Raw genomic sequence first — 136,652 nt, 5'->3', positions numbered from 1 at the left:
GCTAAGCTGGACTAGGAGCTGTTTTTTGACCTCAGCGTTCCCCACCATCCATTCACTTCCTTTTCAGCTCCGACTCTGACTCCGTCTTCATTCAAAGCTCAGATCAGGTACCACCTCCTCCATGAGGCCTTTTCTGGAGTCAACTGTAAGGGATCAAATTATCTAATGTGTACCTGTGTGTCTGTTGTCACTACAATAGAATTTAAACACCTTGAGGACAGGGATTTTTTTTTTCATTTTTGCCTTGGTATCTCTAATACTTTGAGCATGTATAGGCACTTGACAAATGTTCACTGAATTGACTAATATACATAAACACTGAAGTGCTTAGGAAAAGAGACTGACTGAAGGGAAATCAAGGAAGGTTGATGCCGTTTGACTTGGGATTCAAAGAGAGGTCAGAATTCTTCAAAGAGGGGGAGAGAGGACATTTCAGGTATCAGGGGCAAAGATGCGCAGAGCCTTTTCCCTCAGAACCTAGAAACCATAGAGTGCATTTGGGAACAGAGTTTGGTGGGAGCACAAGGAACTTGGAGGGAGTGATGGGAAATGAGGATCTTCAATGCCTGAATTTTCTGTGGGAAACTGAATTCCAGAAAGAGCAAATGCCTTATCCAAAGTCTTCATCCTAAGGACAATTGGCATTTTGATCACCTTAAAACAACTCTGTGAGATAAGTAATCAAGATAACCCCGTTTAATAGATAAGGAAACTGAGGCTCAGAAAACTTATGTGATTTACCCAGAGCCAAACAACTAGCAAGTAGCAGAGATGGCATTTGAAGCCTGCCCCTCAGTCTGGGGCTCTTTCCACTCTTTCACTCCAAAACTTTTTGTTTTGGGCACTTCTATGTGGCCTTGTTTCAGTAACTCTGTTTTTCCACATGTGAATCCAGTCTCCTTAGAGTGGGAGGACAAGGATCATTGCCAAGGACATCTCCTGCATTCCTCAGAGTGCTAATGCTAGATCCTGCCCATAGTAGGTGCTCCATAAATGCCAACCTATGAAAATAAAAATAACTCCGGGGTGGGGTCTGCGCTGGCCCCTGAGGGCGAAACATCCTGGGTCCTACTGACCAGTCAGAATAGGACCCGTCAGAAAGCACTCTCCACCAATCTGGCCTGTGGTCAGGCCCTGAACCACCAAGGGATAGAGGAGCTCCTCTAAGACCTCTATGGTTTCCCTTTCGCACCAGAATAACTTGACAGTCATATCACATCCAGCCCACTGTTTAATCAGTAAATAATTAACTCCCCTCCCCATGTGATGGATCTGAAATATAGTCATTAACACACAATGATATACGGTATCATTAGGCGCTTACTGACTTGACTTATCCATTCTGTACTCTGGCTGCACTCCCCGACCCCTCTCCCATCTCTACGCATTTGCCCAAAGTCCCTCCACACTTCCAAAAGTCGAAGCCCTTCCCTTCCTCCAAGGCCAGATCAGATGCCCCCCCCCCAACCATTTTGATTCCCCCAGGCAGAATTCACTTCTAGAATTTTTCTGGTGCTCTGACTACACCTAAGGACTTAATTATTCTGTAATCTGAAGGCTCATCTTCATGAGTTCAAATCCAGGCTCAGATACTTACCATCTGTGTGATCCTGGGCCAGTCATGTAACCCTGTCTGCCTCAGTTTCCTCATCAGTAAAATGAGCTGGAGAAGGAAATGGCCAACCCTTCCAGATCTTTGCTAAGAAAACCCCAAATGGGGTCATGAAGAGTCATACATGACTGACAACAAACTATCATCGTTTTTTGAGATTGAATCCCTTCTGTTAGATTGTAAGCTATTTGGCTACAAATTACACACATCTTATTTATGTAGTGACCCCAATACACAGTACATTACATAGGAGGCAATGAGTAAGTACTTTGCCAAATTGAAGAAATGTCCTTTCTACTTTAATTTCCCTTTAGAATACAGAACACTTTTACCCAAAAGTCCCTCCACACTTCCAAAGGTTGAAACCCTTCCCTTCCTCCAAGGCCAGATCAGATGCCTTATCATCTCCACTTGTCTGTTCCCCCAGGAAAGAAAGTCCTCTCTGGAAGGGTCCCTCAGTTGGAATTCCAACTACCATTTCCTGAACTAGCCTTCTCAGGCTTTGCTGTAGCTTCCCCACCTTCTCATGGAACTCCATCTTGCTCTTAGCTTGTACAGGGCTTCCTTCATCTCTCCCTCATGAAGATGTGGTGGAAGGATGTTGGATGCAGAAGTTAGGAGACCAGGGGTCTGACGCAAGCTGGTCATGTAAACTAAAGGAAATCCCTCTCTCTCGGGCTGCAATTAATTCACCTATGAAATGAAAGGGATGGACATGATGCAATCCCTTCCAGCCCTAAGAACTGCAACAGAACCATTTGTCTTCTGTCATAGAGTGACACAGACAAGTATCCACATATACTTATATCCACATATATAAACACACATACAAATTATATATAACATATATACATATTATGTATACACATATACAAGTTATGTATATTTGCATATATGTATACAAGCCTATATAAGCATATATAATTTGCATATATACAAGCATATATACTTGTATACATACATGTGATATGTATATATACTTGTATGCAAAGTTATATGTGTATGTGTACTTTATACATATATGCAAGTTATACATATGTAATTAAGTTATATATACACTTGTATGCATATTTACAAGTTATAAAGATAAAATTGTTTTTGTCTACAGGAGTTAAGTGCTTGGAAGCAGGTTTATTTGCCACAGGTAAGGGGATTGGGAGCTTGGGAGGGAACAGCAGGTGGGAGACTGAGAGAAGCTGAAGGGTGGGAAAGAGAATTGTTCATTTCCTACATTTCACACGGCTGATGTTCTCCCTCCGGTGACTTTATGATTATACTAACATCCTCATTTGCCCCACCTCCGTTAAGCCATTCTAAAGAGAGATGGCACCTTATCACAGGGTGAGCTAGGGATCCATTTGTCTCTGCTGGAGTGACCGCTTCATCCCCACCCAGCCTGACCTCCAGAGTCCAGAAGAAAAGAGTCTTGATGTTTTTTTTTAAAAAGTGCTCAGCATTCTGTCCTTGCCGGTCCCTTCCGGATCCTACCTCTCTTCTCTGAGGGATAGTCCAGGGTCCAAAGGTGAGGTCCAGGGTCCTATGTCCATAGGTCCCAATGTCTCGGGACCCTCAGGAAGCCCAGCTTCCCCTAGGCCTTCAATATGGAGGAAGTTCTCTATGGGAAGCTTAACCTGGGTAAAACCTCACGGTTCAGGGGCCTCCATGTACCCTGCTCTCTCTTCTCCAAAAAGCTGAGATCTGCTCCAGGGTTACCCGTGGCTGAAGGCTCCAGTCAGGCTCAGGGCTCCCAGGCCGTCGGATGCTATACAGTGGGGGGGGTGAGGGTTCTGGCCCTGGTTGCGGTTCAAACCAGCCCACCAGACCAGTCGTCCGAGGCCTTTCTTCCCAAGGATTTGCTGTGCAGAATGTGCTGCCAGGAGACTCCGGGGCTTGGGGGGGGACTGAAGGACAGAGAGGAGAATCTGGAAAGGGGGGTGCTGTGGCCCGCATTTCCAAAGTGCCCCCAAGAATAGGGGGCTCAGGAGCCTGGGAGTGCAAAAGAGGGGCTGTTGAACCATACCAATCCTGGGATCGTTCGTGGGGTGTCCCCACAGGCTCAATCCACAGCTCCCCTCCTGGGCGCCAGACCAGGCTGGGCCCCCGGACTGTAGGGTCTGATTCCAGAGAACGGCGGAAAAGACGTTCGGCCAGCACAGCTGTGGCCAGGAGGAAGATGGCGGCCACCAAGGCCAGGCCCAGCATGATGGGGATGCAGGGTCCACACAGGAGGGGGGGCCATGGGGAGGATTGGGGCAGGCCTGGGTCCTCGGGAGGCTGTTCCAGAACTGCAGACATCTGGGAGGGGGAGAGGGAAATGGAAGGACCCAGATGGGAGAGAAAAACAAAGAGGAAAAAAGGGACGGAAAAAAAAATGAGGGAAAAAGAGTCCATTGCAGACGCATGAACAGAACCAGAGAGGAGGGGGGAGAAGGGGAGAACGGGGAAAATAGAAAAGGTGGGAGAAAGGGGAGGAAGACAGGGACAGAGAGAATGAGAGAGAAAGAAAATTCTTCAGTATCTGGGGCTCCACTTCTATTGCAGAACTTAGATATCCCTAGCACTGGCATTTAAAGAGCCAGCTGGAATCTCCTCCGGCAGGGAGTCTCTCCCCCTCCATTTTGCTTAAGAGGAAATGGCGGGGGAGGAAAGGACAGAAATATCCTTCCACCCCAGGGGCCCAGTCACTCTTGTTCTTGCCATTACTTACAGTGGTTCCTGCTCCTTTTTCCTGCTGCTTTTCTTGTTTTTGTTTTTTGGGGTTTTTTTTTTTGTTGTTGTTGTTGTTTTCCTGGTTGCTTTGGAGTCTCTCTCTCTCTCATTATCTCTCTAACTTTATTCCCTTGTCTTTTTTCCCCTAGTCTTTCTCTAAGTCTGTCTTTCTGGGGCAAAGATTGTTTTTTTAAGTCTGATTCCCAGTCTCTGTACCTCTGCTTTTGTTTCTCTAAGTTTTCACTGTCATGCTCAGATGACCTACTTGCCTTTCTCTAGGTTTCTTTATCTCTTTCTCTATCTCTTTTTCTCTCCATCCCAAGTTTTCTCTCCTCTGTCTCTCTTTTTTTTTTCCTATCTCTGTATCTCTTGAGATCTTAATCAGTCTCTGTGTGTCTCGTTGAGTTCCTTTGTCTATCTGTCCCCATTTCTATCCTTCCAGATCTTTCTGTTTCCCTAGTCCTGTTTCTCTCTGATTTACCATCTTCCAAACTCTTTTTCTCTATCTCTGTCTGTCTGAATGTCTCCCCCACTTTGCCCTCTTTCTGTCTCTCTCTGTCTTTGTCTCTGTGTATGTGTGTGTGTGTGTCTCCATTTCTGTGTGTCTGTCTGTCTCTGTCTCTCTCTCTGTCTCTCTGTCTCTCTCTCTCTCTCTCTCTCTCTCTGTCTCTCTCTCTCTTTCTCTTTGAATCTCCAGTTCTTTATTTCTATAACCCCCCCCCCCCCCAGCTCTCTTTCCTACTCATGCTTCTCACCTTGGTTTCTTCAGATAGTCCAGTCTCTGTTCTCATCCAATTTGAGGGATGATCGCTTCAGTGCATGCTGGGAGGGCACTGAATAGAGTGGGATTCCCAGAAGGGCATAAACAAGGCCCATTTGGGGCAGGCAGTTAAGCAACTGTGACTCAACTGCCCCTGCCACCCTCTTCCTCCCAGGTGTTTCTATGGAAACAGGGTGGATGTGGTCACCCGTGGTAAAGAACCATTTCCTGGGGTGAGGTAGTACCGGAAAAGGGAGTAGTTCTTCTCTGTTCCCCAGCATAAAAGGTTTTGTTTTTGGTTTTTTGCCTTTGTAGCTCTTCCCTTTATTCTCAGTTTCCAGCGGCTAAAAACGCCTGTCTTCTTTCTGGGTGCAGGCTCTGGATATTTTCTCAGATGTCAGGAAGGAATAGCAATCAGACCCTTTCTAAACCTTGGAAATCCAAGGGCATCATGATAATTTGGCTCACCCACTTTATGTCCTGCTATGTATGGTTTTGAATATGTCTTCCCATCTCCAAGCTTCTCCCACTCCCACAAATTCTTCTCTGAGCCTGACCCCAATCTTCTATTCCCACCTCTCTTCCTCTTGCTGCCCTGAACCCTGGAGCAAGGTCTAATGCTTTGGTGGCTGAATGTTCAAGCTTCTGGGAAATGCCGGATTCAGCTTAAATAAAAGGCATAAAATCATATACTTAGATAGAGTTAGGAACTTTTAATAAGATGCCATTGGCAGAAACTAGGCATAGACCACCATGTAACTCCATGTACCAAGGTAAAGTCAAAATGAGAACATGACTTAGATATATCCATTTTCATATAAAGGGTGGCCATAAGCAAATTAAGAGAGCAAGGAATATTTGACCTGTCAAATCTATGGAGAAGGGAAGAATTGATGATCAAACCAGAGAGAATATTATGAAATGTAAAATGGATAATTTCAGTTACATTAAAGAGGTTTTGCACATACAAAACCAATACAGCCAAGATTAGAAGGAATGTAGAAAGCTGGAAAATATTTTTTATAGCAAATGCCTCTGATAAAGGTCTGATTTCTCAAGCTTATAGAGAACTGAGTCAAATTTTTAAGAACACAAGTTATTCCACAATTTATAAAATGAAAATAAAAATAACTCCAAAGTACTACCTCATGCCCATCAGATTGACTAATATGAGAGAAAAGGAAAAATGATAAATGTTGCAGAAGATGTGAGGAAATGAGATACTAATACATTGTTAGTGGAACTGTGAACCGATCCAACCATTCTGGAGACCAATTTGGAAACAAAAGTCAATAAAATTGTACATACCTTTTAATCCAGCAATACTATCCCCAAAAAATCATAAAAAGGGAAAAATGCCTAAATATATGAAAAGATTTATAGCAGCTCTTTTTGTGCCATTGGCAACAAAGATTTTTTTGTGGTAGCAAAGAATTGGAAATTGAGGGAATTCCCCTCAATTGAAAAATGGCTAAACAAGTTATAGAATATAAATGTAATGGAATACCATTGTACTATAAGAGATGATGAGCAGGCAGATTTCAGAAAATCCAGGACTTACATGAAATGATTCTGAGTAAAGTAAGCAGAACCAGGAGAACATTTTATAGTAACATTGTTCAATGATCCAATATAAGAAGCTTAGCTATTCTTAGCAATACAATGATCTAAGACAATTCCAAAGGATTCACGATGGAAAATGCTATCCACATCCAAAGAAAGAAGTATGGAGTCTGAATGTAGATTGAAGCATGTTATTTTCATGGTTTATTTTTGGTTTTTGTTTTTTTTTTTTATGGTTTCTCCTTTTTTGTTAAGTTCTTCTTTCACAACATGACTAATGTGGAAATATGTTTTCATGATTGCACATGTATAACTAATATCAGACTGCCAACTCAAGGAGGTGGGAGGAGAGCAAGAGAAAATTTTGAACTAAAAATTTTATAAAAATGAATGTTGAAAACTATCTTTACAAATAATTGAAAAAGCTAACATACTATTTACCAAAAATAAATAGAAAAATAAGCTCTGTCTCAGTAGTTTTTTCTTGCAGATTGAACACGTTTTTAAAAAATCACTACAAGAAAAGAGGCTAAAGATAGTCAATAAACATTTATTAAACTCTTATATTGTGCTAAGCCCTGTTCTAAGTATTAGGGATACAAAAAAGAGTCAAAAGACAATCCCTGCTTTTAAGAAATTTACATTCAAATGAAGCAGACAACATTCAAACTCTGTAAAAACAAACTCCATATAGAATAAATTAGAAATAATCAACAGAAGAAAGACACTAGAATTATGGAAAACCACAAAATGTTTCCAAACAGTGGGAGTTGAGACCTGAAGGAAGTCAGGAGGTGAAGATATGAAGGAAGGAAAAATAGTTTAGACAATGGGAATTGTCAGAGAAAAAGCCCTACTTTTATCAAAATGTTCATGGCATTTTTTTTTTTTGTGGTAGCAAAGAACTAAAGACAAAATGGGCTCTCCTCAATCAGGGAATGCTAAAATAAATTGTGGTATATGTTTGTGATGGAGTAATAACTCTGCTATAAGAAATGATGAGTTTAGTTATGAAATGATTCAACACTTCTGGAGAGTAATCTGGAACTATGCTCAAAAGGGCTATAAAACTGTGTATACCCTTTGACCCAGCAGTGCCATTATTGGGTCTGTATCCCAAGGTAATCATAAAGGAGGAAAAAGGATTCACATGTGCAAAAATGTTTGTAACAGCTCTTTTTGTGGTAGCAAAGAATTGGAAAATGAGTAGATGTCCTTAATTGGAGAAAGGCTGAACAAGTTGTGGTAAATGAAGGTAATGGAATATTATTGTTCTATAAAAAATGACGAACAAGCTGATTAAGAAAGGTCTGGGAAGAGTTACGTGAATTTATTTTGAGCAAAACAAGCAGAACCAGAAATACAATGTACACAGTAACAGCAAGAATATGCGATGATCAACTATGAAAGACTTGGTTCTTCTCAGTGGTTCAGTGATCCAAAGCAATCCCAATAGACTTTGGACAGAAAATGCCATCTACATACAGAAAAAGAACTGTGGAGACTAAATGTAAACCAAAACATACTATGTTTACTTCTTTTTTTATTGTTTATTTTTTTTTATTTCTCTCATGGTTTTTCCTTTTTGTTCTGATTTTTTTTCTCTCCCAACATGATTCATAAAGCAATGTATTAATAAAAATAAACTCACCACAATTAAAAAAAAGAAATAATGAACTTGGTGATTTTAGAAAAACATGGAAAAACTTGCACAAAATAATGAAGATTAGAATGAGCAAAATCAAGAAAACATTCACTCCTTACTAGGAACCCTCACTAATTACAGACCATTTTTTCCTACAGGAAAAAATATAAACTTCTCAGCTTGGCATTCAAGGTCTTCCATAATCTTATCTACTAGGAATAGATAAGGAGAATGGGTAGACGTTGGGAAATGACATAATTGGATTTTTTTTAAGTATCAATAATCTTTTTTTAAAAAGAAAAGGGGAGTTACTGAAGGTATATGAGTAAGGACCAACAAGCTCAGAACTATATGCCAGCAAGATTAATCTGTATCTAGTAAATTAGAGGTGGGAGACACTGCAGTTAAGAAGGCCAATTAGGAAGCTATTACAATAGTTGAGGTAAAGTGTGATAAGGGTCAGAAAGAAGGACAATGAATGGACTTGTAATGAAAAGTTATGTAATTATAACGACCAGGCTTGGACCCAGAGAAATGCAAAAATTCACTTCCCTCCCTTATTTGCAGAAGTAGGAGACTATGGGTGTAGAACATTGTACATGCTTTCAGTCTTAGCTGATGTTTAGTGTCGTTTATTTAATTCTGCTGTACTGTGTTTTTTCTGTTTCTTTTTAATTCTTGGTTTAAAAAAAAAAAGATCCATTGAACAAGAGAAGGAAGAAGGATATAATCAGAAATGAAAGTGATATAAAAATAGAAATACAATTTTAAAAAATTTAAGATCATAGGAAACAAAAGAGATAATAATTGAAATTATTGAAATATTGAATTGAATATTGAATATTGAAAAAGGGGAAATATTCCAATATTCAAAAAAGTGAAGAAAACAATTTATAAACTATAGAATCTATTAACTATATTAAAGAAAATTTTACTTTTTATTCTTGAGAAAATTTTATAACAAATCATTAGGGTAGATTAGTAAACATCTAGAAAAGGAAATAGCAGCCACAAATTGCCACAAAGAGTGATTATGCCAGATGAACTTTTTTCCTTTCTTTTTTTTTAATAATGTCATTGTCAAAACCAAGAGATTTTGTAAATATATCTATATTTTAGCCAAGTATTTGATCAATTATCCCATATCATTCTTAAGTTAAAGACAGAGAAATAAATAAAAAATAAAATTAGATGGATTCAGAATTTGTTGACTAGATAGTAATCACTAAGAATTATATGTCAAAATGTCAGAAGGTTTTCTATAGAATGCCCAAAGATGTGCTTTGATCTGGGCTGCTTAATATCTTATCAATTACTTAGAAATACAGATGATAATCTTATCAGATTTGCAGATGACACCTAGGAAGGATAACTATATCACCCTGATAATGATCAAGATCTAAAAAATAAATCTTGACAAAGCTAAAACTTTGGACTGAATGTAAATAAATGAAATTCATGGGGATAAATGTCTTAAACTTGAGTTCAACTTCAAAAGCACAAGATGGGGAAAGCACAACTGAACAGCAGCTTATCTGAAAAAGATCTCGAGGTTGTAGTGGATTATAGGCTCAATATGAATAGTATAAGGTGAGAGACCAAAAAATTGATGTTATTGTGCTATATGAAAAGGCATGGCTTCCAGAAATAAAGGGGTGATAATTCATCTGTATTCTGCCTTGATAGGACCATAACTGAAGTTTTAGAGGTAATCTTTTAGGAAAGAACTTGATAAAATTGTTGAATGTCTGAAGCAGATCGGGCAATTGGTGAAGAGCCAGAGGTCTGTAATACAGTGGTCAGCTGAAGGGGCTGAAGAAGAGAAATCTCATCAGGGATATGATTGCTGTGTTTCAGGATTTACAAGTCTATCACATAGTGGAGAAATCAGACTTGTTTTATTGAACTCCTGAAGGCAGATCCAGGAGAAATGGGAGAGACAGATTTAGTTTGGTGGAAGGGAAAATGTCCTAACAATTAACATTATCCAAAAGACCCTCAGATCCAAAGAGTCAAAGGTTATCTCAGTAGACGGTAAATGGGTTCTGCCCATTGGAAAGGGGAAACCATAGTGGAGATTGATTCAGGGTAGGGAAGGCTTGTACTGAAGATCCACTGGAATCCCTTCTAACTCTGAAATTCAATAGTTCTGTGATCTCAAGCACAGTCATCATTCTTAGTTCGATCTCAATCAGAATACACGGCAACAATACAGCAATGTTCAACAAAAACAGCAGTTACTATGATACAGCAATGCAGTGACATATGTTATATACCAAAAAGCAACAGTACACACCAAATAGTGTTACATACCAAATTGATTCTTTACACACCCATAGAATAAAGAGATATGGTGAAACAGCAACTCACCTGATCAGAAAGGAGTTCAGTGAGGAAAAAAAAAAAACAAAACTCAACAATCAAGTACTGCCCAGGGAAGAGAAATAAACAGATATATACTGAGAAAGATGTTGATATTGATATAGATTGATATAGATAATTTGCCCTTGCAACTTTAATCTAACTCAATGATCAAATAGTCTTGCCAAAAAAAAAAAAATCTAAAAAATTCAAACTGAATCCAGGAAAAAGCTGTCATATAAAGGTAATCAATTCTTTAAGGATCTGTGGGCAAACTCTTTTTTAACAAGTTACTCCCTGAGACTCTAGGCAGAGCCCAGATTCAGGATCCTATAAATTAGCCTAACCCCCACACTCCACTGGAAATTTCCTTGTCTTATAAAGTCATTAAAATATTTTTATAACATATTGTAGAAAAGCAAACGTTTTACTTAGATTAGATAGGAAAACACAATATTAAAAAAATATATCAGGCACAGGTAACATAAACCATAGAACACATAATCAGCTCCCAAGGTCAAGGTTCTTCTTATCTCACCTCCACTCTGGCACTCAAATGACTGGGTTGCTGAGAGTCCAGGGTCTTCTGATCCAGGGTCCCATGGTCTCAGAGTGATTTTAATCCAGAGGAATGGAGTAGATGGGAGAGTAGAACTTGCCCATTATTTGGGGGACATAGGCAACTTTATAGTCTTCCAGAACATCCCTCTCTTCTCCCTGTGTAAGAGGAAGAAAATCTGTCCAGGGGTCTGCAAGAGCACCAACTGCATTGTCTGCAAGCCATGCATCAGCAGGAATGAGGAAACTGGGAAAATACCAACATGCAACATCGAACTTTGGCAGGAAGGGAGGAGACCTCCCAAAGCCTCCTCATCCAAAGCTTGGCAGAACATGTTACACCTGGCCTGCTCCATCCATCCTCCTCTTACCCTTTTTCCTTCAGTTTTACTTCTGAAAACCCATGTTCATACATGCTGCCAATTAGAATCCATGCTGACTTTTCATCATTAGTTGCTAAAGTCCTGACAAATGACTCCCAACTGTTTTTAATACAACTCAGTTTTCATGTCAAGAAAAGAAAGTGTCATTCACCTCCTGGGAGAGCAGTTTGTACAATTAACATCCATTAGTCTGAGAAAATTCATATTAATAATAACAAAAAAATCCAAACTACTACACATTAAGTAATAATTTCAGATGAATTTGATTAATCATAATAATATCTAAAGGGGCAGAGACTGGACCTATGGTGACTCTACCAATTTAGATCAGAAATTTCTCGACAAAAGAAAGTTTAGAAAGTTTCCTGTAATATTTAGTGGTCCAGTGACCTATCTAACATCATATAAATAGCATATGTCAGAAACAGAAACTGAACTCAAATCTGGGTTGGCTTTCAGTCCAGCTTTCTATCTGCCACACACACACACACACACACACACACACACACACACATACACACACACATCATGTACATGTAATACATATATTTGTGAGAAATATTACCTATTTTGTTTCCAGATGTTTGTTTGCTAAAAAAAAATTGAAACACTAAAATTTCCAATGCATTCAAGGATTGGGGTGAGCCAATAAAAGTGCAAAATATTACAATGCTGTTCATATTTGGTCTCCATAGTTCAATATTCCTGTCAAAAAGGTATAAAGACATGAATTTGTCATTTAGAATTTTACAACTTCAAATATCAATCTTCCCTTATTATTATTACTACTACTATTATTATTGTGATGGTAGTGGTAGTTACTCTCAGTTATTATTATTCTTCAACATTAGAATACTAATGAAAGTTTCCTCTTCCCACACTTGGCTATCCAGCTCAACATTTATATATACATAGGAAAGGGAAAGGGGAAAAGCTGTAACTCCTCAAAGAGAAGATATTATTTTTCTCCTGGAAAATCAAGACCCACTCGACCATGGTCAAACTAGTCAGAGACAAGATTTCACTATTTTACCTTATCTCCCATTTTGTAGAGAACAACTGTCTCTGTTTCCAAAATTGTAATAATGCTCAACTCTGCTCAATTGAAGCAAATTTTTGTAGTTTTCTAATCCTCATAAATAATAGGTTTCTCATTCTAAGAAGAGACAGAGATTTAAAAAAAAAAGGGGGGGAGCCCCAATTCCACATAGCCAATCACTGCCTTGGAATGCTTGAAGAGTTGAAAAAAAATTAAAATAACTCTAAATTACATCAGAGATGGGGCCTTCTTTTAGCATTAAAAAGGAAAACTTGTGAGCCATTTTAGAAGGGATTTTGAGCTGCCACCATCCCTCACCCCTATCACTAGGTAGTATTAGAGATAGTAGACCTTATACTACCTAAACAGCTAAGTAGGACAGTGGATAGATCACTGGTCTTGGGGTCAAGAAAACCTGAGTTTAAATCCATCCTAAGACATTCACAAGCCAGGTGACCCTGAACAACTCACTTAACCTTGCTTGTCTCAGTTTCCTCATCTGTAAAATGAACAAAAGAAGGAAATGGCAAACCACTTCAGTATCTTTGCCAAGAAAACCTCAAATGAGATCAACAGAGTCAGGAAGAAAAAATGACTACACAACTACACCACCTCTATTACGGGAAACTTTCCCCGTTTCCACTCCCTTACTTCCATTACACCATGCCTATAGTCTCAGAGCACTGGTGAAAAACCAAATAAGAAACCAGGTCTGAAAGAAGGGAGCATCTCATCTCCATCTGTCCAGAAACTCCTGGCTACTTGTATTTGTATTCTCAGAAGCTAAGACAGCACTTGACACATAGGAGCTTAATAGTACTTGTTAATAGATTAAAATTTTATGCATATAGTCCATTGGTATAGTGGTTAGACCATCAGAAATTTAGATAACGATTGTTTACTCCATTTAGATAGCAATTGCTGTTAAATGTAGAAACGATGTGAATGGGAGGATCTTGATTGATTCATCTTCCTTTTCAATTACTTTCTATGAGTCTCAAGAGAAACTGAAACTCTTTTAGAAAGTAGAGAAAAGCATTGTCAAAGCATATTTTTAAAACTCTTTTAAACAAAGTTACAAAAATTAAGAAATAGTTTTTCTTAATATATCCTTAAAACAAAAATACCTTTCTAAATTTTCCTATTTGAAGAAGGATAAGTTATAGGACAAAAAGGTCTTTGCTAGGGAAATGGGATATATATTTAGGAGGGAAGATACTTCTCTCTCAAAACTTAGAATTTTTCTGGTTTTGTTGAGATCATTGACTTTCCCTGCTACTGAAATGATTGGTGCTATGGCCCTCCCTTCTTTACTAAACAAAGAATTAAGAGATAAAAAGGGGGAGGGGAGAATTCCTTTGATTATTACAAGAGAACAGTTGATCCTCTAATAGTCACTGTTATTTTGGAATGTTAACCTCCAATCTGTATTTTAACATTATCTTTTTTTTTAATTCAAGATTCCTATAAATAAATGTTAACTCTAATTATCTTGGAGATATGTTGATAATTATGTTGGAGATCATGGAGGAACTGAGTCAGTTTGAACCTCTTTTCCACTCTTTCTCAAACCAGAACTGGTTTGTATATTCAGTTAATATTTAAAAATAAATTAAATTGTTTCTGTCAGATATGTGTCTAAAATTCAGAGTTCAGTACTAGTAATTTTTCTTCAATGGTTCTAATACATTGACCCTTCTAAAAATCCTACAGCCTTTACAACTCTCTAAGGATCCACAAAACTGCTGATTTAGTTCATCCAGAAGGGAGCTTGAAAGAGAATGTGGGGGAAGTCATCCTCAGCTAGAAACTTATACAAAGTGACTTATGAAGGAAGGCTCCCAGGAGAGAGAACTACCAGATGAGAAGGGAAGAACAAACTTTGAGGTGTCTTGGGCCTGCCAAAAAAGCAGTATTGGGACTGTAGCTGGAAAACCAACCAATAGTCCTTATTTTCTCAAAGACCTGGGACCAAAAGGAAGAGGAAGGGAGTGACTGAAAGAGATAAGCTAAGCAGCCTGTAGATAGAGACAAGGAGGAACCAAGAAGAGAAAATAAATTTATAGCTTCTATCCAGATGTAATACGAAGATATATGTATGCCCTTTTGTGTGTACACTGTGAGGAACATGGATCACTGCAACAGAGGCACAGCAGTGTGAACAGTTCAAATCAACTTGGATGCTGCCCAAAATAAAAGACTGATTGTATTTAATTACCCAACGAGGAGTGCAATATTTGATATATCTACAAGGTGGTATTTTCCTTGAACCACTAATTCAATAGCCATCTTTGGTACATAAGGTAATATGGCCTCTCAAAAGGCTGCTGCACAGTCTGCAAATGTTTAGGCTATTATTCCCATCCCACATCCCCAGCTCAGCCTTCAGAGCCAATCAGGAGCATAACAAGGAAACTGAGTCAGACCAGTGTTCACATGGCACCTAACATTTAGGCAACTCACCAGAGCTATAGTGTGTTAGGGGGACCTAGAACCCTGAAAACTCATCACAGCATGAGGAAGGGTATCGTCAGGAAAATTTATGGTTTCAGAGACCTGTGAAAAACTCTAACAGCATCAAGATGAGCCTGTCAGGCTCATAACAAAGTACAGAGTCCAAAGTGAGTGCAATATAAAGCCAAGGCCAAAACCTAAGTCTACAGAGACTGAGACAAAATCCAATCATTTTTGCAGAAGGGAGGGTCTAGCCTTATCTACCATCTCCAGAACCCAGGAGGACCTACTCACACAATCCAAGAAAATGGAAGAAGCAGATCTGATCTGATCTGAACACAAACATAATTTAAAAACTAAGGCTAGAAATATAAGTAAACTTAAAAAAAACAAACACAATTAAGAAATATCTTGAACTGGAGAAGTCATGTTAAAACCAAAAAAAAAAGAATGACTAAAAAGCAAATCCAAGTAGCATCTCAAACAAAAGAATGATCTGGAAGAAACTAAATGAGATAGGAGATATAATGTTAAAGGAAATATCTGGGAAGGCAAGATGGCAAAGAGAATTAATAGCTTAGAACAGATGATCAATATTACTTAAGATTTTAACTCTCTGAAAATTAGAATGGGTCTGACAGAAAGCAATGCCTTCCTCATGTGAGAAATATTAAAGCAAAATTAGACATAAGGTAGGATAGAAGCGAAGGTCAGTTGTCTTTGGTAACATAATTTATGTTACCAAAGACAACTGACCTAGAAAACAGTTCAAGGAGAGAACTTAGAGTTCTTTGAATCAACAAACTATCTGAAAATCATACCTAAAAAGTCCTGGCTACCTTGTTTCAAAAAACGTCATAAATGAAAAAAACCCAAATCTATTAGGACTATTCACTGGGGTGAAGCAACAACAACAATAGCAAAAATTTAGATAGAAAGAATCCATCGATCACCTCCTGAAGGAAACCTCAAAAGGAACACTTCCAGAAACATCACAACCAAGAGCCAGTGCTTCCAGTTCAAAGAAAAATTAGACCATTTATTTTAATGCACAATGGAGTACAGAAAGAGTCACAGAAATAATTAGTCCAGCAAGACAGTTTTGAAAGCCACATGTTGAAATTGCTATGTATTTTAAAAGAAATTGGTACCATTTTGTGTGTAATCTTTTTTCTCTTTCGCTGTTATATGGAAATGCTCATTTATTTTGGTGTTTATTAAATTCAAAATAAAAATTATTCTTTTAAAAAATGACCATTAAATCCCTAAAATATCTTATTTTTACTTCATAAATTCTTTGAGTATAGGATCTGTTTTGTTTTAGAGTTTGTATATCTAGAAGCACAGCACCATGCACAGAGTAGACATTTAATAAATGATTGTTAATTAATTGAAATGAGAGTTCCAAAATGAAGGGATATCCAACATCTTTTTCAGTTCAAATATTCTATTATTATTCTCATATTCTACTCTAACTTTACATTTCACTTTCACAACCATCTCTTCCTTACCATATGCTTTTCTGCCATAGAAAAACTTTTTCCCTAGAATCTACTTCTTGATTGGTGACTATTTTTCCCAAACTACTATTTCAAAAAAAGTCCTAGCTATGTCACTTCATTCCTAATACTTCTTCCCACCAGTCTCCTTGTTCTCCCTTAAATATTTTTTCTCTTCCTTCCTCCCTCTCTCAATTCTGGAATCATCATCAAATCAGTTTTATCATTGTTCCTTCTTCATCTACCTTTCCTCAACCCCTGGTCCTAGGTATCTAGCACATCAGAGCATGGAAATTTAAAGATAAAGGCCTGCTCATATTTTGTGTTTTTTTTCCTTTTAACTGGCAATAGAATAGTGAAATAACAGTATTCAAAAGAAAGCAATTACAAATATAAAAAGAGGTAAAGAGAGACTAAAGAAGAACTATATTTATTTGCTGATGACATAATAATGTACAAGAAAATCTTAGGTTATTAACAAAGATACTAATTAGGATAATAACTTTATCAAATTTACAATCTACAAAAGAAACCCTCAAAATTCAATGGCATTTCTAGATGATAATAATAAAATCTAAGAAACAACAATAGAAAGGGAAACCCCAGGCAAAACAACAACCACCACCACAATATGTATAAGATATCTGGGTATCAATCTAACAAACCCCATAAAATACTCAGAGATTCCATTCCAAAGTACTCTTTAAATAAATAGCAACTTAAGTAACTAGGAATGTTCATTGCTTATGACTGTCAGTATAACAACAACAACAAAAAAAAAAGGTAATATTACCAAATTTACAATTACTTTAAGATTAAAGATCATACTATAAAAAAAATTAGAAGAAAAACAGATTATATATCTCTCACAGATATGGCTAAATGTTTCTTAAACAAACAAAGGATAGAGACAATTACAAAAGATAAAATAGATAATTTTGATTACATGAGAGAATGTTTACATTCTGCAAAAACAAAAATAATGCACTTAAAATAAGAAGGGAAGTGGTCAAGTGGGGAAAATCTTTGAATCAAATTTCCCTGATAAAGGTTTATGGTATCCAAGCTATATAGACAATTAACTCATAATTTATAAGACCACAAAATGAGTTTCTATTTCCCTATAAACAACCAACCAAAGAGTATGAACAAATAGTTCTCAAAAGAAAAATCACAAATTAATAAACATATGAAAGAATGTACCAAATCACTAATAAAAGAAATGTAAATCAAAACAACCCTGAGATTTCACCTCAGATCTTGCAAAGTGCCAAAGATGACAAACGATGGGAACAGTCTATGACTAAGAAATTGTGGGGTGAAAAGCTCACCATATATTGTTGGTTTGAGTTGTATAAATAAAATGACTAAAATGTCCATACTCCTTAAGTGTAAGATTCCATTGCTAAGTTCATGATCCAAAAAAGCTATTGTTAAAAAGAAAGTCCATATATGCACCAAAGCATTTATAGTCACATTTTTTTGTGATAGCAAAAATAACTGGAAATAAAATAGATGCTTGTCAACTGAAGAATTAAAAAACAAGTTGTGGACATGAATATAATATTATAAAAACAATGAATATAGAGAAACATGTAAAAATCTACATGAATTGAGGCAGAATGAAACAAGCAGAGTCAAGAAAAGAATTTATATAAAGGCCAGAAAATGTAAGTGGAAAGAACTACCTTAAAGGAAAAAAAAAAAAGAATGTTGCAAATTACAAAGAACTATCATGAGATAACGAAAAGAAATCCCCCAACCACTCCCTTGCAAATGTGTATATTGCACATATTTTCAGAGTTTTTCAATTTTTATTCATTTACTTAGGCATCAATTCTTTTCCTTTTCTTTTTTTATTTTTAAAAAATGTTATTGATTGTATGGAATGTATCTCTAGAAGGGACTTGGGCAGGAATACTGGGGAAATTGTGGTGATGTTTAAGAAAAAACAAATACATCATCAATTGTCTTTATAGAAAGAGTACTAGATTTGGAATCAGAAGACAGGGTTTAAAGTTATGTTCTGCTACTTACTACCTGTGTGATCTTAGGTAGTAATTAACTTCTCTGAGTTTTGGGTGAACTCAACTGAAAAATGAGGATAGAGTAGATGGCTAAGAATAAGGATTCTTAACTTGGTGAGTAGATAGATTCATAGACTTGGGTGGGGGAAAAAACTATCTTTATTTCAATAAAATTGGGTTTCCTTTGTAATCCTTTGTCTTTTTTTTAATGCATATAAAAACATTTTTCTGAAAAGAAGGCTTCATAGGCGCACCAAAGGAATCCATGATACAATAAAGGTTAAGTATCCCTGATTTGAAAGGCCATTTCCATCTTTAAATCCATGTTCCTATGAACACAATGTGGAGACAATTTATATTATTAAATATTTTATTTTTATTGTACATTCAGATTTAGTATTTGTATAGTTAGAAAAACAACAAATTATTAATGTTATTAAATATAATATGATCTAAGAAAATTATCTGCATGGATTATTTTGTAAGACGGGAATGGGGCACAATAATTTTTGTAAAAGGAGGTATTGCTACAAAGTTTGGAAACTAGTGAATATTCTGATCACACTCTGTATCTCATCACAGTTTCAAATTACCATGTACCTCTTGTCATGGTCCTATTCTCAGGACTATACTTAATTGCTCTTACTGTTCTATCTTAAGCATCTAGGAACCAGCTCTCATACAAACTACCTCAAACAACAAGTAGAGATAATTAAATTGTATAACATTTATGAGAGTTTTAGAGCCAGGAAAATGCTACCAGTTGCAGACTTTTATGAATCTCTTCCACACATCTACTTGTCTTCCAAGTAGGGTGTCCCCAGACTCTAACCTTCCATGCCAATCTCCTGCCATAGTGAAATAGGGATAATAATAGTACCTGTTTCCCAGGGTTGTTGTGATGATCAAGTGAAATGATATTTGTAAAGTACTTAACACAGTGCTCAGCACATAGTAGATATTTAATAAATGCTATTTTCTTCCTTCATTATTCAAACTTTGGGATCTAGTTTGAATTTAGATTAAATAAATGAAAAGTCAATTGAGGAGGAAAAAGCACTCAGGAAACTAAAAGGAATAGGTAGCAGAGCAATAGGACCTGGGGGACAGAGCATAGGAGATGGAGTGCTGTGTTTATCAATGGAAATAGGCCAGTTTACTTGGATCAGAGGGTATGTGGAAATGAGTCAACTGAAAAACTGGAAAGATAGGAAGCAGCCAAGTTATAAAGAGCTTTAAATGCCCAAAAGTGTGGTTTATATTTGATTCTGAAGGTCACAGCAAGCCATTGGAGCTTGACAGGGCTAGATGTACATTCTAGAAAAAATAAAATAAATAACACAACACTTTAGCAGCTGAGCACAGGATGGACTGAGCAAGGCAAGGAGACCCATTAAACTTATAGCAAGAGTCTGGGTGAGAGGGTATGAGAATCTATCTAGTGTTGCAGCTGTGCTAAGGAAGAGAAGGGGATTTAATAAGGGATGTGAAAGAAGAAACAACAAGATTTGACAACGGATTGGATATGTGGGATGAACTCTTCTCCCAGATATAGACTAAGCCCAGAGAGTGGGTTAGGAAGAGGGAATATTTGAGGGGGTATATAAGTCTCTAGGAGCAGGGATGGAGGAGATGAGAGAGAGAGAGAGGGATTAGGGAGGTACAGGAAGAGAAAGGAAGATGGACACTCAGGAAAAGAGAAGGGGTAAGGAAAGAGCTATAGAGAGAAAAACAAAAGGAAAGAGAGAGGTAGGAAAAATGAAGAAGAGAGAAGTGACAGTGAAGGAAACAGAAAGTAGAAATAGGAGGGAGAAAGAAGTAGATAGAGAAAAGGGGCCAGGAAGAGGAAGAAAATAATTCCAGCCCAAGCTCCTATCTGAGGCTCACTCACAAAGAACTTTAGGCCAGTGGTATAGTAGAAGCAGAGCTAGATTTGGAATTAGTTGACATGGAATTAAATCCTAACTCTAATACTGATGCATGATCTTAGGCAGAGCAATCCAATTTTTAAAGCTTCAGTTTCCTTATCTGCAAAATGATGTTAATGCTTGTTCCAGCTACCTCATAGGAAGGTTATAACAACAGGATTACAATTACAGGATTATAAAAATTCAAATTGTTTTTATCAGCTCAAATCTAGGTTAATGCATTTTCTCTGAAGGAATCTAGGCTACATTCTCTCTTTGACTGGACTGTGTCTGTCCCAAAGGCTAGTAAACAAAATAAGAGTGAAAGAAATGAAGTTGATACAGAGTCCTCCTCCTGTCTAATCTCATTTCTCTTTTGCCAGCCTTGATTTCTTCTCTTGCTGTATTGAGTCCCTGATCAATTCATTTACATTGAGGTGAGAAAGACTGAATATCTTCTGAGACTTTTAAAAGCCTATAGAGAAAAGTGATTGATGTAAAGAAAGAGATCACTAATGGTAGAATTTCAGGCATTGTAAAAAGCAGCATAAGAGAACTTTTGGACAGGGTAACCTTTTCCAATACTTTCAATGTTATGCTGTTCAGGCTGCCCCTTCTCTTAGACCTCTCCCTCTGCTGCCCATGACTACCCCACCCCATCATCTTGACTCTTTTTGATCTGGGACCCTGGTTCAGCCAGCTACAGTCCTGGAAGAAACCCCAAATTGGGAGGAGACCAGTGAGAGATATCCCCTTCTCTATGCCACACCTGACCCTAATGACTTTATAGTATTTGTTCAGGAGGTGAAGTTCGCACGATAAGAAATAGGGGAGGGTCTGGGCCTGAGATAAAAAGGACTTGGCTTTTCACTAAGTTCCCACTATACCAAGATCTGCCAGGTGAGGGGGTAGGGGATGCCTGGTCCTAAACTAGGGAGATGAGTAATGGCTGTAGATTTGTTAGAGCCATGAGTTAGGGTAATGAGGATACCAGAAGGAAGGCAGACTTGAAGGGCTCCAAGTCAGGGTGTGGGGGTGCCAGGGTCTGGGGTAGCTGGTTAGGAAGCCTAGGACTGAATTAGGTAAGCAGGGTGATTGGATCTGATGTTCACTCCTTCCTTCTTGACTCCTAGGATGTTGGCTTTGGTTCTCCTCGCCCTGTTCTGTGTCTCAGCTGAATCTGGTAAGTGATCTATAGGTATAGGATGCCTAATATCAGAGAAGGAACCTGGTACTGTGAGAGGTGTATGGAATAGACATTCAAGCTTGGGTCTGGAGAAGATGCAGATTTATGGAAGAACTCGTAGGGATGGTGACAGAGTCTTGGTGGAATTGCTACTTTCTTTATCTCCTTTATCAATTGTTTTGTCTCCAGTTCAGCCACGATCATCCTCCTACAATGGGGAGTATGGAGGCGGCGGAGGAGAACGCTTCTCCCACTCAGGCAATCAGCTAGATGGCCCCATCACTGCCATCCGAATCCGGGTCAACAAATACTACATTGTTGGGTGAGGATCCCGAGGGGGGCTAGCCCTCACTAGTCATCCCTCTCTTGTTCTTAGATTTCTTCAGTTAATCTTCCACCCTCTCGTTTATCTTTCCTGTTATGTTGTTTTTTTAATAAAGCATCTCCTTTCAGGGACATATTCCAATCATGAGTCCCACTCTACCAAGTCTTGGGGCATAGTCAGATTCCTTGCTTTAGGGTCCTTCATTTTGCTTGTTGCCAATATTTGGGGCATTTATATGTAAATGCCTATCATTGGCTTCTACCAGGTTTGTCTCCTGTGAACCTCTGGAATCTCTATTGCTATATTTTCTACATTGGCACTATTTTCTGCATTAGTTAGTTCTCTAAAGACCGGTAGTTTTATTTTCTTACTTTATTTTCAGCTTTAATCCCTTTTGATTATATTTGAAAGCTTCCAGTCAAAGACCTTACCAGTCCTTATTAGATATTCTTCATCCCTGGCCAAAATCACCATCTTTCATATATTTCAAGCTAGGGTCCAGAAAACAAAGCCTATTGCCTAATATCTTCCAGAAAACAAAGCCTATTGCCCAACATCTTCCTAACCAGTCAGCCAAATGAAAATTAAATATTAGTTAAGGTCCTACTGTATGTCAGATACTGTGCTAAATGCTGGACCAGGTGTTTACTTCCCAGAATGGCCTTTCTCTTCTGAAACTTTTGCCTTTGATTGACGGCACTGAGAGCCTTCAATTTCTTTTCCCAAACTTCATTAACCTTGACAATACTTTGAGATTCCTTTTGGTTGTATCATTGGTGCCCATATGTATCATAAGAAGTAGTTAGCAGTCAGTGGGTTTGAAAAGTCTTTGGAATTTCTCTGTAGACTCCTGAATTCATACCTTGGCTTGTTCTCCTTATTTTTAGTGCCAAGTTAACAAAGAATTGCCTCAAATTTTCATTAGCAAGGAATCAGAAACCAAGATTATTCATTTCTTTCTCCTCCAACCCTAACCTGATGATTTCTCTCCTGATAATATCAGTAGACCCCTCCAAGGAGAGATCCTTGGAAGACAAGCAGCTGCTTCTCCTCAGACAGCACAATGCCCTTCCCATCAGGGGACCCCTCTTTTTTAATGACTTTGCTCCTAATTGTTCAAAGACCTTTTCCCTTTTTCTTCTGCCACTTTCTTCTGCTCTCCTGCTTTCACATACAGATCCCTCTCCTCAGATCTTTTTTCCTTCTTCACTTTCACATTGATTCCCTTCTTTTATTCTGCAAGGAACATTTCATTCGCTGTGATCAACTTCATCTTCTTTTCTTGAATGGGATTTATATAGGTTTGTTGGAGAAGAAAATGGTAAATCATGCCATTATCTTTGAAAACAAAACCCCAAATGGAGTCATAAACTGTCGAACATGACTGAAATGACTAAACAAACAAAATATAGATTTAAAGAGGCAGCTAGTTGATGTAATAGAGGGAGTTCTGGATCTGGAGTCAGGAAAATCTGAGTTCAAATTCTGCCTAAGACACTGTGTGCCTGGGCTAACATTTCTTTGCCTCAGTTTCCTTATCTGTAAAATAAGCACAATAATAGCACTTTCACCTATATTGTGAAGATTAAATGCTATAACATTATTTGAAAGGCTTGACAAACTTTAATATATAAATGTTCTTTCTAGTAAGAAATATTGCTGTCAAGATTTGGGATTCAGAACATCCAGGCTTCAGAACAGAGAAGAGAGGATAAAGTTAGAGGCCTATCAGGGAAATCAATATATAATATTGATATATAAAGTTACATAAATGTTGGCTGTTGTCATAACATAGGACTCTAGATTTAGAGTTTGCCAGCATCTTAGAGGCTATTTGATATTTAACTACTTACAGGTAAAAAGGCTGAGAATCAGAAAACAGCCTCTTTCAGTTGGAAGAAGGGGATGGTTAGATATCATTAGTCCCAACCTCTTCAACTGATAGGAAAACTAAATCTTAGAGAGGTGACCTGCCCCGAGGTCATACAGCTAGTGTGTCACAGAGCTGGGACTGGAACCCAGGGCTCCTAATTAGACCCAATGCTTTTTATCACTTCTGTGAGTTAAATAATGACATCACTCATTCACCCCCTGTGATTGACAGATGAAAGAACTAGGATCAGGAAATACTATGTGGCATAATAGCACCTTCTCCCAGGATTGCTGCAAGGATAAGAAAATATTAGTAAAGAACTTTGCAAACTTTAAGGCACTATTTAGGTGCTTGCTTGTTATTATTAAGGGTATAATATTCTATCTAAATACATATCTCCTCTCTGTCTGGCACAGTGTTTTATAGAGTAGGTGCCTGATAGATGTCTGCCATGTTTACAAAATATAATATTCAGTCTCCCAGCCAGCATATTATTCGGCTCTTCTTGCTGGTAGGACACTAAATACCTCCCTCCTTTTTTCTTTTCTCCTTCCTCCCCCAACCCCAGCCTCCAGGTCCGATACGGCAAGGAATGGAGCAACTATGTTGGGGGTTCTCAGGGTGACCTGGAGGAGATTTTCCTGTACCCCGGGGAGTCAATCATCCAAGTGTCTGGCAAATATAAGTACTACGTTCGGAAGCTGGTCTTTGTGACAGACAAGGGCCGCTACATGCCTTTTGGCAAGGACACGGGCACCAGCTTCAATGCTGCCCCACTGTACCCCAACACCGTTCTGCGATTCTTCAGTGGCCGCTCGGGCTCCCTCATCAATGCAATTGGTCTGCACTGGGATGTTTACCCCAGTGAATGCAGCAGCTGCTAAACATCCAGACGCAGCCGACCCAGGAGCGCCTCTCCTGGACAAAGAAGTCCCTGTCACCCGAGAGCCTCCCCGTCCCCGCCCTCCCTCTACTAACGGGTTCAAATAAAAGGATGTTGCTAAAGCCAGTGTGTGGGAGTGTGCTTCTGTTGTATGTCTCTAACCCAGAGCAAGTGTCCCTATGTTTGTGTCCTTCTTAAAGTGCAATAATTCTTTCTGATATCAGGCCAAAGGACACTTGGAAGTATCTCAAACAGTCTTAACCTCTCTGAGCCGATTTTCTTTTCAATAAAACGAAGATAACATCTCTCTTCATTTTACAAGGTTGTGGTTGGGGTCAGGTGAGATAATTTCTTTCTTTCTTTTTGTTGTTTTTGCTTTTTTACTCAGAATTCAGTTTGACTGTGCTTTTTAAAGTTGTTTAGAAGGCTGTGCTGAGAGAGCACTGGCAAAATGCTTTCTTTACTCTGTTATCTTAGCTCCCACCTCTCCCTTTCCCACCTCTATCCCATTCTCCTTTTTCCCCTGCATTTTCTTCAGTGTCAGTTATGCCTGAAATGCTTTCCCTCCTCATCTCCACCTACCACATTCCCTGGCTTCTTTTGAATCCCAACTAAAATCTCACTTTTTACAGGAATTCTTTTTCAAATCTAGTGCTGCCCCTCTTATATTTATTCTTACTTATGCTTATTTTACATATTTACTTGTTGTTTCCCATTGATTTCAGTCTCCTTGAGGGCAGGCCCTTTTATTTCTTTTTGTATCCTCAGCTTTTAGCACAGTTCCTAGTACCTAGTTGGTGCTTAATAAATTTTTATTGATTGTCCGCCCTCTGGGAAATCTTTTCCTTGGAGCCCAGTGCCTTATCAGAGATTATCCCTAAATGAAGTGGTTCTGAAAATGGAAAAGGACTATTAGATGAACCAATTAGTTGACCTTCTGGCTATACTCTATATGGTCATTAGGAATTTCTGACACTCGGATGCAATCAACCAGTTTTGGCAATAACTAGAGATATCAAAGTGTTGAGGGGTGAGAGATACCCTAACAGCAATGGGGATCCCCAGTCTGGTGTCGCAGGTTTTGCAAAAGAATTCACAGTCCCAATCTTCAAGTGAAGTTTTTGGCAAAATGGGTTTATTACACTGAGAAATTCCCTCAGTGGGTTAATTCCTTATTAGGAATTAGCCGGGATATTTTCTTAAGAGCAAATAAGGACCAACAAGGACCACCTTTTCCCCAAGAATGAAGGGATAGAAGTGTTTACCAAACCTGTAATCTTGTTATAGAGGTTGATTGGTATAGAGGAAGTACCTTCCTTCAGTTCCTTTCCAAGAATCCTGCTTCCCCACTCTTTACTACTCTCCTCCTCATCCTAAGACATGTTTGTTTAGTTTTTTCCCCTTGCTTGTTCAACCTTGAGATGGATTGCCAGATAATAGAGATTCAAATCCCACTTCTAACATTTACTATTTGTGTGACCATGAGCAAGTCACCTAAACTAGAGATTCATTTTCCTCTTATGAAGAATGAAAATAATCCTGCCCATTGTAGTATCACAGAAGATTGGGATAATGTTTGAATGAGTTAGAGTATATAAAGACCTTTGTAAACCATATAGTGCTATATAAATTATCAACTATTATTAGGATTTCTTGGTCCACACTTGTTGCCACCTACAACCTTCAAGAGACTATGTGACTATTTTGATGGAAGTGGATTTCTTTGACAAAGAGACCTAACTGAGTTTCAATTGATAAATGACGGACAAAAGCAGCTATACCCAAAGAAAGAACACTGGAAAACGAATGTGAACTATCTGCATTTTTGTTTTTCTTCCCGGGTTATTTATACCTTCTGAATCCAGTTCTCCCTATGCAACAAGAGAACTGTTCGGTTCTGCAAACATATATTGTATCTAGGATATACTACAACATATCCAACATATAAAGGACTGCTTGCCATCTAGGGGAGGGGTGGAGAGAGGGAGGGGGAAAAAATCGGAAAAGAAACGAGTGCAAGGGATAATGTTGTCAATATAAAGTAATCATTAAATAAAAAATTTTTTAAAAAAGAGACTATGTGACTTCTCTGGAAGACCTCTAACTTTATCCTCTCTTCTCTGTTCTGAATCCTGGATATTCTGAACCCCAAATCTTGACAGCAGTGGGTTTTACTAGAAAGAGCAACCACGGTTGTAGTACTAGTTCCAATCTTGGACAAGGCACTTCCTCACACTGAGTCTCAGTTTCTTCATATATAAAATAGGGAGATTAGATTAGATTATCTCAATGGTTCTTTATAAATCTAACATTATATGTGCCTATGATTATCCTTCCCAGAACTGGGTCCCTAAGATCACTCTCATTCCAGAATACAGTCATCTTCATCTCAGAAAAGGATGACTGAGGGTAACCCCTGACCTATGAAGAGAAGGATGATTTTGTAATCCATGGCTCAAGGATCTCCAAATACCAGATTCACAAAGACGAAGTCTAATTTAGGATCTGGGCCCTAAAGCAATTTTCACTTTTGGTTCATTTGCTCCTACCCAGATTTTCTCTGAGTCACCATATAGTAGTTTAAATATAGAATATGTCTAGGTTTCTTCAGATGAAGATAATCAAATCCCTAAGTATTATACAAACATTCAACGTAATAAATGCACGTCTGGTACAGGATAGTATTTATGTTATAACATAGAAAATATAAAAAATCACTCCAGCTTCTGGAATAAGAAGTCACTATTTGACAAAATTGCTGGGAAAACTGAAAAATATGTCAGAAAATAGGCACTGACATACATCTCACACCTCATACCATAAGGTCAAAATGGAAACATGATTTGAGAATACAGAATGATACTATAAACAAATTTGCAGAACAAGGGATAATTCACCTATCAGATCTTTGGAGAAGGGAAAAATTTATGACCAAAGAAGAACTAGAGAACATTATAAAAGGCAAAACGGACAACTTTGATTACATTAAATTAAAAGGTTTTTGCACAAACAAAATTATCAGAAATAAGATTAAAAGGGAAGTACAAATCTGGGGGAAAATCTTTATAGTCAGTATTTTTAAAAAGGTCTCATTTCTAAAATATATAAAGAACTGTGTTAAATTTATAAGAATACAAGTCATTCCTCAATTGATAAACGGTCAAAGGATAAGAACAGACAATTTTCAGATGATGAAATAAAGCCATTTCATATATATGAAAATATAAAAGTCTCACAGGAGTCCATAAATAAGCAGAAAATGCAAAAAGTATTCAAAGTAGCCTATAAGCTCTTCCAGAGTAAAATAAACTTGCAACCATCAGGCAATTCAAAGTATCCCAGAATGCTAAGCATTCCCTTCCATACATATAGTGCCACCATATGATCTGGACTCTTCCTGGAAGCCAAACACATTTTGGGACTTCTATGTAGACAATCCTCTTTTCATCAAATCTAAGCCCCAAAATTTGCTATTTAAATGGGGAGTAAAATATAGCTCTTCTGTAGCAGATGCTCTCTGTATAATACAGATCATGTGAATGTTCCTGTTCTTTCTCCAAAAGAATCCTTTTCTGGAAAATCTCCTTTTTTTCTTTCCAGAAGGCCTAATTTTCAATATTTGAATCTGGTAATACTCTGAAGGTAACTTCCAAGACTGATGATACTCAAGAAATATACCTGCCAACTAGAAAGCTAAAGGTTCATACTAACAAATTGAGGTTCAGGAACATTGTCCTTGCCCTTCCTTCTTGGTATATATAGGCAAGCTTATAATTATTTTTGCAAGAATTCTTGACACTCCACTATGGCCCCAGATGCTTCCATGTCTTGGACTGGGAAAGTCTGCTATCAGAAATTCTTCCCTCTGACCAAAGGAGCAACAAAGTTGTAAGTGAGCACCAGGACTTTTGTACTGTTTCTCATCTCTGAGGAGACTGGAATCTTTTATAGATGAAGAGAGAGAGAGAGAGAGAGAGAGAGAGAGAGAGAGAGAGAGAGAGAGAGAGAGAGAGAGAAGAATTTGTGAAACAACACTATCAGAATTGAGACTGTCACAGAGATCAGGATAAAGTGTTCTGCACAGGTATGTTCTGGAGTAGAAAGTATCAATCATATATTGGATGAGAAAAAAGTGAAAGCACTATATGTACACTGTGGTGTTTACTTCCTCTCTTTTTTCCAATGACCTTTCTTTTGCAGGCTTCCAGAGTGAGAGGGGAGAAGGCAAATGTATAGAGATAACAATTATTAGAGTCAGCAGGCCCAGAAGATAAAGTGACTGGAGTCCATCCAACACATCTGAAAAAGCAGAAGCAGAGACACGAGCTAAGAGTTCTGAGGAGAAAAAAGATCCAGAGTAGCAGAAACTAGCAGCCATTATGTATCCCATTTGGAGTGGTAAGATAGGAAACTGATTTTGACCACTGTCTTCACTGTCTCTAATTATGATCCTGAGAGAAGAATAAGAATCTGATTCCTTTCTCATGAGCCACAGACTAGGATGATCAGGATTTATCTTTGAGCCACATCTGGAAAGACAGCTGGGAGACGTTTTAGAAATTATCAGGAAAAGGATGTATTCACTCAGGAATATGTTATCTAGCTCTTTTTCAGTTTACTCTATTATGAATAATAAACTATACGATCATAACATTTCTCTAAATCTATGGATGTAGTCTGCAGTAAAATGGGAAGTGGAAACCTAGATGGCTTAATGAATAGAGTATTGAGTCTGGAGTCAGGAAGAACTGAGTTCAAATCTGGCTTTAGATATATAGTAGTTATATGACTGTGGATAAGTCACTTAACTCAGTTTCCTCATCTGTAATCTGAGTTGGAGAAGGAAATGGTAAACCACTTCAGTATCTTTGCCAAGGAAAATCCTAAAGGGGGACGTGACTGAACAACAAAAACCCATTTCATTCTCTAGATGATTAGACCAGCTAATGAGGAGTTAACCCAAACCACTAAACAAAAAAAAGTCCCTGTTATAGTATGAACTTTCTTGAGGTGGGGAGAAGGGTGGCAAGGATTGAGCATCCCTGTTGTTTGAAGGCTGCTGTCCATGTAGTGGCCTGTGCGGTTATTGCAGCCTCTCAGGATAGCTACCCAACCCAAGGGAGAATCTGAGAAGGCTGGCTGAGTAGCTCAGGTCGGATGCCATCTATAGATAATTTAACTATTATATACTCTTGCTAGATAATTAGCACACTGAGACACTTTCTTTCTGTAGCCTTATGGAGAATAGCATCAAATCACACAACTCAGAGAACCTTAAAAGTTGTGGTGAGGATAAGATAGAATGATATATGTAAAAATGTGTTGTGAACCTTAAAGCATATATAAAGACAACTATTTTTAAATTGAGCAATTTCACCAGTCATGCCCTTATTCCCCAACTTCCAGTAAAAATGCTGTAACAAAATGCTAGGCTTAAAGCCGCAATACTATTACATCTTACCTCCTGGGTGATCTTGGGCAGCTTAGTTTCTCTGGATCTTATTTTCTAATTATGTAAAATGAGGATGCTGAATTATCAGAGGTTCTCAAAGTGTGATCAGAAAATCTCTGATGGTTCCTTGAAACTCTTTCACAGAGTTCTTGAGGTCAAAATTAGGTTTATAATAATAAGATTTTTTCATTTCTAATATGTAAATATCAATAGAAAAAACCATATAAACAAAAGCTCCTCAACAATTTTAAGGTAAAATTTTATTTACCCTGTAAATTACTGTATAATTAAGTATAAAGACAATTTAAACATTTTTTTTATTTTTGAGTTCCAAACTTTCTCCCTCACTATCTTTCTTTCCCCTCAGTGAGTGAGCAAGCAATTTGATATAGGTTTGAAATTTAAATATTAGCATGGATGTTACAGTAATATATTACAAATATCATATACTATGAGCAGATGCTGTTTATACAGGATGTTCTAATATTAGGAAAACTATCATCACAATTGAACATAACAATAACAAAACCACCAGAAATCATAAAATCATCTCAACAGATGAAGAAAAAGCTTTTGGAAAAAATAAAACATCTTTTCTTATTAAAAACACGAGACAACATAGGAATGGAGTTTTCCTTCACTAACAGCAATTATTATGAGGACAACATAGAAGCCTTTCATATAACATCAGAGATAAAGCAAGGATGCACATTATCAACACAATTGTTCAATATTCTAGTAGAAATGTTAGCTATTTAATAATAAGGGGGGGGAAGAAATCGAAGGGACTAGAATAGGCAATGAGAAAACAAAACTATCTTTCTTTGAAGATAATGTGCTGATATATGTGGGGAATCCCAAAGAAGCAACTAAAAAACTAGTCGAAATGATTAATAACTTTAGCAAAGTTGCAGGATTTAAAATAAACTCATATCACCAGTATTTCTGTATATGACCAACAAAGTCCAGCAACAATAGATAGAAAGAAAAATTCCATTCAAAATAATGCAGACAATATAAAATACTTTGGGAGTCTATCTACTAAAACAAACTCAGGAATTATATGAACACAATTACATAACACTTTTCATACAGATAAAGTTAGATCTAAATAATTTTTTTAAAGGGAGAGAGAGAACTAATCAAGGACAAGTAGAAAAGATTAACAAACTCATAACAGCACACTTAACATTCAATATGGTAAGCATGATTTTATGATGAAAAACTAAAAAATGTTTCAAAATCCTGCGAACTCTTCCTAACTGACAATTGGACAAAGAATATATGACTAGGCAGTTTCTAAGGAAAAAATTCAAGTTATCAATAGTCAAAAAGAAAAAGAAACATTCCAAATTACTAATGAAGAAATATAAATTAAAAGCAACTGTGAGTTCTACCTGGAGATGGTCCTAGATAAAATGGGAGACCGTGGCCTTTTTAAGCTAAGATCTTCAACAGGTCTCAGTTTAATTGAGGCTGTACCCATTCAGTGACCATTCAGTGATTAAGACTAGATAGCAATGGAGGCAAAGAATCTCCTCTTTCACCTAGCCCAAAAAAATTCTAAATAAATAAATGAATGAATGAATGAATGAAGAATGAATGAATCTGGGAGGGGAAGATTCTCAGATTTTCTGGCCAAAGCAGAAGTAATTGTTATTTACATTCAACCTGAGTCAATCAGGACCTAAACGATGACCGAATGGGGCTTGGCCTAGGATTTTTTGGTAGCCAATTAGAGTCAGATTGGTTTTGATTTAAGGCCTGGTTCTTCAGAAAGAAATCTTACCAGTAAACTCCAAGGTATCTTGGGAGAGTTCAGAGAGAGTGCAAAAAATAAATAAATAAATAAATGCTTTTAAGAGCATCTGTAGGTAAGGAGATGATACCCTATGTGAAAGGAAGAAAGGAAGGAAGAAGGGACGGAAGGAAGGAAAGAAAGAAGGAAGAAAGGAAGAGAGAGGGAGGAAAGGAAGGAAGAAGGAAGGAAGAGAGGTAGAAAGGGAAGGAAAGAGAGAAGAAGGAAGGGAGGAAGGGAAGGAGGGAAGGAAGAGAGGGAGAAAGGTAAGGAAGAAGGAAGGAAGGAAGAGAGGGAGAAAGGGAATGAGTAATTTAAGGAGGAAGGAAGGAAGGAAGGAAGAAAGGAAGGAAGGAAGGGTTTGGGACAAAAAGACCTACCCAATTTGACCACTACCGAGATCACTCATAGAAAGCAGAATTATTTATTAGAATCTCGAGAAGCGGACCCCATCCTGGGCCATAAGCCAAATTTCACAGCAGGATAGGGCCAGAGCCTTGAAAATGCTTAGAGCTTTTATACATTTCAGACAAAGAACCTTCAAAATCCCACCCTCTATATGTTGTGATTGATCACATAAGTCTACTGTTCCCCTAGTTGGTCAATGGAATGTAGTAGACAAGGTGATATACAGCTTCTTCGGGCACTCCCTTCTTTGGACAATGGAATGTAGTCCAGGACTTATCTAAAATCACGGGACTCCGGAGAAGCCAAAACTGAGGCCTATAGGCTTGATCTACTTTAGCTAACAGTCTTTGATCAATATGTGCTTAATCTGTAAATTCTTCACCTTATCTCTCTATTCCACATAGAAGGAAGGAAGGAAGGAAGTCTTCCAATTAACCAATTGCAGGCCAGCTTTACTCAGATATCATGGCATCACCTCATGGTAATCTTCGAGAACGAAAGACAAACAATCTCTGAACAAAACATATTAATTAATTAAGCAATGTTATAAAAGAAAGAGAAAAAAAAATAAAGAAAAAGTATGCTTCAATCTGCATTCAGACTACCAGTTCTTTCTCTGGAAATGGACAGCATGTTTTATCATAAGTCCTTCAGAACTGTCTTGAATCATTGCACTGTTGAGAAGAGCTAAGTCATACACAGGTGATCATCTTACAATATTGCTGTTACTTTGTACATAGCAAATTTCACTTTGTATCAGCTTATGTAAATCTTTCTATCCTATTTACCCTTTCTTATAGCACAATAGGATTCTATTACAATCATATACCCACAACTTGTTTAGCCAATGAACAATTGATGAGCATCCCCTCAATTCTTATTTCCTTGCCAGGTTCTTAATTTTTAAGAGTGTAAAGGGAATCTGAGATAAAAAAACAAAAAGTTTTGCTTGCCATCTGGGGGAGGGGGTGGAGAGAAGGAGGGGAAAAATTGGAACAGAAGTGAGTGCAAGGGATAATGTTGTAAAAAATTACCTTGGCATGGGTTCTGTCAATAAAAAGTTATTTAAAAATAAATAAATAAATAAATTTGATAAACCATTGGACTGATAAGATCAGACCAGGTGGGGGCTGGGACAGTCCGGATCTCCTACTGGAATTAACTTCAATGGGGTGCTTTTTTGACCAGGATTTCTAATTGGATCAAAGGTTCTGGCAACCTGGAAAGATAACTTGTCTAGAGAGGATATGCCTTCCCCAGAAGGGGCTGAGAATCTGAAAGCGATCGCAGATCAAAAGGAAATACAGTTTTGTAAAGGAAACAGTTCCCTCCTGGAGTTGAATACAAAGGGATAATATCTTTAAAAAAAAAAAAAAGGATGAAATTAAATGGTAAGAGAAGAATATGCTGGGAGAAAGGGAAAGAAAAAAGTGGAATGGTGTAAATTATCTGCCATCTTTCTGGCTGCCTGCAATACAATATACAATACAATATCATACCATAATACAAGATTTAGCAGTTTCTACTTTAAAGAATTGGAGGCCTTAGAATATGAAATTCCATAGGGGAAAGAAGCTAGGATTACAATCAAGAAGCTTACCCAGAAAAACTGATTATTATCTTTCAAGGGGAAAAAGTATTCGGTGAAATAGAGGACTTTAAAGTATTATTGATGAAAAGACCAGAGCTGAATAGAAAATTTGACTTTCAAATACAAGACTCAAGAGAAACATAAAAGGCAAAAAGGAAAGAGAAATTATCTGGGATTTAAAAAGATTAATCTTTTAACATTGCTACAAGAGTAAGATGATACTTGTAACTCATAAGAAGTTTGTCATTATTAGAGAAGTTAGGAAGAGTATATGTAGACAGAGAACACAAATACAAATGTGAATTGCATATGAAGGGATGATTTTTAAAAAATAAAATTAAGGGGTAAGAGAGGAATATGTGGGGAGAAGGGGAAGGGGAAAAGTAGAATGGGGTAAATTATCTCATAAAAAAGAGGCAAGGGAGCAACTAGGTGGCCCAGTGGATGAAGCACCAGCCCTAAAGTCAGGAAGACCTGAGTTTAAATCTGGCCTCACACACTTAACACTTCCTAGTTGTGTGACACTAGGCAAGTCACTTAACCCCAATTGCCTCAGCAAAAAAAAAAAAAAAAAAAAAAGAGAGAGAGAGAACAAGAAAAACTTTTTACAATGCAAGGGAAGTGGGGAAGGTCAAGCAGATTCATCAACCCTTACTCTCATCAGAATTGGCTCAAAGACAGAATAGCATACACACTCAATTGGGTATCAAAATCTATCTTACTCTACAAGAAATAAGAGAGAAGGGGACAAAAATGGGGATTGGAAATAAAAGGGGGTGATAGAAGAGAGAGCAGCTTGGAGGATGAGTTGTCAGAAGCAAAACTTTTGAGATAGACAGGATGAATGAGAATAAGAATAAGAATAGAGAGGGAATAGAATAAACAGGAATAAGATGAAGGGAAATACACTTAGCAATAGAACTGTGAAAAAAAATTGAATCAAGTTCCTTTGATAAAGACTTCATTTCTCAAACATATAGAGAACTGAGTCACATTTATAAAAATTAGAGCCCCATTCCCAAATTGATAAATAATAAAAATATATGAACAATTTTCAGATGAAGTCATCAAAGCTATCTATGTGAAATAATACTCTCACTATTGATTGGAGAAATGCAAATTAAATAAATTCTGAGGTATTGATTGGCTAATAATTATATTGGCTAATATTAGATCTGTCTACCAAAAGAGATTAAAAACTATTTTTAAAAGAAAAAGATCTATATTACAAAAATATTTATAGCAACTCTTTTCTGGTATCAAATAATTGAAAATTAAGGGGATGCCCAGCAATTGGGGAATAGTTGAACAAATTGTGCTGTTATTATGAAATACTATTGTGCTATTAAAAAAATGAGTAGGATGTTCTCAAAAATCTGGAAAGACTTATATGAGCTGAAGCAAGTTAAATATACAATGTACAAAGTAACAGTAACAGCAATATTGTAAAATGATCAGCTGCAGATGACAGCTCTTCTCAGCAATACAATGATGCAAGACAATTCTGAAGGACTTATGATGAAACATACTATCCATTTCCAGAGAAAAAACTGATAGAGTCTGAATGCATATTGAAGCATACTTTTTTTTTGGCTGATGCAATTGGGGTTAAGTGATTTGCCCAGGGTCACACAGCTAGAATGTGTTAAGTGTCTGAGATCAGAGTTGAACTCAGATCCTCCTGACTTCAGGGCTGGTGCTCTACACTGCACCATCTAGCTGCCCCCTTGAAACATATTTTTTAAACGTTATTTTTCTTGAGACTTTTTTCACATATTATGGAAATATTTCAAATGACTACACATGTATAACCTATATAGAAGTACTTGCCTTCTCAGTGAAGGGCGCTTGAGAGGAAGGAAGGGAGAGAATTTGGAATTCAAAATTTAAAAAAAAATGTTAAAAATGTTTTTATATGTAACTGAGGGAAAATAAAATACTAAATAAGTTTAATAAAAGAAAAAAATAGGAAAAGAATAATGAAAAAAGTTAGTACAGGATTGTCTCTTCATCTGTGACCTATCTTGCACGTTTGCCCTACTATCTAAAATCACAGTTTTACCCAGGATTAGACAGAAATAGAAGGGGGTAATGAATAGAGGACTGGGTGGAGAGTTAGGAATATCTAAACTCAAATCAAGCCTTAATCACTTACTAGCTTATCTCTCACTAACAAGTCATTTAACCTCTGCCTGACTCAGTTTTCTTATGTGTAAAATGGGGGTGATAACAATAGCACTTTATCTCCCAGGGTTGTTGTGAAGATAAAAGGTGATATTTGTATAAAGCACTTTACACTTTACAAATAAAGTGCTTTACGAACCTTAAAATGAGATATAAATCTTCGGTATCATTATTATTGGTTGTTGTAATTTACTAAGTGCCTATTATGTGTCAGTCACTGCAACTAGATATAGATAAGATAAAGGCGGAATAAATTGGAGGTAATTAAGAGAGGGCAGACACTAGCTATAAGAATGATGGAGGAATGGCTTCTTGTAGAAGGTGGGACTTGAAGGAAGCCAGGAGGTGGAGACTACGGAGAGAATTCCAGGCTAGGGGAACAGATAGCCAATAAAAATGCGTGGAGTCAGGCGATGGAGTGTCTTGTGGGAGGAACAGAAAAGAGGCCCACGTCATTTTGAGTAAGGAAAGGAAGGGGAAAACAGTAAGGTATAATAAGATTGATAAGGTAGGGGAAAGGCAGTTTTTGAAGGGCTTTGAAATGCCAGAGTATTTTATATTTGATACTGGAGGTAATAGGAAGTCTCCGGTTATGATTGAAGAGGGTCGGAGAGACGACATAGCCAGACTTGCACTTTGAAAGATGCGTGGAGGATGGAGAGAAGTAAGGAAAGATTTGAGGCAGGCAGAACAGACAGCAAGGACATTGTAAAAGTCTAGGCGTGAGAAGCTGAGGGTATACTCCATGAGGGTGGCAAAGTCGAAAGAGAGGAGGAGCTGCGCAGAGATGTTAAGTTACAAAGGCAGAAATCACAGGATTTGGCAAGTGATTGGCTGGGGGCGCGGGGTGGGTGTAAGAAGTCCAGGAGGACCCGTGGGTTTCGAGCTTGGAGGACTGGGAGGATGGACGTTAATGCTTGCGACGTTAATGGGGACGTTTGGAAGAGAGGGAGGGACAGGAGTGGGAGGAAAAGATAAGTTCTGCTTTGGAATTGCTGAAATTGAGATGTTCACGGGACACGCAGTTTGAGAGGTCTACAAGGCATCTGGAGGTCGGGACTGGATAAACAGATCCGAGAGTCATCTACGTGGAGATAACAGCTGAGAGAGCTACAGCGATGTCTGTCGAGAGCGAACACAGGAGAGTCTGGGCCGTAACTGGCCCAGGTGCCGGAAATTTAAGCGTCAGGAGCGGACCGCAGGGACAGCTTCAGCGGTCCAGCATCTTCAGGGGTCCCCCGGAGGATGTCTGAAAGTGTCCAGGGAATCGAAGGGCAGAAGGGGCTTCTTTATCCCAATACCAGAACATTTGACAAGCTGTATACGTCTCAGCTGGGAGGTGGCCGGAATGGCCCCACCCCTTCCGGTGCCTCAACCAGTACGACGCTCATCATTGGTCGAAAGGACCGGAAGAGGCGGAGCCGCCGGGGAATTCGAACACCAGGAGGGTCCACCTCGGTGGAAGAGAAGTTGGGTGGGGGGGGCGGTCGCGGCGGCTGGGACGGCGGAGCAGAAACCCTAGGAGATGGCGGTAGCGGCTGCTGCTGCTGCTGCAGGTAGGGACGCTTGGGGCAACTGCGGCATAAGGATGACCATCCTTGTCTCAGCAGAGGTTTGCCTCTCGAGGTTATTTCTTTGCGGTTTCCCAGGCGGGTGAGCTGGCGGGATGGGGGATGGGAAGGTGGGGTCAGTCCCGCTGTGCAGGCGTAGGCGCAGGCGCGGTGCGCGCTGCTTCCGGCTTCCCCAGATCCTTTCCCCTGAGCTAAGGAGGAATAAGGATCCAGGTTTGGAATTGCTGGGATGGGAGAGGAGCAGAAAAGAGAGGACAGGAGGAAGAAGTGGGAAATGGATCTTCTCCACTGCCCAGAAACCCAAAGGAGGGATCTTTATATCTCCCCTCCCCCAAAAAAGAAAGCGAGATTAAGAAATTGGGAATCACGGATTAGACTAGAGCTAAAAGTGAGGTTGAGGTGGAGAAAGTACCCAATGAAGAACCAATTACTTGTCGGTTAGGAAGCAAATGAAGCCCCTGAGAACTCACTAATAGGGGAAACAGCAAATTGTATACAAATAAGATACATGCGGGTTAAATTGAAGATAATCAGTACGGGGAAGGCCACTGACAATCAATGAATGAAAACGAGGCATGGTCTGATAATTTTGTTGCTTCTATGAATAAAGCAAAATAGTTTATTTGTCGGGGTTTAAAGTTGTCACTTTAGAGGATTACTCTTCGGATCAGAGTGAGGAAAATAAATTGGAAGGAACCTTGCAAGCTAAACTAAAACAACCCCCTTCATTTTAGAGGTAAGGATCTGAGGCTCAGAATTTAAGTGAACTTAGCAAACACAAACAGTGACAGCCAGGATTTTGTTGTTTCTCTTAGAAACTCCTGGTTGTTAGGGAGTTTGACTGCAACCCACAGAAATGGAGACCTTTTCAGGTGATTGTCTTGAACCTTCCATTTCTACTGATCACCTGGAACATTTATATGCCACATCGTATAACTTAGTATTTAGTTATATTGTCAGTTGATGTTTATGGTTTTGTCAGTAGACAAGCATTTGTTAAGTGCTTGCTGTATTCCAGGCTTGTATATGCTTATCCACTCTAAAAACTTGATCTTGAGACCTGTAAGCATGATGAAAAGGATGATAGACTAGCTTAACATCAAGAAACTGATTTGATAGAATAGGCTCTTAATCTATAAGGTTTCTTGTATCGCTTAAAAACAAACAAAAAAACCCACACCTGACATTGACAGTGTCCAAAAGAATATTCCATTCTGCATCTTGGGTCCTTCATCTATTAAGAGGTGAATAGCAAGTTTCTTCATGAGTTCTGGTGGTCACATTTTCTAAATCTTGCAGAGTTGTCTTCCTTATATAAATTTATTTGCTCATTTCAATCAACATCAATTCAAAAAATCTCTCCAAAAAAAAAAAGAAAAAGAAAAAAAGGGGGGGGGGGCAGCCAGGTGGCACAGTGGATAGAGCGCCAGCCCTGAAGTCAGGAGGTCCTGAGTTCAAAACAATCTCCTGGCTGTATGACTCTGGGCAAGTCACTTAACCCCAATTGCCTGAGCAGCAAAAAACAAACAAACAAAAAAAACTCTCCAGATTTCTCTGAAACCATCCATTTCAGGGTGCTAAATAGTAAAACCCGAAGTCAGGAGAACCTGAATTCAAATATGCCTTAATCACTTAACCCCAATTGCCTCACTAAAAAGGAGACTGTGAGAGAAAGCAATCAATTATCCCTTTTATCATTTCTTAAAGCATAATAGATTTTCATCACATTTTTATACCATCACTTGTCTATCAATTTGGGAATGGATAGAAATTTCCTCGGTTTCCACTTCTTTACCACCACAAAGAAGGGCTATAAATGTTTTTTTGTACATTCCTACTAAGATTATGTTTTGTTCAGGACTAATCCTTCCTTTAATCTAGCCTCCTTCTCCCTTTTCCCACCTATTTTCTTTTGAATGAAAAGTACCCCTGTACCTAACTGTATCTGTGTATGTATGCTTTCTTTTGATCAGTTAAGTAAAAGTGAAGTTTAAGTTGTCAGCTGCTTCCCTTCAATCCTTTCCTACTTGTTTGTATAGACTTCTATTTATGCATCTTGATTATGTAAGAAAATTTTCCCTGACTTCCTTTTCCCTTTCTTGTATTACTCTTCCTTTCACTTTTTATTTGTTTTTTAAGATAATCAAGACAACAAAACTAATTCCTAGACCTTTTTTCATGACCCCTGATGATGAGAGGCTTCAGAGGAAAGTCTTTGGGGTTGTAATTTCTACTTTGTTGGATCCTGGAAGAAAGGGAGGTGAAAATACTTGGTAGTTTGGATTCTAGAAAAGGAAGAAAATAAAGATAAGGAGATTAAAAAGTTATGGACAAGGAGGACAACAAATTTTAAATAACCACTTTGAGCCAATTAACAATTACATTAATAAATATTTTCTAATTAGTTTTTCCCTTTGTTTTCCTATTTTCTTCATAAGGGGCAGTTCAGCAGAGTAAGATAAGCCATCTACAAAGCTTGGAAAACCCAAGTTCAAAGTCATACCTATAACACAAACCAACTATGTAACCTTGGGCAATTGATTTAATCTGATAATGTTCTAGTCTAGAAAATAGAAATCTTTAGCCACTACCCAGCTAGAGGTATGGTGAATAGAGCAGTGGACTTCAAAACTGGATTTCAAATCTTGTTTCTGCCACTTCCTAGTTTTTTCATCTGTAAATTAGGGGCAGTAATAGCACCTGCTTCACCAGATTGTTTTGATGGACCAAATAAGATGATTAAGTACTTAGCAAACTTTTAAATGCTTGCTATTTTTAGCTATTAATTTGCAGAGGAGGTACAAGCCTGTTTTGGTAAAGGAATTTCTTGTACCAATGAAGTTACAAATATATTATTTTTATTTTGTCCCCATAACCATTGCACAAAGTGGAAGGGTGAAATTGAGGGGAAGTGACTTGCCTAAGTTTACACTTTTTTAAAAATTTCTCAAAAGGGTTGGGATGAATCAAACTCTTGAGCATGTATTTTGTGGTGAATAAGGGGCTTCATTCAGGAACCTATGAATCCATCCTTCTTGGTGCTTACTAGCTCAGAGAAGGAAAACCATGACTTTTTCATTTCCTAACACATTAATGTCTAATGATTTTACACAGCAGTTTCTCCACTATGATGATGTATACAGAGTGTTTTGATTTCCTTTTTCTAGATGAGGAGAGTAAAACTCAAAAGAGGTGTTATTGCTTGTTACATAGCTACTGTCAATCAAGATTTGAATCTAGGGGTAGCTAGTTGGATAGAGCACCAGCCCTGAAGTCAGGAGAACCCGGGTTCAAATCTGACCTCAGTCACTTAACACTTCCTGGCTGTGTGCTCTGGGCAAGTTACTTAACCCCAATTGTCTCAGGGGAAAAAAATATTTAAATCTAGTCCTAATTCCAAAATGCTATTTTTCTGCTACATCACACCTGCATTCAATAAAACTTCACTAAAGATCTAACCAAATTTCCTCATCCATAGTTGGAACACAAACTCTGATAGATTCTGCCAAGCTGATATGCGAAATAGGATATACCAACCAAGGTAGCCAAATTCAGAGACATTGCTAGAATAGCCATAAGAAAGATAAATTTTATTTTGATCACAGTAATCTTATATAGCATTTGTTACATTACAGAATGGTTATAATTTGCTTTAGATTTACCTGTGTCAATTAAATTTTGTATTTTTCAAGTTAAAAGTATTACTTTAAATTTAAAACACTGCATGGAAGTGCCCAACTGTGTGCTAACCACTGGAGATACAAATACTGAGAGAAGACCTTGCTCTCAAAGAGTTTGTAATCTAATATGGGAAGACAAAACACAAAACAAAGCTGAAAAGTAAGGTGAGGAAGAGTCAAAAGGTGAGACTGGTGAAGCCAAAGATGACCAAAATGAATGTATAAATACAAGATCCTTTCTCCCCCATGGACCCTTGGGATCTTTAAGAGGTGAAAGACACATCAGACCATTTTATTCCTTCTTATTAACTCTCAGGCAATGTGAGTTAGTGGAAGAAGCATTAAATGCTAAATTATAAAACCTTCGTCTGAATTCTGATACTTAATAATTTTTTATTCCTGTAAATATGGAAAACATGAAAATATTTGCATTGCCTATCTCACAAGATTCTAGTAAAGCTCTAATAAGATGACAGGCATCAGAGTATGTTTTAGATTACAAAATGCTGTATAAATATATTGTAAGCCATTTTAGTGGGAGTCAGAAATATGGAATGGTATGTCTATGGGATTATTTGTGAATGCATATTTAGTAATTCTGTTAGGAAGATAGTGTTAAGTATTTATCATCCATAATTATTTGTAGTATACACTTGCACACTAGAAGTTACAATTAATGATGATGTTTCTCTTGTTAGTCCTCATCTCTGTTATCCAGCTGTTGAAATTTTTTTTTCATTATTTAAAGATTGTTACCCACTGGAGAGAAGGCATTTCTGATTTTACTTAGTCATCAACAGGGAGTCTAATTTTTATATTTTTGTAGTCATAGAATCTTAGAATTGGAATGAGCTTTGGATTTCAATGTTAGAACACATCTTCTTTGTAAAATTGGTGAGAGATTGTGAGTATGGAATATGTGGAATGTTGTCAGACTTGATTATTTTGTTGGTGGCTTATCCTAGTACTCACAGTCCAGTGTCCCTGCTGCACCATGCTGCCCAGCTTCTGACCAAGGGAACTAACAGAATGATATAAAATAATCATGTGTATTCCAGTAACATTCTGTGCTATCACAAGGAAAGGAGATAGGTGTGTTGGAAAGAAAACTGGAGTTAGATGCTGCAGGACAATGAAGCAATTTGCAGAGAGCCAGACTGCTAGATCTTCTGACTAGACCTCTCATGACTGCTGACTACTAGTTGTATAACAGTTGGCAAGTCATTGTCAAATTGCTCCATGTTTCCTCATCTATATATTGTTAAGTTATAGTGCCTCCTTTTTATTATGAATTTTAATACCAAAGATAAACACTTCAGCGTATAAAGGGGAGTAGATTAAAAAATTGAACTGTTTCATATATTTCAGCCACTGCCTTCCTTTCATGTAATTCCCAAATCTATATTTCTTGTTCTGACCCTCTCCTGAGTCCTAGATAAATATCTTCAATGCCTTTTGGACATCTTCACCTGGATGTCCCAGTGGCTTCTCAATTTGGATATGTAAAACTACAATCAGCTTACTTTCCTGTCTTCCTCTGTTGCTGTTACTGACATCTTTCTAATTACTCAGGCCTGAATCCTCAATATCAACTTAGATTTTTTCCTCTCCTTCATTCTTCATATTATAAAAAAAATTAAAGTTAAAAAATAAGTAAATAAATCCTGCATTCTGCTTCCCCAGGCTATCCCAAATTAGGTTATTTTCTATCTTAACATAGCTTTTTCACCTTATTTCCCACTGTGCCTCTATTTGTTTTACTCTGCAAACTGCTCTCTTCTATTGACTATTCCCCAAATGTATCTTATACTTTTATAATTCTCTAAACTCTACATATATGTTTAAATTTCAGAACATGGAGAAATCTTAGAGGTCACACAGGGTAAACCCTCAGGAAGAGATCCAAAGAGGACATGGTGATTCAGCAAAAGATCAAAAGGCAAGGTGCTAGGAGAAAACATTAAATCTTAGTATATATTCTCTTCTTCAGGTGCTACACGTAACCAGCTGAGCAAAGGCAGAACCAGCCGGCGCCCTGCTGCAGCACGAGTTCGTGTGGCTGTGAGACTTAGGCCTTTTGTGGAAGAGGACAGCAGTACCAGTGAGAGCTCTTGTGTCCGGGGCCTAGACAGCTGCTCCTTGGAAATTGCCAATGGAAGAAATAGTCAGGAGACACTCAAATACCAGTAATGGCCCTGGCCCCCTTTCATTATCTCACTGCTTCAGAATCCCTAGTATCCTTACATTGACATCTACTATGGGGACTGCTTTGCTGATCATGTTTATTGCTGTTCTTCATGTACATGTCCCTGCTATCATATCCCATCTCTGTGCTCTAAATCCAATACCCTCTTCCTTTTATAGTTTTAACTAGCTTATCCTACTCCCATATTTCTGCTTTACAGGTTTGATGCCTTTTATGGGGAAACAAGCACTCAGCAGGACATCTATGTTGGCTTTGTCCAGCCCATCCTGCGCCACTTGATGAATGGACAGAATGCCAGTGTGCTTGCCTATGGTCCAACAGGCGCAGGTTAGGGAAGAGTAGAATGGATCCAGGGCTTTGTGCAGATGGCAAGAAGAGACAATAAGGCTGTCGGAGAGCCAGTAATTTTACTGTTTCTTCTTGTCTTCTTCCTACAGGGAAGACATATACAATGTTAGGCAGCCCAGAGCAGCCTGGAGTTATCCCTCGTGCCCTCAAAGACCTCTTGCAGCTTACCTGGGAGGAGGGTGCTGAAGGGCGACCCTGGGCCCTTGCTGTCTCCATGTCCTATTTGGAAATCTACCAGGAGAAGGTGAGAGTCAGGAGAGATTAAGGTAGGAATTTGAGGCCTAAACCTTTGGGACAGATAGGAGAATTCAAGAAGGATCTCTTGAGGAAACAGAAGGAATGGTTGAGTGGGAAACTCGAGATCTTGTTAGAGAAAGTGGCTTAGGATGGCAGTGAGACCCAGCTGTCAGATTGCTACATATAAGGCATTATGCCTTGTTTCTTTGTTTCCTAGGTATTGGACCTGCTTGCACCAGCTTCAGGGGACTTAGTGATCAGAGAAGATCGGTGGGGGAACATCTTGATTCCTGGGCTCACCCAAAAACCCATTGCTTCCTTCACTGATTTTGAGCAACACTTCCTACCAGCCAGCAGAAACCGGACTGTAGGAGCCACCCGGCTTAACCAGCGTTCCTCTCGAAGTCATGCTGTGCTTCTGGTCAAAGTGTGTTTGGAGAGAAAGAGACTCAAATAGTGTTGTCACTATGTTGGGAATGGGGAATCCATCTGGGTTTTGGATGGGTGGTAAGAAGTAGAGGCAGCACAGAAAAAAAAGATGACCCAGAGTTAGGCCTCTGAACTTTTGTTCATTCAATAACCTTTCATACACAGGTGGAACAGCGGGAACGCATGGCCCCATTCCGGCAGCGGGAAGGAAAACTCTATTTGATTGATCTGGCTGGTTCAGAGGACAATCGTCGTACAGGCAATCAGGGCTTGCGACTGAAGGAGAGTGGAGCCATCAATGCCTCCCTCTTTGTGCTGGGCAAGGTGGTAGATGCATTGAACCAGGGCCTGCCTCGTGTTCCCTACAGAGACAGCAAGCTTACCCGACTATTGCAGGTCAGGTGGCTGTGGGACATAAGGGTCTCCTGGGATTCTCATTCTAAAAACATAAAAAGAAGACACTGATTTCTTCTTGAGGATCAAAGTTTCTCAGTCGTATTAAAAACCCCTTTTATTTGTATGACACTTTATATTTTTACTTTCTTGAAGCTCACAGTAACTATTAAGATAAGTGGGTCAAATGGCATTCCTATTTTACAGGCTCAGAGATAAGGTAACTTGTCCAAAGTCAAAAGTATGTTGTAAACAGTAAAACAAGAATAGAACCCAACCAAGTCTTTTAACTTGCAAGCCTGTGTTCTTTCCATTACACCAAGTCGAGGATTGAGAATGACTAAGCTGTAGAAATGGCAGCTGTATCTTTGGAAATAGGGGTGGACTGTGGTTGAAGGTAGGTGATACCTAGGTCCTGACTTACATTCCCTGTCTTTCATAGGACTCTCTCGGAGGTTCAGCCCACAGTGTGCTAATTGCTAATATTGCTCCAGAGAGGCGCTTCTACCTTGATACAGTCACATCACTCAACTTTGCCTCCAGGTCCAAAGAAGTGATCAACCGGCCATTCACTCATAAGAGTTTTCAGCCTTCTGGTGAGAGAGGTATGGTAGGAGAGAAGGGGACAAGGAAAGAAAAGGATCTTAAGGAGCAAGTATTATGGTCTTGCTGAGGCTATTGGAACAGAGATAGATGGATATGATATCCTTTTCACCATGTAACTTTTATCCCAGTGAAGTTGGCCCAAAAAGAATTGATAGACCCTCCAGAAGCGAAGAGGGCCAGAAGCCAGGAAGAATTGGAAGATGGGACAAGTAGTCCAGAGCCCCCACCTACTTGTCCGAAACTCAGGTGAGATAGAAGGGATGGGATATCCATTTGGTCCTCCCTCCTTCAAATATCCTCTCTCCCACATATCAATGATGTGTTCAGGGCAAGTTTCTACCTAAATAAGAACAATTCAATTAGAATTAGTATATATACAAGCGGATATATTTGATTCCTAAAGCTGTGTAAAATATTCAGAAAACATGTGCAATGTTGTGGCTATCTGCATTTTCAGTCGTTAGAAAAGGATTTGAGCTATGGCTTTGAAAAATTACCCCAAATTTCTTTATTTCTGTCCTGCCCTGCCATGATAGCTAGATAGTGAAAATAACATTCTTAAGTCTGCTGTCTCAAGCAGCATTCAGGGATTGGTCTGGGTACAAGTTCCATCCAAATTGACAGTTAAAGATATCAAATCCAACAACTTTTTCCATGGCTTATCTACATGGCAAAGCCATCTAGACTAGACTACATATCAGAATGTGACTTTGCTGAGAATGCATCTGATCCTAATACATGAGCTAGTTAAGGACAGAGGAAGAATTTGAGAACATTGAATTTGGGGGGAAATGCATATAGAAAAAGACAAGTTTAATTTTTACTTTAAAAATGAAAGGAAAAAAAGAACCTTGCATAATAAACTGCATAAGGCCTTCAGAATCTTGGATCTAGTGTTTTTGACACTCAGATTTGTTGTACTTACTGAGTTGTGAGAAAATGGAGAATTGAGCTATGGGAGGTAGTTGGCTATTAAATGATGAAAGAGAAAGAAGGAAAAAGTGAAGCCTTTATCCTCTTAGCCCCCTGAAGCAGCTGAACACTCTAGAACCAGCTGTGCAAGAGCGCCTGCTAAACCTAGACCGAATTCTGGATTCCCGGGGGAGCCAAGGAGCTTCAATTTTAAGCACACCACGAAGAGAGCGAACAGCCTTAGAAAAGGCTTTAAAAGAGAAGGACTCAGAGATTCAGGTACAGATCAGAGAAAATTCAAGGTGGAGTTGAAGCTTTCCTTACCTCTGTGTCCTGTTATGTGTTTCCATCTTACCCTCACTAGCTCCCTCATCCTGGACCTTTTTTGACACAGACTTGTTCTGTCCCTTGAGAAACAAACCTAATCAGTCCTTCGGGTGTTTGACACTAGATCACCCTTATCCTTCATTTATTCCCACAGAGGCTGAAGGAAAAGTATAAAGAGCTGGAAGCCAACAGACTGAATCAGAGGCCCAAAGAACTGGAGGAAGAGAATGATTCCCCGGCCCCATCAGGTCCTCTTCCCCTGGGGACCCAAACAGTGCCTATGACTAAACCTCTGAATAGAGTTGTACCCTTCAGGCTAAGTAAGGACTCTTCTGGATGGGGAAGTTCTGAATGGGGCAAGGGAAACTGAACTGCTTTGACCCTATTGCCTCCAATCCTCACCTTTAGTTCAGGAGCAGGCAACATCTCAAAGCAAGACCAACATCCTGCAGAAAGACAGCCGGAAAAGGAAGGTAAGGCAATCTGGAAGTTTGTGTGCTTGGGCCTGTGAAGTGTGAGAAGCCAAGACACCTTGTTTGGCAAACCCTTGACATTCAACTCTCTATGGACATGAGTTAGCCCCCAATTCCAGAGGCTAGTATCTAGTTAATGGAAGTGAAAAATGTCAATACAAATAAATAAATAAATAAACACTAGCCAAGGGCTGTGATAAAAGTAGAGATCTCAGGAGGTGGGACATAAATAATTGCCAAATGGGAGGTACTCTCAAGTGCCAAAGGAGCTCAGGGAAGGGAGAAAGCAGAGTGGGCTAGACCAGCCTGTTCTCCAAGGTTTCATGGAGGGTGGTTCTTGAAGGATGAGTTGATTTAGGATAGGTCTGAGGCTGGGGTGGGAATGGATGGGGTGTGTTCTGGCAATAATCAACCCCTACGCCAGAGAAGAGTGGGATAGAAAGGGAAAGGGAGGCTGAAGCTGGCCAGCCCCTCCACGTGGTGCTGGCTGCCTACCTGCAGCCTGCAGGGAGCCCCAGGAGATCCCCCACATACCCTCCTCTCTCCGTCCGGCCGCAGCCCGAACCGCTCTGCGGGCAGCAGGAGGAGCCGACCGAGGGGCTCCGCACCACCTTGGCGCTGCTGCAGGTGCCTCCGGACCTACTGGCGGAGAGCCGCAAGAAGATTCTGGGCCTGCTCAACACCGGCTCCGCTAAGGAGCTTCGGAGGCTGCAGCGTATCGGAGAGAAGAAAGCCCAGCTTATCGTGGGTTGGCGGGAATTGCACGGCCCCTTTGCGGAGGTGAGGCGGGGGCCGGCCTGGGAGGAGGAGGAGGAGAAGGAGGGGGAGGCGAGCCTGTTGGAGCAGGGTGATGCTCTTCTCTACCGCAGGTGGAGGACCTGGGGCGAGTGGAAGGCATCTCCGAGAAGCAGGTGGCCACCTTTCTGAAGGTACTGTAGAGTGCTGGGCAAGGATGGGGGCGGCTGGGCCGGGCAGCGGCTCTAATATCCTTTACTCTCCTTTCCCAGGCCAACATCCTAAGCTTCGCTGCCGAGTGCTTCAGTGCCTTGCCTCGGAGGGATGCCTGAGCGCCGCCGCCTGTGGACCCGAGCAGCCCCTGCATTCTGTCCGTGTTTTACGGGAGGGGGAGGGAGGGTTTTGTAAATAGAGTGTTTTGTCCAGTCGCCTCTGCCTGATTCTTGGGGGGAGGGGGTCTCCCGGAGTCCGCCATCTGCGCATCTGTTCTCGGAACCGGGGGTGGGGGAAGAGATGTTGAAGGGTAATGTCATTGCCGAACTAGCGCGGGGGTTAATTGTTGATCTATTTTTTCCAACACAATTTAACATTCGTCTCCTTTTCTCCAAGGGAAAGGTAGGGAGGGCCAACAGCCGCCATCTTTTAGGGAGAAGGGGGGGAGGGGAAAAGCGACAATTGTAAATAAACTCCCGGGGGGGAGGGACGGTGGCCGAAACGCGGCAAAATACTTTTGTGAGGCCTGGAGGGCGACGACCGTTAGGCGCGTGCCTAGGATTTTCCCCGCCCCTCCCATCGCTGCGCGCGCGCCCCAGCTCCTCGTTCAGCCAAGGCAGCGACATTATGCGCGTGCGCGCGGAATAACGGCCGCTGGCGGAGAGGGGAGGGGGGGACTCGGTAGAGGGAGGGGGGAGCCGCCCCATCCCCCGCGTGCCCACCACCTGCACCATCCTAGGCCAATCAGCTCCTGTCTTGAGGGTCTCGCGCTAACGGAGGCCGGGGCAGCTGGGCGCCTCCCCTCCCCCCTCCTGCCCGTGTCCCTCTCTCTTCCCCCTCCCCCCTGGACTCGCGCGCCCGCGCTCGCGCTTGCCCGCGACTCCGTGTGTGTGTCCTCGCGCCCCCCTCCCGCCCGCTCGCCCGCCCTCCCCGCGCGCAGTGTGTGCTCCGCTCCCCCCCCCCCCATCCTCCTCCCATCCCTCCCGCCCCGCGCGCCTCCCGCCCGCCCTCCTCCTCCCTCTGGTCCCCCCTCCCCCCACCTCCTCCTCCCGCCCCGGGGTGAGCGCGAGCTGCCTCCCTCCCTCCCTCCGCCATGGATCCAGGCAACTGGAGCAGCTTCATCTTCCAGGTAACAACCCCCCTCCCCCCACCCCCCCACGCCTTCTCCTCCCCCCCACCCCATCTCCCTCCCTACACCCCCCTCCCTCCCTTCCGTTCCACCCCCCCCTCCGCGCGCCCGGTGCGCGCGCAGCTGCCCCCCTCCTCCTCTCCCTCCCTCCCTCCCCGAGGCGCAGAGAGGGAGCGCGCGCGGCGGGGGCAGAGGCTTCTCCCTCGCGCTCCCCCCTCCCCCCACCCACCCCGGGGATTCCAACCGCCGCAGCGTACCGGGCGCCCAGCCCGCCGCCTCGCGCCGCTTCCCGCGTCGTCTCGCCCTCCATTCCCGCTCCCTTCCCGGGTCCTGCCCCTCGGCCCCGCCCCCCCCCTCGGCTCCTGCACCAGCTCCTGCTCCCCACCTGAGGGGACTTTTTCCCCCTCCCGCCTAGGGGGCGTTGCCTCTCTCCGCCTCAGCCTTCCGAGCGGGTGGGGTGGCAGTTGGTCCTCTCGCCTTCTGGGAGGGGATGTGGATGTGACTGTCCCCCAGCCCCCACTGCCCGGCGCGCTCCCTCAACAATGAGGGGAGGCGGCCTCCCCAGGTCAAAAACGATTGTTCTCTTGCAGTGAGGAGAGTGGTGTGCCACTGAGGGGGGTCGGGGGGCTGACCCCACAACCCCGGGCTTCTGGCCACCACCACCCGGCTTTCGCTGGCTTGCTTATCCCTTCTTCCGGAGCATACTGCCCTTTTGGCCACTTTGGAGGCAATTTACGGGGCCATCTCCCCCCCAAGGGGATCTGACCTTTCCCCCCCAATTAAGGGGACGGGCACTTTGATGAGGATTACTCTCTTTTTTCCAGTTTTATTGTTTATATGACACTTTTAATCCAGGGAGCTCAAGAACCTGTTTTAAGGGGTCGTTACCCCAAGTACTCTCTCCCTCTCTTCCTAAGACCCTACTGGCTGGAGGCCATGTTTCCTGTTTTCCCCTGCACCCTCCTGGCCCCCCCATTCCCTGTACTGGGACTGGATTCCAGGGGGGTTGGCAATCTAATGAACTCTTTTCCCCCACCTCAGGGTCACGCCCAGAATCCCCTGCAGGTTGGGGCTGAGCTTCAGTCCCGGTTCTTTGCATCCCAGGGCTGCAACCAGAGTCCATTCCAGGTGAGTACTCGAGTACCAGGTGGAGGTTGGGGGACGAGGGGGTACACAGGATAGTGGGTTCTGGGAAATCGAGGAGGAGCGGGATGCTTATGTCCCACACGTTCTTTCCACTCCCTTCTTTCCCTCTCAGGCTGCCCCAGCCCCCCCACCGACTCCTCAGGCCCCATCTGCTGAGCCCCTCCAGGTTGACCTCCTCCCTGTCCTCGCTGCAGCCCAGGAATCTGCTGCTGCTGTGGCGGCAGCAGCCGCGGCTGCAGCTGCAGCCGCCGCCGCCCCCCCAGCTACTGCCACAGCTTCCACAGTGGACACAGCAGCCCTGAAACAACCCCCTGCGCCACCTCCACCACCCCCTCCAACCTCTGCACCAGCTCCTGAAGCTGCACCTCCAGCTACAATTGCTGCTGCTACTGCCACAGCTGCTGCTGCCCCAACCTCCACAGCTGTTGTTGCTCCTGTAGCTACTGCTTTGGAGAAGAAATCAAAGAGCAAAGGGCCATACATCTGTGCCCTCTGTGCCAAGGAGTTTAAGAACGGCTATAATCTTCGACGGCATGAAGCCATCCACACGGGTGCCAAGGCTGGGCGGGCTGGCCCAGGTGCTATGAGGATGCCCACCATGGTGCCCCTGAGCCTCCTGAGCGTGCCAGCGACACTGGGCGGAGCTGGTGGGGGTGGGGGTGAAGGGGGAGCTGGGGGTGGAGGGGCTGGAGTTGGTGGAGGCGGCGTGGTGACTACCACAGCCTCTGGGAAGCGGATCCGGAAGAACCATGCTTGTGAGATGTGCGGAAAGGCCTTCCGGGATGTCTACCACCTGAACCGGCACAAGCTGTCACACTCTGATGAGAAGCCGTACCAGTGCCCTGTCTGTCAGCAGCGCTTCAAGCGCAAGGACCGCATGAGCTACCATGTGCGCTCACATGACGGCGCTGTGCACAAGCCCTACAACTGCTCCCACTGTGGCAAGAGCTTTTCCCGGTGTGCACAGGGATGGGCCACCCATGGGAGGGGAGAAAGGGAGGGAGGAGATGCCCATCAGGCAAAGGTAGCTTCCAAGGATATGGGGGAGGAGAGAAGGTAGTTTCAAGGCAGTTAAGGACAAAAGGGAGAGGCCTCACCTAAAAGAGACCTCAAGAAAAACAAAAAGGGATGACCTTACAGTGGGAAGAAGTTTTGCATGAGGGGAGGGACTTGCTGGGTAAATAGTTGCTGGACTTCAAAAAAAGAATGCACTCTAAGGGGAAGAAACATAGTACAGAGTAGGGGAAGTAGGATCACCCCCACTTTTGAGGCCAAAGGCCTAACCCCTTCCCCTAACAAATTCCCCCAGGCCAGACCACCTCAACAGCCACGTCAGACAGGTGCACTCAACAGAACGGCCCTTCAAATGTGCGGTATGGAGACCTTGATGTACTGCTACTTTTTTCATTATTTAAACCAAACCCCTTTTTACCTATCCAGACAGCCTCTCAGATCTCATTCTCTCAGAATTCTTATTTCTATTTGGCTTTTAATTCAATTCTTATTCCTTCTTAAAGGACTAATCTCTTCTTTCCTATTTGCCTATGGTTCTAAGATCCCATACTCCACATTTCTGGGGCTTTGACTTTTATCCGCCCCGTCCCCAGTATTCATCCCTTAACATCTCAACAGCCTCTTAACTTCTCCTCTGACTTCTCCACTGCAGACATGTGAAGCAGCATTTGCTACCAAGGACCGACTCCGAGCACATACGGTGCGGCATGAAGAGAAGGTGCCATGCCATGTATGTGGCAAGATGCTGAGCGCAGCCTACATCTCCGACCACATGAAGGTGCACAGCCAGGGACCTCACCACGTCTGCGAGCTCTGCAACAAAGGTATGGAATGAAGGGACTGAAAGGGACTATGGGAAAAAATAGCAAAAGGGCCCATTGCACTGTTGAATTCCATAATAAAAATATAGATCAGCAAGACTAGGTAGAAGGGAAACATACAGTTCAAAGGATTAGTTAGTTTCCCCTTTGATAAAAAGAATACAGTTGCATCTAGGGAGAGACACAATAGATTATTAAAAGATCTAAAGTTTACAGAACTACGTTTATGTTATAAGGGAGAAAACATGGCTTATTGCTGAGAAATGGTGCTCCCATCTTCTAAGTCTTAGTGAAGAAAAGGTGGGTGGGATGTAGTTGCCTCTGGAAAAGAAGTAGCCAAGTAGAACAAACTTCATGGGAAATTGGGAACTGGTTTCCCTCAGTCTTGAGAAACCAAGGATGCAACCGCTTCTGCAAAGGGAAACAATCCACTGAGAACAAGTTGACTGGATATAATAGGCCCAATAGGGTTTGGGGAAGAACATGCAACAAATAGCATTTGTGGAAAGACATACCAGGCAGAGAATACTAAACCCTCTGGTTTAGTAACTGTAATTGTAATGAGAGGTGGGTGATGGAAGACCTGCATCTGAGATAATGCAGGCAACTCTACTTTTGAGTAGAACAAGCTTCCTTTAAATGGAGTAAGTTTCTTTGTAATTGGGAACCAAATCCTTAGGTTTTGGGGGGTTGGGGGACACAGCCGTCTCTGGGGAAGGATACATTCACTTAGAAGAAATGCCCTGAGTAACTAGGAATCCTGCCATTTCTGGAGAGGGTTTTGCAAGTTGGGAAGAGTTCTATGGGTCCTGGGGAAAGAGATCACAGCTATCTCTGGGAAGGAATATCTACTGAGCAGACAAAAGTTCTGAGTTTGGGGAATGAAAAGATAATCCCACCTCTGGGCAGAAGGGCAGAAGACCATTACCTAGAAAGCCATTCCCCAGGTTGTTGGGCATAGCTGACCTGACTTATATTGGAGAAGCGAGTCCCCAACCTAGGAGAACATCCCCGTCTCCGGGGTCTCCATTTAGCTGACCCCTGTCCCTGTCCCCATCCCGGTCACCCCGTAGGCTTCACCACGGCGGCATACCTGCGCGTCCATGCGGTGAAGGACCACGGGCTCCAGGCCCCCCGGCCCGACCGGCTCCTGTGCAAGCTCTGCAGTGTGCACTGCAAGACCCCTACCCAGCTGGCTGGCCACATGCAGACCCACCTCGGGGGGGCCGCACCCCCTGTCCCTGGAGACGCCCCCCAGCCACAGCCGCCACCGCCGCAGCCCACCTGCTGAGGGGAACCCCTGCACCCACCAGGCAAGGCGAGGCGCACGGCTGGTGGGGCATGGGAGGTGAGGGGTGGAAGGGGATCCCAGGGGTACTTAGTTTAGGGAGGCCCAGAGGGGCAGGATAGGTCACTAGGAAATGTAGGCTAGGGAGGATACTTGGGCTAGGGAGGGTCTTTGAGGAGAACTTTTGAAGTGTCTCCAAGGTAAAGAATACAGGCTAAAAAGTGAAAACCCAAACCTCTGGAGAGGGAGCAGGAAATGTGCAACGGCTGTGTCCCAGGGGAGGGAATGGTAGAAGAAACAGCTTCTCAGGCAGAGAGAGGAAGCGGTTATGAGGGACAAAGATTTGGCCACAGGTTCCACACTGATAACTCTGTCTCTCTTTCCTCCCCAACTCTCCCCCTCCCTACTTGCTGCAGGTACAGGTGAGGTCTGTCCTATGGCAGCAGCAGCATCGGCAGCAGCGGCGGCGGCAGCAGCAGCAGCAGTTGCAGCAGCTACCCCCACAGCTGTGGGCTCCCTTTCTGGGGCAGAGGGTGTCCCCGTGAGCTCTCAGCCACTTCCCTCACAGCCCTGGTGAGCCCTGAGGTGGGGGTTGGGGTATAGAGGAAAGGCCTCAGTCTCCTCTCTCCTCTCCCACCCCCTTCCCACCAACTCAGTTCCTTCCCTCACCAACCAAGGAGCCACCAGAAGGAAGGAGTGAAGAAATGTTTTCTTAGGGGAATTCGCTAGATTTTAAACATTTGTTTCTCTTCTCTCTCCCCTCCCTATATGAACCCCATTGTTCCTCTGGTGATTTGGGGGCCCCCTAGACTGATTTCAGGGGTGACAGAGGACATACCAGCTGTCTCATTGCCCTCTCTTCTCCATAGCCCTTCCCATGTTCCCCTAGGGATTCAAGAACGTTTCTTCCCTAAAGGTCCTCTTCCTTCCCACCTTTCCAATCCCCTATTTACCTACTGTCTGCTGCCCATCCCTGGGGAGTTGGTGCTGTTTAAATGGGGGGGGGAGGGGAGGGCAGGGATTTAAGAGTGTGGAGGAAAAGAGAAGGAAAATGAAAGATTCTGTCCTGGGTGTGGGGAGAAGAGAGATTTGAAAAGAAAGAGGTTAAGGTGAGGAACAAACAGTAAAGGACTTAGTCACAAGTGGGGGTTTGTTTGGGGTCCTTGGCCCTAATCTTCTTCCTCTAGAATGTAACATAATGAAGACTGGGCGATTAAGGGGATAAAACATTTTGGGGAGAAGGCAGAGTAAGAGGCAGGACCTTGGGGAGGGGAGTAGGGTAAGTAAAGGACAGAATGAGAGGATAGTTTTTTGGGGGGTGCCAGAAAATAAAGGTGCTTCCCAGGGGGGGAATGCAGCAGCAGTATTTCCCCATTCCCTCTCATCTCAACTGTAGTTCTGTCCTTTTTTTTTTTTTTTTTTTTTTTATCCCTTTTTCCCCCTCCTCTCCCCAACAGAAATTGTGGCCCTAGCCATGACATCGTGTTCCTGTGTCCCCTGCATGTTCCCCACCCTTCACCCCCTCCTTTGCGGACCCCATTACAATAAATTTTAAACAAAAACAAAAACTTGATTCTGTCTGTTTGTCTCTTACCCCACTACCCTTTCAATCACACACAGATACATACACCTGGAGTGTGACCTGGAGTCACAGGCACAGTCCCCATAAAAGGACTTTTTGCTGGCTTCCACCCACAGGACCCCAGAGTCTATTTCTTTCCTTTCTCTGGGCCCTGATCTCAGGCTCCTGTCCTCCTCAGTGGAGGGCACCAGTGGCTGCAGCCCAGATGCAGGGTGGAGCAGGGAGGATCCCGAGTCTGGCTAGCAGGCTCTGGGGGCAATCCCTGCCCACGAGCAGCTAATCCCTATTGGAGGCTTCTGCTAGACACTGGCGGGCCAGCCGCTCTGCTTCGGGCAGCGCCAGCTCCCCCCAGCATCCCTGCCAGAGGGCCTATCTTGGGACCCCACAGTCAAATACCTGCAAAGTCATGTCATCGATGCAAGCTGGAACAGTGGCAGGGCTGGGGAAAGCCTGAGCGCCCCAGGACCGGGGGTGGGTGGGGCCAGTGAAGAAGGCAAGTTGCAGTCGGCCCCTACTGACACCCAATTCCTGCCTTGATCTACCCTGAGGCTCACCAGCCTCCCCGGGGGTGCTCCTCCACAGCCCCTTTACCTGCGCCTCACCTCCCAAGACCTTCCTTTCCATGTCCTGAGCACTCTCGGACCCTTCTCTCCCTGCCCTTTTGGGCTGCCCCTGGTCCACCTGGGGTGAGGGGTGGGGGCGGGGCCCTCTCTCCTTGCGATCCCCCATGAGTCCCTTCCCTCTCCCACCACCCTGACCCTCATCCCGCAGCCTAGCCGATCCCCCCTCTCTGGACACGGCCCCGGCTCCTCTCCCCTTCCCCCCATGCCAGCCTCTCCCGCCTGGTCTCACACCCCGCACCGCAGCCCTTCAAGCCGAGGGAGAGGGGGGGGAGGGGAAGTTCGGTGACCGTTGGGCAGGGGGGGGAGGGGAAAGGGGGCGCGAGGGCCTGGGGGGGTCGCTGGGTGAGGAGGGGGGGGGCGAAGCAATCTCCTGGTTGCCAGGGTAACTTGGGGCCCCAGCGCGCGAGGCTCCCCCGGGTCCGGGATGGGAGGGGAGGCGATAGAGTGCAGGGGGGCGGGGGCGGCGCGCACAAGGCGGGGTGGAAGGAAGGAGGGGGAGCCGCTGCCTCGCTCGCTCTCTAGCTCGCTGCCTCGCTCGCTTGCTCCCCGGCTGCTGCAGCGGCGGCGGCAAGAGCAGCCCCCGGGGCTCTGGGAAAAGAAGAGCAGGTGAGCGGAGGGTGTTGTAGGGAAGGGCCCGGGGGTCCGATGGGGCAAGAGTGGAAGAGATTCACTCTATGAATGTGGGGTGCATGGACAAATGGAGCTTCCGCGCAAGAATGCGGGGTCCCTGCGGGGGGGAGGGGGGAGAAGGGACCTAGGTTCTGGTTGGTGACTTGGGGGGAAAGGGTCCTCGGGAAACCAAGGTGCTATGGTAATGTACAGGCATGGGGGATCTGAGGGGAAAGGGGAAGGTGGCGCTCCCTTGGGAGAAGGGATTGGAGAGAAATAAGGGATTCCCCCTTCCCTAGGGGAGGGGGCTCTTGTACACACGCAGTAAAAAAATAAAATAAAATAAACACCAGTCTGAGCTGGAGTGAAGTCGGGGAGGAAAAAGGGATGAGAGAGTTACCAAAGGAGAGAGATTGGAACCAGCTGGAGGGGGAATGGAGGAAAAGAGAGCGCAGGGCATCTCTCCTGGCATCTGCCTGGCAGCGGGTTCCTCAACGTGCCTGCGAGAGACCGGATTTGGTAGGCAAGGCGGTGGTGACTGCCTGTCTGCCTGCCTGCTTATGCCAGTCAGCGGCTGGGTCTGTCCATGCGTGTCTGCGTCTCTGTCCACGGCTGAGTTTCTCTGGATGACACATGGGAGGGGGCCTTGAAGAAAGTGGGTGTGGGTGGGAGCCAAAGGGAGGCCAGCTTTCTGCTCCTTGTACCCAAAGGCTCAGCCCGGGTCCTTCCAGCCCAGCTCTCACTTTCTGAGAATCCCACAGGCAGCGCCACCTCCTCACCTTAAACCCCACGGCCACCCCCACTCACTGCTGCCCCGTGGGGAAGGAAGGGGTCTCAGCCCAAGGCTGCTAGCCTGCCCTCAAGCTCGGAGGGAAACGCACGGAGCTCCTGGGGTCGGTCCTTCCCCCTGAGGCTGCCGACATTTGGCCACTACCTTGCCCCTCTTCAGGCAGAGTTAACTATTCAGATCCTGCTGAGGCTGCTGGGCTCCGTGTTCTACACTTTCTCTTCCCCAGATCCAGCTGTGTCTCCTCTTATTCCAGGATCTCCTGTTGCTGTTCTCTCCCCTCCCCACCCCCCCACTGTCCTATCCCTCCTTTCTCCCATCTCAAGATGGCATCCAGTGGCTCTGAAGGGACAGAGATGAAGGGGGATGAGGAGGGTACCTCAGCCCAAGGCGAAGGGCCTGGAACCACCACTCCTGGAGCACAGACTACCTGTCCCCAGACTCCAGCTGGGGCCCAGGACATCACAGAAACCCCCCAAATGGTTCCAGATTCCATCAGACCATCAGCTGGTAGCCCAGAAGTGGGGACCTCCCCTGAACAGGCAACAAAAACTTCAGAGGCACCAGAAGGGACCCCAAACCCAGTCAAGAATACAGACTCCATACCAGACCCAGGAAGTTCATTAGCAGAACAGACCCCTGGAGTAGACTCCCACCCTCCAACAACACCAGAAACCCACAAAGAGTCTGTGTCAGCCCCAGAAGGGAGCAAAGAGCCACCCCAAGAAGACAGCAAAGAGCCACCCCAAGAAGGGAGCAAAGAGTCTGCCCCAATCCTAGAAGTCAACAAAGAACCTTCAGAGGCACCACAGGGGGCCAAGCAGGAACCAGTCTCTGACCTCAGGCCAGCCTCCCAGCCAACATCTCCTGTCCAAAAGGCAACACCTGAGGACCTAACGGGGGACCTGATAGAGAAACAAGAGAATGGGGCGGTAATGCCCATGAAGGCTGGAGAGGAGGACAAAGGCACAAGTCCTCAGCCCCACTCCCCTCCACCACCCAAAGGCCCTCCAGCCAATGGGGCACCCCCAAAGGTCCTCCAGCAATTGGTAGATGAGGAGAGGGGAGTTGGGGGGCATGGTGCAAAGCCTGGCTCCCCCAGAGGCAGTCTGAGCCGCCACCCCAGCTCCCTGCTGGGGGGGCCGGGAGTGGAGGGGGGTGAAGGGACCCCAAAGCCACGTGACTACATCATCATCGCCATCCTATCCTGCTTCTGCCCCATGTGGCCAGTCAACATTGTGGCCTTTGCTTATGCCATCATGGTGAGTGCTTGTAAATCCTTACCTTTCCTTTACACTAGCTCCCTTATACTTCAGGTGAAGTGCTCTCCAAGTGCCTGATGCAGAAAACCCTGGGGAGCAGGGGATGGGAATTGGGGTAAGGGGGTTTGTTTCTGGGCCACCTCCTCATGGATCCTGAGAACCACATCTCCAAAAAAGTCCTGGGCCTCTCCCTTTAGATTTCTGTCCTTTTATTCCTCTCCTTTGATTTCATCTTTCCCTGGTTCTTTCTCCAAGAGCCTCTACTTCCCAGGGAGGGGAAAGGGGAAGAAAACATTTTTGACCTCATATTGATCATTTGTTTTCCTTTTCTCCTTCTTTTTTCCTCTTCTCTATACATCATGAACTGACATTCTGACTGACTTCACACTGGTTACCTGACCCTCACCGTGATCCCCAATGTTGTTGGCGACAGTCTCGGAACAGTCTGCAGCAGGGTGATGTGGATGGAGCTCATCGCTTGGGACGGGTGGCCAAGCTATTGAGTATCGTAGCATTGGTGGGCGGGATCCTCATCATCATTGCCTCCTGTGTCATCAACTTTGGATGTGAGTATGAACTTGAGTTGGTTGGGGAGTGGAGATGGGGATGGAGAAGAAGGTTGGGTGAGTGGTGGGTGATTATGGTAGAACCCAGAAGTTTTTAGTTAAGAGAATTGAGTGGGTGGAGAAGGACTGGGTTTCTTTGAAAGACTGTGGCTCTGTGGAAATAGAACTAGATCTGAGGAAAAGTTGAACTGGTTGTTTATGGAGGTCTAACATCACTAACTTGTACCTGCTCTCTCTATCTCTCCCACCAACATCTCCCTCTCTCTCTGCCTGTCTCTCTGTATCTGTCTGCCTGTCTTTCTTTCTGTCTCCGATTATCTGTCTTTCTCCCTCCCCACTTCAACATCGCCCCTTCCATCCCTTTCTCTCCTCTGAACAGTATTTAAATGAGAAGCTCTACCCTGTGCCCCTCGGACTTTTTCTTCTGAACTACCAGGGGTCCATCTCTTTCCTGGGGTGAGGCCTAATGACGGCCCCCACCAGCAGCCCTTGATTCTTCGGAGACCCAGGGAGCTGGAGCAGGGCCTTGTTTACAGTTCTCCTTTCCTCTCCTCTCCCTCCTCACTCCCACCTCATTCATCTCTCCTGGCCCTTCTCTGCTTACCTGCCAATCTTCCCTTTTTCCTTTTTTCTAACCTCTTGTCCACCTTTTCTTATTCCCCCCATCTTCCTTTCCATTATTCATCTTCCTTATTTTCTTCCCATATTCTCAGCCTCTCTTCCTCTTTTTCCCTGGCTTTCTCCGAATCTTTTTTCTTCTCATCTTGTCGTTCCTAGTCTCAATCTAGCCTTTTCTCTCATTTCCCTTTCCATTCCCTGCCTCCATTTCTCACCTTCCCTCTCCCCTGAGCATACTACAAAAACGAATAGACTGAGGTGGGGGCTGTGGTGGGTGACCGGACCCTGGTCCCCACCTCCAGGTGAACAGACCGAGCTTTCGGAGAGCCTGCTCTCCTCCTTCTTTCACAAGAAGGGGTTGACAGAAGCTTTGCCCAGTTCAAATTGGGAAAGGGAATGATGTTGAGACATCCTCCCGGGAATGATATGCAAAAACAAACCCCAGCCTATCTCTCTGACTGTTCAGTCTCTTCAAAGACGATTCCTGGGAGCAGACTAAATGTCTACCCTCCCAATAGCTCCCTGTGAAACCGAGTACGGGGAGAAAGCTGCATTGAGGGGCATGAGGGAAAGGGAGGGGGGTGGGCCTTAGAGAATCTCCTAATTTCGTGGGGGGGAGGGGGGCCTGGGGTGCATTGCTGTTTGGTCTGCGATGCCTGTCTTACGTACCACGCATGAGGGAATGTAACTGGGGCGGGTGGTTTCCAACCTGGGCGCGTGCTGGCCCAGGCGAATCACCCAGGCGCTGTGCCCTGGTCCGCATCCCCCTCCCCTGGCTGCCCAAAGGAGAGGATTTTAACAGTTTATTTATGTATTCGTTTATTTATAGGGGGAGGGTTGTGCCATTCACGTGCTTTGTAAGAAAAAAAAAAAAAAGCAAAAAAATCGGACCAAATGCCCAGCGACTGAGCTGGAAGCCTGGGCTTGTAAGGGGCGTGTCCTCGTGGGGTTTTTTTTAAGGGGACTAGGGCGACTTTGCCGCACGAGGCGGGGCAAGAGGGTGGGGGTGGGGGTAGGGAGCTACCCAGTCCAGTTGGTAGATTTTTCTCAAAAAAAAAAAAAAAAAAAGCGTGGGAAGAAAAACCCCACTTATCTTAAAAAAAAAAAAAACAGCAAAATTATCTGTTTATCCATTTTGTATGGAGGATGCTGCATGAATCTGAGCACCAATAAACTTGAGATTGTGCATGAGATGTTGTTCCTTCGGCTTCTTCTGTCCATCTGTTCCTCCGCTCCAGCCAAGGGCTCTTCCCTCCCGCCGCTGCCCCACTCCCCATGTATCTAAGTAATCCTAGGCACATCCCAATCCTAGAATTCAGACGGCTCCCCTGCAGCCCCCCTCTGCGTCTCAATTCCCTCATCTGCAAAATGGGTAGGAAGATGCCTGCCCTGCCTGCCTCCTAAAGTCGTGGCGAAGAAGCAGCTTTGTAAAGCCTAAAGTAATACAGAGAAGTGTACGATGACCGGTCAGCTCGGACTCCTCTCTCAGGACCCTCAAAACATCGCGTCTCTGGGAAGGGGGGAGGGGAGACGGAAGGAAGGAGTGGAGCAGGCGGCGCTGGGAGAACGAACGAGTCTACGCCAAATGTGTTTGATGCGGTGCGCACGCGCGGTCTTGGTGGCCATCTTAGTTCCTGGCAGGCGCCAGACCCTCAGGATCACAGGGCTTTTGCCTCATCTCCTGGGCCGCGCCTATTAGGGCTCGAGTTGGGGTGGGGATGAGAAAGGGGTGGGTAAGGGTGCTGCACTAGGTGCGTATCGGATCTCCTCGCGCTAAGGACAGGAATGCGGATAGATGTCGCGTGGCCGTGGGAGTTGGCCCTGAGATAGACTTCGCGGGGAACTGTGTGGATGCGCGCGCCGCGGTCGCTGGGACGGAGAGTGGGAGGGGGTGGAGCTAACGTGGGAGAAGCGCGCGCGCGCGTGGACTCTCCTCGCTCACCGGCCCATCCCCCCAGGCTTGTCAGTGTCTGATTCCCGGGGGGAAAGGGGGAGAGGCTGGAGACTGGTCTTGTCTAGGTGTGTGACCTCTCCCGAGACGGTTTCGTAAATTGGGGGTGGAGGCGTGGCTTTTTGTAAAGAACTACTTCCTCCCTATAGGCTTTGAGATCCCCAGTCCTGGGGCTGATGTTGAAGTCTTTGGAAATGGGAGTCGGGGGTGGGGGGTTGGGCCTGGAATGAGAAAAGGGGAGGGGTGCAGCAAAACCTTACGCTGCCAGTCTGGAGACCCCCCCCTTCCCGCACTTTGGGGTCGGGGATCCCTCTTGTTGACTTACCTCCCCCTGAGGGCAGACCAGTGTCCAGGTGGCCCTCGATTCCCTGAGCTGTCAGTCATTGTAGGGCTTCCTCCCCTGCAGCGTAAGGACCCTGGCCCAGGGCCATGGAGTCCGTAGCAGTGACCAATGCAGCGTTGGAGCCCGGGGAAGGGGAGGTGACGTCTGGCCTGGAGGCTTTGGCTGTGGAGGACCCCGCCGGGGCCCCTTCCCGGACTGACCCAACTCAGGAGGCAGAGGAGGAGGAAAGGGAAAGAGCCAGAGAAGAAGTCCAGGTGGAGGTGGAAGGGGAGGAGCCTGCCCTCGAAGAGGCACAGGTAGAACCAGCAGGTACATCCGAGGAGGAGGAAGAAGACGAAGAAAATGAAGGGAAAAAAGACTGGTGTGTGCCTTGCAGTGACGAAGAGCTAGAGTTACCCCAGGATGGAGAGCCCTGGATGCCACCCCCTGCTGAAATTCGAAAACTCTATGAGCTGCTGGCCAGCCATGGGACTCTGGAGCTCCAGGCGGAGATCCTACCCCGCAGACCTCCCACGCCCGAGGTCCAGAGTGAAGAGGAGAAATCCGATGAAGAGCCTGAGGCGGAGGAGGAGGAAGAGGAAAAGTGAGTGACGGCTGCCCCGTCCCGGGACCAAGGAGGAGGGCCGGGAGGGAAAGGGTCGAGGTGTGGGGGAAGGTTATGATGAGAGCACCTGCTAGGCGAGCCTCGCGCCGGGGGCAGGGTTTTACAGATGAGGAAATTGAGGCAGACGGCTGTTAGGTGACAGTTTCTCACAGCTAGGACGTTTATGTGAGGCTGGATTTTCTCTCGGAGCTTCCCAACTTCTCTAAAGTAGGACTTAGAATCCCTAGCGAAGGGGCAGGAAACCGAGGAATCTACAGAGCAAGGAGGGAATGCAGGGGCAGAGATAGACCCAGAAAGCATGTCGGGGGAAAAGCAGAGCGCCCCCCCCCCCATCCCTTCTCCGTAGGGGTGTTTAACCAAGGAAGCTGCCCACAGCGCTCTCTCTTTTGTCGGCCTCAGACCTCATGTACCCACAGAGTTTGACTTTGATGATGAGCCGATGACGCCCAAGAATTCCCTGATTGACAGAAGACGTACCCCAGGTATTGCACTGGGGAGGGGGCGCGTGGGGGGCTGAGAGGGAGGGAGCCGGCTGGGGGGGGTGTTGCGCCCCCTGCCGCGGCGGACTTGGTGTCACTGACCTCAGTTGCTCCCTCTCCGGAGCCCCGGGCGGTAGGCGGGCGGCGGGGCGCGGGGTCCTCAGGCTTCCCATCCCGTGCGCTCGTCTAGGGAGCTCGGCCCGGAGTCAGAAGCGCGAGGCCCGCCTCGATAAGGTTCTCTCCGACATGAAGCGGCACAAGAAGCTGGAAGAGCAGATCCTCAGGACGGGCCGAGATCTCTTCAGCCTAGACTCAGAAGACCCCTCGCCTTCGAGCACTCCCGTCCGACCGACCGGAGGAGGGCTCTTCTTGAGACAGAGGAAATATTGACGGACCAGGAGGCTCCCCTCCGAAGCCCCCCAGAACGCGAGCGCGCTTGGTACGAGGCCGGCTGGCTAAGGAGCTAGCGCCCAGAGGAAAGCAGTGTGGTGGAGCCGAGCGCGTTTCGCCGGTTGTGTCTTTGTAACCGCGCAGTTACGTCCTAGGTTTTTTATACCAATAGTTAGTATCTAAATAAAGACTGTGCAGCTTTGCCTCGGCACTTCCCTCTCTCTGCTCCGATTACGGCGGAGAAAGCACACGCTCGGCGGCTTTGCCGTTCCCTCCCCCTTCCCCTCCGTGGAGGTGGATAAGCCAGCCCCAGGATTCCTCGGGAGTTGGATTACTGAGACTCACGACCAAAACTTTGGCTCTTCCTCCCAGACTCCCAAAATCATGTGTATGGGAAGTGGAGCCCTTAACAGCCGGGAACCCGGCTGAGGCAGCGCCTTTCCCCGCCCCTCTCTCCGTGGGCCCTTTAAATGCTCGGGTCCCACCCCTGCCCGGTCCCGGCTGGTGCTGCCAGGAAGTCTATAAAAGCAGGCTGGGAGAAGGCGGGCGGGGGAGGCTCTGCCACTCTCAAGGCATGAAACGTCGGCAGCGCAGAACGCACCTCTTACCCGGTGACTCGGAGACCCCTTCGTAAGTGTTCCTCCGGCTCCTGCTTCAGACGGCCCTCTTCCCCCCCTACTTTCCTTAAGAGCCTGTTGGGGCTGGGCGGGGCGGGGTGGGAGGATTGACGTCTCTGTGACCCCAATCCTGGGAGTGCCCGGAAGGCCGGAGAAAAGCGTAGCAAGTAGCAGCGGGGAAGGGGCTAACCCAGGTGAGTTGCCCCCGCTCCTTCTCCCCTTCCCACCATTGGCTAATGCCCTAGCCCTCCCTGTAATGGATTCGATACCATCGCGGGGGCAGTGCTTTACTGTTCTGGAAAGGTCTCCTGAAGGAGTGGGTAAGGGGCTTTGGGGGTGCAAGGAGAAATCCCGGCCTGCCCGGTCTGTAAAAATGGCCCGCTACTGGGAGTGCCCATCGCCCCGGCCCTTGCAGTAGAAGAGCAGTCCCCTGCGGTTAAGGCCCCCGCTTAATGCTGCTCCCCTTCTCCGTCCTTGGGACTTTTGCACTTGCCTCCCTGGCACTCTATACCGACCAGACTGAGAAGGAATGCACTGTCTGCCCATCAAGCTCCTCTCGTCCCTCTCCTAGGAGGGGGTCCGCGTTTGGGGTCAGCCTCAGGGCTGATTTTAGCAGTCATCCCAACCAACTTCTTCCTCTTAAACTTGGCCCCAAATGGAGCTGACTAGGGAGATTGTCACTTCGTGCTTTTGTACGTATAACTGTATGAGTTTGTAGAGTTCAGGGTGATGTTAGGAAATCCTCTAGAATACTCCTCTGCTCTAATTTTACAGTTTCCTTTATCAATCTTTGGCCCACAATCAGGGCCCAAGGCCTCCAAGCCAAGTGTTGTCTCTGGACCCACTCTTTTCATCGGGGCTTAATCTGTGACTCATTCTGGTTTTCATATTGGATTAGATCAGAGGAAAAGCAGGAAGTGAAACCCATGGTCTGGAAATCGAAAGGGCCTTTAGAAATCATGTAACTGGAACCTCGGAGGGGCCTTAGAGATTATAACTCTCCTTTTGCAGATGAAAGAGGAAAAAATTATATTCCTGATCTTCTGACGCTTAGTCTTCACCACAATCTCAACAGGTTTCTCAAGGGTTTTTCACTGACAAATCTTAGTAGTCTGACCTATTGCCACTAAGGTGTAGTAGGTAGAAGTGGGAACTTCCTGAGTTCAAATCTGGCCTCAGATTAATAGTTATGTGAGCCTGGGTACACCTCTCAGGCTCAATTAATTGCATTTTCCTCACAGGGTAATTCTTCGTTATATAGTAACTATAAAAAGCTATTGCTAGCTGTAATAATTATTTGTTGGGTTTTTAAACGGAACTGCCTGCTCCCAGAAATAAAAGCATATTGACATAAATGCTATCAGGTGTCCCCAAATATGTAGAATGTAAGGATGAGGTAGATAGGATGTAATATCTCTCAAAGGAAAGTTATAAACAAGGTACTATTAAAAGAAGTTCATGGATCTTTCAACAAAAGTTTAATAAAACACCTGTTGTGTCCTTGTCACCGAGACAGAGGGGGAGAGAGCTGACCCAGCAAAAAAGATTAAGTTGATTGGGAGTTAAGAAACACAAAATACCTATTCTGTGCAAATACTGTGTGCTCTAGATACGATTGGGGGGAAAAGTTCTTGATCTTGAGAGATTCCTCGGGCAGGTAGCATAAAAACAACTGTACAGAGTAAATTGGAGGTAACATTAAGGAGGACTGGAAAAGACCTTGTGAAACTTTTAGGGAAGCCAGGAGACAGGTAGGAAGGATTGCATACCAGACCAATGGGAAAAGCCAGGGGAAAAGCATAAGTTCCAGAGGTGAGTGTCTTGTTCAAGGAACAGGAAAGAGGTCAGTGTCTACTGAATTTTAAAATGAGATAGAAGTGAGTAAAGAAGATTGAAAAGGTAGGAAGTAGTTTGTGAAGGTCCTTAGAAGCCAAACAGAGGAGCTCTGGAAGAAATAAAACTAGAATTGGAATAGAACCATTAGAATTGGGGGAAGGAGGTCACACTTGTACTTTAGAAAAATCATTTTGATGATTGAGTACAGGATTTACTAGAGTGGGAGGGGATGAGAAATAGTGTTATACCTCATAGTAAAAGGTAAATTAGTAAAAGGAGAGGGGAGAGAAAGATTGAGTTTAAAAAGTCTATGGGACGTATAATTCTAGATGTCCTGAGCAGATGAAAATGAGGGTATTTCAGACATTTATTTGCTATGTGACCCTAGGCTGTCTTATGATGGGCGTAAAGGGAGTATCTCTTCCTCAGCAAGATGGCGGAATAAATGGTTCCCAACAGTATAGGGGTGATTCTTAACTTAAAATAATTTGAAATTGATAGGGAAGTTTGACCTTTGGAGCAGTCTTCTGCAAAGCTAAGAAGTCCCCTGGTGGGAAAGGGAGAGTCCTGAATCCTTTCCTGATTCTGGCTTGTTTCATTAAAACACTGATGGGCGAAACCTGAAATAACTCAGAAAACAAAGGTTTGAACTTCCAAGTATATCACTTTATTAAGCAAAGCATGTCAGTTGCATACCAGATCAGAACCAGACCTCCCCAGCTTGACCCTGGACCCTAAATGGAAGGGAAATATAGTAAAAGAAAACAACAGGATATAAATTAGGATTCAAGATTAGGTAATCTGATTTTTAATTGGAAGAAAGATTAAGGGTTTTTTAAACTAGGCAGGGGAGAATGAATGGGTACAATTTCCTAAAATCAGGGAAAGAGGTTTCCCCCCTGCCCCAAGTGTCTATATTCAATCAAAGGAAAAAGGAAACAATAACTCTTGGACCGATACTGGATCAGTCTTCAGGTCTGACTGGGTTTCTGGTTAGTATAACTTGGTCCTTAGTTAAGGGTCTCTAAGCAGCACATAGAGATAGTCCAGCTTCCCAGTAATGAAGGGCTAGGTTTAAGTAATACAAAAGTAAATAGTAATGCAATAAAGTTTTTTCACAAGAAAAATTGGACTAAACCCATAAATAAATAGAAAGGGAAATGAGTCAGATCCAGACTTATCATAAGATAGTGTGGTTTATTCCATTTCCATATCCCGTGTGTCAGTTTCTTCACTTGTCAGATGTGAGGGTTGAATTCCATAGCCTCAGAAGTCCTTTCCAATAATAAATCTATGAGCCTGTGAACCTTAGCATCATAGTTTGCTATTAGATATTCCAGAAGAAGACAATATTTCAATATGAATGCACTAATGAAGTGCCATGTGAAACTCAAGGAGGACAATTGAGGTAAAATGGGGTAAAACGAAGACAATTTTCATTATCTTTGAGATGGGCATTAATGGAGGAATGGGGATTCACAGCCTAAAAGGGACAGAGAAGGCATTCTGGGCATAGGAAACTATAAGCAAAGGATTGGTAGTGAATGAGTAATGCATATTTGGGCTGCTGCCAGATAGTGAAAAGCCTTGAATAACAAGAAGGAATTTAGGCTTTACTAGTATGAAACCATTGAAGACTTTTGAACAGAGAAAGTGACCTGTGATCCTAGAGGTGGAGGGAAAAAAAACCTTAGAAGTCATCTAGTTTAACCTATTGTTTTTTGTTTTGATTTATTTTTAATACATATTGCTTTATGAACCATGTTGGGAGAAAAAAAATCAGCAAAAGGGAAAACCATGAAAAAGATTTTAAAAAACAAAAAAGAAATGAGCATAACATGTAATGATCTACATTCAATCTCCCTAGTTCTTTTTCTAGATGCAGATGGCATTTTCTGTCCAAAGTCTATTGGGATTACTTTGAATCACTGAACCCTGAAAAGAACCAAGTCTTTCAGAGTTGATCAACCATTCTTGCTGTTATTGTGTACAGTGTATTCCTGGTTCTGCTTGTTTTGCTCAGCATCAGTTCGTATAAATCTTACCAAGCTTTTCTAAAATCAGCTTGTTCATTATTTTTTATAGAACAATAATATTCCATTATCTTCATATACCACAACTTGTTCAGTCATTCCTCAATTGATGGGCATCTACTCTTTTTCCAATTCTTTGCTATCACAAAAAAGAGGTGCTACACACATTTTTACACATGTGCCTTTTCATTTCTTTATGATTTCCTTATAAATTCCCTTTTTGTACAGATGAGAAAACCGAATTCTAGAGAAGTTACGTCACATAGTAAATGAGGATTCAAGCTAACACGTTGAATCTATAAAATCTAGCCATCTTTTCATTACTCTAATCTTCCCTTCATGAACCATCAGTTGTGTCTAAGATTATTTTGGTATTAAGGATGCAGCACTCAGAAAAGAGAGAGAAAGTGGAAGGAGAAAAACCTATTAGGAGTCTTTTTTTTTTTTCTTCCCCTGTGAAGTAGTTCCTGCCCCCTCTGACCAGGTAGGGAATTCCAGGGATCAACCCCTCTCTTTTCCTCCTTGTCTCTTAGAAAGACTTCTGTCCCACTTTTGAAATGTAGCCAAAGCAATACTTGGGGAAAGTTTATGTCTCTAAATATATAAGAGAGAGCATATGAATAAATTGAGCATACAGGGGGAAAAAAGCCCTAGAAAAAAGAACAAATTAAAAATCCCTAATTAAACCTCTAAATGAAATCCTGAAAATCAAAGAAGAAATTAATAAAATGGAAAGTGAGCAAATAAATAAAGTGCAACTACTTTTGTGGGGGAAATGGTTAATTTGATCTTTTTAATTGTATTTTGTTTTGGTTTTTGCTGAGGCAATTGGGATTAAGTGACTTGCCCAGGATCACACAGCCAGGAACTATTAAGTGTCTGAGGTCCTCTTGACTTAAGAGCTGGTGCTCTATCGCTGTATCTAATTTTATTTTTAAAAATTTAAAAAGGAATGACAGGAAAAAATAATGATGAATGTTGGAGGGGATGCAGGAAAACGGGGACACTGATGGAGTTGTGAACGAATCCAACCATTCTGGAGAACAATCTGGAATTATGCCCAAAAAGTTATCAAACTGTGCATACCCTTTGATCCAGCAGTGTTTCTATTGGGCTTATATCCCAAAGAAAGGGACCTGTATGTGCCAAAATGTTTGTAGCAGCCCTGTTTGTAGTGGCTTGAAACTGGAAAATGCCCATCAATTGGAGAATGGCTTGGTAAATTGTGGTATATGAATGTTATGGAATATTATTGCTCTGTAAGGAATGACCAGCAGGATGAATACAGAGAGGCTTGGAGAGACCTACATGAACTGATGCTAAGTGAGATGAGCAGAACCAGGAGATCATTATACACTTCGACAACGATATTGTATGAGGATGTATTCTGATGGAAGTGGATTTCTATGACAAAGAGACCTAATTGAGTTTCAATGGATAAATGATGGACAGAGACAGCTACACCCAGAGAAGGAACACTGGGAAACGAATGTGAACTATTTGCATTTTTGATTTTCTTCCCGAGTTATTTTTACCTTCTGAATCCAATTCTCCCTGTGCAACAGGAGAACTGTTCGGTTCTGCAAATATGTATTGTATCTAGGATATACTGCAACATATTTAACATATATAGGACTGCTTGCCATCTTGGGGGGGGGGTGGAGGGAGGGAGGGGAAAAAACGAAACATAAGCGAGTGCAAGGGATAATGTTGTAAAAAATTACCCTGGCATGGATTCTGTCAATACAAAGTTATTATTAAATAAAATAAAATTTAAATTTAAAAAAAAATTTAAAAAGAAACAAAATTACTAATATCAAATGTAAAGGGTGAATGTACCACCAATGAAAATAAAATTAAAGCAACAATTAGGAGTTATTTTATCTAATTATATGCCAATATTGGCATATTTCAGTTAAATGGATGACTATTTACAAAAATATAAATTAACTGGGTTAAGAAAAGAAAAAATAAAATCTTAAATAACTTAAAAATTTTTGTTGTTGTTGAGGCAGTTGGGGTTAAATGACTTGCCCAGGGTCACACAGCTAGGAAGTGTTAAGTGTCTAAGGTCAGATTTGAACTCGGGTCCTTCTGAATGAAAGCTGGTGTTCTAGTCACTGTGCCACTTAGCTGCCCCAATAACCCTATCTTTAAAAAAAAAGTAATTGAACCAAGCCATCCCTAAGAAAAAATCCCCAATACCAGATGAATTCACAAGTAGAAAAAAAGAAATAGGTAAAGAAGGTATCCTGTTATTCCTTTTATGACACAGATAAGGTTCCAATATCTAAACCAGGAAGGGGAAAAAGAGAAGAATTATAGACCAATTTCCATAATTTTTAAATTTTAAATTAAAACACTAGCAAAGAGATTATTGTAATATATCACAAAAATCATACACTGCCCACATAGAATTTATATTAAGACTGCAGAACTAATTCACTATTAGGAAAATAGTGCATAAAAATTAATGGAGTCTTTTTAAAAATAAGTAGTATCCAAAATTAAGAGCAAGCATTACCTGTAATGAGTATAAACATTGTTTCCCCAATAACATCAGGGGTAAAGGAAGGATGCCCATTATCACCATTATTATTCAATGTTGTGCCAAAGAAACCAGAAAAAAAATTAAAGGAATAAAAATAGGCAGTGAAGAAACAAAATCATCATTCTTTGTAGATGTTATGATGATATACTTAGAGAACCCTAGAGAATCAACTAAAAAACCAGTTAGAACAATTAACAACTTTAACAAAGTTGAAGGATATTGTTGCAGGTAAACTCAACTAAGGTAAACTGAGGTATATACTACAAGAAAAATTAGTTTATTAACAGTGATACATATAATAACGTGAGTTAGATTGGCTACCTCAGTAAAATCACTAATGAAAAGGAGGTTACCCTCTTTATTGACATTCAGGAAAGAAGGGGGGTCTTATATAGTCAGGACACATTTCCTTTGGCTATGCTAAGAAAGTGGGCTGATATTCAGATGAAACTTAGTTTCCTGTTGGAAGTCAATTTTTCATTTTTGTGACATTGATTTGCCATGTTCAGCACCTTTCAAATTATTTTTGGAAGAGAACATTCATAATATTCTGGTCTGAGTTTTCAGAATAGGATATAAATCTTTAATCATTTTAATTTCTTCAACCTGAATGCCATTCTCAGTATCTACTTTTACAATGAAGTCACCAAATATCAAAGTTTCTATTGGCTTAGTTTGAAGTTCATGTCTGCAGTGGATGTCAATGTATTGATTATCCCACCCTCTAAATCAGGGGTCCTCAAACTACACCCGTGGGCTAGATGCGGTAGCAAAGGACTTTTATCCCCCTCACCCAGGGCTATGAAGTTTCTTTATTTAAAGGCCCACAAAACAAAGTTTTTGTTTTTACTATAGTCCAGCCCTCCAACAGTCTGAGGGACAGTAAACTGGCCCCCTATTTAAAAAGTTTGAGGACCCCTGCTCTAAATGTTTTTTTGTTTATCCTCGTTAAGAGCATCTACAAGATGATATAACCAAGTATCCCATGAAATTTTTATTTTTAGTTGTTTTGGGGCACCCAGTGAAACAATCTCTTTGATTCGTTTGTCTTTCCGAGAATATATTTGCTATCCTTCCCATTAGCTTAATACTTTTGTTTTCATTTGTGAGACTATCACTATATAATATGAGTCAGCTTAACCAAAAGTATTTCAAGTCATTGCCATTGGACACAAAATCCCACATTTAGAATATCTTCTTGAGTTCATCTTTTTAAGTTTAAAAGTTGTGTTTCTTAGCAGCTCCTGCCCCCTTTTTTATCACTCGTCTATAAGTGTATTTATGTGAGGCAGCCACACAAGAATGTTTATTTTCTCTTTTGAGGTTGACTTGCCAGAGAATCTTGTCACTTAGTGGGCAACCAGCTGGTGATGAACCTTCGTATATGTAGTAGCTACTTTGGTACTCAGTCTGTCACCAAAACTGTACAGGAAGCTTTTCTAGTATAGCAGAGCTTTCCAGAACTTAAGGTTTATTGGCAGAACCAAGAACCAAGATCACCTCCATGAAATAAAACAGTAGAGAAGAATTTTGCATACTTTATTATTTTAAAAACTTGAAATTGGACTAGCTAAGAGTAGGCTTGGGAGAGTTTAAGTCTTTGGCTAATTAGGAGTCAGTGGTCATCTAATCCATACCTGAACAGGAATTTCCTGGACAACATCCCCAACCAATAGTCATCAGCTGGAAGAATTGCACTGAAGGAGAGTCACCTACCTCCTGCAATAATCCATTCCTCTTTTGAGCAATTCTTAATTGCTAAGGAGTTTTTACTTAAAACTAAAATATGCTTTCCTGAACGTGGCTGTGGCTCCTCATTCCTTCCTTTGGAGCCAAACAAAACAAGTCAAATCTTTGCCTCTTCCACATGATGGCCCTTGTAATATTAAAAGATAATGGTCCCTATGGTACTTTGAATTCTTACAAACATACTGTCATGTGAGGGTTATTTTCACTTTTGGTGATCTTTTGGGATACAGACAGTATCCAGGAGAGACACTGCTGGATCAAAAAATATGTACAGTTTATCATTCATTTGTATTCTTTCTCCCCACACCAGAGATCCTGTATTAACCACTCCTAATTCCGGCCATCTTGACTCTGAAGTCACCATGGCAAATAAGGGAGATTCCATCATCCGAATTCCCCCATACCACTTCATCCATGTGCTTGACCAGAACAGCAACGTGTCCCGGGTGGAGGTTGGACCCAAGACCTACATCCGGCAGGACAATGAAAGGTTGGTATTGAGTCCTGAAAAGGAGAGAGGCAGAGAAAAAGGCAAGTCTGGGGCAGGGAGGGATAGACCTTGTTGATCAGGCTCTCCAGGTCTCTCATTCTGTCTTCATGTCCAGGCAAGAGTAAACCTCATTCGGGCCAGAATGTGGCAGGCAGACAGCTTTTGGTCGATTGGAGGCCTGTGTTCCTTGCTGGAACACTCGTTATCTGAAGCACTGAGCTTACCTCTCGGGGCTGTGTCGGGCTGGGTGGGAAGGCTTAGAGGAAGATCGCGGCGATCCCTCCTACTTTCCCTCTGTTCCCCAGGGTGCTGTTTGCCCCGGCACGGATGGTGACAGTCCCACCACGACATTACTGCATTGTAGCTAACCCTGTAGCCCGAGATAAAGTGGGCTCTGTGCTGTTTGATGTGGCTACTGGGCAAGTGCGACTTCGTCATGCAGACCTGGAGATCCGGCTGGCCCAGGACCCCTTCCCGCTGTACCCAGGAGAGGAGCTGGAACAGGTACCCACAATGAGTCCTTCCTCTGCAAGGAAGCGATGCATGAGGGGCAAGGCACTGGCTAGCACTAAAATTGGGTTGTATAGAACTGAATTATCAAGGAATTCTCTTCTGCCCTCCTCTCCACTTTTGAGCATCAGCATTCTCTTGTCATTCCTTTAACACATTCATGCTTTCTCACCTCCATATTTTTGCTTACAGTTGTCAGTAGCCCTCTTTGCCTGTTAGTAATTGACCACCAATAACTAAATTATTTCACATGCTACTGTGGAGCTGAGTTCTCACAGAGTTTTCCTGGGGACCATGGCAGCCTTCAGTTAATCCTTTTAAACATTTCACTTTACCCATTTGTTGACACAGATCACGTGACGCTTATAGAATTATTGAAAACAATAAAGTGGGATAAGATCAGGAAGAGAAGAAATCTCTGGGTGGGATTTCCCCATTGGCATGACTTGAACTATGTAGACAAGTCATTTACTTCTAGACTTTTGTCATCTTTAATTTTTTTAAAACATTTTTACTTAAGGTTTTGAGTCCAGATACAACCCTTTTTCTCTCTTTCTTTCCCTCCTCCCTGAAATGATAATCAGATATAAGTTATAGATGTGAAGCAATTATGTAAAACATTTCCATATTAGTCACTTTGTACTAGAATACTCGAAAGGAAAAAAATTAAAGTGGAAAACGGCATGGTTCAGTTAGTATTCAGTATCATTTTTTTCTGGAGGTGGAAAACATGCTTCATCATGTATTGTTGAGAATAGCTAAGTTATTCACAGTTCATTAAATAATATTGCTGTTACTCTGTACAAATGTTCTCTTGCTTCTGTTCACTTTACTATGCATCAGTTCATTTAAGTCTGGTATAATCTTGCTTGTCATTTCTTATGGCACTATACTATTACATTACAATCATATACCACAGCTTATTTAGCCATCCCCCAATTTTATTTCCAATTCTTAGCCACTGCAGAAAGAGCTGCTCTAAATATTTTTGTACAGATAAGTCCTTTTCCATTCTTTGGATGTCTTTGGGATATAGCCTTGCACTGGTATTGCTGGATTGCAGAGGTTTTTGTTATTGTTGTTGTTTTGTTTTGCTGAGGCAATTGGGGTTAAGTGACTTGCCCAGAGTCACACAGCTAGGAAGTTTTAAGTGTCTGAGACCAGATCTGAACTCAGGTCCTCATGACTTTAGGAAGCAAGGTTGAGCTCCTTGCCTACAACAGTTGTGGGTTCACAGGAGCCTTCGGTGGAGATAGCTTTAAGGCTGTATCTATTGCAGCCTTTGGTTATATTCCAACTGGGAACACAACATATATGTACTTATAGGAATAAACAAATCAGATACAAACTGTGTGGAGGTGGAGAAGCTTTAGTAGCTTGGAGGCCTCATACAGAAACTGGCTGAGTTTATAAGGAAATAAGTTTCAAGAGGAAGAGCATTTGAGAGGGGAAGAGAAAAAATCAGTACAGAAGTATATGATGACAGAGCATCATGGGCAGTGCAACAGGAAACTTCCCCTCGAAGATATTCAGCTAGAAGTTTTTCCAATAATGAGGCAATTCCTTATTTTCTGTGTTTTTTCCCTCTATTTTTTCTCAACTTTATTATAAAATTTTTTTAATTATAGGATTTCCAAAATACTTAGTACATTTTTAGAAAACTGAAGCTTAAGAGTGAATTAAGACTTTTTAGAAATCTTGTTTAACACTGGGAAATGAATATAAACTGCTTGCATTTTTGTTTTTCTTGCCAAGTTATTTATACCTTCTGAATCCAATTCTCCCTGTGTAATAAGAGAACTGTTCAGTTCTGCACACATATATTGTATCTAGGATATACTGAAACCTATTTAACATGTATAGGACTGCTTGCCATCTGGGGGAGGGGATGGAGGGAGGGAAGGGAAAAATCGGAACAGAAATGAGTTCAAGGGATAATGTTGTAAAAAATTACCCTGGCATGGGTTCTGTCAATAAAAAGTTATTAAAAAAAAAAAGGAAATCTTGTTTAATATCAAAACCTACCTCCCTGTAACTATTACCCTTTTATTCCCAGTTCTTCCCTCTGTGGCTAAATAAACGAAAGCCAATCCCTTGTCTACATGTCAGCCCTTAAAGTGCTCAAAAGCAGCAATCATGTCTCCTCTGAGTATTTTTTCGTCTAATTTTATTTTTTATACTGAACAGAAAATTAGTTTTTCATGTATGTTTCAAGGATATTCTCATCTTCTCTCTCTGGCCTTCTTTTTAATTCCATTCCAGTCTCCCTCCCATTTTCCCCTCCTATCATCTGTACTGGAAAAAAAAATTGGGAAAAAAATTACTTATAAGACATATGTATAGCTAAAAGCAATTCCCATCCTAACTGTGTCCAAAAATATATGTTTCCATCTTCACCTGATGATATATATCCAGCCCCAATCTCTCTTACCGAGCTACAGTTGCTATTTCCAACTGTTTCTCAGACATTCTTCTCGGGTTCCACTCCTCCATCATGTCTATAGCAGCCTTCCCACCCTAGAAGTTCATGCTGTACCACAGCCCCTCTGATTGGCTGGTTCCTCCAGGTACCTCCGATTTAAAAAAAGGCTCCCAGACTAGCCATTGGGCTCCATTCCTGGCTATCCAGACTTTCTGCTGTCTTTACTTTCCCTTTCCCCATTCCCCTTCTTTTTCAGTTTTCTTATATGTGTTGTCTTTCCTTGGTGTAGAAATTCCTTGAGGGCAGAGAATATATTTCATTTTGCTTATAGTTGTATGTGGGTGGATAAGTGGTCAGAGGAGACTAACACATCTATGTGAGAGCTGCTGAGCCCTTTCAGAGTCGCTTTCCACCTTTGGTGTTCACCTGCCATCCATTTCCCACCTGTGGCCACGAGAGGCTGCGGTTTGTACAGCAGCCAGTGTCGGCGGATGGGCTAAATCAGGCTGAGGGTACCTGAGGGGCCTTAAATCCCTCAGCAGTTTAGGGGTGTCTAACCCAGACACAGGAAGACATCCTTGGTGGAATGGTCAGATGAGAACAGTTTTTCCCAAGGGCCATGAAGGCCCTTAAATCCAATTATGTTCAAGTCAAAGACTTCACCATTTTATCCTTTTTGCCTGCCTCAAAGTCCTGTGGTGATGAATCAGCAGGTGGGAATGCACTGGAAGTAATCAGGCCCTGTCCACAAGAGGCCCAGGACCTAGAGTTCTCTTCTCACTGTGTTGAAGCAGCAGGGGGATTTGGAATCCCTGGGAGTCTGAGCAGCCACCTTGTTCTGCTTCTGGCGAGGAAAGGGCTAGAAAAGGTGCCCTTAAAAATGGCCTGCTCCACTTAACCTAATCCTAGTCTGCCTAATGTGGGAGGTGACTATTGTAGGAAATAATGACTTAGACCCTGTAGACTTAGACCCCTAGCTTATTTTTGATCAGTTATTCAGTTTGGTATGATTCCATAGTAATTATTTAGTGATATGCTTTTCTATTAATTTATATTCAGTCAGTATAATCAACTAGTGTTAATAGATATTTACATATCTTTATTTTGGAGATGATTAGATAAGGTAGGATAGATTCTTTCTTGTAATGGGCTTTAAGATTCTTAAGTTCAATGACTTGTTACAAAGTTCACTTCCTTGATTATAGGACCACCACTCTTTCTGCTGAGTAGGCAATCTACTTTGGCCTGATAGAGATGAGTCAGTGATATAGAACATTCTATTTCTGATGGTCCCTCAATCTTATTATCACTTTGCTGGAGAAACAGGCCTATGGGTGTTCTGGCCAACAGCTAACACTGTCTTAAACAGGGTGCCAGTGAGTGACCATCAGCTTGGCCAATTTTGGAATCCTCTCGTCACCAGTTGTACCCATGAACTGAAAGTTCCCCTGAATGGGCAAGCTACAGGTCTATTAACCAATGAGACTCTGAATTTTAACTTTGCCTCAGCTGTATCTTCTGTGTATCAAGCACTATAAAATTAAGCCCCTGCAAAAAGGGAGCATCTCAAATGGCTCTGCCTAAGTATCTTTTGTTGTAAACTGAGTATTTTTGACCCTCACACTATCCTATTCAAAACAAAAAATGGTGCCATTTTGGTCCTATTCAAGCATAAAAAACAGTAACCAGCCCTTTGTATCTCTAGCACAATGCCTGGCACATAATAAGTACTTAATGAATGCTTATTGACTTGACTTGGCTATATAACATGTTTACTTTAAAAACCTCATTCCTTTCCATGAGTTTTTGTCTACTCATATCCCAGTTTTATACTTGTAAAATTTTTTGTTTGTTTTTTAACCAAAGTGTTGTACTTTAAATTTAATAAAGTAGGGGAAAAAATTTAATAAATTTCATCCACTCTTCTAACTGTTCTAATATTCATGGATTTGTACTCATTCATGTTATACATTCATTTTTCCTCATGGGATCAGCATGTTTCCCAAACACTAAGAACAACAGTACCCTAGAGAAAGCATTCTGCTAGAGTTCATTCCAGGTTGTATTCCTACATCTTATTTTTTAATTCCTATCTTTTTACCTATGTCTAAATCTCCCTATCTCCCACATCTGTCTGGTCCTCAACACCATTGTGCTGGATTTTTATTAATGGCCCGACAAATGATATTTTCCAAATCTATTAGCTGTCAAAAAAGGAAAAAAAACAGCCCAGAATTATTTGTCTTTAGAGAACTCATACTGGCACATAGCAATTAGTGATTTTCTTTCTAAGGATCCACAAACCACCCCTTTAAAAATTTTGTCAACAATAAACTTGCTAGAACCAGGAGAATATCATACACAGTAACAGCAATATTGTGCAATGATCAACTTTTTTTTTTTTTTTAATTTTTTTTATTTAATAATTACATTATATTTACACTCATTTCTGTTCCGATTTTTTTTCCCCTCCCTCCCTCGACCCCCTCCCCTAGATGGCAAGCAGTCCTTTATATGTTGGATATGTTGCAGTATATCCTAGATACAATATATGTTTGCAGAACCGAACAGTTCTCTTGTTGCGTAGGGAGAATTGGATTCAGAAGGTATAAATAATCCGGGAAGAGAAACAAAAATGCAGATAGTTCACATTCGTTTCCCAGTGTTCTTTCTTTGGGTGTAGCTGCTTTTGTCCGTCATTTATCAATTGAAACTCAGGTCTCTTTGTCAAAGAAATCCACTTCCATCAAAATATGTCCTCATACAATATCGTTGTCGAAGTGTATAATGAAATGATCAACTTTTATAGACTAAGCTCTTCTTAGCAATCCAGTGATAAAGCCAATTCCAAAAGATTCATGATGGAAAATGTGAGCCACATTCAAAGAAAAAACTTATGGAATTTGAATGCAGATTAAAGGACACTATTGTCATTTTTTTTAATTTTTCCTTTCTCATAGTTTTTTTCTAATTCTTTCACAATATGACTAATGTGGAAATATGTTTGATATGAGGATACAAGTATAATTTATATTAGACTGCTTGCCATTTGAGGAGGATGATTGGGATAGATGGAGGTAGAACAACAATGGAACTCAAAATCTTTTTTATTATAGTTTTTATTTACAAGATATATGCATGGGTAATTTTTCAGCATTGACAGTTGCAAAACCTTGTGTTCCAATTTTTCCCCTCCCTCTCCCCCACCCCCTCCCCCAGATGGCAGGTAGACCAATACATGTTGAATATGTTAAAGTATAAGTTAAATACAATATAAGTATACATGTCCATACAGTCATTTTGCTGTACAAAAAGAATCGGACTTTGAAATAGTGTACAATTAGCCTGTGAAGGAAATCAAAAATGCAGGCGGACAAAAATAGAGGGATTGGGAATTCTATGTAGTGGTTCATAGTCATCTCCCAGAGTTCTTTCCCTGGGCGTAGCTGGTTCAGTTCATTACTGCTCTATTGGAACTGATTTGGTTCATCTCATTGTTGAAGAGGGCCACGTCCATCAGAATTGATCATCATAGAGTATTGTTGTTGAAGTGTATAATGATCCTGGCCCTGCTCATTTCACTCAGCATCAGTTCGTGTAAATCTTTCCAGGCCTTTCTGAAATCATCCAGCTGGTCATTTCTTACAGAACAATAATATTCCATAATTCATATACCATAACTTATTCAGCCATTCTCCCATTGATGGGCATCCACTTAGTTTCCAGTTTCTGGCCACTACAAAGAGGGCTGCCACAAACATTCTTACACATGTGGGGTCCCTTTCCCTTCTTTAATATCTCTTTAGGATATAAGCCCAATAGTAACACTGCTGGATCAAAGGGTATGCACAGTTTGATAATTTTAAGCATAGTGGAACTCAAAATCTTATAAAAGTAAATGTTGAAAACTTTTACATATAAGTAGAAAAAATAAAATACTGTTAAGTGTGTGTGTGGGGGGGGGAACTAGCTAGTTTACAATTTGAGAATTTGCCTTCCACTATTTTTTCAAAATAGAACATTTGAATATCTCCAATAATATTTCCTCCTATTCCTCATGACTCTGCTTAACTATTATTGGTAGTTTTTAAGTCACATGTACAAGTCCTTTTAGGCTTCTGGGGCAGAGTTCACCCTGGCACAGTGGCTTGAGCATATTGCGAACAGATATAACCTCTTTATCATTTCATCTGTTGACTTTTCTTTCAGTGCCCTGTTAACCATTTTTGTTCAACCTTTCCCAGTCTAAAGGTCATTCTTCTTGGTAGAGAAAAAAGATAGGAGCAAAAGGAGTTGAATAGTTCTTCCTTTTTTCAGTTTTTACCACTGTCATCTTGAGAAGTGGTCCCTTTGCTACTTTCTTCCTGTTCCATCTTATTTTTTAAAACTATTTTGTGGTCATTATTTATTACATATCTTAGATCTTTTGCAACTTTAGTCTTGGCATTCTTACAGATTCAGAATACATTTTTTAATTTTGTCTCAGTTACTTTGCTCATTTGCTTTTCCAAATTCAGTGTTTATCAGTGATGTGTATGTAACCATTTGGTCTCGTTGACACATTTTTCTTACTCATGGGAATCATTTATGTTCCCCAACAGAATTTATTTTTGAAGAGTTCTTGCCTCCTCCTTTCCTCTTCCCTCAATCTTTTTTTCAACAACTCTTCCTTAAGAATTTCATATCTGGGATTCCACCTATCCTTTTTCTGAATGTTTTGAAATATGGTCTTGTAAAATTAAAGGGCAAGATAAAGATGTGTCAGTATTCCTGTGTTATCCTAGTGATAGATAGCTCTAAATGCTAAAATGGCACCATCCCTTCTTCCCTAGATCCAAATAATTTCATGATCTAGCTTTTAATCTAGACCAAGAATCTTAATTAACTTCTTTCTACAGAGGAAAAAGCTGAGGTTTGGAGGGATTAAGCAACATTTACCCAAGGTTAACACAAAGCTAGTAATTGTCTCAGAACTGAGACACTTATCTTATGCTTCCAGGTCCAGTGCTCTGTCTCCTACTTCCCACGATTGTGTGATATTTGGGCATTTACTACTTATGCCACAAAAGAATTTGGCACTCTCTGATTCATAAAATGCAGCCTTCAAAATTCTCTACTTATACTCTCAGGAAAACCAAATCTAGAGGAAATGGACAGAAAAGGTGCTGCTCAGGATATTTTTCATTGTTCTCTTTACATGACAGAAGTTGATTTCTCACTTCCAAAACTACCTTGAGTCTACCTTGAATTTCAGGCCCTCCCATCCAGATCTTTGAGAGTCCTAATTCTGAGGGCCTCAGGGATGGATCATGGATTTCTTTTCTATTCTGCTAGGATATAACTCCACTTCAGGTGGTCCTACCCAATACAGCACTGCACCTTAAGGCTTTACTTGACTTTGAAGATGAGAATGGGGAGAGAAGAATAGCAGGAGATGAGTGGCTCTTTGAAGGGCCTGGTAAGTCATTTGTCTCCCTAATGGTCATCATCTATATAGGATCTGACCTCATTCGGCAGGTTTCATCCTGGGTGGAATAGGAAGAATCCCCAATCACTTGCCTCTCTTGCTTTCCCCTGTTTTCTCCTTTATTTTGTCAATTGTGAAAAGAAACCCCAAAACCTAAAATAGTTTTAGGAAGAAATTTTATTAGGTCATTTGGTAAAAGAAAAAGAGCTGGAAGATGTGTGATTCCCTATCCTCCAGGCCCCAGAAGGTTTGCTTTTTATGGGATCCAGGCCCTGAGAAGAACCCATAATTCCCTGTAGCCCTCTCTGGCATTCCTGGAAAGTTACTGAGAGTAGGGTGACATTCTCTCTAGTCCCATAAAGTTAGATTTAAACAGTATGATGATAGTTTTCTGAACATTATAATAAAGCATTTTCTACACTTTCCATTCCATCCTCTCAGGCACATACATCCCCCAGAAGGAGGTAGAAGTGGTGGAGACAATCCAGGCCACAGTGATTCGACATAACCAAGCTCTTCGCCTGCGGGCCCGGAAAGAATGTCTGGATCGGGATGGCAAACAGAGAGTGACAGGTAAGGGGACAGGGGAGCTGGAGCCAGGGTGGGGCAGGGAGACGGAATGATCTGGAGGGCAGAGAACAAGAAGGGTGGAGATGTTTACAAAGGGAAGGGTTGAGGGGAACAAAGGAGGTTGGAGAGAAACCATGGACATGGAGAGAGCCTCAGGAACTTGGCAGAGGCCTTAGATGGGAAAACAAGTCAGTTTAAGAAAGAGACAGAGTATCTGAAGGAGATATATAAATACTGACACTTGTGAATTCTCCATTTCAAAGAGGTTTATTTTCCCACAGATCAACCTTTAAAAAAACACAACATTGCTGAGGTCAGAAAGCAAGAGAAATGAGTGGTAACAAGCAGAATTTGTCAGCTAGAAGTTTGACAGGTCCTTACCCTGCATTTGTCTGTTATAGGGAAGAGTATTCATCACCAGAACCCACTAAGATGGTCTTTTCAGGACTTTGCCAGATTTTCTAACCTTTAACATGACTTCCTTTGTTAGGAGAAGAATGGCTGGTACGCTCCATGGGGGCCTACCTCCCAGGTGTGTTTGAGGAAGTTCTGGATGTGGTCAATGCTGTGGTCCTCACAGACAAGGTACATAAGCTCTGGGGAATTGGGAGGGATTCCACAAAGACTGAGGGAAACTGAGTGGGGACACTATCCCAGGATGGGGTGGATAAGGAACATAATAAGTAGTGATCTTTCTAAGCTCACTTTTCCAGCCCATTGGTTCTGAACACTAGGGTCTCTAATTTAAAAATATTTTTTTTTAATTTGTCATATTTCAGTAACCATAGGTTTTTCAGATATTTAAAAACTCAGTTCTGAGAAAGCGTTCATGGGTTTTACCAGCCTCATAAAAAGGTCCATGGCACAAGAATAAATCAACCTCATTCTAACCTGACCAGCAGGTGTTCGGAAGTCACCCTGAAATTAGGATGAATGGAAAACCTTTTTCTATCAGTGCAGCTTTCCTAAGTCCCTTAAATGTGGAAGTGATGAGGGGTAAAAGAGCAGTAGAGATCAGTTGAAGAGCTGAGGGTCAGGACTGCTGTGAGGATTAACTGAGACTGCTCAAAGAGTGCTAGCAAATCTTAACCACATAAAGGGCGGCTCCATGTCTGGCCCGAGTGGGGGATCACATCCCTCTTGGTTAGGTTAGAGGCCAGAGGCCTTCTAGCTTCCATCTCCCTTCTGCACAGATAGCCCTGCACCTGCGGGCCCTGCAGAACTTCCGGGATGTGAGGGGCCTGCTGCGCCACACGGGGGAGGAGTGGCTGGTCACCCAAGCGGACACAGAAGCCCACGTGCCTGATGTGTATGAGGAAGTGCTGGGGATTGTGAACATCACTACCTTGGGGCCACGGAACTACTGTGTGATCCTGGACCCCGTGGGGCCCGACGGCAAGAACCAGCTGGGACACAAGCGCGTGGTGAAGGTGATGAGGCTGGCGGGAGTGGGCGCGAGGGGGGACACTTCGGGAAGAGCCGCGTGCCTTACTCTGCCTTCTCCTACAGGGGGAGAAATCTTTCTTCCTTCATCCTGGGGAGAGGTTAGAGGAAGGCATCCAGGAGGTGTTTGTGCTCTCCGAAGACGAAGGGCTGCTTTTGAGGGCCCTCCAGCCCCTGGAGGAAGGGGATGACGGGGAGAATGGTAAAAGGCGGGCCGGAGACCGCTGGCTGATTAGGGGACCCCTGGAATATGTCCCCCCAGCCAAAGTAGAAGTGATAGAGCAGCGACAGGCCATCCCTCTGGATGAGAATGAGGGCATCTATGTGCGGGATATCAAGACTGGCAAGGTAGGTCTTGCTTCCAAACCCAATCTGGAATTTCATAATAATCATCACTAGAATTGATGTAGCCCTTGAAGTTACATGAAGCTCTTTCCATATGCTATTTCATTTAGTCCTGATAACAATCCTGGAGGAATCTGCTATTAGCATCTTCATTTTGCAGGTGAGGAAATTGAGGCAGCAGAGGTTAAATGGCTTGGGTCACAGAACTAGTAATGTCTGAGGCTGGAGTTGAACAAAATCTCCCTAACTCCAAGTGCAGCATGCTCCTCATCAGGCTGCCTTGATTGATCTGAAACTGCCTCAGGTGCCTGCCATAATTCTAGAACCCTATACCTACCTCCAAGCTCCTAAAGTGAGCTGGCTCTTTTTTTTGTTTGTTTGTTTTGTTTTGTTTTTAGTTTATTTATTTATTTTTTTAATAACTTTTTATTGATAGAACGCATGCCAGGGTAATTTTTACAGCATTATCCCTTGCATTCACTTCTGTTCCAATCTTTCCCCTCCCTCCCTCCACTCCTTCCCCCAGATGGCAAGCAGTCCTTTACATGTTGAATGGGTTACAGTATATACTAGATACAATATATGTGTAGTGAGCTGGCTCTTAAAGAAATTCCAAAAGAATTTATTTCCCTTTTCTGACACCTTCCCCAACTTTTCCAACAAACCCCTCATTTTTTCAGGTGAAGAAACAGAAGCCCAGAATGGAAAGGCAGGCTCCTCTCAATCAGTCAATCAATAAGTCAGACAATTAATAAGTGACAAAACTTCAATCCAATCTGGTAAACATTTATTAAGCACCTACTGAGACTCTCTGCTAAGCCCTGGGGATACAAAGAGAGTCCTGGTCCTCAGAAACCTGTGTATGTGTTAAATAGGAAATAATCAATAAAGGGAAGATTTCTGGAAGTAAAAGGGATTGGGAATTAGGCAAAACAGGGCTTCTTGGAGATGGGATTTTAGCTGAGACTTGAAGGAAACTAGGAGGCAAAAATGAGAAGGAAGAACATTCCAGCTATAAGGGGGATAGTCAGAGAAAATGCCTAGTGCTCAAGACTATGGTAAATCAAAAGGCCCAACCAGCAGCCCCCTCACCAAATAATTCTGCCAGACTTTGCCCTAATTTATTTTTCTGATTTTTAATATTAACCAGAATAAGATATGTGAATATAAACAAGCTGGTCCCTTTGATCTGGGTGTCCCATGTCTTTGTGCCTCTATGCCTAAAACACCATGTCCTTAAGATCCCAAGGGGGAAAATTTTGTCTTCTATCTGCCTGTTTTTGTCCTTGTGTATTATAAACTTGCATATTCCCTTTTTCCTTGGAAATAAACTCTGGGAAACTTGCTCCTATGATCAACTGCATAGGGCTGGTAGAAAAAAAGAAGTACCACCCACAAGTTTAAGAGAAAGCTAATCCCAATGACTAAGAGGAAAACAGTAATAAAGGAAATAGTGATATAGCCTAAGGCCCAAAGGGAGGGGTTAGAGTCTTCTATTGGTGATTCATTGATCAGGAAAGGTTTAGAAAGTAAGTTTTTGAAAAATCTGGATGCTGAAGGCAAAAGTCTTCTAGAGCTTGGCTTAAAGAAAGAGCTGGAGTCTCATCGAAGCTGGATCAGATCAGCCAGGCTTAAGATGAAGTTTGTATTTTTCCCAAATATGCCCATGAACAACTATAACAGAATCCATAATATAAATTGATGATATATAGTATGAATAATATAGTAACATATAATAACATAATATAAATAATCCATAACACCATGATAGTCCCTGCTTCTGAGGAAACTGAGGCTGGCAGATTGCTTGAGATTTGAAGTTTTGAACTCTACTAGGGCTAAAGATGATCAGGTGTTGACACTAAGTTCTAAACTGACATGATAAACCCCCAAGAATCAGGGGGCCATGGATTGCTTGAGGATGGGCAAACTGGCCTTGTTGGAAAAGACAAAAATAATGAAGTTTCCATTCAACTATGGTCAGTCCCTGAGTAGTTATTATACTTCAGTCTGGATGAGATGAGGAGAGAGTTTCAAAAAAAAATGCATAATATTTTTAGCACATTATTCTTTTGGAATTTCTTTAAGAGCCAGTTCAGTACCAGCTGCATAAAATTAAAATGGCCAGAATGTAAGCTTCATGAGAATAGACACTGTAGCTTATTTAACTCACTGCCTCTTCTAGGGCCTAGCTCAATGTTCTACACTGTAGATTCTTATTGAATTCAATCCATTAAATATTTATTAAGAGAAATAAATGCACAATGCTATGTGAAGACTAGGGATGGGCAGGGGGAAGATTATGAAGTAAGGAAATTAGAGAAGGCTTATTGGAAAGCAAAGCATTTGAACTAAACTGTAAAAGATGAGCAGGATCTCTGTTGTCAAGGGATGACATTTCAGATCTCAGGACCCTAGGTTTTAGAATGAAGGGGATCTCAGCACCTACTTTTCACCTTATCCTTCCTTAGTTTTGTTAACAGGAAACTGAGGTTCAAAGGAAGGAATACATCTTTCCAAAGACTATTAATGAAATAGTAGCAGAACCCAGGTGTTTTAATGCAATTCAATACGTGTTTATTAAGTGCCTACTAGCCCTTACCTCTGACATGGAACTGAGGAATCCTGTTCTTGAGTGTAGGGAGCAATGTGAGCTAAAGCTTTGGATTCTTTAATTTTCTCGTCCCTGCCCGCTTTGGAGAATGTCTTCTTCTCTTTGGTCTGTTCTCTAGGTCCGGGCTGTTGTTGGTAAAACCTATATGCTGACCCACGATGAAGAGTTGTGGGAAAAGGAGCTGCCTTCTGGCGTGGAAGAACTGCTGAGCATGGGGCAAGACCCTCTGGCAGACAGGGGTGCATTGGGGGAGTCAAGAAAAAGTGGTTCTCTCCCTCCCAGGGATAAGACTCGAATTGTGAGCTACCGGGTCCCTCACAATGCAGCTGTGCAGGTGTATGACTACAGGGAAAAGAAAGCCCGGTAAGGGAAAACATGGGAAGAAAACTCTTCTATCTGGGGGGATGTTGCGCCTGGGATTGGGGGCTGTGAATTCTCTGTTTGGCTGACTCTCCGGATCTTCCACAGGGTTGTGTTTGGGCCAGAGCTGGTGTGCCTTGGCCCTGAAGAACAATTCACGGTGTTGTCCCTCTCAGCTGGCCGGCCCAAGCGACCCCATGCCCGCCGGACACTCTGCCTGCTACTGGGGCCTGATTTCTTTACTGATGTCATCACCATTGAAACAGCGGACCATGCCCGACTGCAGCTCCAGCTGGCTTACAACTGGTACCTAGGGATTCCCCCAGGCCCTGCCAGGATCGTCTGCTGTGTCAGCGCTGGGAGAGGGGGAGATTTGTCCAATCCAAATTGTCCAAAGGGAGGTCCTGGGGACCTTGTCGAGAGTCAGGTGGGTCTGAACAGGCCCAGGAGAGCCGGTGGCAGATGCCGTGTTCTGTGCTAAGTTCTGAGGATGCAAAGACAGAGATTTGTCCTTCACAGTATTTGTAACACTGTGTAATGTATTAATGTAAGTGCGGCAGCTGGGTGGCGCAGCCCAGGCCTGGAGCCAGGAGGACGCATTTTCCTGATCAAATTTGGCTTCCTAACTCATCAGACCCCGGGCACGTCACCTAACCCTGTCTGCCTCGGCTCTTCATTGATAAAACAAGCTAGAGAAGGAAATGGCAAATCACTTCCATATCTCTGCCAAGAAATCCCCAAACTGAATCATGAAAAGCTGGACACAATTAAAATGATTGAATAAAAACTTAGTACAGAGCCTGGCACAGAATAAGTGCTACAGAAATACTATGTTATTATATATTGTAATTATATTTTATCTCAGAGATAGTAGAGCAGCACTGGAGTTTTGGTAGAGAATGACAGTCACAGTTTTATTTAAGGAAATATCACTTTGGCAACTGGGTGGAGACAGATTAGAGTGGAGTAAGATGAGTGAAGGAAACCATTTAGGAGCCCATTGCAGTAATCCAGGTTCTGAATTACAGTCCTAACTCCCAGACCCCAGTAGGGGAGGAGATGGGACATCTTTCTCCCTTTCTCTTCCCACAGGCACTTTGAAGTGAAAGACCAGAATAACCCCCAGGAGGCTGCTCGGCTCTTCTCCGTTCCAGACTTTGTGGGCGACGCCTGCAAAGCCATCGCCTCCCGGGTGCGTGGGGCTGTGGCCTCAGTCACCTTTGATGACTTCCACAAGAATTCTGCTCGCATCATCCGGACATCCGTCTTCGGTTTTGAGGAAATAGAGCGGAAAGGAGCTGGAGAGGACCCCATGCTTCAGCCCCGGGACCGAGCTTTCTTTCCTCAGAATGGGCTGGTGATCAGTAGCGTGGATGTCCAATCTGTAGAACCCGTGGACCAGCGGACCCGTGACGCCCTGCAGCGAAGTGTCCAGCTGGCCATTGAAATCACCACGAATTCCCAAGAAGCTGCAGCCAAGTGAGCCGAGCAGATGGCTTTTCCGACACTCCCTCCCCCTCCCAATTCTCCTGCCTTAAGTCCATGGCATCCACTCCTTTGTATGTTGAGATCCCTGTGTACTTAATGCTACAGGTTTCCTTGAGTGAACCAGCTGGTGTAATAGAGTCAGAAAAACCTTAGTTCAAATCTAGCCTCGGACACTTACTAGCTATATGACCCTGGACAAATCACTTTGCCACGATCTGCCTCAGTTTCCCCATCTGTAAAACAGGAATCATGATAGCCCCTATCTCCTGGAGTTGTTGTAAATATCAAATGAGGCAATATTTGTTTAAAAAAAAAAACTTAGCACATAGTATTTTGTAAAGAACTTAGACATAGTAGGTGTTTTGCAAAGAACTTAGTCCATAGTAGGTGCTTAATAATAAATGCCAATTTCCTTCCTCCTCCACAATGCACTTGTCCCTCGCCCTCCCTGGTTCCCATTCTTCCTCTACCACCATCTCACGAGAATCTTTTCCTGTCTCCTTTTCTATCAGACATGAGGCTCAGAGACTGGAGCAGGAGGCTCAGGGACGACTGAAGAGACAGAAGATCTTGGACCAAGTGGAAGCTGAGAAAGCTCAGAAGATGCTGCTGCTTCTGGAAGCCGAGAGGTAAGGAGAGAAGATGGCTCCATAGTCCATGAGAAAAGAGAATGCAGAGAGGCCTCCCTTGCCCCTCTGGCTGTCACCTGTTACTCTTACCTTCCAGTGTCACCAACAATTTAAAAACCTTAAGTTTAATCACCAACCAAAACAATAAAGTAATGTACAGAAGAAATGGCAAAAATCTTGTCAAATTCCCCCTAAACCTTTTAACAAAAGTAGCAGCAAATAAGATTCTTGTGTTCCTTTCTAGGCTTGTCAGAAATCCTCCCACCTATTTTCCTTAACATTTTTTAAAATTCTTTTTTTAATTAAAGCTTTTTCTTTTTCTTTTTTTTTTTAATTTTAGCTTTTTATTGACCAAACATGCATGGGTAATTTTTCAACATTGACCCTTGCAAAAACTTCTGTTCCAACTTTTCCCCTCCTTCCCCTCATCTCCTCCCCAGATGGCAGGCAGTCTTATACATATTAAATATGTTAAAGTATATGTTAAATACAATATATGTATACATGTCCATACAGTTATCTTGTATAAGAAAGATAAGATTTAGAAAGAAGGTAAAAAATAATCTGGGAAGGAAACCAAAAATTCAAGCAAACAGTAACAGAAAGAGGGTAATGCTATGTTGTGGCCACACTCATTCCCCAGTGATCTTTCACTGGGTGTAGCTGGTTCTGTTCATTACAGATCAGTTGGAACTGATTTGGATCCTCTCATTGTTGAAGATAGCCATGTCTATCAGAATTGATCATCATGTAGTCTTGTTGTTGAAGTATATAATGATCTCATGGTTCTGCTCATTTCACTTAGCATCAGTTTATGTAAGTCTCTCCGAGCCTCTCTGTATTCATCCTGCTGGTCATTTCTTATAGAACAGTAATATTCCATAACATTCATATTTGGTACACCATTATTAATGTGTATGTAATTTTGAACCTATTATTATTATTTTGCATCACTTCATTGGTCTTTCCATAGTTTTTTGTGTCATAATTTTTTAAAGCACCTTAATATTCCACTACATTGAGATATTAGTTTTTTCCACTATTCTTTAACTTATGAATTATTCCTGTTTCTGTAGATCTAGCACAGCTTTCTTCTGAGTTCCACTTCCAAGCTGCCCGCTTGACATTTCTTCCCCAAATGTCCTCCCACTTCCTCAGACTCATCTTCCAAATGGAACTCATCAGATTTTCCTCAATCTGTCTCTCCTGCCATTGACACCATGATCCTTCAGTGTCTTTCTCTGTTCAACTTTGCCTTCACACAAGAAAGGAAGAATAAAAGGAATGCTGATTCTCTGCAACAGTTGCAGAAATGATTAATGAAGAAAGAACTGGAGATGTTATGAGGTTTCCAGTCTTTTTTCTTCCTTCTTTAAAGGCTCACCTTCTTCCCCATTTGCCACTATATCCAATTCATTGTCAAGTCTCTTCAGTTCTCCAAGCATTTCTTGCATTCTTCCTTACATCTCCACTTATCCTATCACTATTCTGATTTGTTAAGCTTTTGTCTGGATTATTATAGCCTCTTAACTGGTTTCTTGCCTCCAGACTCACCCCATCTCGATCTATCCATGTGGCTGCCAAAGGCATCTTTATAATGCACAGGGCTATCAACTCGGCTCTTTGATTATAGAAACCCTCATGGCTTTCCATTACCTCTAGGGTAAAATAGAAACTTCCTCGACCTGCTATCTAAGGTCCTCCATGGGTCTGGTTCCAACCTACTTTTCCATTCTTCTTTCTTAATTCTTTTCTTAGATGCTCTGGCCAAACTGGACTATTCAATGACCTCTTGTGCACATTTGCTTCTATGTATTTTAACAGATCAGTCTATTAATTAGATTTCAATCTGTTAATCCCTAATTTTAAAATCTTTTCTGATTCTGGCTAAAAGTGGTCACTCTTGTCTCAAATTCTGGATTACTTTGGAGCTCTCCTTTTTCCCTATAGTATTCTGCTTTGTATCATATACCAGTTTGCATGTGATATTCCCCAATGTGGGATTATGTATTCCTCCAGAACAGGATCTTTGTGTATTACCTGTTAATATTCCCATCATTTGAAACTTAAAAAAAAAAAAATCAAGAATTTATTTTCTCTTCTTCCCCAGAGTAGGAAAAAAAAAATACAAAACTCTTATAACATATAAGCATAGTCAAGTAAAACAAATTTGCACATTGACTATCCAAAATGTGTATCTCATTTTGTCTTAGTCCATCATGAGTGAGTGATTTCACTATGAGTCCTTTGGAATCAAAAGTTCTTAAAGCTTTCATATGTATTTGTTTTGATGATGTTGATGCTATTGTGCAAATTGTTCTCCTGGTTCTGCTTACTTCACTCCACATCAGTTCATATAAATCTTTCCAAGCTCCTCGAAAACTCTCTTCATTTGTTACTGTACAATAGTACAATAGTAATATGTTACATTCATATTCCATGATTTGTTTAGCCATTGCCCAAATATCAGGCCTCCCCTTAGTTTCCAGATCTTGCCACTATATGAAGAACTGCTAAAAATATTTAGTACATACATATAGATCTTTTTCCTTTTTTTTTTTTTTTTTGTTTACTTTGGTTATTGGGAGGTGTCTGGGTCAAAGGGCATATAGAATTTTGTAGTTTTGGAGACATAATTCCAAAAGTACTTCCCTTTTTTTAAAAGTTAGTTTTTAAATTCTTCTCTCCTTCCCCTCCAAATGGAAACAAAAGAAAAACAAAACCCTTATTACAAACATGAGTAACCAAACAAGACCTATTTCTGCATTGCTCATATCCAAAGGGAAATTTCATTTGTATACACTTACATATACTATATTCACACACACACGCACGCGCACACGCATACACCTACCTGTCTCCTCTCACACTTTAGGTCTTTTATTTGCCTATTAGGAAAGGAGTAACATGTTTCATCATGAATTGTGTGGAATTGTTTGGTCATTACACTGATCAGAGTTCTTAAGACTTTCAAAAAGATTTGTCTTTATCATATTGTCATCATTATATAAATTGTTCTATTTCTGTTCACTGTATCAGTTCATACACAATTTTACCAGGCTTCCCTGAAAGTATTTCCTTCATTCTTACAGCACAATAGTATTCCATTTCATTTATATACCATAATTTGTTTCTCCATTCATTAGTTGATGAACATACATTCAATTTCTGTTTCTTCAGTAAAATAAAAAAAAGAATTATATGAAATATTTACAATTATGTGTATATATATATATGTTTTTTATAGATCCCTAGTTTTGCTTAGGACTACTCTGTCTCTTAACCTACTCACTTTTATTGCTGCATCTTCCTCCCTTGTCTCTCCTGTTTCCTATTGAGTGAAATATACTGTGTGTTTGTTGTGTGTATTCTTCCCTTGACCAATTTAGATAAGAGTGAAGATTAGTTTATCCCCACCCTCTAGAAGAACTTTCCCTAACTTTCCTTTCCCTCTTTCTCACTCCACTGTGTATTCTTCTGTTCTTTTAAGATCATCAAGAAATAACAGAGCTACTCCCAATCCTTCTTCCTAATCAGATTCTCTTTGTGATCATCTTCCTGAGTTAGGGAAGGAGTTAATTTTTGTTTAGTCCCTTATGATTGTCCATTAATATTTTAACTTTTTATGTTTCTTTTAATTCCTGTTTTTGCTTTTTAAAGCTTTTATACCACAATCAGGCTGATTCAAAATCTATTTTCCTCCTTTGATTATACTGAGTTTTAGTGGTAAGTTGTTCTTGGCTTTAAGCCTATACACACATACACTTATACACATATATATATATATATATATATATATATACATATATTTTGAGACCTCTTATGGAAGATGATCAATGAATCCTCTTAGTTTCCATTTTATGGTGCTAAGGCAGTTTTCTTTCAAGACTTATTGATCAAGACCTAAGATCCTATTGAAATAGGATGTCTAGTAGGTGCTTTTTTTGATCATGATATCTTAAATTTTTTTTCTTGTCGATCTTTTCTAGCTCAGTTGTTTTTGCAATGAGATTACTTTTTTTTTTCTTTTCAGTCTTTTGATTTTGTTTTATTATTTCTGGTTGCCTTATAGAGTCATTGGATTCTATTTGGTCCATTTTAATTTTCAAGGATTTTGTTGCTCAGACAAGATTTTTATACCTCTTAGACCGATTCCCTTTTCAATTTTTTTCCCCACAGTTCTCATTTCTTTTCCAAATTTTTCCTTTAAGGTTCTCATTTCATTTTTTAAAAATAATTTTGAAAATTTTTTAAAATTTCTTTGGAAGTGCTAATTGAATTTGTGCCCAAATTGTCTTTTTCTTTGAAGCTTTGCTTATAGATTCTTAGGAGAAATCCTTTTTTTTCTGGAATGGCTGTGTCACCATAATAGCTTTTCATGGTTAGATTTCTTTTTTTGTTGATGTGTTTACTCATTCTTCCAGCCACTTCCCTTCCAATTTGATGTTAAGGGAACTTTATCCACTACTGGATAAAGTAAGCTTTCAATATTTCCATGGCTGATCACTGGCTCATCCTAGTCCAAGTTCTGCAAATTAAGTCTGAGCAACAATGGACTGAGGCTGGACTCAGCCCCTATCAGTCAAGAGGAAGCTCTGCTGGTTCAGAGTGACAGAACTACAGACTACACTTTGGTCTGGGCTTTCTACCCTGGTTGTTCTGCAAGCTTCAGGCTGGTATGGATGCTGGAATTGAGACCTTCCTTTGTTTCTGGGATCTGAACCACCCAGGTGCTACTTATAAATTTGTCTGGCACACGGTCTAGGGCCTTCCACTACTGCTTGCTTGCTCCAGAACACTCTCCCTAGGTCCAGATAACTCCTCAGTCTGACCTGGATCTACAATCTGGAATTGGGTAGTAACAGAGCTTCCAAGTTGGCACCTGTTCCCAAACCCTGCAGTACCAGGTGCATGTCTTCTCCCTGTCCTGCAGTGCTCCACATGACATCATCCTGATCATATCTCTTCCTCAATGTCCATAGACCTTTTTTGTCTTTGCATCCTGACCTAGACTGGAAAAATTATTCACTGTGATTTTTTTTTTTCCCCTTGGATTTTACTATCACATTTGCTCAGTTGCTTTTTCTAAATCTTTTTGGAAGAGATGGAGCAGAAAGCTTGCTGTACTTCTTCCTGCAATTCTGATGTTCTTGGCTCCACCCTCCCCAATTGATTTCCTGAATGTGATGTACCAATTCACAGCTCTACTAATAGGATATCTATGGGCCTGTTTTCCCACAGCTCCTCTAATGTTGGTGTTTTTACTTTTTTTTTTGGTCAGCTTTGTCAATCTGAGTTGCTTTAATTTGTATTTCTTTAATTATTAGTGATTTGGAGCATTCTTTTCACATGGCTATAAAGAGCTTAGGTTCTTCCCTTGAGGACTACTTACTTATTCAGATCCTTTTATCTTTTATTAATTGAAAAATAACTTTTATTCATATAAATTTAAATCAGTGGCTTATGTCTTGGAAATAAGACCTTTTTCAAAGAAACTTGCTGCAAAATTTTTCTTCCAGTTAGCTGTTTTCTTTTCATCTAAGCTATGTTGGATTTGTTTAAAAAAAAAAAAAAACCAACTTGATTTCATGTACTTAAAATTGTCAGTTTTATCTTCTGTCACCCTTTCTGTTCCCTTACCTGGTAACAAACTCTTCCCCTATCCATAGATCTGAAAAGTAATATCTCTCTTATCCCTCTAATTTGTTTATAATGGGACCTTTTATCTGGACCAGTCATCTATTTGGAATTTATCTTGGTTTTAGGGCGTGAGATATTAATCTAAACCCAATTTCTTCCGATCTGCTTTTCAGTTTTTGTTGTTTATTGGGGTTTCTTTTAAAATATCTATTTGGTGGTTCTTTTAAAATATATATTTTTTTATCATTCCTTTTTTTGGCTCTTTTAAAATATATATTTGTTTTTATCATTTTTTAATGTTGAGTTCTTTTAAAATACATATTTGTTTTTATCATTTTTAATGTTCTTTTAAAATATATGTTTTTATCATTCTTCTTTTTTTTAATGTTGAGTTCTGAATTCTCTCCCCCTACTCATTGAGCAGGCAAGCAGTATGATAGCAATTATCCATGTGAAATCCTGAAAATGTTATCCAGTTTCCCCAACAATTTTTGTCAGATAGTAAGCTCTCATCTCAGTAGCAGGGGTCTTTGAGTTTATTGAGCTCTAAGCTACTATTCTTGCTTACTTCTTTGTGTTGCCTCACCCAGCACTTATTAATAAATGATGAATTAATTATTGAAAGAAGCAGCTAATCAGTAGAAGGAGAAAGTGTCAGGTAAGGGATAGAAAGTTGTTTCTTTCCATGGATCTCATCCAACTTTTCCTCCCCAAGCACTGCTGTAGAAAGGACGGGGGCTGCTAAGGCGGAGGCAGAATCCCGGGCAGAGGCTGCCCGGATTGAGGGAGAAGGAGCCGTGCTTCAGGCCAAATTGAAAGCGGAGGCCTTAGCCATAGAAACGGTAAGTGGGAAGCACCTTTAAAAAGTGTCCTAAAGAAAAGGTTCCCCAGTTTGAGCCAAAGCAGAAGAGAAGGGAACCTGAAAGGAGGAGGAGGAAACGCAGCATCTTTCACACTGTATCCTTCAAATTTTCCGTGCCTTGGTCCCTGCTTGGTGCAGAATGGCTCTCCCTCCTTATCTTTCAGGGCTCCACAAAATTGGTATCTTCTGCATAAAACCCTTCTGGACATTCCCCCTCCCCCCACTCCACTTGGAGACCAGTCTTCTGTTCTGTATTCCTGGGGCAGATGTATTTGCACTGGACCATTTCGCACTGCTTCGCATGTTCTTATGCATCCCAAGGCCTGGGCAGTGCCAGCCCCAAGGTCCCCTGGGGGTCCCCTGGGTGATCCCTCAGAGCCTGAGCTGAGTGCTTTCCTTCTTTCAGGAAGCAGAGTTACTTCGGGTACAGAAAGCCAGGGAACAGGAGCTCGCCTATACCAAGGCCCAGATGGAGCTGGAACTTCACAAAGCAGAGAAACTGGCTGCAGTGGAGGTTAAAAAGTTCAAGGAGATGACAGAGGCTCTCGGGTCCAACACTATCCGGGACCTGGCACTGGCTGGGCCCGAGCTGCAGGTAAGCCAGCCAGGAGAAATGAGGGAGGAGACTGCCCCAGTTCAGGTAGCAAAAAGGGAGACCCTGTTCTTCCTGAGGGCTAGAGGCTGTGTGTCTTTGGGTGGGAAGGGGAAAAATTGAGCTGACTGGAAGGGTTGACTTCAGACTACTACTAGAGAAAGGCCCAAGGTCCCTTTTCAGTTTCAATGTTACCTGTTATGTAATAGAAAATCAGAACACCTTTATACAAAGTCCCTGCTATGTGACACTAGGCTAGTTAATTAACTTAGCCCCAGAAACTGTTTCTGAAGGGAGGTAGTGAGATAAACAGTTTGAAAAACTTTTTTAAAAAATCTATATAAAGGAATTATTTTCCAAGGTTCCTTCTAGTTCTTAATATTTTATCATCCTGTAATTTTTGTTTCCTTCTCATCACAGGTGAAACTGCTCCAAGGTCTTGGTCTGAAATCAACCCTTATTACAGATGGCTCCACTCCCATCAATCTCTTCAGCACAGCCACTGGGCTTCTGGGGCTTGGGGCACCTGGGCATCCTACTGAGCTAAAAAAGAAGGACACTGAGATGTAGGGACTTCTCCCCCAGCTCCATTGGAAAATTATACCATTGTCCTCCCTGGGAACTTTCTGTGCCTTAGTTTCTGCCCCAAGGGCTTTCTCTGCCTTAGTTTTTCAATGAAAATAAAATAAACCCCTTTTTTCAGTTATGTTTCTCTGCTTTCATTCAGTGCCTCATTCCTGGGGATTGGGAGTAAAGGGGACCAGAGAGGGGAGGACAAGATGTCTGTGATTCAGGAAAGGACCATAGGAATCCCTCATGTTTTCTCCTTTAATCATCTGGTTAAAGGTAGATCTAGTTTGCTTTTCTCCATCTGTGGTGTCAAAGAAGCAACAAAACAGCAATAAGCACTAGAATCGGTATTGAACTGGTTTCCTTCTGTATAAAAGAGAATTGACCCAGGTAAGCATGGACCAAAAAGCCTGGCTCCTTTTCCTAATATATTGGGTTTCCCCTATTCACCTAAGGCAGAGTGAAAGCTACAAAGGATGGCTCTATATACAGTACTCAAAAGGCCACCAATTGAAAGCAGAAGACTACCTAATTTGAGTATTTCCCTTTCTCCCCCCAGTATGCTTTGATTTTGCATTTCTAAAAAATTACTGAGGTCTGGTGCTAGGTGGATACTGGATATAGCCCTGAGGGAGGGGCCCTGCCTTTTTTTTTTTTTTCCTTTTTGCCAAAGAACCAGAATATGAGCTAAGAGCCTGGAAGAGATTATGTCTATTCCTCTATATTCTTTGTACAATTAATAAGCTTTGCAAACTTAAATCCCACAATTCTTTTCTCACTTGTTTAAAGTGGCTATTTTTAGTAGTGAGTAGGACTTTATATTTCTAATGCATAGGAAAAGGCTTCACAGGTCAAAACAACAGTGCTAAACCAGCCTTTCTGGTATAGTTTTTATTTTCTTCAAATTGAAGGCCTCCCCCAATTGCTTTTTATTGATGTAATTTGTGTTTTTTAAATTTAAATTTAAAATCTATCCTTCTCTAGAGAAACATTGGCTTAGGGGGTAAAACATGAAAGGCTAGTCTGGATGGATTATGATTTTAATCCTAACCAATCCTCTAAAATTTTATGATTCTGGATCTCTTTGTGATCCCCAAGGCTCCTAGCTCTGATGGTGAAAAGAGCACTATGTCACACATGCTTCTGATTGCCTTCTGGGTTGTCAGGTTGGCCCTGACTTGCTTGGGCCTCTAGCCAAAAGCAGTCCTTACTCGACTGTTACATAGGATAGAAACAATACCGTCTACTCTGGCCAGATTCTTTGAGTCATTTACCTGTTACTAGGTCTCAGAATCTTCTCTACAGCCTGGCACACAGGTGGCACTTCTTTATAAATCTTTTGGTTCTTTAAGACAATCCATTGCATTTCCTTTTGCTCTGATCAGAAGCCACTGGTTCATCTTCCTTGAAGAATTCTCCATTAGAAACCTCCCCATCTCTCCCCCATTTTCACAGCATTTTTCTCCCAGCTGGTGAGACAATCATAGCTTTAGCCCACTTGTCTGGATTTTAAGCCCAACTTTTGGTAGGAAGGAGGCTAGCATGATTTAAGAAAGGAGCTGGCAGGGCTGGACATCTAGCTCAAAGCTCTCATTTGACCGGTGGACAAACAGGCTCAGGGAAGCTGAAGGTCAGACATGTAATAGGTGGCAGAGGAAATTCAAAAAACTGATTTAGAGCTGGAATGGACTATGGAGGCCATGTAGTCCAGCCCTTCGGAAAAGTAAAATGATTCTTCCCAAAAGTAATGAGGCGAGATTTGAACCAACATTTTTCCCCTTGTATGTACACAAGTTATTTCACATCTACCCCCAAAACTCCCAACTTTGCATTTTCTCTTTCTCTGGCTGCAGCTAATTTAGTACAAGACTCTTATATCCAACTATGACCTTAAATCTTACCCTGTTATATGTTATGGGGATGAGGAATAATTTGGACCATTACTCTTTCAATCAGTAGTAATCATTTGGAGAGTATCCTATCAAAGTTCTATTATGAGGGCAGCTAGGTGGCACGATAGATGGGGCAGCAGCCCTTTAGTCAGGAGGATCCGAGTTCAAATTTGACCTCAGACACTTAACATTTCCTAGTTGTGTGACCCTAACTTCTCAGCTAAAAAAAAAAAAAAAAAAAAAAAAGTTTTATAAGGCCCCAGAGCTGTGAGTTAAAGATTCTTAAGTTCACTTGCTTAACTACAGGAAGTTCACTAAAGGTTCTTCTCCACTCTTGTTTTGCCTTGAGGTGGTGATGAAGCCCACCATGGTGGAGGGGACTCAACTGCATAAAAGTCCCCTAAAATACTTATACTTCAGACCAATTTTTTGTCCAACAGGAACAAGTGACCATCTTATGACACAGGTTACTGACTGTGATAGCTTCTTTCCTCCTGCTCAGCCTAAGGAGAAGCCTGTCCATCTTGGGTGAAGAGATTCCTTGTTTCACCCAACTTGTGACCCCCTGACATATTTTGCATCTAGTATAGCTGTTCTCGAATGTCTGGACACCTAGCCCCATAAAACTAGGAGCCTGGAAGAAGGCGTCTCAGAGTAAGAGGAAAATCTGAAAGTCTACTTCACTAGGACTCTTTTCAAAAAAGGTCATTGCCTCAGAGCTCTACCTCAGTCTTACTGTAGGTAGGACCATTTTAATCTCCTCACAGACCTGCAGTCAATATGGTTCCACAGCTGCAAACACTCAAGCCAATTGCACACCCTGCCTGGCCCCACCCTACCCCACCCTTCCTGCCTCCCTTCACCTAAGAAGTATAATTACTGACATTTTCCTGATGGGGTGATGGGGAAATAATCAGGGATAAGTAACTCACCCATGGGCACACTTCTCCTCACCTTCCCCCAAGGAGTTCAAAGTCCCATGGGAAAGATAAGGCCAAAAGATGGATAGTGAACAAAAGAGGATTATTAAAAGTACCTAGAAACATGGGCAATAATTGCTAGAGTGAAAGAGGATCCCAGGGGATTGGGAGGAAATCTATTAGAAGTTTCTAATTTCTATTAGAAATTAGAAGTCTATCTAACAGACTTCACAGAGTAGATGGGTCTTAGGTCTTCTGCTAGCAGAAGGGAGAGAGCCTTTTACGGGGGGGAGGTGATACAGGCCATTTCACTGCTTCAGTGAAAGGAAGTTCCAGAGGAAGAGGTAGTGCTCATCCTATCCCCACCATAAGCAAAGTCCAGGGAGTGAAGACAGGAACCTGGGCTCTGATTGTGAAGTTTCCTCCTTTATCATCAAGGCCTTAGGGCCAGATTACACATCATGAGACACAGTACAACAGGGAAGGATCCAGACAGCCTCCTTCCCTCCTGGGTAAAGTTCCCAGGGCAAAGACTCCTCCAATCCCGGACCGTCCAGGCCAGGAGGGGAGTTTGGCTCCTAGTGGAGAGCCAGCCCCCACGCCATCTTCCTCAAATAGCAGCACCATGCCAGCTTGCATGGGTCCCAGAGTCTCCTGGGGCTGCCACCAACAGCCCTCTGGCCTGGCTCCGTGCTAGGACACCCCTGTCTCTCCCAAGGAGCACGGCCACCCCCAGGTCATAGAGCCGAGGGCCTCACCTTCGTGGCTGGGACTTCCACCATTGTCCCCAGGAAGAGAGCCCTCATCTGATGTCTAGCTGCTACCCTCATCTCGGGAAGTGGTACCACATGGGAGTGGGGACAAAGAACAGTGACATCCTTTAAGAAGTTCTGACAGCACTGGGGGGCGTGGGGGGAGGTGACAGCACTGTGGAGGACTCGCCTTGTGCTACATAAAAGGCTGACCTCATGGGGGGAGGGCATAACAGCACCGTGGGGGCAGGGGGCAGGGCAGCGAGAGGAACGGGGCTGGAAGTTTGCTGGAAGCAGAGAAGACATCAGGGTTATTCCTTCTTGGCACGGTCAGCAGCATCCAGGGCAGCCATGTTGCGTGCAGCAGTGACCAAGTGGATGACACTGATGAGGGACTTGAGAAAAGCAATAGGAGCGGAGATCCAGAGTCCCAGTCGGAACAGACCCACTGAACCCACTGCAAAAAGGGAGAAAACAAAGTCCAATACAGAGAGGGAAAAGAAACAAAGAAGAGGAGAAAATGAATGCAGGTGAATTCACTTAAGAAGCTCAGTATCAGTATCTAGTCAAATCAGTTATCCTTCCAATCTCCACCTGCCACCCCGACATGCCCAAACCTCCCTCTGGCTCCCACTCCCCACATCTTGTCCTCGGATCTGCCTCCTGGCCCCCGTGGGTCATACCTAATGGTCCCTCGGAGAAATAGAGCAAGTAAAGCAGACAGTAGAAAAATTCATTCCCAGCACACATGATGAATAGCACTGGCTGCAAGAAGAAGGTAAAACACATAGTTCTAATTTGAACAGTGGGCTCACAATTTCAGTGTCTGTCTCTCTCTTTCACACACACACACACACACACACACTTATATGCTCACTCATATTCATTCCAAAATCTGTTAAGACTTCAGAGAAAGGAAGTGGATACTTGGCAATGAGGCAAGCTATCTGGACACTCTAAGTGTAGTCTAGGGGTAAGACCTGTATTGGGACTCACCCGGGACGTATAGTAGAGTCGAAGGATGGGATTCCCTGTTAGGTCAATAGTTTTGTGGCTCTCACTGCCACGGACCACGGAGCTGGAAGGAAAGATATGAGAATATAAAGTATTACCTCTCCACTCAAATTCCTACCTTGCCCCACTCCCCCCACCCATATTTCTCTTGTTATCATCAGCCACTAACCCATGGATTCTCTCTTGCCTCTAAGAAGAAAGGCCCATTCCCCAGTATCTCTAGGACTTCCTCTTTCCACCCTCATTGAAAGGTGATCATTAGGACCCCTCTTGAAGTAACTCAGTCAATGATGGGCCAAACCCAAGGCTATAATTTCTCAGCCCAATGGGGTGGTGGTTGTAACCTGTGTAGGTGCAGCCAATGGCTGGCAACATCCAGACTCATGCTGAGCTGGAAGAGCAGGGTGGCCCAAGGGTAGAGCAGAGCTAGGTTTACCAGCAAACACATGGTGGAACATCGATCAGTCAGCATGTCCAGCATTGCCCCAAAGCGAGTTCCTAAATTAAAGTAGAAATAAGAGAGCCAGAAGTTTAGCTTGAAAATAGTGAGAGTGAATGGACCCCTGGCCAGAGTCAGCATGACCAACATTGCTCCAAACCCGCAGATATGCAGGAACTGAAAAATTAAGGATGTTCATTCTCTCCTGGGCCCAGAGAAGATTACGAGTCAGAAACTGCCAATCAACTGAAATACTGATCTAAGAGAAGAGGGTCAAGATTAAAAAGTGTAAGGGGTGGGTAGGGAATATTCCATCATGGGGAAGTTAAAACTAGATTTCAAGCTAGGTATGACCTTTGCAATGTATTCTGAGTCTCTATCATATGCAAACGAGCACATTGGATTAGAAATACTGTTCTTAGTCTAAATCCTTACAATTCTATGTCCCAAATATTCCCTGAACCCAATCCAAACTGTGAGGTAAAATCAGGATAAACCGAATCACACATCACAAAGCCAGATGTGGATAAAATCTCCCCAACCTAAATCAAATAATCCAAAACCCCGAAAAAGACACTGACCTACAGCTATCTACAAGCCTCCAGACTTCAGGAACAGCTCTCTCAATGGCTATTGACTAATCGATGAACTTGATGTAGTATGATTTTGTGGTCCCCTGATTTTAGGGGGAGCTTTTGTTCTAGCAATAAGTCAGTGATTCTAGATCTTCTGGCTTTGGAGTCTGTCTCAGGAAACTCCCCCGCCCAATCTGTCAGATTCTGACCACTCCTTAAGTCAGATAGCTTCTGGCCTCAGGATCATCCCCACAGATCAAACTCATGAGACAACAGTGAACAGACCACTCCTCAATGCCAGTAACAATCTAGCCAACCAAGAGCCAAACTTTGGAAACCACTTCTTCCTACCTAGGAGCCATAGAATTAGCACATCTACGATATAGACTGGACAAACGAGTCTCCCTGCTTCTGTTTTGCTGCAAATTTCTTTTGGGAATTCCAAGCCCGTTTTTGTAATGACATTTCAAGTCAATAAACTTTGCCCCTTGACCGCAAATGCTTTTGAGATACCTCGTGACACCAGTCTGTGACCCCAAACTTTGACAAATCCATAGAAGATTCCCCAGGGGAAAACGCTCCAAACCTCTCTTGTTCACTTAATTCTGGGTTTTGCAATCTAACAACCAGGGAGCTCTTCCCAACAGCTAATAATTAGCTCAGTCCTCCCTGCTTCAGTCCTTGGCACTAGCACTGGGGCCAAGCTATTCCTTCTGGTTCGGTCCCGGGGAGAGATGGTGGCATCCAAAAGCAGAGCCCTTCGAAGACCCAAGTCCTGAGTCCGGGGAGGGTGGTCGTGGAGGGGCGAAGTGGGGGCGGGGGGAGGCAGGGAAGCCGGGGAAGGGGGGCAGGGAGAGAGGCACGCTAGGCATTCGGTCACCTTGGTTCAGGGCCCTGGCTGCATGTCCGTCGAAGGCGTCCAAGAGCCCACTAAGCAAGTAGAAGGAGGAGGCAGTGAACGGGCAGCTGGGCATGAAGTAGAAGGAAACGAGGGCGAAGACGATCCGAGCATAGCCTGAGGACGAGGGGAGAGAGGCTTCAGAGCACTAGAACAGGGGTGAATAAATGGGGCCGGGAGAAGGCTCATGGACAGAGGAGCCCCACCAACCCCCACAAAGACACGGGACGGGGAAATGAGGATCGGAGATGGGAAGCCACTAGCCCAAGGTCACGCAAGTGCGGGGCAGAGCAGGTGCGACAACCCAAACCGTGGGGATCCTCCCTGGGAACCCGGCCGGGGCTCGTGGTCAGGGTCCGACAGACTCACCGATGAGATTGGGCACGAACAGAAAGATGTTTTCTTCCGGCATCTCGGCGGGGTGGAGATGGACGGCCTCTAGAAACGGGGATGGGGAGCGATCCCCGGACGCTCCCGTGTCAGGCACCCACCTAGCCAGCTAAGCAAGCCCCGGGCTAGGGCTACCGAGTCCCCGGTTGCCGCTCCGCCCCTTTCCTCTGCCCCCAGAGACACCCCGGTGCCGCCCTTGTGCAGCCGCTTCTTTCTCCCCGGCGCATCAGCAGCTCCGGGGTCGCAGTGGACCCCGCGGCCTCCGCCCCGGGCGGGACCCAGATGTGCAAGTCCCCCCTGCCGTCCCAGGCATCAGCCGGTCCAGTTGTGCGGTTTCCGGCGCCCAGCCGGCCTTCCTCCTGCAGGGATGCAAGTCCCCTTAGGCCGCTCGCTCGGGGCCCAGGGATGGATTCAAAGTCCTTCCTCTCCACTTTTCTTCCAGTCGTCACAGCACCAGCTGTGCGAGGGAGAGGCCCCCTGAATCCCAGAAATCTGCTCTTCCGCCCGTGCTGACGCAAAATTGGAGGCCAAAAAGTGGCTCCGATCCCTTTAAGAACGGCCCTCTTCCTTTTCCTTTCCTTTCCTCCTCTGCTCTCCGACGGCTTGAACCAAGTTCAGAGCGGGGAGGGGAGGGGAGCTCAGAGCGCGCACAGAGACTAGGAACGAATTGTAAATTCAGAACGGAAAAAGGTACCGAAGAGAAGTTAGATAAGAATACTAATAACTAGTTTTAATTTTTGTGAGGATTTTTTTTCTTTAAAAGGAACGAGAGACTTATTTCACGTAACCTACACTTCAAGAACCCACCGGATGAAGCATTTGGCTCAGTCTTAAATCATCCCTTTCCTCCAACTCTGACTCATCCTCTTTTGAGCTCAGCTACTCTAGGACGTCAAGGTGGCAGCTAGAGCGTCAGGAAGAAGCTTTAGACTAGAAGGAGCTGACTCTAGAGATCGCCCCCTGGCCCTGGGAGGATACTACTCTTTCAATATTAAAGCCTATTAGTAGGATAAATAATTCTCCCCGCCCTGCAAGCTGAGTAATTCTACTGCAGATGATGCTTGAGCGGAGAAGAAAGGGATGCCGGGGAAAAAAAGAAGGAAAAAAAAAAAAGATGACTTCGGATTTGACTTCTAGAATTCAAAGGGGTTGTCTCCTAGCAACGCGCCGCCGAGCTCCCTCCGCCTGCGTGGTTCCCGGGGCAACCTCCCCGTGCCACTCTTCCCCTCCCCCTTCCATCCTCCCTTCCCTCTGCGACCGGTAACCATAGCAACAGCAACGGCGGGACTACTAGAAAGACCTCCCCGTCTCTCCCCTCCCGGGCCATAGGCAATTTCTATCCAACATCAGGTCCGAAAAATGGGAAACTGAACCTTTGGGTTTGGGAAAGGACCCTGAGGACTAGGGGGTGGAGGAGGAGGGAATCAACTGAAGGGACCAAATTGAGGAAAGGGAGGGGGACAGACTGGTGTGAGGGAAAGTGGAGAAATGACTAATGATGGGCTGGGTGCCCTAAAGTTTGTGTGTTAATCTGCTGGAGAAAGGAAACCAGCAGGTGGTTTTTCCGTACGACTGAAAATAACATCATGGGATAGTTTCAGGCCATCCTTGGCCCATACCCTCTAAAGGAAAAAAAAAGTGGGGTAACTTTCCAACTTAATAGCCCACCTCTCTCTACCTGTTCCCAGGGGATGGCGTCCAGTCCTTCAGGGCCTCAGGAGAAAAAGGGCACTCTAAATTCACATAATTCCCCTACACCAGCGGTGAGTGCAGTGGGAGGATTGCAGGGAAAGGGGCACTTTTCTCCCCCAAAATTGACCATCTGACCCTGGTCCCCTCAACTCTCATCCTTCCTGCAAGGTGTTAACCAGATCTGAGGAGTATTTGGTCCGTATCAGCACAGAACTTACCAACGAGGCCCTGATGGGAGCCCAATATCCAATAGGGCCTGACCTGCCCAAGGAATTGAAAAAACTGGACCAGGGAACTCAGATGTCCCGACACGGTGATCCCTGCTCTAATACAGTGCCCTGAACTCCAGCCCCAAAGTCTACTCCCTAGGAACCCGTTTTGAACCCTGGCAGGCCCCCCCTTTAGGTGCCATTCCCATCTAACGTCATACAACCTTACAAGCATCTGTGTTTCATTTCCGTATTCTTGATCTTAACTACCCACTCCCTGTGACTAGTTATTCCAACCCCTTTTTCCCTTTTTGGTCACAGAGAGAGGCACTCTTTCTAACTAGGGCCTATGTTTTCAGTGCCGCCAACCACTCGGACCAAGGGCACAGATACTCGGTGAGAATCCCTGAGGAGAAAGATCACACCTTAGGGCAATGGGGAATTGAAGAAAGAGAAACAATAATATTGTTATATGGGGCTTTTACAATTTGTTTTATTCATTACAACCTTGTAGGGCTGTGAAGTGCAAATATTATTTTCCCCATTTTACAGATAATAATAAAAAAAAAGCTAAGTAACTTGTGAGTACAAGTGTTATCTTCCTCACTTAGAAATAACAAAAAAAAAAAAAACTAAGTAACTTGCTCACAAGTTTAGAAAGTGTCAGAACCAAGTGTTGAACCCAAGTCTTCATATTTCAAATCCAGTAGTTTTCTATATTTTACAGGGGCGAAGGGGAAGTAGGAAATGAGAATTCACTTTTGGGAGGAGATGTTATGGAGAACTTTAGATGGGAAGGAACTTTGAAGAGGGAGTATCTGGGCTGCACTCCACCATGGAATTCATTTTTACTATGGAATTCATTTTCTTCCTATCCACATCCTTTCTTCTTCTTTGTAGTTCTGACAGAAACAGGACCAGAAACAAGACTCATCTCCTGCCATCCAGAGAGATGGTATGTGATAAGATTTTCTTCCAACCCGATGGGCCCTATTGAGAGCTAGGGATTGTAGAAAGGAATGTGACAGAGAGAAGATTCTTATGCTTTCTCACTTGAGGGAGGAAACTACAGGAATTCCCTTATCTCAGAATAAGAAAGATTATATTCCAAATCCCAGAAACAAACCAAGCCCTTCTTCTTCCTTGTAATGCTTCAGGTTGAAGATTTTAAAGATGAGAAAGTTAAATTGCTGAAGTCGAAAGAGAAAGACCTATCCCAACATAAGCAGGTGAGAGAGAAAGAACCAGTTCCCTTATTCTATTCCTGACTAGCACCTGGGAATAGAGTTTTGCATTAATCTCTGTCCCTTCCTAGGTAGAGACTGTACGACAAGAGGACACTCTGGGTGGAAGCATGTATTTGATTCCCCGATGGAATACTCGGAGGTCGACTACAATCCCAGAAGGCCTCTCTTCCTATCCCTTGAGGAAAGAACAAGGAAGTATCAAGGTATTTTTGAACGGTGGCTGCAACATTTTAAGGTAGAGTCAAAGGTACAATGACAAGATGGAATTCACCCAAAGAAAGGTAATTATTAGCATGAGGATGAGCCTGGAAATCATTCTTATATGTAGCTTTTGAAGGAACTAAGTCTACCTAGCTTGGAAGAGAGAAGACTTGGGAAAGATGTGAAACCTGACTTCATAGATTTGAAGTGTTATCGTGTGGAAGAGGCAATAGCTGTAATCTGTATTTACTCCAGAGAGAAGAACTAGACTCAATGGAAGGAAGTGACAGGGAAGGAGATTTCCATTTAGGAAAGATATTCCATCAGAACTGCTCACCAGCTGCCTCAAAAAGCTCTGGGTTACTAGAAGTGTTGAAGCAAAGACTTGATGACCATCTCTCTAAGAGGTTGTAGGTGAGATTTCTCCGTGGTTGGATGTTAACCCAGATGACCTGTAAGACCCTCTACCAGTAAGATTCTGTAGGGATGCTTTGGAGGTTGGGGCAGGTTTGTGGGGACCAAGGGACAGCAGGTCACAAAAATATTAAGAGGGACAGAATACTTCCCTCAGAAGCTTTAGAAGCAGATGTTCTCCTTCAACTCCTGACCCAAGAAAGGACCATTTAGGAAAGGGAGGAGGAGTTCACATCTCTCCTCTCCTCCTTTTCTTCCCTCAGAATGTGGCTTGAGATCCCACTCTTCAAAATTCATCTGAAAAAATCCTAGGGGTGGACTCCTGGCTATGAGTGTCATCATCCGCAAGACCCAAAGACTCTCCCAAAGACATTCTTCTTCACTCCCTACAGCCCGGCCATGACACCATCAGGAGCCAGAGACTAATAAAGAGACGGGGACCCCCGCCTTCCCCTCCCCCAATTCAGGCAATGCTGTGGTCTGACCTTATCTGAGTAGGGTAATGAGTGGGATACACTACCACTGGTACAAGGGAGAGAGGGGAATAGTGGATTAGCTATCTTTTAAGGAGTTCTTCACGTATATATGATCTACAAGGTAGGTTGTCTAGGACATGACTTTATTATTGAATTTCCACTACCACTTCCACTTGCTGGAAAAAAAAGGCAAATTCTATTTTTATAGTAGCATTCACTAAAACTCAGCATCACCATTAAAAAAAAAAAAACCCAAACCCAAAACTTGATGAAAAAAGGTAAATTCTATTTTTATAGTAGCATTCACTGAAGCTCAGCATCACCATTAAAAAAGGCAAAAAAACAAACAAACAAAAAAACAAACAAACAAACAAACAAACAAAAAAAACCAATCAATTCTTAAGCACTAGCATCCTATGATTTCATCCCTAGGAAGAATGTCACTAGCATCCTATGATTTCAGACCTAGGAAGAATGTAAAGTGCTTTCTATCCAGTATCTAGTTCTATACAGTATTGCAGATTATCTGCTAGGGGTTTATAATCTAGTATCATTGATAATTGACTATTTTGAATTATCTATTATTTTGTATTCTCTCCCAGAATCTCCTTCATTTACTAACATAGTCAACTGAGGGCTGGACATAGAGCACTGAGCTCTGAGGATAAGAGGAGTTCCTGGCTCTCCTCAAAAGTCGTTATGGTGGAATGGATTTGGGGAATTGGGGGACCTTGTTTCTCTGCTCTTGTTAGTGGCCTTGTAGAAATCACTTTTCCCTTTCTAGGCCTCTTTTTTTTTTCCTCAGCTGTACAATATGTGGTGAAATTGGAAGATCTGGAAATTCCCTTTTCATTCTCTTAGCTCTTATTTCTCTCTGAAGGGCTGTTGCCATTAGATCTTCAGTTAAGCATTCAGAGAGTATTTGCTCCAAGCCTCAGCTGAACCTACTCAGCTTCCATAAGAGTAGAAAGTATGGTCTTGTTTTGCCATTCCCCCAACAAACTCTTCTGCTCCCTCTTCCCACTTATAAGCTGCCCCCACCATAATACTGGGCCCAGTTACAAATGGTGATTTTCTGTTTATTGCTTGAAAACAAAAATCCAGAAGCCAGAAGGGATAAAGGGTAGAACTGGGGGAACCTGAAGGGAGGAAGGGACTGCAGGGGTTAGGGGTCATTTCCCTAGCCCACCCTACTCTTACTCTGCCTAGCCAAAAGACTGAGGCTATTGGGCAAAAAGGGGCTGCCGAGAGCTCTTGGCCTGAAGGAGCAGTGGGTAGGGGAGAGCAAAAGGAAAATCCAAGAATGGATAGTGCTGGTAGGACAGGAACATGTGTGGCCAGGGAACTGGTAAGCAATGAGAGCCACCAGAGAATAAGGAAAAAGATGTCGAGCCCTCTAAGACTGATCCCTGTGGTAGCCACAGGGACAAGTTGGTTAGGACCTGGACTAAGATATATTACCCCTCTCCCCTTATGATTGGCCCCAATGCTAAGTAACCAAGGGACAACCCTGTATTTTAGGGCTGGGGAGCCAGATTATGGGTATAGGAGGCAAAAGAAGGACCCCCTGCATTTGGCAACAGAGAAAAAGGATGACTTGGGAGGCAGGATGCTGGCTTATTTTTACCAGAGGATCTTCAGGGTATTTATTGTCCTTAATGGGGTCTTAGGGTATTTACAAGGAGAAGGGAGAAGCATGAGATGTTGAGAGCTGGGAATGGAGGATCCAGTTCTTCTTCCCCCCTTCCCAGGTTGGTCTGGGGGGAGGGGTCAGGAAGGGACATCCAAAAGTTCTGCTCCTTCCATTGGTGCTTAGATGGAGACTTCATACTCTCTCGTATCCTGAGGACAGAGATAATGTCATCTGTCAGCTTGTTGGGGGTAGGAGGCAGGGCAAGAGGGATGCTATTCACCATCTGGTGGTCCCAGGAGATTCTTGAGGTAGGGACTTGGGTATGGTGCAGCTGCACTAAGGGGAGTTAGGACAGAGTGTGGAGGATTTTGTTGGCTGCTGAGCCACTGGGTTAATGAAGAGAGAAGTTGGCAGTCTCTGAGAGGGGAAATGAGAGATGGGGGAGGAATAAGGAAGATTTATGGGGAATCTTTCAAACAGGCTCTCTAGTAGGATTAGGACTGGGATTTATGGGGCCATGAGGGCAGAACCCAGATTATAAACCCCAAGGAGCAGAACTGGATGAAGGTTTTTGCTCACCCCAGCTTCATAGAGTGGGTTGCTAAAATCAGACTCCACAGTGATAGGGCTGTAGGAGTGAGATCCAGAAAAGCCAAATAGAGATTTTCCTTGTAGCCTGGGAGAGAGGAGGCAAGAAAACGTTGGTCAAATGCCTTTATCTGCCATCTTTTATCATTTATAATTTATCTTTCCCTCCCCCATGTCTCAAAACACCAAAGACCCACTACCTACCTCCAAGATTTCCCAAGACTATAATCTGCACAGCCTAGATGGAACCTAGATAGAGCCCAGAACCAACCAGAGAGCTAATCTCTTCAGGACAGATTGAGGGAGACCCAGTCAGAACTTGGAACCCTGGGCCTGACCTCCATTGGCATCCATCTTGCGAACAGCCCAGGCCCACCCACTCTCCTCCAAAAACCAAGAGTGCTCACTTGGTGTAGTAGAGATAAACACCCCCAATGAGTAAGATGACAAGGCCCAGGGGCAGCAGGATGGCCAAGGCTAGATTTCCACCTTCCATTTGCCGAGAAGGATCTGTGGTCTGTGTCACTGCAGGGAGGAGAAGACGGTGAATTTTAGCATCCTGCTGCTTGCCTTGGGCTCTTTCAAGGGAACAAGAGCTTTGCCCTTTAGCCTTCAGTTCCCTCAAAGAACCCAGTTGGCCTGTAACCCCAGCCCCTGATTCTTCCCTCAGAGAGTCTGTTCCCCTCCCCAAACCCAGGCATCCTGCCCCAACTGGGCCCTGGCTCTCCCCCTCATCCCTCACTGACCTTCCAGTTTTCGGTCGTCCAGTAGCTCCTCATAGGCCACTGCAGGGAGAGGAGGGGGGAGTGGGGTCTGAGCCAGTGAGGGGGGAGGGCAGGAGGCCAGGCCAGGCAGGAGAACCTCCTCTCTGGTCCAATCTACCCAAATCCTAAATCTGTATTTCCTTTGTTCTCTTCTCCAAAACATTTTTTTTACAACTCCTGAAGTGAGCCTTATCCTGTTTCCTTTTTGTTCCTAAGGATCAGTGACCCTGCCTCCCCAAGCCCCATCTCCACCGAGGACCCCTGACCTCCAGGTCCTTGCTCCTACTTTTCAGAAGCTAGGAGCTGATCCAAGTTGAGTCCCCCTCCTGGCCCTTGCAAGCCCCATAAAGCCCTTCCCTTTTCTCTTCCAAGTACCTTTGCAGAGTGGGGGCTGGCTGGTCCATTGAGAGGGGTGTCCCGGGAGGCAGGTGATGGTGACCTCCCCAATCAGTTCAAAGCCCTCATAGCAGAAGAACCGGAGAGACTCCCCAGCCTGGTAGTGATGCTTGTAGAGGGTCTGGTAGCCATTCTCTGGGACACCGGGGTTCAGGCATGGCTCGTACTTCACTGGAGGGTGCAGAAGCCAGGGCCTAGTCACTGCCTATTCCCATCACCTCTCCACAATTTGCTTTTCAACCCAAGTTTGGGACGTCATTCCTTCTCCCTCCCACCCTGGCAGGCCCCTCTACCCCCAGCCAGGACCGGGGACTCACGGACACACTTGGGGACACGGTCGCTCCACTTGGGGGTGCCTGTGTCCCGGTTGTAGCAGGTGAGGACGGCTGCCCCCTCTAGACTGTAGCCAGGTAGACATCGATACTGAATGTGGGAGCCAATGGGGAAGCCCGCATCAGAAGCTGTCCTGTGCCCATTACTAATCTCTCCAGGGTCTGCACAGGTCATGACTGGGAGGAGAGAATGCAAGGTAAGAGGCATGGGGGATGCTTCCATCAACTAGCATCCTGAACAGCCGCTACCCAGCATCCAGCACTAGCGGAAATTGGGTCAAGGGAAGGGTCAAGAGCCTATTGTTTCTGATCAGCTTCAGAAATGGGGGGTTTCCACAGTATAGTGTTAGTACAGCATGTTACCGACTGCAAAAGGCTTTGTTCACAACATCCGAAGAGGTTTAAGTGGAACAAAACCATCAGCCTAGAAAGGAAGCCCTGGTGTCTAATCAGTCCTGGAGGTCAAAGGCACTGGGAATCCCTTGGCTCAGGTCGCCTCCCCTAGACAGGGGAATAAGGGAGGCCCACAGAGTGAGGGGACTTGCTCAGTGTTACCATGTTCTCTTGGCAAATGAAGTTGGGCCAGATGATACTTCTTGTTCTGACAAATCTATTCCAAACAGGCTAGAGGGGAGTTGGGGCCAGGGAGCGACTTTCACTCTCCCCTCTTCTCCCCTCTCCCCTGTCCGAGCCTGGAAGAATGAGCTAGAGAAAGCTTGGGGGGGGACCCCGAGCCCGGGGGGGGGGGAGAGGAGAGCAGGGCCTAGGGAAGGAGCAGGATCGGGGCTCACTCTTCTGGCAGGCTGGGGGCGCGGCACTCCAGGACAGGTCCCACTGACAGGTGAGGATGTCTGAGCCGAGCAGTTCGTAGCCAGGCTCACACTGATAAGTGAGAACCGTTCCCCGGATCAAGTCTCCATGGGACGCCGTCCTCCAGCCCCACTCGGGAGGGGGCAGTTCTGGGCAGGTGTCGTTCCGAGGCACTTCTAGAGAGGGGGAGAGAGAGGCCCGGGGTTGAGAATCCGGAGCTGCGCCGGGGATGCTCAGTCCTGGGGACCTCCCGCCAGGTTTGGGCTGCCTCTCTTAGGGCTTTGGTTGGGTGAAGGCTCCCTGTGAAGATGAGCCTTAAGGAGCCCTCTCCTGAGATGTGGCCAGGATTAGGTTCCTCCCCAACGGGGGCTTGCGTTGCCCCCTCCTGATCTCTGTGCCCAATTACCTTTGAAATGCAACACGAAGCCCTGACCCAAGCCAGGGTTAGGGGGCCCAGCTGGTGCCTGGAACTGCAAGGTGAGGTCTGGGCCAGAGGAGAGAAGGCGGCGGCGAGGCTGGGGCCCGCGAAGCTGGGCTAATACCCGGGCACTGGGGCTATCTCCATCAAACAGGGTCAACATATCCCCTCCCCTAACGTTCAGGCTGCAGGGACGCAAACGGGAACTAAATCACGGCCCCCAGCGCTGCCCCAAGTCCCTCCCCGTCCGCAGCCTTGCAGGCCGAGTCTGGGAAAGCACCCACCTCCACCCCTTAGCACCCCCTGGGCCCAGTGATGCTCCCCTCCCCTCGGGGGGAGGTCCAGCCTCGGCAGAGTCCTTGGGCCCCAGACCCATCCCTCCTCCCTGCCCCCACTCACCGTCCTCCCTCCCTCTCCTACCCCCCCCGTGCCTACATTTCTACTTGGAGCAAGATGCGCTTTTCCTCCTGGACGTGAAGGCCCCACACGCAGTCCTGCCCCGGGCTGTAGCTCTGCGGCCAGTCCGGAGAGAGGACCACACCGGCCGACTCGGACAGCTCCCCCCCACACATAGCTGGCCGGGGGAAGGGGGGGGCACAAGAAGGGACAGCAGGAAGATCACATTTAGAGCCTGAAATGTCTTAGGGATCCTCTAGTCCAACTCTCATCTGAGAGAAAACCCTGCCCAAGGTCACAGTAACGAGGGAAGGCCTCCAAGGGGCCAAGGTCTGGCGGCAGGCTCAGCCCTCAGGCTCTCTGCGAGGACCGGGTTAGGGTCCCGTTCCAGGACTGGGAGAAAGTTCACTCTCCTACAATTCCACATTGGCCTTTATGGGGACAAAGTGCTGAGGGGGGGACGAGGGATCTCCATTTGTAAGGGGGATTGTTCCTGATCTTCGACATTTAATAACATTGTACGAGAGGATTAAGAACACAGAATCCAGGTACACGCTGCCCTCCTCTAGGAAGGGGACTCACCTTTGCAGGCCGGCTCAGTGTCGTTCCAGTGGGGATCAGAGGGGTCGATACACTCAATGGCACTTGGAGGACCAGGGGGTTCCAGGGCATATCCTGGGAGGCAGGAGAAGGTAGCCAGTGCTCCGGGACGGAACTGGGGATCCGTGGAGGTGACGTTGCCGTGAGCCAGGAATGGAGCAAAGCAACGATCTTCCTCGAAGGCTGGAGAATAAACAGCAGTCAAGGGACTCAGCAAAGCCCTCCGAAACCTTGGTCCTTCCCATTCCCCACCCTTCTGCGGCTTCTTCACCCCCTCTTCATCTCTTCCTAACAAACTTCATCCTGGGAGACTGCAAAATTGGTAGGGGGCCTCTGACATACTGATGGTTTGACTAAAAATAAATTATTTAATCTTTGTGTCCCCAAACTTAAGACTGAATGAAAATTCCCTATGCCAGTGAAATCATTGGTCTGGACCAAAACAAAACCCAACAATAACCTCTTGATTATTCCTGCTGATGGAAGTTCATGAAATTATCGATAATCTAAAACAAATAATCCAAAAGTTATTCATAGTCATATTTGAAAGACAGTGCATGATTCCTTCCCATCCCCTCTCCCCATTTAGACTCTTAGCATGGGAGGACTATAAGGTTTTCAGATGATATCTATCAATCTTTCACTTTACAGATGAGGAAATGGGGCTCAGAGGTGAGATAACCCAGTTAATTAGCAATGGCTTCATCATTCTAACAGCTTCACACTCTTGATTAAAGAAGTCAGTCTGTCTTCCCTAACTCTAACCTTCCTGAATGGAGATATGACCACTGCTTTCTCTTTTCCACGCTTGCCACCCATTTTCAAACCAATTTTACTGTGGGCAATACATTTAAAGTTTGCAGGGGAAGAAAAGGCAAAAGATGTTTGTAAGAATGGGCCTTAAGCCTACAGATCCTAGGGGTGGGTCTGTAGGATTTAGGGGCTGCAGAAAAGTTCAGATTAGGCAGATTCCCATAATGCCCTCTTCAGTTTCCAGCAGCATGACCCCTTTATCCCTTCCATCACAAATGCCTGACGAGTCCAGGCTGAGGAAAGAGAAGAGGAGTTTGATATGAGAGAGTGCACATATAAGAAAGGGAAAGTGGATTTATGAAGTTTGGGGAGCTATTGCTTGGGTGCTCACTAGATTTAAAGAGAGCCTTCTGAGTCTTGGGTTTAAGATGTTCAGGGTCTATAAGGTTCGGGATATGAGAGTTTGAGAAATTCTGTAGGGTGTGGGAAGTTCAGGGAGGGTAGAATTGGAAGGCTTCTCTAGATGTGTAGGGTTGAATTTTGAGAGCTTATAGGGTTTCTGGTTCTTAGTCCCTAATCATGCAATGAATGACAAAACAAATGGAGTTTGAGTTTAAGAAGGATGAGCTATCTTTTGAAGGATACTGGCCCCAGTTTTGGGGCCCTCTTTGGGGGCTTGTTACCCTCATATCGGAGGCTTAGTAGCAAGGGGTTGGCTGGTGTCTCAGAAAGCAGTTCCACATAGAGGGATTGGGCATCGCTGATCAGTCCTCTCTCTGGGACATCATCCATGTCTGAGTCGTAGATCAGTGGGGAGAGGGGACCACCCCCAGATCGGACCACCAGTCTGGGGATGGGAGGAGGTGATCAGGGCCACCAGGCATAAGAAGATTCATCTCCAGAGCCTCATCCCTGCAGGCCACTTAGTTTTCTCCCTTATCACTCCCTCACAGAGGTTGAGAATCTCTTTCCCTCTATCTCTCTATCCCCCTCCTTCCCCCCCTACTTTCCCTCCATGGGACAATAGCCTTCTTCCCCACATCCCTCCCCATGTCTTAGAGTGAGGGCCTTCTCCCTTTTTTGTGTCTCCTTCCCCCTGTGGGATAAGAACTTTCTTCCCTGGAGCCCCCTTTTCAGTGAGAACCTTCTCAAGAACCCTCCTTCCCCCTTATAGAGTGAGGGACTATAGTCTCTCCACCTTCAGGTGAGAACTTTCTCTTCCACAGTCCCCTCACCTATCATTGTCCTCATCCAGTGAGACCCTTTCAAAGTGCAGGTGCAGTCTCCGTCCTTCAGCTGCCTCAATGACCCACCGACAGGTAAGGTTGGGCCCTACAGCCCCTCCAGGTTCAGGGGAGACAATCCGGCCAAGAGTAGCATTGTGGATGGAACCTCCACAGGCAGCTTAAGGGAAAGAGGAATCAAAGAAGTTTATTGCCCAGGCAAGAAATCCTCCTCTCTTAACTTTTGTTCTTCCCAGACCTGCAAGGTGGCTTCTGTTCTTTGAGACCCTGCACCCATCACATTCCCAAAGCCCTGGACTTCTCACCCAGGCTCACTTACAGGGACTTGAGTGCTTTTTCCCAGACAGCAATTCTCTGAGCATAAGAAAATTCTCCCATCCATCCCCCCTTCCCTTCTCCCTAACCCAGGAATGCCGGCTCTCCTGCCGCTCACCAAGGCAGGCCGGAGGCTCCCCACTCCAGGCTGGTCGGGTGGCATTCAGACAAACGAGGGTGTCTTCCCCTTGCAGCTGGTAACCCGAGTCACAGTGGAAGGTGGCAGTGCCTCCGGGGTGCAGGTCTGTGACACTCACGTCTCCATGAGGTGGCCGGGGAGGAAAGCCGCAGCTCAGGAGGTAGGCTAAGAGAATACGGGAGAAACCAGGACGGGCTGTTCCTTTCAGCCTCAGGCTCAACACTCTTGGCTCTTCCCTTAAACCTCTGGCTTCACTTGGCTTCCTCCTGCCAACCATTACATCTTACCTTGGGGGTGCCTAAGTGAAGTAGTCAACCCAGCACTGTTACAAACTTTCCTAGGGACAATGCTAAAAAATTACATCAAATCAAGCGCAGAGTAGAGTAACATCAACTGAATAAAATATATAAAAGGCGGCATGGAAAGATTACTGGAGTGAGTGAATACTTAAGAGTTCAAACTCTGGTAAGGTATTTTTACTATCAGACTTCTGTTTGGTAAAATGAGGGGTAAGATCTCTGATGATCCTTCCCATTTTTAACATTCTAAGCCTATAGGCAACTAGGTGACACAATGGAGAGAACACTGGGTCTGGAGTCAGATCTGAGTTTTGATTTTTTTTTTTTCTGAGGCAATTGCTAAGAACACACAGCTAGGAAGTGTTAAGTGTCTGAGGTCAGATTTGAACTCAGATCCTCCTGACTTCAGGGCTGGTGCTCTATCCACTGTGCCATTTAGCTGCCCCAGAATTCTGATACTATTTAAGATATTGGCTGTGTGCCCCTGAGCAAGTCATTTAATCTCTTTGCCTCGGTTTCCCCATCTACCTCTCTGCCTAATTTCCTCTTCTGTGCCTCAGTTTCCCCAACTATAGTTGGGAACCTAATTCACCTTTTGTGAGGATCAAATAAGATATTTGTAAAGGGCATTGCAAACTTTAAAGTACCATATAAATATAACCTAGGGTGATGGCAATTAGGTGAAGAAGGCAAATTTCTTGACACAAATTGGAACTACAATAAATGAGACATTAATTCACAAAAGAGTCCACAGTCAAGTCTGACCCCCGAGTGATCGTTTGCGAAGCATTTAATCTCTGTGCCTCATTTTCTTTTCTGTAATATCTCACAGAAGAGTAAATTATATATATACACATATAATAAAGGAACTAGTTAACCTCTATATATTTGATGTCCAACACAGGTTCCCTGTATATATCAGGTGTTTAACAAATGTGTGTTGGGTTAAATTGATCCCCGAGCTCTCCCACCAGTGTTGGAGCCCACACATGACCATGTATAGTCTTGTATTGTTCTCTGATTGCTTTGTGCTATTTCTGCCATCACTCTTCTAAGGCTCCAGAAGCAGGGACCATGTCTCCAAAAGGCCTCATGGTTCAGCAAAATGAGCACTGACTCCCAAGTCAGACAAGATGGTCTGAGTTCAGAGGATGGCTCCACCACTATTTCCTGAGGCCAAAATATCCTCTCAAAATCCATCCTTCAGTTCCACTCCAACCTACAGTGCTACACAACAGTCTCAAAGTCTAGGATGGTCCTTTTAACCCATCAGATGTACCTAAGGCTGTTCCCACATATCGTTACTCAGTTATATCTGACTCTTCCACGACTGCATTTGGGGTTTTCTTGGCGAAGATATTGGAATGGTTTGCCATTTTCTTTTCCAACTCATTTTATAAATGAGGAAACTGAGGCAAACAGTTAAGTGACGTGCCCAGGGTCACATAGCCAGTAAGTATCCACCGCACTATCTAGGTCGCCCCATTCCCACATATACCTTCCCTCAGAGAGCCTGGCAGTCAGTCTTCCTTGCTGCACCTTTGCACTTATGTCCCTGTGAGTTCATGGAGAGAATTACAGTGGTAGGGACACCAAGAGATTCACGACCCTGGCATGAGCTTTACTTTCCTAATCCATGAGGTTTTTGAGGAATCAACATAATTCACATTTTAGGGGGCATCTCAACATGTCAAACCAATCATGGAGGCTCCATTAACCCGAGGGATCTCATTCTCTTGCTTGGAGAATAGGAGAGAATTGTGATGGAAGTAACAGGCTTGGATTCTGGGAAAGTGTGCATGTTTAAATATAATGGAATAAGCACAAACATATGTACATGGATACATGGATCCTGTATGTGTACACTGTATACTTAAAATCCTTGTATATGTAAATATAGGCATAATGAGCATGTTTATATATGTATTTACACATATATGCACAAATATCCTTTTTGAACCTATCCAGCCCCAATTGGTCTTTGGGAGATTCCAGGGAGCCTAGTCAATGTGAGCCCAATATTGTGCTAAGTGCCCTCAGCTAGGAGCACAGAAGAGTGACCATTCAGCCCAAGGGTGACCACGCCCATCCCTCACTATCATGGATGTTGCTCCATCCTACTGCCTCTTACTATCAGTCATCTTGGAGATGTGCCCAGAGGCACTCCAAGTGGTCCCTGCATGGCTACACCATCTGTCCACTTGAACACAGGCCTATTTCAGGATCTTAATGCTTCTCACCCTGGTAGTGGATCCTGAAGCCACCACCTCGAGGGGTCCGGGGACTCCGGAAATGCAGAAGCAGCCTGTTAGTTGGGCTCCGAAGGACTTGACCCTCCCCCAGTAGGGAGGCATTGGCCAGGAGCTGGGTTGCTGGGGCTGGTGCACCACCCACAGCCAACACAAGCAGTCCTTCTTCTCGAGACAGGTTGAGAGACTGTACCTGGAAAATAAAAGCAAGAGACCAGGCTAGAAGGAAGATAAGGAGTACTCAGAAATCTTTGATCCTGCCTAGCCCTTCTGAAGTAGATCTATACTTTTTCAAACAATAATAAAATTATATGTTAGAACTGGATGAACTTTGGAAAAATAGTATTAAGAGAACTGAACTTAAAAGCAGAAGGCCCATGTTTGAGTCTTGGCTCATAACAAGGGGGAAATGCAGCTTCATACAGCTCAATCAGTGTAAGAAGGGCTTCCATGTCATCTACCTAATACGATTCTGTAGTGCCCCAAGTAACATCATCTGGGAATCCTGTGATAGGAAGCAAGTCACTGACCCTTTCTGATTATTGTTGTACAACTTCATGTTGTTGTGAGAAAAGCAATTTGTAAACCAGAAAATACTATATACATGTGAGTTACTCTTATTGTCTAGTGCAGTCTTCTCATTTGGCAGATACGTCAAGTGACTTCCCCAAGGTCACACAGGTAGATGATGGAAGAGTCAGGACCAGAACCCCAATTAGCATGATAGAGTAGAAGGGACTCTGGAGGGAGAATCAGAACTGGGTTCTCATCTTGGCTCTACCCTTTATCAACAATATGATTCTGGGCAAGTCTCTCTTCCGGGACATCAAGGTCTTCATTTGAATAGTGAGAAGATTGGAGTAGATAGGATCTTAGGTTTACTCTGAAGTTCCACAAGGTATAATTCCTAGGACAGGGCTCTTTCAACATCTTCCCTACTACTACCACTATTGCAGGGAAAGGGAAGAATCCTTTTCTAGTGATAAGAATGAAGTCCTAAGTACCTGAATTTCAATGCCATAGCCAGGATAGACAGAGATGCTGTAAGTGCAGTCGAGAGGTCCTAGAGTGGGTGCAGCTGAACGCCCAAATTCTGGAGATTCTACATAACCTTCACCTTCTGAGACATTGTTGTTACATAAAACTAAAAAAAAAAAAAAATCCACAGGGTCATGGAGTTCCCATGACAATTCAAGTGTCCTCATTTCCCCTCCCCCAAATTCACACTTCCTAATCATTCTTACTATTCTATCCTTAAATACAATACATTCTCCTCTCTTCTATATACATCACTATTCATCCGTTTGGACCCAGCCTCCTCCTGTCCACATTGTGTATTACCTGGGCTTGTCACTGTGGTGACTGTGGTTGTGGTAATGAGGGTAGTTGTGGTCTCTTCCTCTCCTCCCTCAGACCCAAGAGGTGGGCCTGGAGAGGCAGGCCCTGGGGGGGGTGGAGCTGTGGTTCCAGGAGGTGGAGTCAGTAGCTCAGGTGCAGTAGGCCCAACCCCCCTTGCTCCCTTAGGAGTCACAGCTGTTGTCAGGGGTCCTGTTCCTGGTTCTGTGACCCAAGGCGGGGAGGGGGGGGCAAGAGTCTGGTCTTCTGTATCAGCAGCTAGTGTGGGGACCAGAAAGGATCCTGAGACAGCAGGGTGAAGAGAAGGAAAGTCTAAAGTAAGGAATCTGAGGACAAGTAGTCTTTGGGACAGAAAGGATTGTTCTAGACTGGAAAATGAAAGGATTTGGGCCTCCATCCTTACAGCCCTCCCGCACTAAGCTGAGATTCTCCCAAAAGAATCCCTCCATCCACCCAGAAAAATTCAGGTCAAGCTCAGGCTGATTAGGATGAGGACATGGCCAAGAGAAAACTATTTCTAGCCCCTTCCTCCCATAATAGACAATGAGGTAAAGCCTAGATTGTGCTTACACTTCCAACTCTTATATTCCATCTTCCCAGTGTTCTTCCACATTATTCTCTTAAGCCTCCCATCCTATGTGCTTCTAAATATTTGTCTCTATTAACTTTCCTTTAGATTATTTTCTGTCTTCCCATCTCTGTCTTTGCTCCCATGTTTTCAAACTGCCTTGGTTTGAGTCTTACCAGGGATGTCCCCCATCTCTGGTCCCCTCCTTAGTAGTGCTCCATGTAGCAGCTCAGCCAGTGCAGCTGGTGGAATTGTGGGAGACTCACTGCTTTCCCCAGCCAGACTCTCTTCCTCCATTAAGGGCACACCTAGAAGGAAATGTCCCGTGAGTCTGAGAGAATTGATTACCTCTTCTTTCTTCCACATTTGTGCTTCTCCTATATTGTTTCCTATACTTCCACAAGCGTCTCAATTTTTAATCACTATCAGTTCAAGTCATAACCTCTAGTTCTGGTCTTTTCTACTCTAGAGAATAGAACTTGGGATAGGGAGTTAAGATGCTTGGAAATAAGTAATTAAATTTCCTTCCATTCTGTTTCTTCAACTATTTAGATATAGGAAAAGGAAATGAATACTTTCCATGTACTTTTGACAAAACATGGACAGCTACTGGTTTGTAGGCTAAGGTTTTGATTCCATCATCTCACTAGCTCTGCCAGGAGTGGCAGAGCTCCCTCTCAGGTGCCTATGTTGGTATCTGTCAGTATTTTTGGGCTGTTGTCTCTCTTTTGCCCACATCTTTGAGTAACCGTCTCTGTAGTGCCTGCTGTTTCTCTCTCTCTCTTTCTCTCTCTCTCTCTCTCTCTCTCTCTCTCTCTCTCTCTCTCTCTCTCTCTCTCTCTCTCTCTCTCTCTCTCTCTCTCTCCTAATAGCTCTCTAATGGTTTCTGCCCCCCCCTTTTTTTTAGCACCTACCAACTCTCTCCAGGTCTCTCTGTATCATCTGCTGTTTTGTGTTGGGGTCCCCCCCAACTTTATGTCTATTTCTGTAGTGCCTTTATCCTCTATCCCTGTGGCATCCATAATCTCTTTTTGGGTCTACTGTATTTCTCTGAGTTTCTGTCTCTCTGTAGTGCCTACTGTCTCTCTCTACATACATATTGCTTTCTGGTTTTCCCTGGGACTCTGCTTTTCTAGATCTCTGGGCCTCTTTATGTAGTCAAAAACCAAATATGTCCATGTGCCTGTGTGTAGGTCTGTGTGGGTAGTTGTTTTGCTAGGGATCCGTCCTTACTTAGATGTCCATCTGCCTTTAGCCATATGTCAAAGATTAAGTATATATCCTGTAATATACCCCCTTTCTCTCCTCTCCTCACCTGCCTCTCTGCCTTAGATCCTTGTCTTTCAGCACCATAGGAACTACCTCCCCCCATTTCTATTTCCTGGATTTAACCCCTACTGATCCCCTTGTCCTTCCATTCTTCCTCTTATCCAACAGCCCCAGGGACTGGACTTGGGGGAACTCTTGAGTGCCAGTGGTAAAACCCTAGATCCCATCCCTCTCCCCTTTCGCCACTGCAGCGCCCCTCCCCCTTCCTCTATCAGCTCTGAGAAAGCCGAAGGCCAGACGTGCAGAGAATGGGGGCTGTAGGAGGAGGCAGCATCCCCAAGGCTTCTCTTTGCAGCATACACTGAATGCCCTGCCCCCTTCACATTCGGGGGGTACAATTCCCTCATCTCTTACATGCAAACCCATATTTTCTTACCGCAAGTCCAGGGACAGCTGAACAGCAGCAACAGCAGCGGTGGGGGCAGGAGCCCGGCTCCGGGGGTCCCCATGACACCCTGATCCCCAAATCCCTCTCCCGCACCCCAATCCCTGTCCTCCCAGGGGCTGAAGAACTAGTCGTCTTTACTCAGCTTCTTGGTTATTCCCCTAATTCTTCCCTTCCCAGGAGCTGAAGAGCTAGTCTTCTTGCTCTTCTTGCCTATTCTGCTCCCGTCTACTACTGCTTCCTTTTAAGGAAGAAAATCCAGGGCTCGACAGGAGGCGAAAGGCTGAGGTGTGTGTGTGTGTGTTGAAGAATATATGGGAAAAAGACTGGGAACCGAAGATTCTTAGCTTTCTTGCCTCCTTGAATGCCCGGGTCCTCTCTCTTGCCCGGACACCTCTGTCCTCTCTGTTCCCGTGGATGGGGGGGGGAGAGGAAAAGGGGGCGCGGCTGCGGCTGCAGGGGGTGGGGCTCAGTGGGGGAGTGCTAAATCAGACCAGGCTCTCTCAGAGATCCAGGGACGCCTGGGTTCCACTCTACCCCTGACGCCTGTTTTCGGCCTCGATTAGATGCCAGGTTGTTGGGGTGCAGGGTAGAGATTGGAATTGTAGCTTGGGGTAGGAGGTGGAAAGAATGAAGGCTAGGGAGGAGTATCTAAAGGATTCTAGAAGGGTTTTATGGGGAAAGAGGAGAGAGGGTCGTTGGGTCCTGGGGGAGGGAGATGCGGGGTGGGGGGGTGCAGCTCGAGAGCTGAGGCTGCGAGAGGGAGAAGCTGAGAAAGGTGTCGAAGCCCACGTCAGATCCTGGGGCCGGGCGAGGGGAGGGACCTGCTGCGTGGGTATGTGGGGGGAGAGCCGACGTAGGAAGGAGACCAGAGGAGGGAGGGTGCACTGTATGAAGGCGGGCACCGAGTTATGTTAATTCCCCCACCGTACATCCGCACTCCTTAATCCACTGGTGAGAGAAAAAGGAAAGCCTCAATCCGGTTACATCTCTAATTAGTGCCCCCCGCCCTCCAGGATATCCTCCCAGTACATCTGGAATTTTAATCGCTTTCTTCCCAGATCTGTAAGCCGCAACGCAGCTGCATTTCCTTCTGTTTCCCAAGACACCCCCAACTCTGCACCCGGATTTACATCTCCCTCCCTTTCCTCAACCATGTAGGGTGAATTTGCCTCCCAGCATCAGAGGGAATTTGCTCTCCTATCCACCCTTCCCCCACCCCAGAAGTACTACACTGGCTTTCAAACGGGAGGACGAAGTGGGAGAGGGTCTAATGTCTAAAATGTCCCTTCTTGATTTCCTCAGGGAATCCTTTCCGCAGAATCCTTCAAACTAGCTTCAGTCTGGAGTGTATCTTGTCCCAAGCTTATACAGCGCTTCTCTTGCCCACCCTCTTCTCTGCTTTCTAGAACTGTTCCCGCTGCTTCATTGCACTCTTCCCAAGAAGGGTTTTAACGGGCTCCGGGGCGCAGGCCTCTTTCAGCACCACCGACCCAAGGACAGCGCTCGTCCTCGGCTCCGCCCCTCAGCTCCAGAGCCCCGGCTTTCAAAGCTGATTGGCTGGGGCAGCCTCCACCTTCGCCTCTCGCCGGCAATCACAGGCGTTCCAGTGACTGTCTTGCGGGAAGCGTAGACTGGTGCTGGGAGGGAGAAGAGTCACCTAGAGACAGACTGAGGTGGCTCTGCCCCTGGAAGCTGCTGACTTGATTGCCTCCCGCGGGTTGTCACTGCCGCCCTCGCCCCACCAATCTGTTGGTCTCTCCACTCTTCCCTAACCATTGGCTCCATGCCCCGCCCCTCCCTCCCCCTTTTCGCATTGCGGGCCGGCCGGACTCCAACGCAGCCACCTCAGAGCCCGACTTGACATCCAGCCAAGGAGGGGAGTCCAGCTCTGTCAGTCTTGCTTTCCAAGCCTTCAGGGGTCATCCCTCCCCTGCCTCCAACCCCGGATTACAAAAGCTCCCTCTCCCCTCCTTGCCTTGCCCCCTTCCCTCTGCTCTTTCCCTTCCTGACGCGAGTATCCCCGAGATGCGGCTGATTCTGGGGTGGGCCTGAAATGATGGGTGCGGGGGAGGGAAGGGGGGAAGATGACGTCAGGGTGAGTGGGAAAGGAGGGGGAGAGAGGAGAGGAGAATAGAAGGGATAGAGCGGAGTTAAGGGGAGGGGAAAAGGAGAGACGAGGAGGTGGAGAGGGACAGAAGAAGAGAGGAAAGGAAGGAGAGGGTTGTGGAGGGAAGGTGGAAGCTGCTGCAGAGGATTAGGATCCACTTCAGGATCTGAGGGCTGCATGATGAGGTGGGACAGGAACTGCTGATGGAAGAAGAGAGAAATTGAAAAGTGGAAGCAGAATCGTGGAGGCAAAAACCCCAGAAAAAGGGGGCCAGGAAGGAAAGGTGATGGAGAATGAGGAAGACAGCATGGAGTAAGGCCCTAGGAGGGTAAATCTGAGGTTGTTAGAGGAAAGAGCCAGTAGGGCAGGGTGAGGAGGGAAAGATTTAGGGAATGCCTGGGGCCTTTTGACTAGACTCCCCACTCCATTTCCACCATGCCCCCTTGGCCACTACCCCTGGCCTGCCCAGCCCTCACTCTGATCCTTGGGGCCCTCACTTCCCTTTTCCTCTGGTACTGCTATCGATTGGGCTCACAGGATACCCCAATCCCTGGGGTAGGGGGTGCTAGCAGAGGGGGTGCTGGAGCTGGTAGAGGTTCGGAGGCTGGAGGTCAAGGGTCAGGGATTACCAGGGAGCCTGGTGAAGGGCCTGGGGCAGAAGGCCTGGTGAGTAGGAGACTTCGGGCCTATGCCCAGCGTTACTCCTGGGCTGGGATGGGGAGGGTGAGGAGGGCAGCTCAGGGCAGCAGCAGCCTCGGTGGAGGTCCAGGAATCCAACGCCCAGCTCTACTCTTTTTGCCGGATCTTCCTTCTGCTCCATTTGTGCCCCGGGATGCTCAGCGACATGATGTGGAACTCCTAGAAAGTAATTTCCCTGCCATTCTTCGGGACTTTGGAACTGTGAGCTGGGATTTCTCAGGGACATCTTCTCCACCACGGGGTTGGTCTTCTCCTTTGGCGCCTGGCTGCCACCAGTTCCTACTCTACAGGGCTGGTCGGTGTCAGCCAAATAATTGCCGACGCTGCCCAGGGGCTTATCGGGCTCTTAGAGGACTGAGAAGCTTTGTGAGTGCCAATTCTTTTGGCAATGCTGGTTTTTCTGTTCTTCTGCCTGGAGCCAGACTTGAGGGACGCTGTGGACCCACTAATGCTCGGGTTCGTTGTCACTTGGGTAAGTAGTAAATTAAGGATGTTTAGGTCAAACCTGGGGCAAAATGGAAGATTATAGATCTGGGGAAGTGATAGGAATTTCTGAGTTTGGTGACTCCTCTGATTTTTACCTGGGCCTTCTCCAACAGGCCTGAAGATTCCCCCTGGTTGTGAATTAGTTGTTGGGGGTGAGCCCCAGTGCTGGTCTGAGGGACATTGCCTGCTCGTGGATGATTCTTTCCTGCACACTGCAGCTCACAATGGTAACCAAGACACAGAGTTCTGCAAATATGGGATTTTGGAGTCTAAAGTGGGGTTTGGCCAAATCTGGATTTAAGAATGAAACCCGAACAATTATAATCCTCTGCTTCCTTTTTGTCTCCAGGCTCTCCAGAAGATGGCCCTCGGGTGGTCTTCATTGTTGACCTCTGGCATCCCAATGTTGCTGGGGCTGAGAGACAAGCTCTTGATTTTGTCTTTGCACCTGACCCTTGAAGGGTAATTTGATGTCCCAGTATGCCCCCTAGAGAGCTCCCTCCCTCCCCCCATCTTCTATTCATGAACCACAAACACATTGGACTTGGACAGCGTGGTATGACATGGTTTGCCTCTCACTTCTGGTGCTGTTATGGGTGTCACTGATGGGGCATGCAGAAGTTAGGAGGTGGCATTTCCAAGAACTAAAATACAAATTTACAAAACTCTTTAAATCCTGGCAGCATCCTTCTATGATATGTAAAAGGGACACAAAGCTGAGATTGGGTAGTTTTAGATGCAGTATAATATAAAGCAAAGAATACTACATTTAAAGTGAGAAAACCCAGTTTCTAGGCTTGCTCCTGCCACTAAAATTTGGTTTTTAAGCAAATCATTTAACAACCTGAAATTCAGGTTCTTACATCTCTGAAATGACAGGGCTGGACTAAATAACCTAAGATTCCTTTCAACTCTACAAATAGGTGAAACTTACCTACCCTGCACAGAAGTTCCCCAGCCTTCTCTCATCATACCCCACAAAACAAATTCCAGCCTGCCAAAGATAAAATCTCTCTTCCAGGAACCAAGTCTATCCTTGCAATTTAACTTTATTTCAATAATTTAATAGAAAATTAAAATAAATAATAAGAAATAAGTAGGTGGGGAGGCCAGGTTGGAAAGACCACAGGCCACTTCTGTACCAATTCAAGAAGGAACAAGGGCCAGGGACAGGATTGTAGGTGAATTGGTTGTAAAACATAAAGGAGTAAAGAAGTAGGCTTGGAATGTAGCAGATGGTTAAGGTCATGAGAAAAACTTTGGCACATAATACATACTAAAAAGAAGTGAAAACATAGAACCAAAGATCTGAAATGTACTTATGATGGATGCAAAGACAGTGGAATGTAAGAACTGGAGATAGGGAGAAGGTAGAATAAGTGGGAGAAAATAGATCTGAGTGGTTTGGAGAGGGTGAATCTAATAAATGTGACATTTTGGGAAGCACTGTATTATATGCCTTGAAATGTACCATGTTGTGGATGGTCTTGGAGTAATAAGGAGGATAAAAGGAGCTAAATGTACCGTATCATAAATCTGAAATACTGAGTGGAGAAAGGAAACCCACGACTTGACCAGCAAAGCCGGGGCAGAAGTCATGGGAAAGGAGAGAGTGGAAGCATTATGGTGGTGGTAATAGTAAGAGAGCAGAACAAATTTGAGGGCAAGGTGAGTGAAAAGGTCAATCTTTGAAGACAGCCTGTTGGCCATGGGGTCGTTCATCATGAGTGATATGTCGTCTGACGTGGATCCTTCGGACTCGATGCTCTCGTCCATCTTCATCTTCTCCCCGTCCAGCCCCACCTCCTCCAGCAGCACCCCCAGTGGCCTCTAGGAGAGCAGGGTCAGGCCCCCGGGGTGTCTCATAGATCAAAATATTCAATGTTTCTTCAAAGATCCTTGCCTCTGGGAATTCTACCTGTAAAAAGGTAGATGCCAAGGTTGGCAACCACTTGCCCCATATTTGAGCCATTTTGGTCTCATCAAAAGTGGGGAAGGGAAGAGTAGGAAGAAAGAGAAATTAAGAGAGAAAAGGAAGGAAAGAGAAGAATGGAGAGAGTAGAGGGAGGAAGATGTGGAAGGAAAGAGGGAAAAGGAGAAGAGAGAGAAAGAGAAGTGGCAGCCTCTACAACTACCTTATTTTCAATACACCCAGTTTCTTCCTCCCATAAGCATACAAATACCCATTCCATTGCTTCCTTAACAGCTAAGAATGCTAAAGTAGACCTCTCCCATCTTCAAATCCCAGGCTCATCTCTGACCTTGGTCTGCTTCTTCTCAGTGGCATAGACAATGGAGGTACAGCAGACTTCGGCAATCTTTCGGCCCTGTCCATAAAAAGACCAGCAGCAGATCTCATCACCTAGCACATCTTTGAGAAAGAGCAACCGCCCGTGGAAGCGCAATGCCAGCTTGTCGAATAGCTCAATGTTCTTTAGTAGGTTGTCATCCGACGTGCTAGGGGATTGGAGAGGTGGATAGCAAAAGGCAGTCAAATTCTAGCACCAAAACCAACTGACCAAGTTAGAATTATGGTTATTGGGAATGGATTTAGAAAGGAGACAGGAACTTGGGGAATAAGTCTATAGCCTGTTAAGGAAGAGGACGGGGGGGGGTGGGGGGGGGGTGGAGAATTGAAGAGCGGGGCCAATCCAGGGTTCCCCCTTACCTGGTGTAGGAATATTTGTTGTTACTTCGATTGTGCAACAGCTTCACCACTGGCTGAGGGGGAAAAAGAAAGGACAGAAGAAAAGGATCAGACTGTGTTCAAAAAAGCCAGTCCTTCCCAATCTGCGGGTGTCTCACCTTAGAGGTGCTAGCCAAAAGCTGCTGTTCCTCCCGTGGAGATGTCACCATGGGGATAAGGCAGAGCGGGGAAAGACTCTCGCTCTTTTGCTGAGAAAGAGAAAGGAAGTTAGTTATTGCTTGACAGGGAAGAAGAAGTGGGAAGAAGGGTGAGAAGAACTGGGACTTAAGAATCAAGTAAGAAATTCAGCCATCTCTACTTCTCTTTTCACTATCACTCATGGCTACAACACTTTTCAGAGCCCCACAACTATCAGGAAACACAATAGTACAGAAGAGGCTCTTCTTAAATCAGAGCAGGAAAAACAAAATAATACAATAGAAAGGACACTGGGATATAATTCTGGTTCTGCCACATGCTTTGAATGAACTAGTGCAAAGGACTTTACCTACCTCTTAGTATATTTCCTAATCTGTCAAAGGAGGAAAACACTGAGCCTGACTATTCTATGGAATTATTTTGTGTTACATATACATTTTTGAACACACTATAAAAAATAAAAAATGTCTCAAACTTAGTGCCATTTTAAGTGTTTTAAAACAGCACTAAGACACACAAAGTAATTGGCATACTAGAAAAGACAAGATACTAGGAGTCAGTAGACCAGAGTTTATGTTCTGGTTCTGACATTAGATGTATGATCAAGAGCAAAATCATTTTACTTTTCTGAGCCTCAGTTTCCTCAATTTTTATACTTCACAGGATTTGGTGAGGGGGGGATGGGGAGTAATGATGCTTTATAGTCCTTAAAAGTATTTTATAAGTGTGAATTATTTTTGCTGGAACTAGACAAAATATTAGAACCAGTTCCATTTATTCATTTCACAAGAAACAGATCCAGAGAGATTAAAAAGCTAGCTAATGTGGACATGGAGCCTGAATGAGAACACAGTGTTCCTAAAAGAAAAGCCCACAAGGCCCCAGGCTCCCTTACTCACATGTCACTCCCTTCAGTTTATTCTCTCACATCAATTGTACCCATTCCATCTTGGTTACTACTTCAGATAATGTGAGATTAAAAAGCAAATGAGGGATAGAATAGTGTGGGAAGAAATAGGCTGGAGACAAAAGTGTTTTTTCTGTGCCCCTCAAGAAGTCAATATATACAGAGAAAAAGGTAGAAAAACATGTGATCTCACCTGTAGAGCTAACTGGCAGTCCTCAGCTAGTCCCTGAACCAAGTAGTAACGTGCCTCACCCAACAGCTCACCCAGCTCCCGAGGGCCCTCTGGAAGAGGAACTGACCCATCCCGAAGGTAGTTCAGGATTGTCCCAAAATGACGTCCACTCCTATCAATCAGCACCCAACCTGAATGGGGGAAGGAAGCACAAAGAGGAGGGGAGAAACGTTCAATTTTCTCTATGTTTTTAAATTATTACCATATCTAACAAATTCCCCCCCCCCCCAAAAAAAAAGAACTGTCCTTTCTCTAGAGGGCATATATCATTGTCTTTAGACCATTAATACTTGGAGAAAAGACTTGTTAAGTTTTTGTTAATAATGATCATACTATACTCAACTCCATAAACCTCACTTTTTGATGTAGGTTAGTAACTAACCTAAAAAGTTAAAATATTTAGGATATTCTTTCTCTCTCCTGTTACCAGAGGTAGCCACTGACTTATCTTCCTATTTCAACAAGATTTTGTGACTACAAAATTATCCAAACTTCCCAGCTTTTAATATGCTCCTTCAATGTGTATCCTCCCCTTTTTCCTCTGGTGGGATCAGGTGCACAGTAAAGCCTACCACCCCCACTTCCCAAGTCACTGGCTTCTATAGGAACAAAAGCATAATCCTGTCCCTTGGCAACATATGGAACAGCTGCTTTTATTCTTTATTCAATACTAATTTTCCCCTCCTCCAACTCCAACCCCCAACAAATACATCTACTAGCAGCTGCTTTTTCTTTCATTCTTGATGTGAAGTGTTCACCCCTGCCTCTTGAGAAAAGCAGGCATTGCCAATGGTTCCTACACCATCCTGGGTTTAGAACCAGACATGCCTTTAATTTTGCCTTCCTCCCAGAGGCGAAACACTACACATTTAGCCATCTGTCTCTCCAGTAGAAACAATTTCCCTATCTGGCCCCAAAAGGCAGCCCTTTACTTAGAGGGCAATTTCGTAAAGATATAGCATCAATACTTGGAGAAAAACTTAGGCAATTATTTTAAAATGACGACAATGATGTCTATTTCTCCAAAGGAAGGCCTCACCTTTTGATACAGGTTACTTGCAAACTCTGAGTACCTTTGCATTTTTTATTTCTGACGGTGCTGAAGCTAGCCACTAATCTCTATTCATCTATTCAATAGATATTTAAAAGACTAGAAGTTTTTAGAGAAAGATTATTCTGAGGCTACCTAGGTCTAACATTGTACAAATGAGGAAACTGAGGCACCAAGGGTCTAAGTGACTTCCTGTACATCACACAAGTTAGAGCCGGGAATCCCAAACCCATTTCTTGTGACCGCTACCCCACGCGGCTTTTTAGAGAGCATCTCTCACGGGCGGGGTGTCAGGGGCAGCTACAAAAGATGACTAGGCTCCGTCCCCGAGTGCCCCGAGGAGCTTTCAGACTCGCAGGTGTCCTGCCCTGCCCCGGCCCCAAGCCCGGCTACCTTCGGAGTCTGTGAGCACTTCCATGCGGCCACTGAACATAGCTTTGAGCATGGTGTCCTGCTTGGTCAGGGTCTGCAGCGTAGTGTAGTGGAGCGAGCCCCCCACGTTCAGCTTCACGTACTTGCTACTCGGACTCAGCGGCTTGAGGTCATAGGCGGCGCCCCCGCCCGCGGCACCAGGAGTGGGAGGCGTGGACGGCAGCGCCGGGCCCGGGGGTTCGGGACCCCCAGGAGAGGGGGCGGCCGGGGACCCCGCGCCCGTGGCCTCGGCTGACATGCTGGCCACTCCCGCTGGAGAGAGCGGCGGCGGCCGCGGAGGCAGCAGCAAAACCAGCCCGCTCAGGCCCCGAGCCACCCCCCCTACCAAGACTCCAGTCCTAGCAGCAACCTCTGACCCTGGTCCTCAGACCCCGCCCCTCTCCGCGAGCCCTTCAAATCCCCCACCCCGCCTCCCCCCCGCCCCTACCCCGCCCCCACCCCTCCCTCCCGCCCACCCCGCTATCCCCCCGCCCCAACTCGGCTCTATTCGGCTCCCGGACCCCTTCGCTGCCCCATCTCGACAACGCTGCCCGGAAGTTAGGTGCTGACCCAATCCACGCAAACGCACTGCGACTTCCCTAGGAGGAGAGGAGGAAGAAGAGAGGGAGACATGCGCACTGGCGGCCGGAGCGGTTTGATTCTCGAGCGCCCCCTGAGTCCCTTGGCATTCCTAGAGCCCTGAGTGGTGGAGGTTGCGTCGGGGCACGCGGGGACCGTGGGGGAGGGTCTGGTACTCTTCATCTTTGCTTTCTCAATGCAACTATGCCCTGCTAAAAACCAAAACGAAGCAAATAACTCGTTGTGCCCCAAGGCACATTTTTCATTAAATAAAAAAACTATTCAAATAAATTTCTTAGCTTGTATTTTATTCAAATAAAAAATATTGTTCATTTTTTTCTTTTTCTTGTTTTTTTTTTCTAGTGATTTTCCCCTTTTGTTCTGATTTTTCTCTCCCAACATGATTCATAAAGAAATGTTTTTTTTTAATTTTTAACATACATATATGACCAGAAAAATAAAGAAAAAAATAAATAACATGTTTTATAATAAATTAATATAAAAACAAAATATAAGGTCACAGGTTGAGATACTTGTTTATTGATTAAACTTTCCAAATTTCACATTTATGATTTTTTAAATAAGCATAATAATTTATTCATATGAAGATAGGCTTATTTTAGGTGCAGTTTTCCAAAACTATATGTCATTGAGTTAATGGCTGCTATTAAGCAAGATGGCAACTTTGTTGTTACAATAGCCATATCAGAAAAACCTCTCGTAGAAATAAGATGTTAAGAACCAGTAAATTTTGAAGGGGAAAAAAAAAGTTTCCTATGCCCCCAAACTTCCCAAACTGTGCATATCCTTTGACACAACAGTGTTTCTACTGGGCTTATATCCCAAAGAGATCTTAAAAGAGGGAAAGGCACCCACCTGTGCAAAAATCTTTGTGGCAGCCCTTTTTGTAGTGGCCAGAAACTGGAAACTGAGGGAATGCCCATCAGTTGGGGAATGGCTAAACAAGTTACAGTATGTGAATATTAGGAAACATAATTATTCTGTAAGAAATGACCAACAGGATATTTCAGAGAGATAGAGAGACTTACATGAGCTTATGCAAAGTGAAATGAGCAGAACCAGGAGATCATTATACACAGCAACAAGATTAAATGATGATCAATTCTGATGGACATGGATCTTTCCAATAATGAGATGATTGAGGCCAGTTACAATGATCTTATGATGAAAAGAGCTAACTACCTCCAGAGAGAAGACTGTGGGGACTGAGTGTGGTTCACAACATAGCATTTTCACTTTTTTTGTTATTGTTTGCTTGCATTTTATTGTGTTTCTCTTTTTTTTCCCCCCGGTTTGATTTGATTTTTCTTATACAGCAAGATAATAGTATAAATAATTGCATATTAATAATGTATGCATATATGGGATTTAATATATATTTCTACTATATTAACATATATTGGACTACATGCCATCTAGGAAAGGGGGTGAGGGAAGAGGGGGAAATTGGAACACAAGATTTTGCAAGGGCTAATATTGAAGAATTTCCACACATGTTTTGAAAAATAAAAAGCTTTAATAAATTTAAAAAAAAAGAATAGTGAAAAAAGGTTTCCTTTTTGTCTAATACACAGAACCCTTTATTCACTCATAGCCAGATATTTTAAAGGCTTTCAGTTTCAAACATTTATAAAAGTTGTACTTCAAAGTGCCCAATGATTTTAACTACTTCCTCCTGCCTCTCTTGAAAGAGTTGTTGCCCCATAGTTTGGAAAAATGCAATAAAAGACCACAGCTTTAATTTTTCATCCTGAGCTCCACCTCTAACTCCTTTTAGCCATAGTTAATATTGTTTCTAAATAATATGCATCCTCTAAGGCAATCTTTGAACTGAGATTGGAGAGGAAGAAAGGATTGGGGGAGAGGGGAGAGTAGCAAGTATACTTTTTTAAATTATTAACTTAAACACCCTAAAGAATCTTTCTATACACACACAGCAGAACACAAAATGATTCTGAATGAAATGATGAATCTATTTCATGCTGACTACTTTTTAAAAATACATATATATACATATATGTATATGTATATATAATAAATTCTACACGTTACTTTCAAAATTGTCCTGTTTTTCTGTGTTTCCTTCTGAACTTCCTTCTGTGCTCTCTATTTTCTTAATAATGTTTCAATTGCTGATAAGTGGTCAAAGCAGTGGTTCTCAAACTTTTGTTCTCAGTATCTTCATGTTGCTAAAAAAAAAAAAAAAACTATGGAGGATCTGTTCAAAGAGTTTTTGTTCACATGGGTTATATTTATAGCTATTTACTATATTAGAAATAAAAAATAATTTGAATTTGTAGACTCTCTGAAAGGGTTTCAGAGACCCCCAACAATTTTTTGGACTACACTTTGAGAACCACTGGGTCAAAGGATATGAACAATTTCCAGATGAAGAAATTAAAGTCATTTCTAGTCATATAAAAAATGCTCTAAATCACTATTGATTAGAGAAATGCAAATTAAGACAATTCCAAGGTACCACTTCATACCTCTTAGAATGTCTAGGATGACAGGAAAAGATAATGATATATGTTGGAGAGGATATGGGAAAACTGAGAAGATATTGGTGGAGTTGTGAACTGATCTAACTACTCTGAAGAGCAATTTAGAACTATGCTCAAAAGGCTATAAAACCATCATACTCTTTGAAACAGCAGGGTCTTTACTCAATCTGTATTTCAAAGAGATCAAAAAAGAGGCAAAAGGATATACATGTTTAAAAAAAAAGGTTTGTTGCAGCTCTTTTGTAGTAGCAAGGAACTGGAAATTGAGTGGATGTCCATGAGTTGGGGAATATTGATTTAAGCTATGCTATATAAAATTAATAGAATGTTATTGTTCTATAAGAAATGATGAGCAGAGTAATTTTAGAAAAGCCTGGAAAGACTTAGATGAACTGATGTAAGTGAAATGAGTAGAACCAAGAGAATATTGTACACAGCAACAAGAAGATTATGTGATGATCAGCTATGGTGAACTTGCCTTTTTTTTTTTCCTAATAAATTTATTTATTTTTATTCAACATTACTTTATAATCATATTGGGGGAGAAGAATCAGAGCAAAAGGGGAAAACTATGTGAGATATTAAAAAAAAACAGAAAAAAGTGAACATAGTATGTGTTGATTTATATTCTGCTTCCATAGTTCTTTTTCAGGAGGTAGATGGCATTTTCTGTTCAATGTCTATTGGGATTGCTTTGTATCATTGAGCCACTGAGAAAAACCAAGCCTTTCATAGTGACCATCGCATATTCTTGCTGTTATTGTGTACAGCATATTCCTGGTTCTGCTTGTTTTACTCAGCATCGGTTCATGTAAATCATTCCAGGCCTTTTAAAAATGAGTTTGTTCATCATTTTTTATAGAACAATAATATTCCATTGTCTTCATATACCACAATTTGTTCAGCCATTCCCAAATTGATGGGAATCTACTCGTTTTCCAGTTCTTTACTACTACAAAAAGAGCTGCTACAGATGTGGGTCCTTTCCCCTCCTTTAAGATTTCCTTGGGATACAGACCCAGTAATGATACTGATGGATCAAAGGGTATGCACAGTTTGATAGCCCTTTGGGCATAGTTCCAGATGGCTCTCCAGAAAGGTTAGATCATTTCACAATGCATTAGTGGTCCAGTTCTCCAACATTCCCTCCAACATTTATCATTATCTTTTCCTGTCATTTTAGCTAATCTGAGAGGTGTGAAGTTGTACCTTGGAGTTCTCTTAATTTGCATTTCTCTAATCAATAGTGATTTAGAGCATTTTTTCCATATGACTAGAAATGAGATTTTTATCAGAAATAATGTTTTAATGTTTTTAATCTTGTTTCTGTTGGTTTTGTTTGTGCAAAACCTTTTTAAATTTAATGTAATCAAAGTTGTCCATTTTATAATGTTTTCTAGTTCTTTTTTGGTCATAAATTCCTCCCTTTTCCAAAGATCTGATAGATAAATTATCCCTTGTTCTCCTAATTTATTTATAGTTTCATCCTTTATGCCCAAATCAACTATCCATTTTGACCTTATTTTGGTGTAGGGGACACTAATATGCATTGTTGGTGGAATTGTGAAATGATTCAACTTTTCTGGAAAGCCATCTGGAACTATGCCCAAAGGGCCATAAAACTGTACATGTCTTTTGATCCATCAGTGCCATTACTGGGTTCTTATCTCAAGGAAATCTTAAAAGAGGGAAAAGGATCCACATGTATAAAACTGTTTGTAGTAGCTCTTTTTTGCAGTAGCAAAGAATTGGAAAATGAGAGGATTCAGTTGGGGAATGGCTGAACAAGTTGTTCATATAAAGACAATGGAATATTATTGTTATATAAAAAATGATGAACAAGCTCTTTATAGGAAGGCCTGGAAAGATTTACATGAACTGATGCTGAATGAAACAAGTAGAACCAGGAATACACTGTGCACAATAACAACAAGAATGTGCAATGATCAACTATGAAAAACTTCATTCTTCTCAATGGTTCAGTTATCCAAAGCAATTCCAATAAACTTTGGACAGAAAATGCCATTTGCATCTAGAAAAAGAGCTAAGAAGACTGAATGTAAATCAATACATGCTATGTTCAGTTCTTTTTTTGGGTTTTTTCCTTAATCTCTCCCATGATTTTTTCCCTTTTGTTCTGATTTTTCTCTCCCAACATTTTCATAAAGTAATACGTATTAAAAATAAATAAACTTACTACAATTAAAAAAAAAGATTTCCCCCTCAGCTTTGTACTTCCCTTTTAATTTTGTTTCTGTTGGTTTAGTTTGTGCAAAACCTTTTTAATTTAATATAATCAAAGTAGACTTGGCTCTTTTCAACATCGAGGTGAGATTCAAGGTAATTCCAATAGTGGAAAAATCCGAATACAGAGAGAATTATGGAGACTGAATGTGAATCAAATCACCTTCTTTGGTGGTGGTGGAAGTCATCTGGATTCAGAGAGAGAACTATGGTGACTAAATGTTTTTGTTTTTCTCTTTCGTGGTTTTTTCTCCCTTATGATCTGATTTTTCTTGTGCAATACGATGAATATAGAAATATATTTAGAAGAATTGCACATGTTTAACCTATAGTGGATTACTTGCTGTCTAAGGAAAGGTAGAAAGGGAGAAGGAGGGAGAAAAAATTGGAACACAAGGTTTCGCAAAGGTGAATGTTGAAAACTATCTTTGTATGTATTTAGAAAAATAAAAAGCTTTTATAAAAAATTATGTTAACTTAAAATGTTTCAATTGCCCTTTTTTAGAGAGGGGGCAACACTTTT

The 136,652-nt window shown here is 43.4% G+C and overlaps 12 protein-coding genes and 2 long non-coding RNA genes across 25 annotated transcripts; 8 read left to right on the top strand and 6 right to left on the bottom strand.

Moving 5' to 3' along the window:
* Positions 1–2,723: 2,723 nt before the first annotated feature.
* On the bottom strand, positions 2,724–5,735 carry C1H16orf54 (chromosome 1 C16orf54 homolog). 2 transcript variants are annotated; one of them, XM_051989469.1, is made up of 2 exons: positions 5,077–5,735; positions 2,724–3,907 (listed from the first exon to the last, which is right to left on the bottom strand). In XM_051989469.1, the coding sequence occupies exons 1-2, from the start codon at positions 5,110–5,112 to the stop codon at positions 3,263–3,265; spliced, it is 681 nt and encodes a 226-aa protein (XP_051845429.1). In that variant the 5' UTR covers positions 5,113–5,735; the 3' UTR covers positions 2,724–3,262. The 2 variants fall into 2 exon arrangements, with proteins under 2 accessions (XP_051845429.1, XP_051845437.1); XM_051989477.1 differs by lacking the exon at positions 5,077–5,735 and adding an exon at positions 4,320–4,975.
* A 15,664-nt stretch (positions 5,736–21,399) lies between these two features.
* Positions 21,400–24,906, top strand: ZG16 (zymogen granule protein 16). Its single transcript, XM_051989455.1, has 4 exons — positions 21,400–21,417; positions 21,651–21,700; positions 21,893–22,025; positions 24,470–24,906. Exons 2-4 carry the CDS (start codon positions 21,652–21,654, stop codon positions 24,783–24,785), a joined length of 498 nt encoding a protein of 165 aa, XP_051845415.1. The 5' UTR covers positions 21,400–21,417; position 21,651; the 3' UTR covers positions 24,786–24,906.
* An 11,767-nt stretch (positions 24,907–36,673) lies between these two features.
* Positions 36,674–48,562, top strand: KIF22 (kinesin family member 22). The gene is made up of 14 exons (XM_051989291.1): positions 36,674–37,773; positions 43,459–43,654; positions 43,874–44,001; positions 44,112–44,266; positions 44,477–44,686; positions 44,854–45,084; positions 45,524–45,686; positions 45,816–45,933; positions 46,710–46,878; positions 47,081–47,246; positions 47,335–47,399; positions 47,958–48,179; positions 48,269–48,328; positions 48,407–48,562. The coding sequence occupies exons 1-14, from the start codon at positions 37,743–37,745 to the stop codon at positions 48,464–48,466; spliced, it is 1,974 nt and encodes a 657-aa protein (XP_051845251.1). The 5' UTR covers positions 36,674–37,742; the 3' UTR covers positions 48,467–48,562.
* Positions 43,734–44,285, bottom strand: LOC127556345 (uncharacterized). Its single transcript, XR_007952437.1, has 2 exons — positions 44,191–44,285; positions 43,734–44,105 (listed from the first exon to the last, which is right to left on the bottom strand). It is a non-coding gene; the product is annotated as an uncharacterized LOC127556345 (long non-coding RNA).
* Positions 48,563–48,665: 103 nt separating the features above from the next.
* Positions 48,666–55,313, top strand: MAZ (MYC associated zinc finger protein). Of its 5 annotated transcripts, XM_051989331.1 has the most exons (7): positions 48,666–49,476; positions 50,518–50,604; positions 50,735–51,579; positions 51,932–51,995; positions 52,289–52,460; positions 53,531–53,770; positions 54,162–54,259. In XM_051989331.1, the coding sequence occupies exons 1-6, from the start codon at positions 49,441–49,443 to the stop codon at positions 53,746–53,748; spliced, it is 1,422 nt and encodes a 473-aa protein (XP_051845291.1). In that variant the 5' UTR covers positions 48,666–49,440; the 3' UTR covers positions 53,749–53,770; positions 54,162–54,259. The 5 variants fall into 5 exon arrangements, with proteins under 5 accessions (XP_051845291.1, XP_051845299.1, XP_051845282.1 ...); XM_051989339.1 differs by lacking the exon at positions 53,531–53,770 and having other exon boundaries at positions 54,162–55,313; XM_051989322.1 differs by lacking the exons at positions 48,666–49,476; positions 53,531–53,770 and adding an exon at positions 55,203–55,313 and having other exon boundaries at positions 50,048–50,604; positions 54,162–54,318.
* Positions 55,314–56,278: 965 nt separating this feature from the next.
* Positions 56,279–60,983, top strand: PRRT2 (proline rich transmembrane protein 2). Of its 3 annotated transcripts, XM_051989353.1 has the most exons (4): positions 56,282–56,556; positions 57,603–58,608; positions 59,042–59,174; positions 59,554–60,983. In XM_051989353.1, exons 1-4 carry the CDS (start codon positions 56,375–56,377, stop codon positions 59,562–59,564), a joined length of 1,332 nt encoding a protein of 443 aa, XP_051845313.1. In that variant the 5' UTR covers positions 56,282–56,374; the 3' UTR covers positions 59,565–60,983. The 3 variants fall into 3 exon arrangements, with proteins under 3 accessions (XP_051845304.1, XP_051845313.1, XP_051845322.1); XM_051989344.1 differs by having other exon boundaries at positions 56,279–56,556; positions 59,042–60,983; XM_051989362.1 differs by having other exon boundaries at positions 56,459–56,556; positions 57,673–58,608; positions 59,042–60,983.
* Positions 60,595–62,160, bottom strand: LOC127556354 (uncharacterized). Its single transcript, XR_007952441.1, has 2 exons — positions 62,069–62,160; positions 60,595–61,484 (listed from the first exon to the last, which is right to left on the bottom strand). It is a non-coding gene; the product is annotated as an uncharacterized LOC127556354 (long non-coding RNA).
* PAGR1 (PAXIP1 associated glutamate rich protein 1) lies at positions 61,478–63,770 on the top strand. Its single transcript, XM_051989389.1, has 4 exons — positions 61,478–61,811; positions 62,150–62,669; positions 63,090–63,172; positions 63,360–63,770. Exons 2-4 carry the CDS (start codon positions 62,173–62,175, stop codon positions 63,557–63,559), a joined length of 780 nt encoding a protein of 259 aa, XP_051845349.1. The 5' UTR covers positions 61,478–61,811; positions 62,150–62,172; the 3' UTR covers positions 63,560–63,770.
* Positions 63,771–63,861: 91 nt separating this feature from the next.
* Positions 63,862–96,483, top strand: MVP (major vault protein). Of its 2 annotated transcripts, none has more exons than XM_051989269.1 (15): positions 63,862–64,189; positions 72,656–72,835; positions 73,141–73,339; positions 81,102–81,225; positions 81,676–81,807; positions 82,295–82,389; positions 82,998–83,234; positions 83,314–83,595; positions 86,325–86,569; positions 86,675–86,872; positions 87,659–88,045; positions 88,567–88,683; positions 95,039–95,165; positions 95,592–95,780; positions 96,198–96,483. In XM_051989269.1, exons 1-15 carry the CDS (start codon positions 64,134–64,136, stop codon positions 96,345–96,347), a joined length of 2,718 nt encoding a protein of 905 aa, XP_051845229.1. In that variant the 5' UTR covers positions 63,862–64,133; the 3' UTR covers positions 96,348–96,483. The 2 variants fall into 2 exon arrangements, with proteins under 2 accessions (XP_051845229.1, XP_051845238.1); XM_051989278.1 differs by lacking the exon at positions 63,862–64,189 and adding an exon at positions 64,288–64,370.
* Positions 96,484–99,564: 3,081 nt separating this feature from the next.
* On the bottom strand, positions 99,565–103,793 carry CDIPT (CDP-diacylglycerol--inositol 3-phosphatidyltransferase). The gene is made up of 6 exons (XM_051989421.1): positions 103,207–103,793; positions 102,820–102,954; positions 101,270–101,423; positions 100,908–100,989; positions 100,595–100,676; positions 99,565–100,368 (listed from the first exon to the last, which is right to left on the bottom strand). The coding sequence occupies exons 1-6, from the start codon at positions 103,247–103,249 to the stop codon at positions 100,223–100,225; spliced, it is 642 nt and encodes a 213-aa protein (XP_051845381.1). The 5' UTR covers positions 103,250–103,793; the 3' UTR covers positions 99,565–100,222.
* Positions 103,794–104,293: 500 nt separating this feature from the next.
* LOC127556323 (uncharacterized) lies at positions 104,294–107,461 on the top strand. 3 transcript variants are annotated; one of them, XR_007952415.1, is made up of 9 exons: positions 104,295–104,577; positions 104,916–104,990; positions 105,088–105,232; positions 105,450–105,524; positions 106,029–106,083; positions 106,286–106,357; positions 106,444–106,578; positions 106,832–106,990; positions 107,254–107,461. XR_007952415.1 is itself a non-coding variant. In XM_051989402.1 (9 exons), exons 2-8 carry the CDS (start codon positions 104,919–104,921, stop codon positions 106,988–106,990), a joined length of 675 nt encoding a protein of 224 aa, XP_051845362.1. In that variant the 5' UTR covers positions 104,297–104,577; positions 104,916–104,918; the 3' UTR covers positions 107,254–107,461. The 3 variants fall into 3 exon arrangements, 1 of the variants encoding a protein (XP_051845362.1); XM_051989402.1 differs by having other exon boundaries at positions 104,297–104,577; positions 105,488–105,524; XR_007952417.1 differs by lacking the exon at positions 105,088–105,232 and having other exon boundaries at positions 104,294–104,577.
* A 1,063-nt stretch (positions 107,462–108,524) lies between these two features.
* Positions 108,525–123,045, bottom strand: SEZ6L2 (seizure related 6 homolog like 2). Of its 2 annotated transcripts, XM_051989251.1 has the most exons (18): positions 122,032–123,042; positions 120,503–120,634; positions 119,744–120,040; positions 119,407–119,546; positions 118,394–118,595; positions 115,834–116,019; positions 115,392–115,560; positions 114,840–115,003; positions 113,386–113,586; positions 112,843–112,981; positions 112,396–112,592; positions 111,971–112,165; positions 111,165–111,356; positions 110,827–111,018; positions 110,434–110,472; positions 110,095–110,212; positions 109,679–109,775; positions 108,525–109,308 (listed from the first exon to the last, which is right to left on the bottom strand). In XM_051989251.1, the coding sequence occupies exons 1-18, from the start codon at positions 122,102–122,104 to the stop codon at positions 109,279–109,281; spliced, it is 2,763 nt and encodes a 920-aa protein (XP_051845211.1). In that variant the 5' UTR covers positions 122,105–123,042; the 3' UTR covers positions 108,525–109,278. The 2 variants fall into 2 exon arrangements, with proteins under 2 accessions (XP_051845211.1, XP_051845220.1); XM_051989260.1 differs by lacking the exon at positions 110,434–110,472 and having other exon boundaries at positions 122,032–123,045.
* Positions 123,046–124,142: 1,097 nt separating this feature from the next.
* ASPHD1 (aspartate beta-hydroxylase domain containing 1) lies at positions 124,143–126,786 on the top strand. Its single transcript, XM_051989378.1, has 3 exons — positions 124,143–125,321; positions 125,449–125,562; positions 125,685–126,786. Exons 1-3 carry the CDS (start codon positions 124,586–124,588, stop codon positions 125,792–125,794), a joined length of 960 nt encoding a protein of 319 aa, XP_051845338.1. The 5' UTR covers positions 124,143–124,585; the 3' UTR covers positions 125,795–126,786.
* On the bottom strand, positions 126,367–131,178 carry KCTD13 (potassium channel tetramerization domain containing 13). The gene is made up of 6 exons (XM_051989372.1): positions 130,764–131,178; positions 129,281–129,450; positions 128,141–128,230; positions 128,004–128,056; positions 127,597–127,792; positions 126,367–127,253 (listed from the first exon to the last, which is right to left on the bottom strand). Exons 1-6 carry the CDS (start codon positions 131,038–131,040, stop codon positions 127,017–127,019), a joined length of 1,023 nt encoding a protein of 340 aa, XP_051845332.1. The 5' UTR covers positions 131,041–131,178; the 3' UTR covers positions 126,367–127,016.
* Positions 131,179–136,652: the final 5,474 nt, after the last annotated feature.

The sequence above is a fragment of the Antechinus flavipes genome, chromosome 1, assembly GCF_016432865.1.
Source record: "Antechinus flavipes isolate AdamAnt ecotype Samford, QLD, Australia chromosome 1, AdamAnt_v2, whole genome shotgun sequence".
Classification (NCBI taxonomy): Eukaryota; Metazoa; Chordata; class Mammalia; order Dasyuromorphia; family Dasyuridae; genus Antechinus; species Antechinus flavipes.
The sequence above is the reverse complement of the archived record's forward strand: the minus strand, read 5'-3'. Positions and strand labels throughout refer to the sequence as shown.

Coding starts and splice junctions, on each gene's coding strand:
- LOC127556323 (XM_051989402.1), top strand. CDS start 104,919: ATGGCGTCCAGTCCTTCAGGGCCTCAGGAGAAAAAGGGCACTCTAAAT. Junction 105,525..106,028: donor ACCAAGGGCACAGATACTCG/GTGAGAATCCCT, acceptor TCTTCTTTGTAG/TTCTGACAGAAACAGGACCA. Junction 106,358..106,443: donor ACCTATCCCAACATAAGCAG/GTGAGAGAGAAA, acceptor GTCCCTTCCTAG/GTAGAGACTGTACGACAAGA.
- C1H16orf54 (XM_051989469.1), bottom strand. CDS start 5,112: ATGAGAACAGAGACTGGACTATCTGAAGAAACCAAG. Junction 3,908..5,076: donor GACTATCTGAAGAAACCAAG/GTGAGAAGCATG, acceptor TCCCCCTCCCAG/ATGTCTGCAGTTCTGGAACA.
- KIF22 (XM_051989291.1), top strand. CDS start 37,743: ATGGCGGTAGCGGCTGCTGCTGCTGCTGCAG. Junction 37,774..43,458: donor GGCTGCTGCTGCTGCTGCAG/GTAGGGACGCTT, acceptor TCTCTTCTTCAG/GTGCTACACGTAACCAGCTG. Junction 45,934..46,709: donor CCTACTTGTCCGAAACTCAG/GTGAGATAGAAG, acceptor TTATCCTCTTAG/CCCCCTGAAGCAGCTGAACA.
- PRRT2 (XM_051989344.1), top strand. CDS start 56,375: ATGGGAGGGGAGGCGATAGAGTGCAGGGGGGCGGGGGCGGCGCGCACA. Junction 56,557..57,602: donor CTCTGGGAAAAGAAGAGCAG/GTGAGCGGAGGG, acceptor CTCTTATTCCAG/GATCTCCTGTTGCTGTTCTC. Junction 58,609..59,041: donor CCTTTGCTTATGCCATCATG/GTGAGTGCTTGT, acceptor TGTTGGCGACAG/TCTCGGAACAGTCTGCAGCA.
- KCTD13 (XM_051989372.1), bottom strand. CDS start 131,040: ATGTCAGCCGAGGCCACGGGCGCGGGGTCCCCGGCCGCCCCCTCTCCT. Junction 128,231..129,280: donor ACTGCCAGTTAGCTCTACAG/GTGAGATCACAT, acceptor TCTCTTTCTCAG/CAAAAGAGCGAGAGTCTTTC. Junction 127,793..128,003: donor AACAAATATTCCTACACCAG/GTAAGGGGGAAC, acceptor CCAATCCCCTAG/CACGTCGGATGACAACCTAC.
- SEZ6L2 (XM_051989251.1), bottom strand. CDS start 122,104: ATGGGGACCCCCGGAGCCGGGCTCCTGCCCCCACCGCTGCTGTTGCTG. Junction 119,547..119,743: donor CACCACAGTGACAAGCCCAG/GTAATACACAAT, acceptor TTTTTTTTTTAG/TTTTATGTAACAACAATGTC. Junction 110,473..110,826: donor CCAGCCCCCACTCTGCAAAG/GTACTTGGAAGA, acceptor CTCTCCCTGCAG/TGGCCTATGAGGAGCTACTG.
- PAGR1 (XM_051989389.1), top strand. CDS start 62,173: ATGGAGTCCGTAGCAGTGACCAATGCAGCGTTGGAGCCCGGGGAAGGG. Junction 62,670..63,089: donor GAGGAGGAGGAAGAGGAAAA/GTGAGTGACGGC, acceptor TGTCGGCCTCAG/ACCTCATGTACCCACAGAGT. Junction 63,173..63,359: donor TGACAGAAGACGTACCCCAG/GTATTGCACTGG, acceptor GCGCTCGTCTAG/GGAGCTCGGCCCGGAGTCAG.
- MAZ (XM_051989307.1), top strand. CDS start 50,314: ATGACACTTTTAATCCAGGGAGCTCAAGAACCTGTTTTAAGGGGTCGT. Junction 51,996..52,288: donor AACGGCCCTTCAAATGTGCG/GTATGGAGACCT, acceptor TCTCCACTGCAG/ACATGTGAAGCAGCATTTGC. Junction 52,461..53,530: donor CTGCGAGCTCTGCAACAAAG/GTATGGAATGAA, acceptor GTCACCCCGTAG/GCTTCACCACGGCGGCATAC.
- MVP (XM_051989269.1), top strand. CDS start 64,134: ATGAAACGTCGGCAGCGCAGAACGCACCTCTTACCCGGTGACTCGGAG. Junction 81,226..81,675: donor GTGGCTCTTTGAAGGGCCTG/GTAAGTCATTTG, acceptor CCATCCTCTCAG/GCACATACATCCCCCAGAAG. Junction 88,046..88,566: donor TCCCAAGAAGCTGCAGCCAA/GTGAGCCGAGCA, acceptor CTTTTCTATCAG/ACATGAGGCTCAGAGACTGG.
- ZG16 (XM_051989455.1), top strand. CDS start 21,652: ATGTTGGCTTTGGTTCTCCTCGCCCTGTTCTGTGTCTCAGCTGAATCT. Junction 21,701..21,892: donor CTGTGTCTCAGCTGAATCTG/GTAAGTGATCTA, acceptor TTTTGTCTCCAG/TTCAGCCACGATCATCCTCC. Junction 22,026..24,469: donor AACAAATACTACATTGTTGG/GTGAGGATCCCG, acceptor CCCCAACCCCAG/CCTCCAGGTCCGATACGGCA.
- CDIPT (XM_051989421.1), bottom strand. CDS start 103,249: ATGCCGGAAGAAAACATCTTTCTGTTCGTGCCCAATCTCATCG. Junction 102,955..103,206: donor GTTCGTGCCCAATCTCATCG/GTGAGTCTGTCG, acceptor CCTCGTCCTCAG/GCTATGCTCGGATCGTCTTC. Junction 101,424..102,819: donor AGCCAGGGCCCTGAACCAAG/GTGACCGAATGC, acceptor ACTTTAATTTAG/GAACTCGCTTTGGGGCAATG.
- ASPHD1 (XM_051989378.1), top strand. CDS start 124,586: ATGCCCCCTTGGCCACTACCCCTGGCCTGCCCAGCCCTCACTCTGATC. Junction 125,322..125,448: donor TCGGGTTCGTTGTCACTTGG/GTAAGTAGTAAA, acceptor CTTCTCCAACAG/GCCTGAAGATTCCCCCTGGT. Junction 125,563..125,684: donor GCACACTGCAGCTCACAATG/GTAACCAAGACA, acceptor TTTTGTCTCCAG/GCTCTCCAGAAGATGGCCCT.